Genomic DNA, 126,896 nt, shown 5'->3' with positions numbered 1-126,896 from the left:
TTTGTTGTAAATGTCACTAAACACAAACACACACTCAACTATTTTTACTCAGGGAGGAGGGGACATTGGGCGTGTTTATTACACTAGTCCCCAAAGTTTTATGATAACATTTTTTTATTCGTTGGATTATCAACTTTGGGGACTTCTATTGCATTTTGATTGGTTGGTTTATGAAGTTGAATATCTAAACATTTCAACCACTAATTATAATCTATAGAAGGGGTAATTTTATTTTACTTCATTGGAGATGTACATCAATTTATCGCTTATTTATCTTATCCCTTTAGATCCCTGATTTTAACTATAATATAGCTAATGCTATCTATAGGTCAAAATAAATGCTAAAATTTAATGGTATAGCTGCTACTATAAAAATTGCTACCCTTATTTTGGTGTAACTTAAAAAGAATGTGCTGTTGGGACTGTGCATAAGATAATAGTTATCGTATTATAGACAGATTTCCGCGGATATAAATGAAAATTAAAACCAGTTTTATTCGACCCGAGGGTCGAAGGCCCAGGCTAACAAAACTGGTAATAATGTTATGATTTTTTCTTTTCATATTCGTGAATAATTGTCTGTCATACGAAGCTATACATGATTTTTCAGTACGGCTGAGAACTGGTTCTCATTCACCGGATATTGATCGGGTTCGAAGCCATACTGGGAATCTTATTGTTAATATGAGGACAAGGCCGATTTTCCTTCAGTAGCGAAGCTGTTTGAAATATTAAGGCCAAACATAAGAGAAAGGTAGTGGAAAGGGATAGGCAGGGAGGGGGGGGGGGGGGCGTAGAGGGAAAGTTTATGGAAGGGAAGGTAAGTTAATTATTTTCAATATTGATTAAAATTGGCACTCCCTTGTACAAGGGCGTCCTAGCTTTTTCATTTGGGGAGGGGGGTGGTAATTCAAAATTGGGGGGGGGGGGGGGTAATCTTTATATCATATAGGCAAGGACGTCTATGCATTTAAATTTTTTTTTTTTGGGGGGGGTAATCACCTCTTAACCCCCTCCCTTAATTGGACGTCCTTGCCCGTGTATAAAGGAAAGACAGACACATCAACTTACAGAGCGGTTCCTCTTTCAAAAAAATCCTAAAACTTAATGATGGTCAATTGAGATGAAATAAAGCCAATTTTTTCCCATGCCTTCACCAAATAATCTAAATTAAATGCAGGAAGTTTTAAAGCAGATTTATCACAAGAATTGTATTCAAATTTTTTAATGTCATTCCACAGTTTCTTATTTCGGAAAACGTAAATTTTTACCGCGAATAGTTCCTTGACAGATTGTAGCCTTGTAGACAAAATCTTAAGTTTAAACAACGTAGAAACCAATTTTTAAGAAGATTTTTAAAATCAGTAATAAACATGTAATTTTCATTATTTTGAAGCTATAACTTTTTGTTATGTATTTCATTCTACATTTTAATAGTGTATAATAGGAGCTTAGACAAAATATTTTTAGGATAAATGTTTTGACCAACAAACAGGCACATATATTTTGTAGACTCAAAAGTCTTTGACAAAAAAACAAGTGTAGCATATTATGTATATTCCGTCCCAATAGTGTATGGGTGACATGATATTGGTATAAATAACAGCTAAAAAATTTAAACATTCTTTTAAGAGGGAGATTAAATAATCTATCCATATATCTCTTTTTTATTATTTAACTTAAGCACCAATATCTTCTAAATAATCATATCTCAAAAATAAAAATTAGGAAATCACGCAACCTTTGTGCCATAAATTTTTTACAAATATAATTCTCATTGTTATTTATACGATTGGTTAGTTAGTCGGGAGAGGGGAGGATAGTCGACCTTTCTGCCAATTTTCAATCCTAATTTTTTTCTAGGGGTAATTTCTTTTGAGAGGATGGTTGTCCCTCTCCAAAAATCGTTATGAACCTTCCCTAGACCTATGAAAAGTTACAACGCAAAGGAGAACCCTGTCGGTTCAGCGGTTTACGATGTCCTGAAGAAAAGACAGGCAGACAAACAGAAAAACAAACAGAGATCCTGTTACTTTATTATAAGGGTTATTCTTAAAGATCTTTGACTTTCAAACTGTCCGACAGTTATGGAAACTTACTTCCATACAAATTATATATTAGCTGCGCTACTTGCAATTTTCTATTAACCAAATCTGTAGCAATTACAGCATTATTATAAACAATTTATATATTAGCTGTGCTACTTACAACTTTCTATTAACCAAATCTGTAGCAATTACAGCATTATTATAAACAATATATATATTAGCTGTGCTACTTACAACTTTCTATTAACCAAATCTGTAGCAATTACAGCATTATTATAAACAATATATATATTAGCTGTGCTACTTACAACTTTCTATAAACCAAATCTGTAGCAATTACAGCATTATTATAAAACCAAAATTCTGCAATTCTTGTTTGTGAAATATTACTCGCTAGAAACAAGAACAAATACGTTTCTAACATCCAAATATAAAATGTAATTGAAATAAGCGTTATTAGATGTTTTTTCATTTAAATACAATTTTTAATCTTGCCTTGCATACCCTTGTCATATAAAGATCCTTAAAAAAAATGTATTTGAGATGCTTCTTTAAGGTCGGTTCCATCTAGGATGCTTGGCATGCTTACAGCTTAACAACGGGGCTTTGAACTCTATTTTTATTCTTTTTTTATATATTAGGTATCTTGTTAAGATAGGGCCACTAGGGGCTAGAACAACCCACAGGGTCTAGTAACATGTCCTTTTCTTTTAGATTTTAAAAGTAGATTAAGTCACATATGTCGAACAAAGCTTATTAAAAACGCCTGAAAAATAAATTGTAAATAAAGATGTTTATCGGAGTAATACATCCATAAAAATTATTATATAAAGATGATGAAAACTTAGAAAGCTAAGCTTTCAAGAACATGTTTGCATGTCAAATATAAAGATGTTCAATGCAGGCAAAAAAAGATAGTTCAGTGGTAAGGTGAATAAAAAGAGAAGGTACTCGCAGGGATCTAAAGGGATAAGACAATGGTCTATGAATTGATGTTCATCCCCATTGATGATACACAAATTTACCCTACCGTAGATTACAATTAATGATTAAAACGTGAGGAAGGACACTGAAATTAATTAACCAACCAATCAAAATTCAATAAAAGTCCCTATAGTTGAAAAGTCAACGAATAAGAAAACGTTATTATAAAACTTTGGGGACTAGTGTAATAAACAGTCCAATGTCCCCTTCCTCCCTGAGGTACTAGTAATTAAATATTTAGTGGGAAAATTTGTGGTAAGTAATATAGTTTCCTATTTTAGTCTCTGCGGTTGCCTCCAATTATACTAAGTGTTACGCACTTTTATACGGTGCGGCAATAAATGTCCAATTTTCATAAAATCATGAAAAAAAAATGCAAAAAAAAAGTTATGATGCAGTAATTTATTATTTCATTTTTTTGTGGCAATTTTATCCGGCCTTGTATTTGGTAAAAGTACCTCATAAAAAAGGAACAAAATCAAAAACTTTTGACTGAAGTATCCTGATTGACGTCAAATTTCCTTCAAATATGACGTCACTTGGGTTGCCTCCAATTATACTAAGTGTTACGCACTTTTATACGGTGTGGCAATAGAAATGTCCAATTTTATTTTATTTTGAGCAGTTTGATACGCCCATAGCATCCAGGGGTCTTGAGGTATCCCGATTGACGTCAAATTCCCCTTTAATATGACGTCACTTGTGGTTGCCACCAATTATACTAAGTGTTACGCACTTTTATACGCGGCGCGTCAATAAAATTTCCAATTTTTATTAATTTTTAATTAAGCTTATTATTGTGCCTGTAAAGAATGATGTCATACTAGCAACCATTGGTCAAATAAAATGTATACTGGCCTGCCATTGGCAATTTAGTCTGTGTATTATTGGTCATTTGTATTGTATGACGTCATTTTTTATAGGCTCTATAGAGAGCTTCCCTATTTTCATTAAAACTTAATAGATACATGGAAAAAAAAACTATCATACAGTAATGTATTATGTCATATTTTGAAGACATTTTCGATTTTTGAGGGTTCTTGAAGCTGGTAAAATTACCTTGTCAAAAAGAAATGAAATTAAAAACTTTTGGCCAAATTATCCAGATTGACGTCATATTCCTTTCTAATATGACGTCATTTGAAATAGTTCGGCAAAACGTTGTAACATTTGTCTTCCTTTTTTACGAGGCACTTTTACCAGCTTCAGGGGTCTCAGGAATTTTGAGGGAACAAAGTGCACTGTAATAAAACAAGGATGACAACATCCATAAAAGCGAAGCTCTAAAATGTTAGGACAAACGAACATTAACACACATTTGTATAGTGTCAGAACTGAATAATACACTACAGTTAGGGTAGACGGCGCCTGGGTGAAGGTAGGAACAAACGAAATTGTAAGTAAATCTGATGAAAAACTGCTTAAATACAGATATTGTATAAGGACATACTTACATTTTAGAACTTGATTATAGAGATGATTCGCATAAAACAATGTACTTTGTTGTCCTAGGAATCAGTATTCCAAAAATCAGACAAATCGTATAATTTTATCACATAAGAATCTGATGTTAAAAAAGTTGAAAATCAACATGTTTAAAATGGACGTACCGGCTTTCTGGTAACGATTATAGAGTTGCTTGCTTTCTAACTCGTACCTAACTCCTACAATAATCAAAATGCAAAGTTTGAAATCGATAGAACAATTCTAAAATGCCTAAATTAACGAAAAGAGCTATCCGTTATGTACGGACGGACGGAAGGAACGACCCTAATTATAGAAAAGCTTCGCTTATAAAAAAAGGGGATAAAAACCACCAAATCATTCATTTATAGTTAAAACAACCAGTCTTGATCATAGGGGATTTTTTTATTGTCACCAAAATTATACAAAATGATAGAAAAATGTATAAATCTTTAAAAAGGGACAATTTAGTTGACGCACCCTGTATTATACTTAATATACAACAAGAAACATTCAGCTCTTTTCTTTCAGAAACCTCAAACATGATTTAATGTTATTTGGCCAAACAAAAGAATAAACCACCGCCGGTGCTCTAATTATTACTTAATAGTTTGGTTATATTACTAGGGCTAGGCAGTTGCATATTTTGAGGTGCGGCAGATTATCAGCTAAGACTGTGGATTAAAAGTTACCTGGGAGGGAGGGGACATTAGGCAGTTTTTTACACTAGTCCCCAAAGTCTTAAAATAACGTCTTCTTATTCGTTGGCTTAACAACATTGGGGACTTTTATTGTATTTTAATTGGTTTGTTCATTTAGTTGAATGTCTAAACGTAATTAATTGTAATCTACATTGGGCATAATTTTGTGCATCATCATTGGGGAAATATATAAATTTATTGGCCATCGTCTTGTCTTTTAAGATGCCTTAAATGTTCCACTCAGCTTTAGCCGCATTTGGATGTAAATTGTTAACTTACTGGTGGCTGCGGCTGAATTGCTAGAACTGCTGAACCGCAGATTTTCTAAAATAAAAAGAGGGTTTAAACTTAAGGTTATTAAAAAGTGCGGTCGCCAAGCCTTTCATATTTTACATATATTTATTAATATGTTGTAGAGTAGTAAGTATGATTCCTTGAAGGAGGGAGACATTTTAGTTTTGTTTTTTAAATTATCAGCAATTTTTTAAAAGGTTAAAAATATTTACATTTGCATATACTTACATTTTTAGGATTTGATTAAAGAAATGCCTCGTTTATGATATTGTACCTTGTTGTTCTGTGAATCATCGCATCAAAAAATCAGATGAATTCGATAGTCATATCATACACAATATGTTGTCAAAAAAGTTGTAAATACGAATTTTTTAAATGGACGTAAAGGCTTTTTGGTCACGATTATAGAGTTGCTATGCTTCCTATACCGTACCTAACTTATACAGGAATCATCATGCAAAGTTTAAAATCGATGGGACAATTCTAACATGCCTAAACTAATGTAAAAAGCTATGTGTTACGGACGGAGGGACCGATCGAACCTAGTTATAGAAAAGCTTCGCTTTTAATAAATCTACTTGAAGTAGCATATACAACAAACAATTAGAAAAATAATTGGACTTATTATTACTTATAAAAAAAATAAATATTTTAAAAATACATTTTCCTTCTTTTTCGGTTTATTCATAGCGAAGCTATTCTATAACTCTGTACATACGTCCGTCATTCCGCCAAAGAAAGTTACACAAAAAGACTGCGACTTCAAATGACGTCCAAGCTTTTTTTTTATTGGGGTGGGGTGCTATACCTAATAACTCAAAAGTTTCTTATTAATAATTACATCTTAGGAAGCAAAATGATAGATAATTGCGCATTTATATGTTCACGAAACTTTACCTAATATTTTTACTAATCATAATAAAAATATGTTAGCTTGATATTGCTGCGCTACCTATGGACATAATTATTCTTAGTTTTCGTTTGACTAAAGTAAAAGTGTCAAAAGGGTGTCAAAAGGGTTCTAAAGGGATGAGGCAATAGCCGATAATTTACTTTATAACCCTAATGGTGATACACAAAAGTACCCCTTTAGTAGATTTGAATTAGTGGATGAAATGTTTGAACGCTCAGCTTAATGCTTCAACCAATCAAAATTGACTTGAGTCCCCAAAGTTGTTAAGCCAACGAATAAGAAAACGTTATTATAAAACTTTAGGACTAGTGTAATAAACAGCCCATTTTCCCCTTTTTCTCTCTCTGAGTTTTATTCCTTGTTATAATCCTAGATTATGATAAGAAAATAAGAGTGTGTGTGTACACGGAGGGGTGAGCAGGGGGGGGGGGGGGAGGGAGGGGGATTATACACAGTTAACAAGCACACATACTCAGTATTTCACACATTTTAAGAAAGTAAAAAATTGCCGCCAGGGCGAGAGTTTGGCGGCAAATGTAAGGCCTCCTATTGGCCAGGCTCGTGTGTGCTCGCATCTTATTGGTTGATGCTTTTTGTTATGTTTGTTTGCTTTAACTATATGTTTAGGTAGTTCAGGATGGGTTTGTTAATTTCGGATTGTTGGATATTTTCGGATAAAAACAACAATGAATTTTTCAGTCATAATTTGAACTTCTATAAATAAAAAATAGAATATTTTATAAGCATTGTTTAAGTATTTTATATCTAAAATGTGAAATACAAAAACATATATATTTATTTTTGGTATTATTTCTCCCCCAGCCAATAAACACCCCTTGCCTCCAATTTATTCATATTTTTTATTTTGTGGGACAAACCCCACAATTTCAGTAAAATGTTGGAAGCGAACACAGTAATTGTGTCTGACTGATTATGACGTAACAAAAAAAATTAGCCAATGAGAGGCCGTTATTGACCAATGGTAAAATGTATAGTGGCCTCTCATTGGCTAATTTTTTTTTGTTACGTCATAATCAGTCAGACTCTATTACTGTGTTCGTTGGAAGCTGGTAAAAGTGTCTCAAAAGTTTCTAAAAAAGGGGATAAATGTTACAACCGTTAATCGGTAAATACCGGCCAAATATTTTTATAATTTGTCCCTCTTTTTTTTTGAAAAACTTTTACCAGCTTCAAAAGTTGTTTTCTACCATTTTTTAAAATGATTATTGTACTGTTTATTTACTTTTTTTTTGTTCTATTACCAAAGTAATAAAAGGAGTATGTGAGGGAAGGGAGAGGACATTGATCTAATTATTACACTAGTCCCCAAAATTTTATAATAACGTTTTATTATTTGTGTGGGGACCTTTTCTAAATATTGATTAATTGTCTCTTAAGTTGAATGCTGAAACGTTTCAACCACAAATTGTAATCTAAAGTTGGGGTAATTTTGTGTATCATAATTGGGGATATACATCAATTTATCGGCCATTGTCTTATCCCTTTAGACCCCTGAGTATTTGTGAGTGAATGTTACTTAAGATACCTCAAACTGTTAAAACATTCAACCTTTAATATTTTATCATAATAATTTATGTTATTTTTTTTTCTAGTGGAATTTGTCCAATAATTATTCCAATATATATCCGCAGAGAGCTCTTAGCTTTAACAGAGTTTTATTGTGTTCTTAATAATATTTTTTACCAACAAGGATGATAATATTTAGAAAAGTGAAACTAAAATAAGACAAACATTATAAAAAACATTAAAGGTAATAGTACTTGTAATATTTAAAGATACATTATATCATCTTTATGTCGGAACAATTTTTTCAGTAATTTGAAGTAAATATTCAAAAAAAAAAAAACTGAGGATGTATTATGTGGCTGTAATTTTTATTCATTACATAATTATAGAGATGCTACGCTATTTGCAGATTTGTTTTTCTTTTAAGAATTTACCTATTAGTTACAGGAGTCAGGTACAAATTTAAAAAAGCAATAGCCAGAAAATTAATGTACATCTCAAAATTACCCCTTTTGTAGATTACAATTAGTGGTTGAAACGATTGAACACTCTGCTAAATGAACAAACAAAAATTTCAAAAACGTCTCCAAAGTTTTTAGACCAACACAAAAAAACGTTAATTTTTTTTTATAAAACTTTGGAGACTAGTGTAATAAACAGCCCAATGTCCCCTCCCTCCCTGAAAAAATATGGATTACGGACCAACCCTAAATTTGGAAAAGCTACGCTTTTAAGAAATATAATTGATTTATTTGAAAGGGATACAATATATTTAAATAGGGTTCTTTTTTATTTGTTTTCACTAATAAGCATAATAATAATAATAATAAAGAAGTTTTCAATTCATTTTTCATAAAAAAAGTTAAACAGATTTTTTGTATAGAATTTTTTTAAAAATAAAATTTTAAATATTTTTCTAAAGGTGTGTTTTCAGCAAAATCTCTATAAATGCAAAACTTTATAATTTCAGGGGGGATAGCTGGGTTCTAGGTTTTATCAATAATATTTCTAAAATATATAGCCCAAGAAACCCTTCCTTTTTTATTACAAAATACAAATCTAAAATACTAGAGGCTAGGAGGAAAGTAACACAATCTCTGTCTGTCTGTCTGTGTGTGTGTACCGAGGGATCTCGCTATCCGCTGAACCGATATGGTTCTTATTTGCAGAGTAGCTTCTTATAGGTCCTAGGATGGTTTTAAGCTATTTTATTATTAGATTTTGTATAGGTATGGTTTTTGTATATTTTCTCTTTCGAATACAGAACCCCTAAATGCCAGGGGTGCAGCTATTAGTAGTTAAATAAAGTAATGACTGTAACAAAATTAATCCTTATAAAATATATTTTGTGTAATGTATGATGCATCATTACAGCTGTTTTAAATCTAAATGTATCGTAGAAATATAGGAATTTTATCAATAATAAAATATCTCAGGGAAAGGGAAAGGATAATGTAGGTTAGTTTCTTTCTTCCACTCAACATCAAAACAGGGATCTAAAGGGATAAGACAATGGCTGATAAATTGATGTACATTCCAATGATAATAAACAAAAACACTCCTTCTGTATATCACAGTTGATGGTTGAAACGTTTCGACACTCATGAACAATTAAAATGCAATAAAAGTTGTTAGCCAACAAATGAGAAAAAGTTATTATAAAACTTTGGGGACTAGTGTTAAACACAGCAAGAAACGTTGAGAATCAGTGTTTTCTTAATTGTATTATCCCTGTATCGTTTGTTGATAGGGAGGGAGGGGACATTGGGCTGTTTATTACACTAGTCCCCAAAGTTTTATAATAAGGATTTATTATTCGTTGGTTTAACAACTTTGGGGTCTTTCATTAAATTTTGATCGGTTGGTTCAATAAGTTGAGTGTCTAAAAGTCACAACCATATTAATGTACAAAAGGGATAATTTTGAGTATCATCATTGTGGAAGTACATCAATTTATCGGCCATTGTCTTATCCCTTTAGGTCCCTGGTTTGTTACACAACTAACCATTAACAGGTCAAAATAGGATAATAAAATTTAATAGATGATTTAAATTTAGAATCAAAACCATTATTAAAATTCAATATTGATATTAAAAATACATATTTATATATCTAGTCTTTTTATAACTGGTTTAAAGTTAGTTAAAAACTCATTTCAAAGGGATTTTGTTTAACCTAAAACTAGTATTTAAAATAATATGTCGATATATTACGCTATTCTAACCAAAGTTTTGTGTTAATATATTAACAGCCAGGGGTCTAAGGGGATAACACAATGGCCGATAAATTGATGATGCACGAATATACCCCTTTTTTTTAGAGAACAATCATTGGTTGAAACGTTTAGAAACTCAAATTAATGAACCATCCAATAGAAATTCAATAAAAGTCCCTAAAATTGTTGAGCAATAAAATAAGTAAAAGTTACTATAAAACTTTGGGGACTAGTGTAACTAACAGGCCAATGTCCCCTCCCTCCCTGATTAACATCAGCAAATTTTTTGACAGTGCTTTTAAGAATTTTCTGTAAAAATATATTTTTAAAAATTACATGAAAAGATTTTTATTGCTGAATTTTACATTTAAATTTTAATTGAATTTTCCTAAAAGTTTGTCTTCAATCAGATAGTTTACTTATATGAGCAGTGAGGCCGGGATATGTTATCTCTAGAAAATTATTACACCTCTAACTTTTCGTCTACGCATGTTAACAGTTTCATCAGTTTTTCACAAGATTTACCTTTTGAGATTGGTTTTTATATTTGTCTTAAATTATATAACTAACTCTGAGAGAGAGAGGGGACAATGGGCTGTTTATTACACTAGTCCCCAAAGTTTTATAATAATGTTTTCTTATTAGTTGGTTTAACATCTTTTGGGAATTTCTATTAAATTTGATTGATTGATTAAGTGTCCAAAGTTTCAACCACTAATTGTAATCTACAGAAGAGGTAATTTTGTGTATCATCATTGGAGCTGTACAATCAATATATCGACCATTGTTTTATCCCTTCAGATTACTGATTTTTTGTTCAGATTCCCTATACCTGTCCTTGTGTATAAGATGTTGAAACTAAGTATTTAGCTGCGGGCAGATTTGATCTTTTGATAATAATAACTCCCGATCAGTGATCTCTAGGGATAAAGGGATTGGTAAAAAGAAAAAAATTAATAAAAAATATGTTACCCAAAAAATAATCATCATTGGGATAAAATGTACCAGCATAGCATTAATTGATTTATTAGTTAAAAAGAAGTTTATAAAAATGACAATACAAATGAACAATGATAGGTTCATAAACAAACTAAATTACCAATGGCAGGCCAGTATACATTTTAATTGACTTTAAAAAGTTTTGTTAAAAAAACACACACACACTTTCAAACGATTTTTTTTGAAACATTTGTACATCTCACTATTTTGAATTTTACATTCATATTCTTGTACCTTAAAAGTTAAAAAATCCGCCAAAATAAGAAAAGTTGCACTATCCTACTCCTGCAAGTCTAAATAGATTTAAGAACCAGATGACGGCATTCATGTGCTCGGCGCTCTCAAGCTTAGATATAACCCAAAATAAGAAAAATTGCAATAGTCCTAAACCTGCAAGTCTAAATAACAATGTTCTCTTTCCTATATCCATGTTAATATTGAATACCAGGTTGCTTGAATATCAAGTTTTAACAAATCTGGTGATTCTTCCGTTCCGTATGAGGCGGTTTAGTCGAACACCTGACACTTTTAATTTTATTTTTTGGGGGGTGGGATGAATTTTTTTAAAGGGGCGATTTCTCTTGGGAGGATGGTAAATGATACCCTCCCCCAAAATAGTTATAACCTTCCCAGGACTTATGTGAAGCTACACTGCAAAGGAGAACCTTATTAGTTCAGAAGTTAGCGAGATCCTCCGGTACAGAGAGAGAGATCCTATTACGGAAGGATGGAATCGTTTTAGCCCGCACCTTGCTTCACTTTAGAAACATGAAAATCTGGCTTAAGATCTAAGTAATAATAGATCCATTACTTGTTAATAGCTAAAGGGCCTATTTGCGTAACTGAAGACACACCCACAAATCAATGATAACTTTTCATCTAAAATCACCTACAGCAATATTCATTCATTCTTAATAACATTTATAAATAACAAGAATAACAACATCCTTAAAACTTAGCTCTTCAAATCAGAAAATCTTTAAAAAATATAAAAAGAATAACAATGCATTTGATCATATGATTTAGTAAACTGAGCCAATTTTTTTTAATTTATCACGAAATAGGGCCTATAAAAAATAACGTCATACTGGCCTACCATTGGCCAACTAAAATGAATAATTGACTGCCATTAGTAATTAAGTCTGTGTATTGGTCTATCATTGGTCATTAGTATTGTATGACGTCATTTTTTAATAGGCACTATAAAGATCTTCCTCACGAACTTTACTTCTTAGATTTAGTTATAAAGATGCAATGCTTAAATCATTGTAATTAATCGTTACATGAATCACTGTTTTAAACATATTTGTGCGGAAGAGGTTATAGAGTGTCACCCGACCCCCATTAAAATGAAATTGGGAAAGGCTACCTTCCTCACATTCTCTAAAAATGCCCCTCTCTAGCAAAACCCTGTGCACACCGCTAATTTCAAATATCAAATTGGTATGATTTTTCAACCATGTTAAAATTCAGTTGTCAAAAATAAACATTCTCATAGTGACTATAGAGCTGCTAAGCCTGTTAGAAATGTGCTTTATCCTTCAAGTAATCCTAATAAGATACGGGGAGATAAAGATTAATGTAGAAAACCTTCACTCTGTAAAAGGCAAAAAATAGCAGAAGATAAAAAACATTTATAAAAATACCCATTTTTAAATTTAAAATTTTTGTTGTTGTTGGTGAAATGGCCGAAAAATTCTAATGGATTTTATTCTCGAACAGTAGGAAGAACTTATTTAGTTACCTTTATAGGAATGGATTTATTTTTACTTGGATCTTACACCAGATTATCATGCACTCAAATAAAGTGAAACTTGTAGCTGGCTCCTCACATCCACCCCAAATCTCCATCCCCTTCCCTCCTTTTTGATGAACGATCTGACCAATAAATGATGTCCTTGTTATAATATCCATGTATAATGTATATCCATTTAACTAGGTAATTTATTTAGCTTTTCAAATTTCCCTTAAACTTGACTTTGAAAATTTAGTTCCAATTAAAAGCTTGAAAAATACCACCCTCCTTCTCCCCCTCCTGTAGTACATTCCCCCTTTCTATGTTCATTTTCAGGGATCTAAAGGGATAGGACAATGGCTTATAAATTGATAAACATCCCCTATGATGATACACAAATTTACACCTTCTGTAGATTACAATTAGTGGTTGAAACGTTTGAACACTTAACTTAATAAACCAAGCAATCAAACATCCATAAAAGTCCCCAAACTAATGCAAAAACAATAATATATAACTTTGGGGACCAGTGTTATAAACAGTCCAATGTCCCCTTCCACCCTGGTTCATTTTTCTCTTAATTTAGACAACTTTCCCTTTTACCCTAAGATTTGTGTACCCCTTAATTAATAGCATAGCTGTAACAAATATGGTGTGTGTCTGTCCATACGCTCGATACTAAGGAGAGTTTTGTAATTCTATGCATGTTAGAATCGTCCTTTCAATTTCAAATCTTGATTGAAGATTCCTCTTAAAAATGTCCATTTTAAAGATTTTTTTCCAGTTTTTTCTCTCCCCCACATATCAAGATCATTATATAAATTTTATTTTTGAAGAGACGTTGTCATTTCATATTTGTCCCAAATTGGTTGTATTTTTGAACGATGACATCCTTGGTTTGTATAGCTCATGGTTAATTAATGCTTTCTTGACTTTGACCTATATTTACAGAATTTAATATTTCGGTTTTTTTTTAACAATCATGGATTTTAATTACCATGAAATATCATCTTTTTTCATAATATCATTGTGTATGTACATGGTTTTAATCAGGAATCTAAAGGGATAAGACAATGGCCGATAAATTGATGAACATCCTAATGGTTATACACAATATTACCTCTTATGTAGGTTACAATAAGTGGTTGATCATTTGGACACAGAACTAAATGAACCAATCAATCCAAGTTCTATACAAGTCCCCAAAGTTGCTAGGCCAACGAATAAGTAAACGAAATATAAAACTTTGGGGACTAGTGTAATAAACAGTCCTATGCCCCCTCCCTCCCTAGATTTTAATACACTCTATAATTGGGATATTTTCGTCTGTCTGTCTATTTCTCCGTATACGCAAGTATTATACATTAAGATATATAAGTTGGAAGGAATTTTAATGTTAGAGGGAGATTTGAAATCTGCATTAAATTTTAAGGATTTTTTTTTTATAAAATTCGTTTTTTGTATAGTTCTTTATCTAAAAGCGGAAATACAATTTAAGTTAATTAATTTTGACCAATAGGATAGGTGGATTGGAAACTACCTGCGCTCTAATTGGTTGAATGATGTACGACACTTAAGCTTCTCCAATCAGAGCGCAGATAGTTTTCCATCTACCAATCAAAGATTTCAAAATTAATTAACTTAAATTGTATTTCCGCTTTTAGATAAAGAATTATACAAAAAAACGAATTTTATAAAAAATCCTGAAAATTTGATGCAGATTTCAAATCTCCCTCTAACATTTAAATTCTATCCATCTTATATATCTTATTATACATTTAGACTCTACACAGTGAGATACAGGGTGCGCCTTTTAAAACGCAATGAACCTACGCAGCAGATACAAGATGCGCCAAAAATAAGTTGAATTTTATTTTTTTTACAAAGAGACGGACAGACATCTTAGCACTTTTAAATTGTACGGAAACTCCTAATTTTAATAAGCAAGCTCTTTTTATAAACTTCTAGTACTTTTTGGGGATAAGTAAAACAAATAGACTTCTGCAATGATATTTTATCCTTTAACTGAGCCGTGCAATGAATGACTGAAAATTTAGCAAAAACTTTGGCTTCAGCCAGACCCAGGTGTTTACGCATTTACGTGATATATAAAATTCTAAGAGAAATAGAATATTTCGATAATTTATATAATAAATAATATAATATACCAGACAACTACATTGATCCCCCTTTTGAGGACCTTTTTCGTCTGCTAGCAAATTCGTTTTTTGTCTTTCTTTTAGTGATTTGGCTGTGTTAGTATTCCTGACGCTATTGGTTGATTTCCAAAGACTCCATTGAAAGTCGGCACAGGGTCCTCGGGTGTGTTATTTGACCCCTCCCCTCTCTGTTGTTTTACTTTAACATTAGACGATACTGAACCATTCTTGACAAAAACGCAATTTAATTACTCTTTTTCTGTTGCTTAAATGATTTTTTTCCCGTTACATTGTTGGACGACCTGTTAAAATTTGAGTTGTTTTTTTGTGGGACTCATTATTGTAAAAATATTCACATTTCCTTAAGCAGCTAAGACATGCAAAAACAAATATGAGCAAAGACCTAACAACCTAGGCATTTATTGCTTAAGTATATTTTAATAATATGTATATTGTAAACTAATGGCTGTGCCACAAGCTTCTTTGGTCTATTTTACTGTAGTGGAGGGATTATATAAAGCAGAAAGAATGCCCTCTCATTCATTAGCGCACAAACTTTTATTAAATCTTGACTTATAAATAATAGGCAGATCTGTTATCTAAAGGGATAAGACATTGGCCGATAAGTTGATGAATATCCCCAATTATGCACAAAATTAACCCTTCTGTAGATAACAAAGTCCCTAAAGTTGTTAAACCAACGAATAAGAAAACGCCATTATATAACTTTGGGGAATTAACAGCGAACGATAAATAAAAAACAAAATTTGTTGTTAAAATTTTATTTTGTCACAAAATTGGACTACAATTATATGAAAGAAAAAAACATATATACTTCAGAAATTAAATACAAATTCATTTTTTTATACTTTCATCAAAAATGACAGATAATTTTAATACATTTATTTGTTTATTTTTGACAATTTTAATAAAACCACATTTTGAATTATTAAAATAATTGTTTCAGGCCGTTTTGAAGTCTTTCTGGTTTGCTTTTATAGAAAATGTCAACTTTTAGAAAAAAAAAATGATATGGTCTTTTCAAATAATTAATTTGATTTTACATGCCTTAATATAAAAACTAGTTTGTGATGATAATTTAATTTATACTTTTTAAAAAATATTTACAATCAACTTTTTGGATCTAATGCGGTTCACGGTAAAATGTTCCTGGTAACGATTATCTCCAAATATCTATGAACTTTAAAAGCTGCTAGCTGCCAAACGGCTGAATATAAATGGCATGCCCACACACCGTGTTAGTCGGTATTAGAAGGCCTATAAATAATCTGGAATAGACAAGATCCAATAATGCTCTGGGAAAGATTCTCTGAAGAAAAAACGCGTAGTCTTTTTCGCGCATTTATGTGCACTGCGAGATAACTGTGCAGTATTGAGTATTGACTATTCCAGATTTTTTGTAGGCCTTCTTTTGTTGGTTAAAATTTTTGCGAGCTTAATTCATACGTTCTACCGCATGGCTGTTAGCAGCCTTTAAAGATAATAGATTTTTGGGAAAGTTCGTTACCAGGAATATTTTACCGTGAACTGCACTAGATCCAACTTTTCAAATCACAGTGATCATGGTAAACAAAAAGGTTTTACTTTTTTATTCTAAAGGTAACTCATCACATTTTGGCATCTCATTATAGTTTTGATGTTTTATATTTTAATTTAGATTTTCAGAAAAGATTTATATTTTTGTAGAAGAAGCTCAAAGTGACTAATACAAAATGACGTTATACAATAAAAATGACCAATTATAGACCAGTATGTATTGTAATTGACCAATGGTAAACTGTATACTGGCCTGTCATTGGTCATTTGTATTGTATGACGTCATTTTGTATTAGGCACTTTAAGCTGCTCAATTTTTGTACAATGTGTACTCTAAATATTATTATTATTTGATTACTATTGTAATTTTTACTACGTATACTATGGGCATTAAATAAAAATAATTAAAATCAAAATGTACAAAGATGATTTTCAAAAAATACTTTGACATTAAATAATTTGGACAACGAATAACATTGAGACTCTGCACCCCTTTTTAAAACTTATATTAGTTGGGGACACGAAACCAACTTTATGATATTACAAATAACAAAAAAGTTAGTTGCGCGGTCCCAACTGAAAACCAATCTTTGGTGAATACAACAAAATAAAATTAATACAAATTTTACACTCTCCAAGTTTAAATAACAATTCTACAAAAGAAAATATCAAAACAAGACATTTTGTCAAAAGAATGATTTCATTAATGATTAAAAATACCAAAATTATAATCTAACAAACAATGAACATGAATTAGAGAGATTTTTAAAGAGATTTCATTTCATTTCCAGAGTTTTTTTTGTTTTAGATCAATTATTAGGCAACTTTTTAGAGCATCTAGTGTTTTTTTTTCTGTTATATGAGAAGAACTACATTTATGTAAAAATTTGAATATAGAATTTTTTTCTTCCATGTAGTTTTATATTCTTGTGATGTCAATGGAATTATATACTCGAATCTACATGGTATTCCAATTTTAAAATAATTTTTTCATGAAGCTTCCCCTTAGACATATTTTAATTTATCAAAAAAATGAGACAAACACATTCACCGAGTAAATTGACTAAGGTTTATTATTAATTTGATGGATACATTTTCATCAATCAACTTCAGATTTGAAGCAAATTTAATGTTTAATATGAATATTGTGTTATTTTTTAACATTCACTTAGCACACGAAACAAAGTTTTCAAACTTTTCAGTGACATTTCAGTTTTTTTTCTTGATGATAAACAAGAGAGTTGTGGGAGTGAGACTAATTGTTATGTTGACAAGCATAGCGAGACACACACGCGCCACACAAATCTTATTCTAACAACATGAAATCATGTTTGAATGTTCTCCGGTGCCGGAGCCGCAATCCTCCGGGGAGACGTCTTCGCCCTTCATGTCATCGTCGCCGCTTGCCAGCACCGCCTCCATGCTCGCGCCGCCTTGCGCGTTCATGCGCCGCCATTTGGCGCGTGCGTTTTGGAACCAAACCTGAAATATTAAATGGGTTAATTTTAAGGACAACACAAAGAAGCTTTTTATAGTGCTTATATAAAATGATGTAATACAGGTCTGCCATTGGTCAATTAAAATAAATACTGGCCTGACATTGGTAATTTAATATGTATAGTGGCCAATCATTGGTCATTTTTATAGACACTATAAAGAGCTTCATCAGCCATTGACACTTTTAAAATGATAAGTAATCGACAAAAAAATAACATAGTATGTAAAAAAGAACAGAGTTTTTTTATGCATAAAACGAGAGAAAAAATGTGAAATTCCCACCAACAAAGAAATAATTGATTAACTTTTAAGGTATGCTATGAGGGAAATGAATTAGGGGACGCGCGCAAGGTAAGGAAACAACTATCTCTGTGCATCAAAACAGGGAGGGAGGGGACATTGGGATGTTTATTACACTAGTCCCCAAAGTCTTACATTAATGCTTTCTTATTCGTTGGCTCAACAACTTAGGGGTATTGATTTTTTGGTTGGTTTATTAAGTCGAGTGTCCAAATATTTCAACCACTTTTGGTAATCTACAGAGGGGTATCATCATTGGGGATGTACACCAATTTATTGGCCATTGTCTTATCCCGTTAGATCCCTGGCATCAAAAACATCTGGAACTTTGATTTACAATGATTAGGTCGACTAAACGGTAATTAGAATTAAGTGTCTGGTGGATCATTAGAATAAAGTGTCTGGTGGATCATTAGTTTTTAAAAAGCGAAGCTTCTATATAATTAGGGTTGGTCCGTACTTCCGTCCGTAACGTTTTTTTCGTTGATTTAGGCATGTCAGAATTGTCCTATCGATTTTAAACATTGCAAGATGATTCCTATAACAGTTAGGTATGAAAGCGTAGCAACTCTATAATCGTTACCAGAAAGTCCGTACTTCCCTTTAAAACATGCTGATTTTTTACTTTTTCAATCCTATAATCTATAATCAAATCCCAAAAATGTATGTAAATTATTAAACAGTATTATGTATTTAAGCAATTTTGCAACAAATTTTCTCATAATTTTGATTAAACTTGTGCGATATTATTCTTTATATTCCGTTCTGACACTCTACACATGTTAATGTTAGTTTCTCCTTCCATTTAAGAGCTTCGCTTTTATGGATGTTGTCATCTTTGTTTCACTCACAAATAATGACCAGGAATTTAAAATGAATAAATCTTTAAGAAAAAAAACTACATTGCAGTTTTATAGGAGTATAATTTTTCACTTGACACTTACGTATGTATGTAGCTACAATTGTTTTCTTACATTTCTTGAGAAATGGAAAGTTTCTTTAAAAAAAAAACGATAATGATTTGAAAAAAATGCCATATGTATGTTATTTAAAATGAGAAAAGTATTTTCCAGTATGGCTTCGAAACCGATTAATATCCGCTGGATTAGATCTGGTTCTTAGCCACACTGAAAAGTTATGTGTAGCATCGTATTACAAACAATTTTCCACGAATATTAAAATATAAATCCTAAAATTAATACCAGATAGCTTATTAATGGCTTGGGCTAGGTTTTCGGTTATTTTTCTTTCATAAACAAAAAAAAAGAAGGAAGGGACAATTTTAACCACCATTTTAGAGCGAAGCCACCAGCAAAAAAAATTGCAAACTTATGCCGTTCATAATTTAAATTCTATGGGTAGAAAATTTGTTTAAATGTTATATCAAGTTTCAATTTCAGATTAATCACATTTTAATGGGCATGTAAAATGTTTTACCTCCCGGCCAAACAATAAAATTCACTGCATTTACACAAATCAATAAATAACCAAAATCAAATCCAAAGTTTAGACAAGGAACAATACAGCGCAGCAATAATTTGGATGGACGTTATTGTATTTGTTATTACTTCAAGGATGACAACATCCATAAAAAAAACGAAGCTCTACAACGGTAGGAAAAACGTACATAATTTTGTAAGTGAATTTGTTGCAATTTTTTTTAGATACAGAATACTGTTTAAGGACATACATACATTTAAAGTGATGCTTCACTTATAACATTAGTCCATGTTGTAATAGGAATCAGTATACAAAATTTTATATGAATAGGACAATTATATCAAATAAAAAAATTTGTTAAAAAATGTTAAAATCAACATGTTTTAAATGAACGTACGGGCACTATTGTAACAATTATAGAGTTGCTACGATATCTAAATCGTACCTAAGTACTACAGGAATCACTGCGCTAAGTTTAAAATCAATAGAACAATTCTAACATGCCTAAATTAACGATTTGAGCTATCCGTTTGAAACGGACCATAGGTATAGAAAAGCTTCGCTTTTAAAAATGCACTACAGTGTATTCTCTTTGTGTGTGTGTGTGTGTGTGTGTGTGTGTGCGTGTATGTGTGTGTGTGTGTGTGTGTATGTGTGTAAGCACGCCTTACTTGAATTTAGAATTAATTAGGGTATTCTAATGATTTTACGAGCAAGTCATTGTGCTACTACTGACTTGACTTCTGTACATTATATAATGTAGAGTAGCAAGATTATCCTCATGTATAAAGTAGTAAGGTTTTTTGTCTGTAGCTTATGATCTCAATTACTACTGAACTAATTGGGTTATCATTTTAAGTAAGCGTCACATAAGTCACGTGATGGTTTTAGGCTATTTCATTTTTAAGATTTTAATATTTAAGTCTTTTGAAATATAGTTTAAGCTATTTTTATGGCCCATTTTTGACCTTTTGAAGGCAGAGCCCCTAGATTATAGGGCTTCAGAACTGATAACAAATTTAAGTGAACTTTTTCATCTATTAAAAACAAACAAATAACAAATGTTATGTGATTTATAGCAATTCGGTGAAAAAATTGTTTACATATTTATAAGGGTTTTCTGAAAAGAAATAGAAACCTAAATTAAGCTTTAAAAAAGCTTCCTTTTTTACCAATGTAAAAAGACAGAAAATGCTCTAATCAAATGACATGTTACTACTCTAACTAAAACTCCATGTTCGCTGGTGTATGCCAAAAAAAGAAGTAAAAGTTCTTCTACCGGTAAAGGGACAGGTGCTACAATTTCTTCAGGGATAAGTGATAGGACAATAGGCATTTAATTTATCTACCCCCAAAATTATTGAGTGGAATATGCTGCCTTTTGTTGATGTTAAATATTGTAGGAGGAAAAAGATTGAACATTAATTTCCAGTATAGCTTTGAAACCGTTTAATATCCGCTGGATTATAACCGGTTCTCAGCCATACGGAAAAATCATGTAAAGCAGCGTTTTACAGACAATTTTCCACGAATTTTAAAATAAAATCATAAGTTTTGTTATACCGGACTTTCGGACACTCGGGGCTAACAAAACTGGTTTTAACCATATAAATTTTCATTTTAATATCCGCGGAAAGCTGACTTTAATACGATGTGATAAATAACTATTGACCGTTCATCCCTGACTTGGTCTTACAAGGTAAAGAATAAACAAGGATAACTTGCGTAAAAAATGCCACGAAGAAAATTTAAAAAGTATCAGAATTTATCGTGTTATTACTTTAAAATTGTGCACTGATAACAAAATATGGATAAAATTTTTCTGATTCAAAATGCTCTATTAAGAAGCTGTATATAGTGCCTATAAAAATGACTTCTTACAATACAAATAATTAATGATAGGCAAAAACACAGGCTAAATTACCAATATCAGGCTAGTATACATTTTATTTGACCAATGGTGGGCCAGTATGCCGTAATTTTTTATAGGCACTTTAAACTGCTTCTAAAATGTGGTTCAGTGAATATTGAAGAAAAGCTGTGCTGTTGTAAAAGAAGAAGTACAATGAATATGGAAACTCATCATCTTTTAAACACACACACACACACACTCACACACACACACACACACAAATACACAGTTTGAAGTTTTTAATTGTCAAGAAATAAAAAAATTGGAGGCCTTTTTAAAGAATATTAAATTTCACAATCTTGCATATGAGAGTTCAGTTTTCACAAAGACAACAAAACATAAAAACAATGGATATAGAATATACATGGATATTGGGACAGGGGGAAAATTGTCGTCTATTTAGGTTGGTCATATAGCTCTCATTTATTGGTCAGTTCGTTTATCCAGCAGGAGGGGAGGGGGTATTTTATCCCATCGCGCTGTGACGTTAAATTTATTAGAGAACATGCAAATATAGTGTAACATTCAAGTAACAATACATCCATTATCAAAACATTCAATTTAAAAGTTGTTAAAAGACTTCACTTGGAATGCCTATAGGAGATTTTTCTTCTGTAAAATATCTTTTCAAATTTCGAAAAAAGTTATTTACCTGTAAAACCTTTTTGTCGAGTCCCGTCTTTTGTGACAACATCTTGAGCTCCCTGGAGTCCGGGTTCTGGTTGATCTGGAAGTGCGCCTTCATGATCCTCAGCTGGTGGTGCTTGAAGCTGGTGCGCGCGCGCTTCGTCTTAGCCTGGCCTAGCCCGTGACCGTCTAAGCCGCCTGGGTAGCCCTAAAATTATCATTTTATCAATATTTTTTTTCTATTTTTGGACATTACATTCCCATAATCCTTTTATAAAAATAGTAAGCTTTTTTGTCTGTAGCGAAGGATCTCACAAACCACTGAACCATTATGGTTCTCCTTTACAGTGAAGCCTCTTACATGTCCAGGAAAGGTTTTAGACTATTTAAGTTAAAAGCAAGGTGCTAACGTACAATTTTAACACTTTAAATCCACAACAAAATGTTATTTAGGCTGAAATTTTGTATTACTAAAAGAAACCGCAATCTACTAAATAATGCTATTCTTATAATGACACTCAAAGTTTAATTTTTAGAACAACAAATCAAAATTTTTTAAAAACAAACAAAAGAATAGTTTAAATCTAATTTTCAGAAAAAAATCCTTAAAAAAACATTTCCCATTGCAGGGCCGAAAAATCCAAGCAATTGAAAATCATCGAAAAAGGGTTAGATAAGGTGGGGGGAGGGGAGGGGTGAAAGATTAAAGTTTTTGAGTGACGAATGATCTTTTAGTGTTGAATTAGAGTTTATGTTCCGCTTGAGAACAGAGCACACCCTTATACTTTACTAGAATACCAACAAGGATATACATATTCATAGCTTGAGAACAGAGCACACCCTTATACTTTACTAGTATACCAACAAGGATATACATATTCATAGCTTGAGAACAGAGCACACCCTTATACTTTACTAGAATATATACCAACATGGATATACATATTCATAGCTTGAGAACAGAGCACACCCTTATACTTTACTAGAATACCAACAAGGATATAAATATTCATAGCTTGAGAACAGAGCACACCCTTACACTTTACTAGTATACCAACAAGGATATAAATATTCATAGCTTGAGAACAGAGCACACCCTTATACTTTACTAGAATATATACCAACATGGATATACATATTCATAGCTTGAGAACAGAGCACACCCTTATACTTTACTAGAATACCAACAAGGATATAAATATTCATAGCTTGAGAACAGAGCACACCCTTACACTTTACTAGTATACCAACAAGTATATACATATTCATAGCTTGAGAACAGAGCACACCCTTATACTTTACTAGTATACCAACAAGTATATACATATTCATAGCTTGAGAACAGAGCACACCCTTATACTTTACTAGTATACCAACAAGGATATACATATTCATAGCTTGAGAACAGAGCATACCCTTATACTTTACTAGTATACCAACAAGGATATACATATTCATAGCTTGAGAACAGAGCACACCCTTATACTTTACTAGAATATATACCAACATGGATATACATATTCATAGCTTGAGAACAGAGCACACCCTTACACTTTACTAGTATACCAACAAGAATATACATATTCATAGCTTGAGAACAGAGCACACCCTTATACTTTACTAGAATACCAACAAGGACACTCTATTCATATATGTATGAAATACTTTTTATGCTTAAATAATCTACCAATGAAAGCTGTTTTAAAGCTGTGAATCTTCAAAGCATTAGAGTAAAACAATAGAGGGGGGAGGGGTTTAATGACTGTATGTCCCCACCCTGTGTACCCAGTGCGACTTTTAATTGAGTCATATCAGCTAATAGCATCGAAAATATTAACCCACCCAAGTTGATACAAAAGAGAAGATCGCAGACGAAAAGGGTCCCCAAAATAGGGGCCAGGTAGTTGGGGTTATACATCTATACTAATTACATTTATTTACGAAGTTGCTAAATCAATTAGGCTATTTATTTTATGCTGTGGGCGAGGCCAATGGTGGTATATAAAGAATTTTAAGGGGATACTGAATTATAGTTATAGTTATAGAGAAGCTTTCTTTTTTCTTCTCTTTCTCTGCTTTTTCACACTCTCTCTTATTTTCACTGTATGTGACATCATGACGGGACGAATTTTTCAATTCACTTATCTACAGGATAAAAGCTACTTAGTCAATAGACTGGCTCAAAATTCAAACTGTTACAAAATATTATAAAAATTTTTACTCTAGCAGAAATTTGTTTAGAAATGCAAGTTTAATTTTTAAATACTATAAAATTTTTAAAGATATTTTAATTTTTTTGTGCCAGTCTACTAGAATCTAAAATTATAAGTTCTATATAGTTTAAGTTCAAATAAGGCATTTACTTGCATCATCTTGCTATACAAAAATTTCTGGAAACACCAAAAAATGTTCTAATCTTTAAGTGAGTTGCGCATTCTATATTAAGTAAAAAAATGTTAAAGACCTTTTTAGTAAAACATTCTTTTAAAAAAGAATTTAGTAGGATTGAAACATAAGCCGAAAAAATAAGATCAAGATGCTTTAAAAAAGATTAAATTACGCGGACAATCTTTCATTTACCTTTCCCTTCCTCATTAAAAACTGAAAATAAATATTAAGTTGAGAATTTTCCAGTGGCTAAATGATTTATTTAATTTGACCTTATTATTTGGTAGCCCGGGCAATATCAAATTAGGGTTTCTCTTCATTAAAATCTAGAAATTGGTCACACAATATTTTGGGTACAATCCGATTCTACCCTAGTGGACCCTTCCCCCCCCCCCCCAATTTTTTTATAATAATTATTTTAGTGCCCATGTAAAGCTCCATAATCTCTGAAAGTAGCCCTCTCTAGGTACTTTGAAGACAAAGCCCAAATTGTGTTAAAATTGTGTCAAAAATGATCCATGTGACGTAATAAAATGAGGGAGATGAGAGGAGAAGTGGGAAAGAAAACCCCTAAAAAGAATATGGATAATACCTCATTTTTATTTCGTCACATAGATCATTTTTGACACAATTTGAGCTTTGCCACTTTGAAAAATCGAAAAAAAATTCTTTATAAATCTAAAAAGTTGGTAAGGTAATCGGTGGTTCATTGACGAAAAAAAGGGATTTTCTTATTATTTTTTCTCATGTAGTTGTGAACTTTCATCACTACTCTCTTTTCAATTATATGGTTCTGGGGCATAATTAGACATCTCATTCTACAAAATATTACTTTCTCCCAGGCTACCTTTTTTATATCTTTGTGATTTTCCTATTTTTGTATTTTTTTTTGTAGCGCAGCTTAAACAAATGTATACTAACTCTGTACATATTTTTAACGTAAAACTTTAAATTATTTAACTTTTTTTCCAGCTGTAAAAGTTTGTGTATGGTATTAATTACGCGAACACTGTGGTTTTCAAATTATCAAATAAATTTTAATGAATTATCAACTTAATTGTAGTAGTAGTTTTGTAAGAGTTTTTCATATAAGAATGGACAGAATTTCTTGATTTATACACATTTTTAATAGCAAAAGTTGAAACCTTTTTATAGTTCCTATAAAAATTATTATTATAAACAGCTTTCCTCGGTTATTTAAATAAGATTAAAACCAATTTTGTTAGCCTCGAGGGGCCTATGACAGGTATAACAAAACTAGTATAAATTTTATGATGTATATTTTAATATTTATGGAAAATTGTCTGTAATACAATATTATAAATGAATTTTCAGTATGGCTAATAACCGGTTCTAATCCAGTGGATAGTAATCGGTTTGGAAGCCATAAGAAAAAGATTTTATTTATAAGTTATCTATTCTTTTTAAAATTAATCTTCAAAATTACAATGGTAGATAAAGGAAACAACAATTTATATAAATCATATTAATGTAGAGAAATTTTATTTTTTACTACGCGTTTTTTACTTCAATGTTCATAGGTGTTAAATTTTGATAATTAGATGAAAATTTTGTGGTACTTTCATTCAGTATATATGAAAGAAAATTTTGAATATAATTTTTTGACTAATTAGGTTAAGTTTTTATATAATGGTTTAAGAATCTTATTGAAAGCTGCCGTTTAATAATATATGTAATAAGTATAGATGTATAACCCAGACAAGTACCTAGACCCGGTCTTATGGAACTTTTTCGTCTGCTAGCAAACTGCTTTCTTCTCTTTTGTAGCGACTTTATGAAGGTATAGGCAAATATTCAAAGAATTGAAAGTCAGTACAGGGTCCTCTGGGTGGGTACATACAGTTATTTAACCCCTTCCCCTCTATTGTTTCACTCTAATCTTTTGATAATAAAAAAATTACCTCCATGTAGCCATTTATGGCAGCGTAATCATCAACTTTCCTCTTCTTTCTTCCCCGCCTCTTTTTAATAGGTTCATTATTGTTATTGTATTGATACTCAGGCATGTGTCCAAAGTCGGGCCCAGGTCCGTAGGGCCAATGATCAGGCGGGCCGCCGGGGAATGCTCCAGGTGGCGGAGGCCCGACACCCAGCATGCCAGGATGCGGCGGTGGCGGCCCAAAGCCTGGCGGATACATGTCCATCGGGCCGGATTCGGGGTAATCTTGGCCCGGGGACAGCGTGGCGTGTGAACCTGCTGGTGACTGTAGCGAGGGGTGGAGGTCCAGCGGGTCGTGGGGGCCATAGGTGGCGGCGACCATCTCGGAGTGCAGCCGACAGTACAACACGTCACCCCACATTCCAAAGAGATCACCTACAATTACGATATTCTATAATATAAAGTAGTAAGCTTTTTTTGTCTTGAAGGATCACGCTAACCGCTGAACCGATATGGTTCTCATTTACAGTGAAGCTTTTTATAGGCTCAGGGAGGGTTTTTAACTATTTTGGGAAGAGTATTGAATATGGGATGGGGTCGACTTTTCTCTCTCCCACCATAAGTGCCCTTAGAGGCACTTAGAGGGAGTAGCCGCTAAAAAAATTACAAAGAGACCACCTACAAATACAAAACAATATGAATATTGATAGGCAAAACTTTAAACATATGGCTACGACATATGTAATCTCAAATTTTTATATTAAATTAAATAATTCAAATTCTTTGGGCTTGTAAGTAATTATGTCTTTCAGTACCTTGAGTTGTAATGTACAATATACTACCTGTTCATTTTAATAATAGGCCATATGGACATTTTCTTAATCATACAAAATTCTTAAATTTCCTTTATTAAGGGGAATTATAAATGTAAGAAGTTATTTATTTCAATAGAAGTCTAATTAACCCTTTGTAGTTGGAATTAGGAATTATAATATTCTTAAATCAAAGGGTTACTTATTTTTAAAATTTTATAAGTAAAAGCAGATGCATAGTATAATTATATCATATAAAAAATTTAAATTTATCATGTTTTAAAGGGACGTACAGACTTTCTGGTAACTATTATAGCTTTCTAAATCGTACCTAAGTGTTATAGAAATGACCATGCAAAGTTTTGAATCGATAGGACAATTCTAACATATTGGAAAAAGCTAACCATTTCGGGCGGACGGGCGTACGAACAAACCGCCCGTTAGAAAATCTTCGCCTTTATAAAGGTATAAAAGAATAAAATATGAGAAAAATTGCACCAAAAAGGGTTAAAAGTTAGAACGAGGGGCGTGTCATATACATTCCTTTTCTGCTTCGTAAGTATATAGTTAAGGGAAGTATTGTATGTGTGTGTGTATGTGTGTGTGTGTGTGTGTGTGTGTGTGTGTATGTATGTGTGGTGTGTTTGTGCTTGTGTGTGTGTGTGTATGTATGTGTATGTGTGTATGTGTAGAAGGAAGTTGCATAGTGCAAAGTCATTTCAATATGCAATTAAAATGGGGGAAATAATATTGGATAAAGCTGACCCATACCCCCCACCCAGCCTGCCAGGGGTCAAACACTTGTTACCACGCCTGACTAAGCAGCTGAGGGGTGCTGCATCAGGGATCTAAAGGGATAAGACAATGGCCAATATATTAATTCAACACAAATACCCCTTCTGTTACATTAGTGGTTGAAACGTTAGGACACTCAACTTAATTAACCAACCAATCAAACTCAAGTCAGCTAATAAGAAAACGTCATTATAAAACTTTGGAGACTAGCATAATTAACAGCCCAATGTCCCCTCCCTCCCTGGCCAGGGGTGCTGCATGCTTGTTCATGTTCATGGGGATTTTCAGAGGTTAGATAAATTTTTACTCAGCTGGAACCAGGGAAAAAGAAATATGTACAATGATGAAATAATCTCATAGATAAGAATCAGGGAAGGAGGGAACATTGTGCTGTTTATTACACTAGTCCCCAAAGTCTTGTAATAATGTTTTTTTATATAAATGATTGGTTGGTTCATTTAGTAGAGTATCCGAACGTTTCGACCACTATTTATAATCTACAGAAGGAGTAATTTTGTGTATCATCATTAGGGATGTACATCAATTTATCCCTGGATAATATAACTGAAAAATAAACATATTTGAAATCTGACTTTTGTTTTACCTTTTCTAAGATTGGAATCACAAGTAGCGCATCTGAAGCAGTCTACATGGAAGATACAATTTCTTGCCTTCATGACCAGATCTGTTGGGGTTATGTCCATCCTGCAGCGGGCACACTCGCGCGGTCCACCATAAAGTCTAAAAGATAAAGGAAATATTATAAAAGTCGCTTTCTAGTATACACAAATATATAAGGGTGTGTGGGGAAAGTGGGATGTTTATTACACTAGTCCCCAATGTTTTATAATAATTTATTCTTATTTCACAACCTAACGACCTTAAGGACTTTAACTGAATTTTGATTGGTTGGCTCAACAAATATTATCCCGAATTAAACATTTGCTTTTTTGGGGACTCAGCCACTAGTGAAATAAAAAGTAATGAAAAGTAGGTATGGGGTGCATACCTAGCCATACTTAGGGGGTGCATACCTAGCCATGCTCCAGCAAAATTGGTCCAAATATCTTGAATACCTACGCCTTATGTATACTTAATATCTTTCCCCACTTCCCTTTTCTAAATTACCCCTTGTGTTCATACAAAAAAGTAAAAATTTTTTATTCATAAAGCTTTTTTTAAAAACGTCATTCTTTTTTTGTCTATTTATAAACAGCGGTATGGTGTTTTATAGGGATTGTTAAAAAAATAATGTCCAAAATTATGTTGTTGCTTGTAAAAAAAAAGGCTCCTATTGACGAGCCCTTCTTTTTTAACACATTTTTGTAGAGATACATTGAAAAAATCCGCTAAAATTAATATTTGACTGTTTCATATGGACGTCTCTAACCCTTTTAGCTGATATTGCTTTATAGTGATGGGTGTGTATGATAAATGTTTGGGTCTAGCCGGGCTTGTTGGTATTTATCAACGTTGGAAATGAAGCTTGGAATATCCATCAAAGTTTCAATTTGAAGGTTTCTTTTACTGTTTCCCATCAATGCTTACAAGTTTATGCTTATAGAATATTATTCAAACATGTGTGGTTTCTGGTTGTAGACCATTTCTCATACATTCTTTTGGTTCCTTACAATTTTTTCAAGGGATTCAAAGGGATAAGACAATGTCTGATAAATTGATGTAAATACCCAATGATGATACACAATATTACCCCTTTGGTAGATTACAATTAGTGGTTGAATTGTTTAAACACTCAACTTAATGAACCAACCAATCAACTTCCAAAAGTCAACGAATAAGAAAACGTTATTATTACACTTTGGGGACTAGTGTAATAAACAGCCCAATGTCCCCTCCCTGCCTGGGAGCCTCTAGAACCGGCCGCTTATTATGCATTATGGATAAAAAAATGTAGAGGAAGCCGCGCCATGTTAAGTGATACCATTTGTTTTTTTGGACAAGTCATATTTTAATGGCCTCAGATCATGCAATTGACGCTACAATGAATTCTTCGGAAGGATATCCCAGGGCTCGACAGCCGCATCTAGCCGCCGTTTCCTAACAAACCGCATTTGTTTTTGCCAGTATGTCAACATTCCGCAAATGAACCGCATTTATTGGCAATCATTGATTAAATTGCGGCTGGCTGCACTCACCGTTTTCTTTCTTTTAACCGCCTTTTTTTAATTATCAAGAAATGCGGGCAGCCCCGATGAATCCTTTTAAGGAACACTTAAGTGTTTAAGAAGAAAAATGCATTAATAATCTACTGGAATTTTTCTCATCTCAAGACAACAATCTTGTTGATGTGATAAATAAGAATATATGAAGGAGGTTTAAGAGTATTTATGTTATGTTAAAAATAAAAACAACTTGTTTGTCTAAAAAACAAATAAAGTACTATTATTATTAAAGCTAAAAAGTAAAAATAACTACAGACAAAAAGGTTTTAATAGTTATTTATGGCATCGTATTATAAACAGCTTCCGCGGATATAAAAACATATACAATTATAAGATTAAAACCAGTTTTGTTTGCCAAATGCACGGGCTTACAAAACTGGTATTATTCTTATGATTTTTTATTTTGCTTTTCGTAGAAAATTGTCTATAATACAATACGATGCATGATTTTTCCGTATGGTTGCGAACCGGTTATAATCCAGAGGATATTAATCGGTTTCGAAGCCATACTGGTAAATAATTACCTAAGATAATCATCTCTACAGTAGATATTTCCCTCCTTCTCAAAGCAGGAGGCCTCGTTCTCTAGTTCACTGCCGCACTCTGCGCACTTCAGACAGGCGGAGTGCCACTTCCTCTCGACGGCGCACAGGTAGAACTTGTCGACTATCCTGAGCCTGCAGCCAGCGCACAGCGGGGCCTGCCCGTCCACCTCGTCTCCAAGGTCCATCTGCAATACAAAAATACTTTATTAATAACAGGTTATGCTAATCAAGAATTGTTATTGATCACAACATATCATGGACAGCTTTCCGAGGATATTAAAATAAAGAATTATAAAATTAAAGCCCTAGGGGCTAACAATACTGGTATTAATTTTATATTTTTAATTTAATTATCGTGGAAAATTGTCTCTAATTCAATGCTATACATGATAATTTAGTATGGCTAAGAACTTTTTCTAATCCAGCGGATATTAATCGGTTTCAAAGCCCTACTGGAAATTTCAAAAATTCTACTCATAATCTCTAGGAGAAAACAAATAATTCAAAAAGGTTAATTTATTTTTATCCAGTTTTTACCTTTTAAACCAATTAACATTAGTATAATTGAAAAGCTTTTGATCTTTTTTTATCAAAATAAATTGATTTCATTAAAATCCTTTTGTGTTGTATAAATCTTATGTAAAACAACAAAAATTGGAGATTTATTATTTAATATTAAATCTCCGATTCTTGTAATCTCAAATTTCTCATGAAATATAGTAGCTCTCTCTCTCTCTCTCTCTCTCTCTCTCTCACTCTCTCCCCCTCTCTCTCTCTCTCTCTCGCCTATTTCTAACTAGAGTTGGCTCGATATAATTATCTCCCTATTGGCTAGTTTTCTATATGCATATCTATTTCTCAATAAATCTATTTTCCTCACCCGGCATTACTATCTAAAAGAAAGTAAATATTTAATAATCTAAGTGATTTTAAAAAGATTTTTTAAATTATATTTTTTCTTTACATTACCATCACCAAAGGGTTAATGATGATGATTACAATTTTAGTTTAATATTTGAGCACACAAAGTGTCGCCACAATCGAATTCTTTTAAAACAGAGTTTTCTTAAATTTATTATATTATAAATTTAAATTTTCTTTTTTATTATTAAAAATTAAATACATCAATATAAGGTAAATAGCAACATGAAATTAAAAAAAGGAATTTATTTTTAATAAAGTAAAATAATGGGTCTTATCGTTCTAGGCAATGAGAGTTTATTATGGATTATTGGAGCACTATGAGTTTTTAACAAATATTCCTTGGAAAACTTGAGCTCGTTTATAGACATTTATTTCCTATATAGATCTGACATGGATCTTGAAGCAATTAAGCAGGCCGTTTTGTACATGTTAAAAATTGGAAGATTTCATTAAATAAAAGTTATCGCAAATATACTTAGTAAATAAAAAGAATTGAATTGAAGCACGAGCCTATAATTGGTTCCTCTTAACAAGCTTTACCTAATTCCCAACATTTTTAGACACTAGAGTAGTAAAATAAATCAGAATTTCATATTATAAAATACATAATTATTACTTTTTATTTATTATAATATTTATTTCTATTTTTTGTATGGGGGGGGGGGGGGATAACTTTTTTCTATGGTCGATTATCTCTGTAGCGTTTTGTTACCCTACCTCAAAATAGCTGTAAACCTCCCAAGGACCTATGAGAAGCTAAAGGAGAACCATATCGATTCAGCGAGATCCTTCGGTACAGACATACAGACAAACAAACATCTTGTTACTTTATTATTATTTATTTGTATATAACATTTTGACCAAAACTAGTAAAGGGAATTTTATGAAATATAAAACCATTCCCCTCCCCCCCCCCCAACAATTTTTCATTTTTCTATTTCCTAATATTTATAGTTGCAGTGGCGTGCACTGCGATTCACAAAGAGGTGACAAATGGGCAAAGGCAGTTGGTCTTGTTTTACAGGGGGTGTTGACACCCCCCGACGCATCCCTTTCGCTTACAAATGCATGATTGCAATAGAAAGACAAAAAATATAAGAAGAAAATTAATGAATGAAGACTTTATCATCGAAAGAGTAACAAGTTTGCCTCCTTTTTCCTGCTTAAATGATTAAAGAGACTAAACTAGAAGAAACTGACAAAAGTATGAGGCATATTAGTCATTCTTCAGATAAAAAATCCCTTCCTGGTATAAAGTATAAATAAACCAAATATAAGTGTGTCTCTGAAATCTTAATCCTCTTATGTATTGTTCTCCCAGGGTCAGCTGAATTTGAGTTCCCGATTGTGTACATAGCACCCTCAAAAAGCTTCAGACATCCCCCAAAAAAATCAAAATTTGAAAAATTTAAATTTTGAATGTATAATGTATAAACGATTTATATTTTCCCTTTGACCGAAGTAGCTAAAAATAGGTTTTGCAATAGTTAAGTTATCTGCTGCACAACTTTGGAAATTAGAGAAGAAATAGGCAATCAATTTTCAGCTGATCTCTCTCAGAGTTAGATTTACAATTTTATATTTAGGATAATTGCGGAGGATCGGATGACAATTATAATGGTAGGAAAATAAAATTTGTCCCCGTGTAGAATTGTATTTGATGTAATCATTAAAACTATTTATTATTCCACTAATTGGAAGATTTGTAGTTTGGATTTGGAAATACATATTTCTATTTTTAGAAAATGGATTTTTATTTTGAATTATCATTGATTTTAAATTCAAAGAAATGAAGATTATAAAATATTTTTTTTTGTGTACTAAAGACTTTGATTTAAATTCAGTTGGCTCAACAACTTTGGGGACCTACATTGAATTTTGATTGGCTGATTTATTGAATTAAGTGTCCAAACATTTCAACCACTAATTGTTATCATCAGAAGGGGTAGTTTTGTGTATTAGTATTGGAGATGTACATAAATTTATCGGCCATTGTTGTGTTACCCAGAGTAAAGCTACTCTATAAACAACGAGTTATACCCAGGGATCTGAAGGGATAAGAAAATGGCCTATAAATTAATGTACATCCTCAATGTTGAAACACAACCACTTTCTGTAGATTAAAATTGGTGGTTGAAACGTTTAAACACTTAACTTGATAAACCAACCAATTAAAATTCAGTAAAAGTTCCTAAAGTTGAACAACTGCTCCTACCTCAGTTTTGGTCGGCATTGGCATAAGTATTTGTCTCTGGTGGTGGGCAGCAGGATGGTACGGGTGGACACAGTCTGGATCCAGCAGCTTGGGCACCACAGCCGCCAGCGATGGGGAGGTCGTACGTCCTTCCTGAAATTTTAACATAATCATATAGTTTTTGTTAAAAATTGAATAACAGTTAGAAAGAGTAATACAGGAGAGAGGAGACAATTGCCTGTTTATTACACTAGTCCCTAAAGTTTATTAACAGCTTCTTCTAATTTGCCGCGACAACTTTGGGGGCTTTAATTGCATTTTAATTAGTTGGTTTATTAAATTGAGTGTCCAAACTTTTCATCACTAATTGTAATCTACAGGAGAGGTAAGTTTGTGTATCATTATTTGGGATTTACATCAATTTATCGGCCACTGTCTTATCTCTTTAGATCCCTAGTAAGAACTACATTAGTTTTTAATTGAAACAGATAATGCTACTTAATTTTAGATCCCTGCTATAAATACTTACGCCCTAGTTATATAGTAGTTGCGCTGGCGATTTATCTATAATACAAAGTAGCTTGTTGTCTGTCCGTCCGTCCGTCCGTCCGTCCGTCCGTCCGTCCGTCTGAAGCTTAAGATCTCGGTAACCACTGAACCGATTAGATTCTACTCTTCAGGGTATATACCTATCGGTCCTGTGGTGGTTTTAAGCTATTTTCTTGGGGGGTGGAACACCCCCAACCCCCCTAAAAATGAAAATTTACCCCTCCCAAAAAAATTTTTTTTCTAGAGAACACATTAGACTATTTTTTTACGAATTTTGCGAATTCGTTATTTAAACGAGAAAATGTTTTCCTGCTGGGTAGGTGCAAAAATTTGCGATCCGTTCTGCTGGGTAAGTAATAGAAGATGTAATTATACCTCTTGGGGAAAAGCCCCTAGAGGCTAGGGGCGAAGCCGCTAGTAATGAATATTTTAAAATATGAATATGATATACACACATATGTATAAGTATGTATTTATGTTGCTGAAAAGGTCTCTTTATACTTGCACCAGGGATATACAGATATGAAAATGGGTGATAAATTGTTTTTTAAATTTTTTTTTAACAGGGATCTAAAGGGATAAGACAATGGCAGATAAATAATGACACACAAAATTACCCCTCTTGTAAATTAAAATTACTGGTTGAAACGTTTGGACACTTAACTTGATGAATCAACCAATCAAAATTCAATTGGTAAGCCAATGGATTAGAAAACGTTATTATAAAACTTTGGGGACTAGTGTAATAAATAGACTATTGTCCCCCCCTCTTTCTCTCTGAGTTTTTTTTATTTAAGGGGGGGGGTGAGTTTACTCCTCCTTGTTTCCCTGACATGTACTCCCCCTGTTTTCCTCCACTTGACTTGGTATTTTCTCACTAATTGGATCCTAAACTTGTTTTCTATGGTGGTGCGCTATCACTTCCACAAAAAGAATCACAACTGCAAAATTATTACCACAGCGCAAATTTCTATTCTCTAACTGTTTTACTTACAAAAAAAACCTTTTTATTATTTGCTTTTATGTTTTTGCAGATATGACAAATAGTTATGTTCTTAATATAAATAATAACTAATTAAAACTATAATCTATAATACAAAGTAGCTTGATGTCTGTCTGTCTGTCCGTCCGTCTGAAGCTGAAGATCTCGGTAACCACTGAACCGATCGGATTCTACTCTTCAGGGTATATACCTATTGGTCCTGCGGTGGTTTTAAGCTATTTTCTTGTGGGGTGGGACACCCGCAACCCCCCCAAAAACAAAAAAATTCTCCCCCCTATCTTTTTTATTTTTTTTACGAATTTTGCAAATTCGTTATTTAATCGAGAAAATGTTTTCCTGCTGGGTAGGTGCGAAAATTTGCGATCCGTTCTGCTGGGTAAGTAATAGAAGATGTAATTATACCTCTTGGGGCAAAGCCCCCAGAGGCTAGAGGCGAAGCCGCTAGTTATTTAAAAAGAGAAGCTACTCTACGTATTCCAGTTTAAAACGCTGTATGTATTTTTTCAACTTTTTTCCCAAAAAAAATAGCAAAATTCAATATTTATAGCTAAAGATAAAATTTAGAGTTATAATACAAATATTATTTCTTAAAAAATAATTCAAAAATATATATTTTATTTATTTCTTCTCACTTTTAGTTTGAAGGGTAATTATTTATGTATATTTTTGTTGTATATCATTGCAATCTTAAAATAGTAAATACGCTTACCACCTGTTTTTTCACAGAAATATATATTTCGATTAGTAAAAAAGCCTTTTTTAAGAGTGGTATTGCAACATAAAGGAACCCAAAATATTTTTTTTTCTACTATATCCTACAATCTATGGCCTTAAAAAAAACTCCATTCTTTTTGGTTTAATTGCGAATATCTTTCTACAGATCTCTGTGTGTGTATTATGTTTTGGGACAGGGATTCAGCACCAGAAAATGAAACTATTTTGCCTGTATGTTTTATCATATTGGGTAAGAAAACTGGGAGAAAGGGGACATTGAACTGTTTATTATACTTGACCCCAAAGTTTGATAATAGTTATTTCTCGCATCGTATTATAAACGGCTTTCCGCGGATATAGAATGTACAATTATGAGATTAAAACAAGTTTTTTTAGCCACGAGGTGCCGAAGGCACCGGCTATAAAAACTGGTTTTAATCTTATGATTGTACATTTTTATATTCGTAGAAAGATGGATATAATACGATGCTAGACATAGTTTATCGTATGGATGAGAACCGGTTCCTATCCACCGGATTCGAATGAATACGAGAAAACCGTTTTCTTATTCATTCAATAAACAGTTTTGTGGACTTTTAAGGAATTTTGATTGGTTTATTAAAATATCATTCTCCGGTAGCCATAACCCTATCCCAGATTATACTAAATATACGTATAGTAGTTTTAAAAAGTGTCTATCCATGAGAACATCTTGACAGAATAAAAACTATTGGCCGGAAAAGGTTTCTAAGATAACGACTCACGCTTCAAATAAGACAAACAAAGTATTTGCAGGAAAAAATTAATTGCAACCAAAAAAATTACTGTTTGTGTAGAGATGGCTGCAAAGATTTTGATAGTATATCATATCAGCAGGGAGGGGACATTAGGCTGTTTGTTACACTAGTCCCCAAACTTTTATAGTAACGTTTTCTTAAGTGTTTGCCTACAACTTTGGGGACTTTTATCTGATTATTATTGACTTCTTTGAGGCATGCTATATAGGGCAAGCAATGAAAAATCGTCTGAAGAAGGAATCATTTTAAAAAACTGCACTACTAAAAACTAAATACTATTTGTTTGTTTCAAAGATATGTATTTCATAAAGAAAAGACATATACATACAGAATTACATATTATAGTACGAGACTTTTATTTACATCAACATAGTTTGGTAGCTAGGGAACTATACATTACTCGAATTTTACCAAAAAATGGCTGATTTTCAAATAAGCTTTAATCATAATTTCATGGATATTATTATACTTGTGTTCTAAAACTGCTTCATTATTTAAAGTAAACAAGTCAACATGTGGTAAATAAACTTCTTTAAATTTATCTTGTTCTATACAAAAAAAATAATTAATTGAAATGAATAATGACTCGCCGTGTTGAAAAACTGTGTTTGAGTGTGTCCTCACGCCGCCTGTCATTTTAACACATTTTCTATATCATATTCCCTTAGTTTTTAATTTTAGTAGGGTTTACGTGGATTTTAACCATTTTAATCACTAATCACTAATAAATTCTTGGGGACAAAATATTTTTGTTTTTAAATAAAATATTGGATTTTTAAGAAAATGTAAATATTAAAAATCCTTTTTAATTAGATGGTATAAACTATGAATTTACGAATTATATGAAAATTAGGGTTCAAATTTGGTTCTAAAATGCATAAAAATTATAATCTTTTTGTAGATATTTTGGCACAACTCTAGCAGAAGACAAAATTTAGTATTTTGCATCGTTTCCTCTTCATTGATAAAATGTTTTGTAGAATTGTTTTGACAGATAAGACAGACAACCCACCCAGCAATACTTAAACATTAAATAAACTAAGTTTTGTTTAAAGCATAAAAATAACATTTTTGATGATTTAAACTCAGGCTTTACTTTGAGTAGCTTAACTGCTTAACAATCCACATATTAAGTTTTGTTAATAAATTATTAAATTAATATTTATTTATATTTTTTGAAATAAATATAATAATTCAATTATGGTTAAATTAAAGTTAAAATAAATGTGATTAAGGCTGACCAAAACAGCTGTAAACCAACCAATCTTATTTGAAACTCATTTAATATTTAATTATTGGGCTTTCTTGTAGAGAGAGAGAGAGGGGAGGAAATTATTACACTAGTCCCCAAAGTTTTAAAATGACATTTTTTATTTGTTGGCTTAATAACTTTAAGTACTTTAGTAAGTTTTTATTGGTTTGTTTATTAAGTCGAGTAGAATTAAGACGGGGTAATTCTGTGTCTCATCATTGAGAATGTACATAAAATTATCGGCCATTGTCTTATCCCTTTAGATCCCTGGCTTACTGTTATGTTAATTTCTTATGAATTATACATTACTTTAAAAAAAAATCTATGAAAAAAAAGCAAGGTTTAAAAATTGCTTATCTAAAAGAAAAGAAAACGTTCGGCATTTTAATGTTTTCTCTGATAATTAATTGCTATTTAAAACGATCTCATTAAATGCAAAAACAATGTTTATCAAACATTGAAGCTATAAAAAAGATTTTATTATAAAACTGATTGTTAAATGTAACACATCAATGCATAAATGTCTATCTTGTCCAAGGAGTGTGGGTACATTCAACATTGGACTGTAAATTATACTGGTACCCAAAGTTTTATAATTAGAGTTTAAACATTTCAATTCATATTTTGTAGAGTTAAAATTAAAAAAAAAAAATATTCTCTGACAAAATCCTCAATCAAAATTCACTAGAGTCCCCAAAGTTGTTAAGTCAACGAATAAGAAAACGTAATTATAAAACTTTGAGAACTAGTGTAATAAACAGCCCATTGTCCCCTCCCTCTCTGAATATATGTGAATATATTTAAAATGATAGATTAGACTAAAATGAATCTTAAGATACTTAGCGATAAGTATTTGGGGATAAGAAATGGGGGTTGCTAAAGCGACCAAGATAACCAGGGATGGAGGGGACATTGGGCTGTTTATTACAGCAGTCCCCAAAATTAAAGTAACAACTTTTGGGACTTTTATTAAATTCTGATTGGTTGGTCCATTAGGTTGAATGTTCAAACGTTTCAACCACTAATTGTAATCTATAGAAAGGATAACTTTGTGTAACATCATTAGGGATGTACATCAATTTGTCGGGCATTGACTTATCCCTTTAGATCCCTGAAGATAAGAGGTTAAGTGGTGATTTTTTTTGCAGGTAATTCTAATAACCAAAGTAGTGGGGAACTCTAAATTATACTCAAAGTTTTATAAACACGATATCTTATTAGTTGGCTAAAAAACTAGGGGCATTTTATTCAATCTTGATTAGGTTATAGAATCTAGCAAATTTTTTTCCTATTTTTTGATTTATCATAACTTTCAAATCAGAAATGATGTTTTTATGCCAAAAATTAATTTAATTTTTTTTGCATTACTAGAAAAAGATGTTACTTAGTTGATGAGAATAATGAAAATAATATGCAATGATTTACTTACAGTGCATGACCTAGAAAATTGGACAGAAATGATGGATCTGAGTTCACTAATCCATCTTTAGACTAACAACTTTGTTGTCATTTGTTTGTGTTTGTTTCAACACAAACAAATGTATGAATAGTTATTTTTCGCATCGTATTATAGAAAGCTTTTCTGCGGATATTACAATGAAAAAAATATAAAATTAAAACTAGTTTTATTAGCCCCGAGATGTGGTCTAACAAAACTGGTATTAATTTTATAAGTTTTATTTTGATATTCGTGGAAAGTTGCCTATTATACAATGCTATACATAATTTTTCAGTATTTTGAAATGTTTGAAATGTTTAAATACATGGAAAAGTGTTATTAGATTAAATGATGAATATTAATCCTCCTTTCCTTACGATATGTTCGTATCTTGTATGATCTGTGTGTGTGTATGTGTGTGTGTGTGTGTGTGTGTGTGTGTGTGTGTGTGTGTGTGTGTGTGTGTGTGTGTGTGTGTGTGTGTGTGTGTGTGTGTGTGTATGAGTGTGTGTGTGAGTGTGTGTGTGTATATGTGTGTTTGTGTGTGTGTGTGTGTGTGTGTATGTATGTGTGTGTGTGTGTGTGTGTGTGTGTGTGTGTGAGTGTGTGTGTAACCTTTATCAAATGAAAAGTTGATCCTATCTAACAATCTTTTTCCTATCTTAAAAGGGGGCAATTTCCTGTATTGGGTGCTTAAAGTTATTCTCTATGCATGCTAAACACCGACATCCCCCCCCCAGATTATTAAGGCAGTAAACTAACCCTTTACTTCCCATGGATAAAGGGATGGGTCAATGGACAATGGCTTTCTTTGACTTTGGGGTCTAGAACCTGTGCAATTTTTCTTATTTTGGCTAATTTTAAAGACTTTGGTGATAAGCGCAAAGAATGCCGCTAAAACAATTATTCCAAAAGCAGGGGTCTAGAACCTATGCAATTCTTCTTATTTTGGCTAATTTTAAAGACTTTGGGGACAAGCGCAAAGAATGCCGCTTAAACAATTATTGCAAAAGCATATGACTACCTTTTAGTGATCTCTAAAATTGAATTTAATGCCCATTGTCCCATCCCTTTATCCCTGCCTCTTCCCCCCCTGTGCAACACCGCAATCATTGATCCTAAAGTTGATGTTTATGCTGCGGGAAGGGTTAAGCAGGTTCAAGATAAACATTCAGCGTATGTGTGAAATTCCCAGAAGCCAAGGTGTGCACTAGGCCTGTTCAGTTTTTAAATTTTCTTTGTTAAATATTAAAAAATTTCAATAGGGGCCAGGTATGGCTTCAAAACCGATTAATATCCCCTGGATTAGAATCAGTTCTCAGTCATACTGAAAAAATCCTGTATAGCATTGTATTACTGACAAGTTTCCACGATTATTAAAATATAAATCATAAGACTAATACAAGTATTGTTAGTTCGGGCTAACAAAACTGGTTTTAATCTTATGATTTTTATTTTAATATTTTCGGAAAGCTGTCCATAATACGATGCGATGAATAACTATTATTTTCTTTGTTTGGTATGAAACAAAGTATCTATATGAGCCTGTAAAATATAAATATATATATATATACATATTTCTGGCTTTAAGTTTTTACTGTTGTTCAAATATCTTATTAAAGCTAATTTTTGGAAAATGCATTTGAATAATGAGTGTTATATTTTTATATTTCTCAAAAAGAATTTTTTTTCTTGAAAGAAAATAAATAAAATGAACAGGGCTATTATGCAGTTTACCAATATATTCAGTTTATTCCCATTTTATCAAATTGAAATATAGAAAAGAAACTTACGAAAATAGATAAAGCACTTTTTTTTATATTTTCTAAATTGGTAGGACAAAACGAAGTTTTACTATAAGTATTTATCTACGGATCATGATTTTATTTCATTTTAAATGTCAGAAAAATAAATTTGACAATCCCTTGAAGGTTAGCTAACAAGCAGTTGGATTGAGTATAGATTAATTCTATATTGTGTTGGATATGTTGAAACCGGTTTGTGGCCATTTCCCTCTCCCCCTTTATGGCCTGAAAATGGGGAACACTTTCGCTTTCATGAAAAATCTTAAAAATGGTTTCAATAAGTGGGCTCCTATTAACCCCTTAGCTGACGATAACATGAACAGTCTTAAATAATTTATTTTAAAAATGTTTTTTTTTATTTTCATTTGGGGTTTATGGTTTTTAGTGTCGTTTTTTACGATTGTAATAAGTTTTTTTGTATTCATGTGATATTAATGAAATTTCATACAGAGACTACCAACTACTTTAACTAGCTATGTTTAAAATTTCATCGATCTACATTGAAAGGCCAATGAGTTAATGACACTCAGAGACAATCAACATTTTTTATTTAATAGTATAAAAAAAGACTTTTTTAAATGTAGTACCTACGGACAAAGATTGCATAATTAAAGGGATTTAAACGTAAAAATCGATCATGAAGCATAAAAGAACTGAGATTGTCATTTGTCTAAAGAATCTACACAAAAAGTTTCAGACTCCTATCTTTATTTTAAGTGTTTTTTTTTGCACGAAAAGTTAACGTTAATTTTGTGAAAGGAAAAAATAATTGATCCGAAATTTAAACAACCTAACTATACAACATGTTCTACCTTGTAAATATTTCCATGAATGAGGGATCTTTTATTTTTTCAGTACAGCTTTGCAACCGATAAATATCCGCTAGATTAAAATCAGTTCTCAGCCATACTGAAAAGCATCATATTACAGGCAATTTTCTCTCTATTAATAAACATATAATTAATAAGGCAAACAATATTAAATCAGGACTAATTGGTACCCAAACTTTTATAACCATTAGTAAAAATTGGTTTGTAAATTACATTTGGTACCCAAAGTTTTATAACCATTTGTAAACATTGGACTGTAAATTACACTTGGTACCCAAAGTTTCATAACCTTTAGTAAACATTGGACTGTAAATTACATTTGGTACCCAAAGTTTTATAAACCTATATGGCTATATCCGCTAGATTATAACTGGTTCCATGCCATACTGAAATGCATCATATTACAGACAATTTGGCACAAATATTGTAAGTAATTTAATGGCTTTAGAATCGTTTTCAAGTTGTTTTTATGTTAAAAATCGTCCAATTTAACAATACTTTTCAACAAATATTATTAGTAATTTAATGGCTATAGAATAACGTCTTTTAATCCTTTTTTACATGGTCTTTATGTTAAAACCGTCCAATTTAACGATACTTTTTATAAAAATATTTTTAGTAATTTAATAACTATAGTATAACGTTTTTTTAAAATAGTTTTTTACATCATGTTTACGTTAAAACCGTCCAATTTAACAATACTTTTTAACAAATATTGATAGCAATATAATGGCTATAGAATAACTGTTATTTTAATCAATTTTTTACGTTGTTTTTACGTTGCAAACCATCCAATTTAACGATACTTTTTAACAAATATTGTTAGTAATTTAATGGCTATAGAATAACGTTTTTCACTTCGTTTTTAAGTTTTTAACTCTTGTATTTCTATTTTAATATCTGCGGACAGCTGTCTATAATACGATGTGATAAATATCTATTCCAGTAAGGCTTCCAAACCGATTTATATCCGCTGGATAAGAAACTGTTCTAAGCCATATTGAAAAAGTCATGTATAGCATTGTATTACAGACATTTTCCCACAATTACTAAAATAAAAATCCTAAAGAATAATGTCAGTTTTTTTAGCACAGGCCTCCGGCCATTTGGAGCCCACAAAACTGGTTTTAATTGTATACTTTTAATATCCGTGGACAGCTGTCTATAATACAATGCAATAAATAACTATTCCAGTATGACTTCCAAACCAATTTATTTTTGCTGGATAAGAACCGGTTCTAAGCCATACTGAAAAATCATGTTTAGCTTTGTATTAAAGTCAAATTTCCACATTTTCCCACGATTACTAAAATAAAAATCATAAATAATAATGTCAGTTTTTTTTATCACAGGCCTTTATTACAAAACTGGTTTTGATCTTATAATTTTCCATTTTAATATCCGCAGACAGCTGTCTATAATACAATGCAATAAATAACTATTCCAGTATGGCTTCAAACTGATTTATATCCGATGGATTAGAACTGGCTCTATGCAATACTGAAAAATCATGTTTAGCTTCGTTTTACAGTCAAATTTCCAATTATTAAAATAGAAATCATAAAATAATGTTTAATTTTTTAGCATTGGTCTTAGGCACCTCAGGGCAAACAAAACTGGTTTTATTTGTATATTTTTTTATTCTAAATAACTGCGGAAAGCTGTCTATAATACCTATAAATACCTATTCCAGTATGGCTTCCAAATCGATTTATATCCTCTGGATTAGAACCGGCTCTATGCAATACTGAAAAATAATGTTTAGCTTGGTATTACAGTCAAATTTCCACAATTATTAAAATAAAAATCATAAAATTAATGTTAATTTTTTTAGCATGGGCCTTAGGCACCTCACTGCCCACAAAACTGGTTTTATTTGTATATTTTTTCATTCTAAATTACTGCGGAAAGCTGTCTATAATACAATGCAATAAATACCTATTCCAGTATGGCTACCAAACCGATTTATATCCGCTGGATTAGAACCGGCTCTATGCAATACTGAAAAATAATGTTTAGCTTGGTATAACAATCAAATTTCCACAATTATTAAAATAAAAATCATAAAATTAATGCTATTTTTTTTACCATGGGCCTTAGGCACCTCAGGGCCCACAAAACTGGTTTTATTTGCATATGTTTTCATTCTAAATAACCGTGGAAAGCTGTCTATAATATGATGCGATAAATTAGTTAATTTAAGCATGTTAGAATTGTCCTATAAATTTCAAACTATGGATTTCCAGCCAAAAAATTGTTGATCAACAGTGCAGTTACTCTTTAATTTATTTGCCTTGTGGCTTTTCTTGGATGTAATTAAATATATAGGTTTACAATTCAAATATTATGCTTATTTTATTCTAAAATCTTTTTATCATTTTTAGTCTTTTAAAATCGCTAGGATTTGTAGTTGCACTTAAAAAAAGAGCGAATAATGAGATTTTCCTTTTATTATTGTTATTATCATGAACCGGTTAGAAGATATATTTTTCATGTCAGATATACTTTATCTACAACCAGCAGTTGCTTTGTGGGACAGGGGGGGGGGGAATTGTTACAGCAGCCGGAAGTTTTTCCATCATTAATGAAGTGTATCCAAGAAAAGGGAATTAAATTGGCCCCCGCCCCCCATATTAAACTCATTCATTGGGGTTCCATCAAAACCGTTGTAAAAAATATCAAACTAATAAAAAAAATTTCTTTTCAAATTTGAAGAAAAAAAGCATTAGAGACAAAAAGAGAATTTTTTTTACTTTATTAAAAAATATTTTTTTTCACATTCTGAATATAGTTTTCAGGTTTACCATAAAATTACAATAAAAATTACGTCTTTCAACCTTAATGCTAACATATTTTATTTTAGCTGTTTTGCCAAAACATCCCCATACATTATTCTTGTAGGAAATAATTTACTTTAGGGTGAAGGGTTAACACAGGGGAAGTAATAAAATAATGAAGACGGGGGATTGGGGGAGGGTGGTGGGGGGGGGGGGGGTTGCGGTTACCATGTAAAGTAGATTTGACCAGCTGCTTCTAGCTGGCACAGAGACTGTGTCTATCTTGTCTCCTCAAACATACCCTGTTAAACTTTTTCTTGTTTTTGTTTTATCACTGGACGTAGAATATACTGGATATTATAACAGGTGAAACATTGTCGTCAATTTAACTTCCTAACATGGAACTTGTTTATTGGTCAGTTAATTCATCCAGTAGGAGGGGAGGGGTAAATGGGGTTGATGAAGGGTATCATTATTTTAGCCCGCTGCGAGTTTCACTTTATTAGAGAACATGAAAAATTGGTGTAAGATCCAAGTAACAAAATATTCATTTTTATATCAAACTAAAATTATAGTCACGATAGCAGAATTGCAATTGTATGTATATGTGAGTTGATTAAATTGCATAACATTAATTAAAACGTTGACGTAGATATTAGGCATCTTAGCCCTCCGAACAATTAATCAAAAATGGGTCAGCTTTTACAATGTCATAAAGTAAGTTTTAAGTCACTGCAATGCTTCCATGTATAACAGGATAATCAAAGCATCCTCCCCCATTTTCTTATCTTTTATGCGGGATGGGGGGTTGTTAACCCTAAATAGATAGACACGCGTCAAATATACATCTGACCAACAGATCGAGACATGGGGGGGGTGGGGGGGGGGGGGGCATAGGCAGATGGATTACTCAGGGAGAAATGGGACATTGGGCTGTTTATTGCACTAGTTTCCAAAGTCTTAAAATATTGTTTTTTATTCGTTGGCTTAAAATCCTTTGGGACTTTTATTAAATTTTGATTGGCTGGTTCACTAAGTTAAGTGTCAAACCACTAATTGTAATCTAAAGAAGGGGTAATTTTGTGTATCATCATTAGAGATGTACATCAATTAATCAGCCATTGACTTATCCCTTTAGATCCCTGTTAATATTAAAGTTTGTCAAATAAGAAGCACCTTATCATACAAACAATAGATGAATTTTGCAATGAAAAGTATTTAAAAAAAAATAGAAATTATTGTTTTAAAAGGGTTTAAGCTTAAGTTTGAATTTATCTATTTTGGCACGGGTTACGTTTTTGATAGAAAAGGAGTTAAAGGACGCCTGCAAGAAATACCACGCTTTAACTACTGAAAGACTGCCACAAGTAGACCCAATACCCCAAATTTAAAGCCTTCAGCTTCAATAACAAAAAAGTTCTAGGCATTTAAAATAGCATTTCATGTACAATGAAAATTTTGAAAGATTTACAATGCTCATAAAAGAAAAGGCAATATTAAATTACGTTGCCTAGACATAAAATTATAACCTTATCTTTGTCAGAAATTTAGATTGCCGGTAACTGATTACATATTTACAATAAAAACACCACATTTCATAGTCAAAATCTATGGAAAAAATTCGATTTAAATTGCATTTGTGAACGAAAATCATAGCGGAAACAAAGGGGAAAACTAAAACAAGCTCAGCTGTGATTGGTTGCGTAGCTAATTCAGCCTTCTGATTGGCTACAGTATACTTGGTACAACGCAAGTTAAACTTAATTTTTTTTAATAATTATGACTATAAAAATGGGTATTTTTATTGTAAAAATATGATTAGTTACTGGAAACCGAAATTTATGGCAAAAATAAGCTTATGATTTTGTTTCTAGGCCACGTAGTTTAATTTCAAAATTTCTAACATTAGCATTGAGATTCTTTCAAAATTTTCATTGTACATAAAATGTCATTTTAAAATGCCTAGAACTTTTTTGTTATAGAAGCTGAAGGCTTCAAATTTGGGGTATTTGGTCTACTTGTGGCAGTCTTTCAGTAGTTAAAGCGTGGTGTTTCTTGCAGGCGTCCTTTAAGCATTGAATTTGTGAGTGTGTATCTTGTGGGGGGGGGGGGGTGAAGTGGGCACCTGTCCACCTGTCAACTAGAGATACTTGAACACACACAATCTCAATGGGTTACTATAATAAAACTGGACACAATATGCCACCCCCCCCCCTCCCCCCTCATTGAAACGATGAAGGGTAATAGAAATCTGAAAATAAAAATGACGCAAGTGAGTACAAATGATTCGCCAATTTTGATCACAATTCTCACGTTTATCTAAAAATGTAACATATAATAATAGCTATTAAAACAATTTTCAAGCATAACTTTTGTCTTATTAGGATAACAATTAAATAAGAAAAATATTTTTACCATATGCAATTCGTGATCAAACACCTAATTGAAAAAAAATGCAAGACATAGCTTTTATTTTAAGAAAGACTAGGGGCAACGAACGCCCCCTAGAAGCCTAAGGTGGGAGGGGGATAAGTCAATCGCCCTTCTACTTTTTAATTTGAGTTTTAATAAGAAATATTTTTTAAAAAATGGGGGGGGGGTATTTAAATTTGGAGGGTGGATGTTGTGTAAAAAAAAATGACATGAGCAAATTTTGTTGAGAAGTTTTAATAGCCAAATTGACGATAAATGTCTGTCGTCTGTAAAGGGTATTTTTTTGTTTATGAGTACAAAAAAAGTAATAATTTTAAATTTAAAAAATAGGGTAAATAGCATAATTACGTTGTTTTACTTTTTGATCATTTTATTCAATGATTTTACAAATATAGTAAAATTAAAACCGGTTCTTAATCACAACAAAGTGGGTCAAATTGGTGTCAAATCATCGGACATTATTGGTAGTCGATTGAAATCCTTGGAATCAAAAGGTCATATTTTTTTAGCATATTGTAAGTTAAATTTCGGCCTTTTATAAAGATTTCTTCTACCATAAAAGTGAATTTAAAAGAGTGTATAGCTTAATATTAGTTATATTGTTATAGCTTATAAATGTTATAGCGTTATAGCTTAAATTGTTATACCTCAAATTGTTATACCTTCATACTTTTAATCGTTGTATCGTGATTTTGTTAAAGCGCTATAACTTTTTATTGTTGTGTCTTTATAACATTAAATCCTTTTATTTTATTTCATACTTTTATTTGTGACATCGTGATTTCGTTAAAGCGCTGTAACTTTTGATTGTTGAAACCATTGATCGCTAAACCCGTTTAAAAAAAAAAAAATAGTTGATCGATAAAAACCCGTTTAACGTTTGTAAAACCATTCGTAAAAATGTTCGTTAAAACCGTTTGTTAAAACCGTTCATAAACTGTTTGTTAAACCCGTTCGTTAAACCCGTTCGTTAAACCCGTTCGTTAAAACCGTTCATTAAAACCGTTCATAAAACCGTATATCTTTTTGAAAAAACCGTTCGTTAAAACCGTTTGTAAAACCGTTCATAAAACCGTTTATCTTTATGAAAAAAACGTTCGTTAAAACTGTTTGTTTAAACGGTTTGTAAACCTGTTTATCGTTAAAAAAAACGTTTATCGTTAAAAAACACATATAAAAAATCCATGGAAAATTTGATAAATGTTTTAATAATATTTTTAGGTATTGGCTGATATTTTTATGAAATATTGAGATGTTTCATAAAAAATATTAGTTGATAATTGAATTTCTTTATGCTCTTAATATTGCTTTAAAAAACATAGTATATAATGGTGATTTCTTTGCTTTACCTTATACTATGAGCATAGTTTTGAGTATATCTAAATTTAATAAAATTGTATAAAGAATATTAAATTCATCATCAATTGTTGATTAATTTAGTATTTTAACACTAATTTTGTTGGATAATTTAGATAAAATTTCATAGAAGAGATCCAGACAGAATGGCGACTTTGCCATCAATTTTGATTTTCTCTGGACACTTTTTTTTCAGTTTGTTGGGATAGCCCAATTAAGTTTTTCAACCTTTTGTTTTGAGAGCAGCTAAACCGCAACTGATTTATTCCACCACAGTATTTTAATATTAGTTAATATATTGCTATTTTTCCTTAATCTTGTAAAATAAATATTATTTTCAAAATTTGTTTGTTTTCTTTATTAATTTTAACATTGTAACAGTTCAACAAAAAACAGGCTTAAAACCACCCAAATTTTTTTTGCAACAGTGGAGATACGCTCTACCAAAGTAGTTAAAAATCTTCCCTGTACCTAAAAAATAGGCTTAATTCCAAAGGAAAACTAAACAGATGTCATTTTTAAAAAAAACTTTTTTAAAAAAATTGGCGCATTTGTATAAACACCCATGTGTTGTCACAAATTACGCATTTTTAGGGAAAGAAAAAAGAGGGCGAGGGGAACAGGTTTGAAGACATCCGAGAATAGTTATGATCGAGATCTTCCTTCATCATTGAAACAGCTAATAGCCTAACCCTTTTTTAAGCTGGAGATGTCTCCATACCATATGTGGGTATGTCTGCAGGGAGGAAGGGAGGAAGGGGACATTGGGCTGTTTATTACATTAGTCCCCAAAGTTTTATAATAACGTTTTCTTATGGGTTGACTTACCAACTGTAGAAACTTATATTGAATTTGTTTTGTTCATTAATTTGAGTATATGCAACCGTTATGACCACTAAGTGTAATACTGAAGGGGTAATTTTGTGTATCGTCATAGGGAGTGTACATTAATTTATAGGCCATTATCTTATCCCTTTAGATCCCTGATTTGTTTGTATGTATGTCAGTATTGTGTATTTATGCTTGGACACAAATGTCAGAATTTTGTTTATACGCACAAAGCCAGGCATTGTTTATATTCTCATCCTTGTTAAAAGCAAATCTTTTCTATAATTAGGGTCGGTCCGTCCGTAACGGTTAGCTCTTTTCGTTAATTTAGAAATGCTATAATTGTCCTTTCGATATCAAACTATGCATGATTTTTCCTAAAACATTTTTACAACAAATTTACGTACAATTTCGTTAAAACTTATCCAGTTATATTTTGCTAATTCAGTTCTGACAATTTATACGTGTAAATGTATGTTTGTCCTACCGTTTCAGAGCTTCGCTCTTATGGATTTTGTCATTCTTGTTATCTTTTATTTAACCTAACTTGGACTATAAACAAATGCAGGATAATTGAAACAATAGCAACATTTGGACACTTACTTTTAACATCTCTTTTTAAAGATTGGTTTAGCCAATTTTGCAGGGATCTAAGGGGATATGACAATGGCCGATAAATTGATGTACATTCTCAATGATAATACACAAAATTACCCCTTCTGTAGATTAAGTTCATAGGTTAAAATGTTTAAACACTAAACTTAAGTTGTTAAGCCAACGAATAAGAAAACAATATTATTAAACTTATGGGACTAGTGAAATAAACAGCCCATTGTTTCCTCTCTCTCTGTCCATATTCTATGAAAATGCTAAAGGTAAATTGAAAAATCAGCTGACAAAAACTGGATATATTTGTAGAACACCCACAAAAAAGTATTTTTTGCAAGTAAAAAGAAGTGTGTTTTATCTATAGCATGAAATATCCTTGATTACTTTCCATATTTCTACAAGCCAACAAAGCATGAAAGAAAAATGATAACAAAGTCCGCCTGTATGCAGGGAGGGAGGGGACATTGGTCTGTTCATTATACTAGTCTCCAAAGTTTTATACTAATGTTTCATTATTCGTTTGCCTACCAACTTTGGGGACTTTCAATGAATTTTGATTGGTTCGTTCATTAAGTTGAATGTGCAAACATTTCAACCACTAATTATAATCTTCCAAATGGGACATTCTGTGTATCATAATTAGGGATGTATATGAATTTATCGGCCATTGTCTTATCCCTTTAAATCCCTGACAAAAACTAACTCTTTAGAAAAAATTCCAAATTTTTTGGCAGGATACGTGAAATATGGGTGACACTCATACTCACAATGTATGCAGGGATCTAAAGGGATAAGACAATGGTTGATAAATTGATCTATATACCCAATGATTATATACAAAATTATCCAGTATATAGATAAATATTGGTGAAACGTTTGGACACTCAACTTAATCTTGCAGCCAATTAAAATTTAATGAAAGTCCCCAAAGTTGTTAAGCCAACGAATAAGGAAACGTTATTATAAAACTTTGGGGACAAGTGTATTTAACAGCCCAATGTCCCCTCCCTCCCCCTGCAATGTATGTTATATGTAGACAATGTATTATACATAAACATACAAAAAAAACACATAAAGGACACACACCAAAACATTTTTTACATTTTTACTTTTTTTTTCAAAAGGTTGTAACAAAAAAGTTCGTTTTTATTTGAAAGAGATATTATGTAGGTTTAGAAAAAAATACAACATCGTTGAAATGGGCTTTTTTATTTGCTTTAGAAGATGGGTGATTTTTCACTTTATTTTTCGAACCATTTCAAACTTGAAAAAATATTTCTATTAATTTGATAACAGCGAATGAACCATTCCCCCCCCCCCCCTTACAAAAAAAAACCTTTGCAAAAAAGTTCCTATTATTTTTTTCAGATGTTTGTGTTCCTTTATTTTTATAAATGTTGGCCATTTGATACATAAACCAAAACATATAATAATTTTAATTTTGTAAAAATATGTTTTTCAGAATATTATAAATGAATAATTGAAATATTATAATATTCTTTCTTCCCAATGATCCAAGGAGAAAAGCATCAGTGGAAATTTATGAATTTTTCCGACACTGGATTTTTAAGTTTATAGATTTTTTTTAGTTTAAATATATTCTAAGCATCCTATACCTATTATTTCTTAATAATAAAAAATATTTTATTTCAATGGATGTAGAATATACGTGGATATTAAGACAGGGGAAAATTGTCGTCAATTTAGGTTGCTACATCCCGTGTCATTCATTGGTCAGTTCGTTCAAACAGTAGGAGGTGGGGATCGTTATTTTAGTCAGATTCAAGTTTAACCTTATAAGAGTACATGGTAATCTGGTGTAAGATCCAAGTAATAGTAAATCTAGTTTTGTTTTTTAAAAATGTGAACTAAATAAAGTACATTAAATATAGAAAAATCCATGATTGATTTATTAAAAGATTTCCCGTTTTAAAGTTTAGAAAAATTGGGTTTTGTAAGAAATGATTTGTGGGAGAGAAGAAATATTATAATTGGGGAAAATATACATATAACATCAGGGATCTAAAGGGATAAGACAATGGCCGATAACTTGATATACATCGCTAATGATGATACACCAAATTAAAATTAGTAGTTGAAATGTACACTCAACTTAATGAACTAACCAATCAAAATTCAATAAAAGTCTCCAAAGTTGTTATGCTAACAACGTTATGATAAAACTTTGGGGACTAGTGTAATAAACAGGCCAATGTCCCCTCCCTCCCTGGGAAAATATACATATAACATAATATTTATGAAGTATTTATATTCAAAACTTAACGAGAAATTTAAGGATGAATTTTTAATATTTTATTTGGTTCTGAATATTTTATAGGCTTAAAATCATACTTCATTTAATAATATGAAAAGTTTTAATTTTTAATTCTCTATAATTATTTTAGATTAATATCAACAATGTAAACGGTCGCTTCTAATAACGAAGAATTATATTTTATTACAAAAAATTGACCACTAGAAGGAATTTAACATTTTAAAGAATGGTTTTGCATAAATTTGACATTATCAGTGTGGCTGATCAGCATATGCTTGAATAATAATCAGGGGAGCCATCCCCCCCCCCCCTTCCAATTCAGAGTTGAGTTTAATTCCAGATGACACCTGACACTTGGAAAGCTTGTCTTGTCTGTGCAGCTTCCTATGCCACATCTCACCTTTTATACACATTTACATGACCCAAAAATCCTTTAACATTTATTTAAACTGATTTTTTTTCAAGTATATTTTAAAACTTAAAGTAGTCGCTGTGTCTAATAACAAACTTACCTAAAAATAAAAACTTTCTAATTAATTAATTCCTAACAGACAAACGTCCAATAAATTTGTGTAATATATTTTCCAGTATGGCTTCGAAACCGATTAATATCAGCTGGATTAGAACCGGTTTTAAGCCAAACTAAATAATCATGTATCGTATCGTATTAGATCAAGATATATCATTCGGCATCTCGGATCTAACAAAACTGGTCTCAATCTTATAATTGTACATTTTTATATCCGCGGAAAGCTGTTTATAATACGATGTGATAAATAACTATTCTTAATAAAATAAGGTTTTAATCTTTAAAATTTTAGGAAAGAAAAATATTTCCCCGAGGTTTTTTCCCCGCGAAAACGAGTTTTAACATATTTGATTATTGTCAAAGGCTTAAAAACTGCTTCTAATTATCTGTCCAAAGATATTCGATACCTTTTTTCCTTTTCCCATCATATTTGTTGGATTTCTGTCTCCGGGAGGGTAGTGAAAAAGTATTTTTCTACCCAGGGATCTAAAGGGATAAGACAATGGCCTATAAATTGATGTACATCCCCAATGATGATACACAAAATTAACATTTCTATATATTACAATAAAGGGTTGAAACGTTTAAACACTCAACTAAATGGACCAACCAATCAAAATTCAAGAACAGTTCCCAAAGTTGTTTAGCCAATGAATAAGAAAACATTATTATACGACTTTGGGGACTAGTGTAATAATCAGCCCACAATTCAATAAAAGTCCTTAAAGTTCTTATGCCAACGATTAAAAAATGTTAATATAAAACTTTGAGGACTTTTGTAATAAACAGCACAATGTCCTGAGAATAAATAAGAATCAAACAGTTTTTTTTTTCATGCGCCATCCTAAAATCCCTGGAAAAAACGAAGCCAACCCTTTTCTCCCCGCGTCTCTCGGAGAAAGAAAAATGACCCTTGTCCAAGGGTAATAAAATATTAGAAAAAAAGATGAATTTAGTTTTGTTCAGCCCGGGGCTAATTTGTGTGGGAACTTGTGGGTAATTTTGAGGTTTACTAACGACCAACTCTCATGTCCAAACACTGAAGCCGCCACGCCACGGATGCTATTCATAAAAATTGGTGAGCTATCACTGCCGACAAATGAATTTAATTTCCAAATAATCAAATATACAGGGATCTCAAAGGATAAGACAATGAAGGATAAATTGATTTACATCCCCAATAATGACACACAAAATTACCCCTTCTGAAAAATAAAATTGGTGGTTGAGGCGTCCAAGCTTTTTATTTTGGGGGGGGGTAAAAATTTTTTAGGGGGGGTAAAATGGCGCGCGAAGCGCGCCGCAAATTTTTTTTTACCCCCCCCAAAAATTTTTACCCCGGGGGTAAAATTTGCTTGGGGGGGGTAATTACCCCCCTGAAATCTGTTGGCAGGGGTAAATTTAGTTTACCCCCCCCCAAAATTTACCCCCGGAGTAAAATTTTTTGGGGGGGTAATTTAAATTTTATTAAATATATAGTATTAAAAATGCGCGCAAAGCGCGCAAAAATTTTTTTTATTAGAGATTTTTTATTTTGGGGGGGGGGTATTTACCCCCCCAAAATTATTTGGGGGGGGGGGTAAATACCCCCTCCTAAATGGTTGGGGGTGCCTACGACACCCCCAGGGTAGGGGTAAATTTTAAATGGGGGGGGTAAAATGAAAAAAATTTTGGGGGTGCCTACGGCAACCCCAAAAACGTTTGGGGGGGGTAATCGCCCCATTACCCCCCCCCCCCTTGGACGCCTATGGTTGAAACGTTTGAACACTCAACTTTGACCCAACCAATAAAAATCCCCAATGTTCATAAGCCATCGAATAAGAAAACGTTATTGTAAAACTTTGGGAACTAGTGTAATAAACAGCCCATTGTTCCCTCTCTTTCTGGATTTATATTTAAATAAAAAAATTTAAAATTGTGAAGAAATGACATTATTCTGAATTGATTTCATAACCATAAACTTTTCAACTTGAGACAATGTGAAAATGTCAAACAACTTTTTAAGTAATGAAAAAAGATTTTGTGTATAATTTTAGTAGCGCTGCTAATCTATATTAAGTCTATGTCGTACTTCTAAGAACTTTTTTTTAACTTTCTTGGTAATTTTTGTAAATAATAAAAAAATGCATGAATAAAATCTAAAATTAAATAAATATAAATACATGAAATAAAAGAATAATAAACTGGAAACTGAAAGAAATTCAAAGGTTTTCATATAAGTTTTCAATTTTTTGTTTTATCCTACTGATAATCTTTTCTAGCCCCAACTAAAAACTTCTCATTCTGCACACGAAATCGCGTCAAAAATTATCCATAACTCCATCAGTCAAAAATTGTCAGTTGCTTTTGGGCTGTGGGGGGATGGAGACATGTTTTAGGAAGAACAAGGAGGTAGGGGACTTTAGGCTGTTTATTACACTAGTCCCCAAAGTTTTCTTATTCATTGGCATAAAAACTTTGAGGACTTTTGAATTCTTAATTGGTTGATTCATTAAGTTGAGTGTCAAAAGGTTTCAACCACTAATTTTAATCTACAGAAGGGGTAATTTTGTGTATCATCATTGGGGATGTACATCAATTTATCGGCCATTGTCTTATCCCTGACAAATATAGCTAGGGTACTCTGAATCCGGTGTCCCCCTAATTGACAGCAAGTGATCTGTATCAATTTTGGTTTGACCTCAGATACATGAATCCAATATTTCAGCAGGGAGGGAGGGGACATTGAAATGTTTAGTACACTAGTCCCCAAAATTTTCTGATAACATTTTCTTATTCGTTGGCTCAACAACTTTTGGGACTTTTGTTTAATTTTGATTTGTTGGTTCATTAAGTTGAGGGTCCAAACGTTTCCACAACTAATTGTAATCCACAGAAGGAATAGTCTTGTAAATAATATTTGGGGATGTAAATCAATTTATCGGCCATTGTCTTATCCCTTTAGATCCCTGGTCTGACCTCAGATACATGAATCCAATAGTTCAGATGGATTTTCATCTAGTACGGGGTGTTTTTGTTTTTAAGCAAAAAAATATTTGAACAAAATCTTGCAAATTAACTAGTTAATTACTAATAGAATCGTAAAGTTTTCCTCGAATAATTAAATAGAATAAAGGAAATAACTTTTGATTTAAACTAAAAAAAAATTTTTAGTTGAAATGTATAAACGTCAAGTTTGTTATCTTTGAATCAAATACTACTGATCAACTTATGGCATTCACCCCAATAAAACCATCCAACCTATACTCCCCCCCCCCCTATCAACTTGCTTTCTTTAATGCAGTTAAAAATGTAAAGTCATTTTTGATTTCATCTAATGACATTAGATATTCAAATATTCAAATTTTGTATTGTAATGCAACACTGCTTTTATTTTTATTTTTATGCTTCAAGTTTTTAAGATTATACATTGCTTAAGAAAAAATCTAACTTCTTTCGTAAAAAAATATATCGTATTATGAATTGAAAATATCATATATATATATGAAGAAAATTTGCTTTTAAGATTTATAAAAAAAATTACCCGTTATTTTGAAGCTTGTTTTAAAATAATTTCTAAATTTACGGTGAAGACGCTGAAACTCAATTTGAAATAATAGAGGGACTTATTTTGTTTCCTTTTTTAAAATTTAGAATATATGATTTACATTTAACTCAAGGATCTAAACGGATAAGACAATGGACGATAAATTAATGTACATTTATAATAAACAAAGCTAACCTTTCTTTGGTTTACAATTTGCAGTTGAGACGTTTGGACACTCAACTTAAACTTACCAATAAAAATTCAATAAAAGTCCCCAAAGTTGTTAAGTCAAAGAATAAGAAAACATTTGTTATGAAAATTTGGGGACTAGTGTAATAAACAGCTCATTGTCTCCTCTCTCTTTGCTTAAAGCAATGATTTAATTAAAATCATTCGCTCTATTTTTAAAGGCAGAGTTTAATAGTCTCAACTGAACTAGGTAGCCCAGTTTAGAGTATAAAGTTAATTATTCGCTCTATTTATACAGGCAAAGTTTCATGAACTGCACTGAACTAGGTAGCCCAGTTTAGAGTATAAAGTTAATTATTCGCTCTATTTATAGAGGCACAGTTTCATTAACTGCACTGAACTAGGTAGCCCAGTTTAGAGTATAAAGTTAATGCTATCTCAGATGTTATCTGTGGAAGTTTTTCCATTATCAGACCAGGTATTCTTATCTTAAGATCCTGAGAATTTGCCCGGGATCCCCAAACAAACCGCAGGATAAATTTGTCGCATTTTTTTTTGTGGATATATTTTACTTTCTGTATTCTAGTGAGAAAAGTAATAAATGTTATAAGATTTTAAATATATTTTAAAGATTTTGAGATTAAATTCAGAGAGAGAGAGGGAACAATGGGCTGTTTATTACACTAGTCCCCAAAGTTTTATGATAAAATTTTTCTTTTTGTTGGCTTGACAACTTTGGGGACTATTGACTAGTGCTTTTTGATTGGTTGGATCATAAAGTTGAGTGTTCAAATGTTTCCACCACTTATTTTAATCTACAGAAGGATTAATTTTGAATATCATCAACGATGATGTACAATGTACATCAATTTATCGGCCATGGTATTATCCCTTTAGATCACTAGATTAGTAGATTTTTTTTTTTTTGGTTGTAAAATAAAATATGTTTGTTTTGTTGAGTCCCTATGAATCTCACCTGATTGACAAGAATTGGTTTAAGAAGTATCTCAGTCTATAAAAGGCAGACATACAGAGAGAAAGAAGAATTATATGTCGGGATTATTTTCTTTAAAAAGATGTATACAAGATTTTGTTTAGATTCGATCTGATCATCAAGTCAGTGGCATCTTTGCTAGACGACAATTTAAAATCTTTTTCCCAGTATAGCTTCGAAACCGATTTATATCCGGTGGATTGGAACCGGTTCTCAGCCAAAATGAAAAATCATGTATCGTATCGCATTATATCAAGCTTTCTACGAATGTAAAAATGTACAATCATGATATTACGAACAGCTTTGTTAGTCCGTGCCTTCGTTATCTCGGGGCTAACAAGACCGGATATGATCTTATAATTGCTTATTTTTATATCCGCGGAAAGTTGTTGTTTATAATACGATGCGATAAATAACTATACCCAAACACTGTTACAAAAATTACTGTCAATTTAGAATTGAAAAAGGTCCATACATCCAAAAAAACTTCCCACAGTCCGAAAATGCTGCTACTGATGAAATTTGTAAATAATGGTTCTTTTTTGTACTGCCATATTTGCAAGGCCCTGAATATCTTCTTTAATTGGGCATTGAGCCCCTCCGCCCCCATCCCCGTCCCCCTCAACCTTTAGTACACAAAAAATATTGATGGAAAAAAACAGGGATGGTAATTTTCAAAAAAAAGTAAAGATTATAAATCAATCCTGGAATGAAATGAATATGACAATTAAAGTGCCGACAAAAAAGTTGATTTAGAACAAAACTGAAAAAAATGCTCATTGATATTATACATGCTGCTTAATATAGGTGTAAATTTTAAGACACAAATATGAAGTTGAATTGCAAATATTATCAGGTGAGCATCGTCAAAGGAATACCCTTTTAAAATACAAATATTGATATGACTAAATGATCAAAGCTAACCGTTACTGACCCATTTGTGAAGAAAATCTTCGCTTTTACAACAACAAAAAACAAACTGGAAGTCCCATGGAGCCCCTATTATCCCATTTGTCCTGGACCTTTGGCAGGGGGTCCGGCCATTTGAATGGGAAAAAATGTAAATGTTGTGTCGGCACAATTTCTTCATTTCAAAGCCAAGAGAATATGAATAGAAATAAAGACATCAATAGGGATAGGTTTCAGTCTATTTAAATCATTAATGAATCTTTTTATGGTGATGACATCATACTGGCCTACCATTGGTCTATTAAAGTGTATACTGGCCTGCCATTGGGAATTTAGTCTGTGTATTGGCCTATCATTGGTCGTTTGTATTGCATGTTTTCATGTATTTTTTACAGGCACTATAAACAGCTAATTTTATTATTTATCAATACCCTTTTTAATTTAGTTTAAAGGTTTTTAGGGAAAAGTGCTTATTGATATTTTGCTAATTATCTATGATTTAAAGAATAAAAACACTGAATATCTGTCTATGTTCATGAGAAAAAGAACTTAAGGGACAACAAAATCAGAGGGAAGAGACAATGTCCGATAAATTGATGTACATCTCCAATGATGATACACAAAATTCTGTAGATTACAATCAGTTGTTGAAACTAAATAAACCAACTAATCAAAATTTATTAAAAGCCCCCAAGGTTGTAAAGCCAAAGAATAAGAAAACATTGGGGACTGGTGTAATAAACAGCCCAATGTCCCCTTCCTCCCTGCAACAAAATAGGTTTTTAAGAAGCTGGGCTGGGTTGTTGAAAACATAATCAGAATTATCTTTTGTTTGTACAAACATATTCAACAGAACTTTTGTCAGGAATTATTGAAGCGCACGCACGCAAAGAAAAGGAAATATAAAGGCGCACTCAGAATTAGCAGGGAGGGAGGGGTCATTAGGCTGTTTATTACACTAGTTTCTCAATTTATCGACCATTGTCCTATCCATTTATATCCCAGACTTAGAATTAGGAAATGTGTTCATCCATAAACTAAAATGGTTATTTAAAATTAATTTTGAAATGAATATGGGTCTTAAAGATTACTTGTTGTGAAAAAAGAATAGTTATTTATCCCATCGTATAATAGACAGCTTTCCGCAGATATTAAAATGAAATTCATAAGATTAAAGCCAGTTTTGTTAGTCTAGTGGCCGAAGGCCTAGGCTAACATTACAGGTATTAATATTATGATTTTATTTTAATATTCGTGGAACATTGTCTATAATACGATGCTATACATGATTTTTCAGTATGGCTGGGAACCAGTTCTAATCCAGCGGATATTAATCGGTTATGAAGCTATACTGAAAAATAGATGAAAGACAAAATTAATTTAAGAATTGCTAAAACTTTTCTACTAAATACATTGTTACTTTTTATTTCAATATTTGCACTTTCAAAGTGTCCAAAATTTGAGGACAAAAAAGTTGAGAAATGTTTTTTGAAGCCTAGTTAAGATTGACCAGGGATCTAAAGGGATAAGACAATGGCGGATAAATTGATGTACATCCCCAATGATGATACACAAAAAAACACCTTCTGTAGATTACAATTAGTGGTTGAAACTAAATAAATCAACAAATTAAAATTCAATAAAGTCCCCAAGGTTGTTATGCCAACGAATAAGAAAACTTTATTACAAGACTTTGGGGACTAGTGTAATAAACAGCCCAATGTCCCCAACGTTTGGACACTTAACTAAATGAACCAACCAATCAAAATTCAATAAAGTCTCCAAGGTTATTGAGCCAACGAATAAGAAAACTTTATCATAATACTTTGGGGACTAGTGTAATAAACTGCCCAATGTCCCCAACGTTTGGACACTTAACTAAATGAACCAACCAATCAAAATTCAATTCAAGTCCCCAAGGTTATTGAGCCAACGAATAAGAAAACGTTACTGCAAGACTTTGGGGACTAGTGCCCAATGTTCCCTCCCTCCCTGGCATGGATGGTAGTTATACTGTAAACCAATTTTTACACACCAGTCAAAATATTCTCACGTCCAAGTACACACACACACACACATACACACATACACACACACACACACACACACACACACACACACACACACACATACACACACACACACATACTTAAACACAAAAAAATATATTGACATCTTAGTTTTAAGCAACAAAAGATAACAATTGCCATAACATTTGTCAGAAGATTATCTGTAATACTTAAAATTTGGGTAAAATAGACAATAAATGTAAGTTATACTTAATATAAAAAGTTTAACCTATACTAAATTCTTTTTCCAGTATAGCTTCGAAAACGATTAATACTCGCTGGATTAGAATCTGTTCTCATCCATACTGAAAAAATATGAATAGCATCGAATTGCAGCCAATTTTCCATGGATATTGAAATAAAAATAATGAAATTAATACCAGTTTTGTTTTCCATCAACTCCTCTGTGCAATCAAAACTGGTTTTAATCCTTTAATGTCTACGGAATGTTGTCTATAATACGATGCGATAAATAATTTACATAAAGCTTTAGTTGCAAAACTCCAAACAAAAGTAGAATTGCATTGTCCAAAGAATTGTCAATCTTTCAGTGTATATAGAACAATTTTACAGATTTTCGATATGTCATTCTTAGAAGCATGAAACTTGACTTTTCCACGTTCCAAGTTTAGTATTTTTTTTAGTAGCTAAGCTACTCTATAATCACAAATGTCGGTCTTAATCATCTACAGTTTAAGTCAGAGATCTAAAGGGATAAGACAAAGGCCAATAAATTGATGTACATCCCCAATGATTATACACAAAATTAATCCTTTTGTAGATTACAATTATTTTTTTCAACGTTTGGACACTCAACTTAATGAACCAACCAATCAAAATTAAATGAAAGTCCCCCATGTTGTTAAGCTAACGAATAAGAAAACGTTATTACAAAGCTTTGGGGACTAATGTAATAAACAGCCCAATATCCCCTCTGTCTCTGATAATCATGAGCTTCACTACTTATGGATAAAATTAGTTCTTGTTTGAATGTTATGCATGGTTTATTCTTGTTTTTCTTCTCAACCAGTTTACCACTTTTTAACAACCTCCACTCCAGTTGTTTATACTTCCAAATCAACCAAAAAATGCTAAAAATAGTTTTTTGATTATAAGATTAAAAAAACTAAGTGTGAGAATTTTTGTCAAAGCTTGATATGAAATGCATATATATTTTTTCTATAAGCAAATTTTTGGTTTAAAATGGTGTAAAAAGTAGATCTTTAGTCGTTTTGCACGAAGATCCTCAGTTTTAGGTTTGACAGGGTGACAAAAAGAGGAGGGGAAGACAACAGCGGGGGGGGGGAGGGGAATGTGACAAAGATGTGTAGAGATAAGAGAAGAGGTACAGCTGACATTTTACCCCTTCCCCTTTTATCTATGCAGCATATGTAAAATTTCATGAGGGGGGGGGGGGGGTTATGGGGAAAGATATAGAAAACCAATGGTCGCACTAGGGGGTAACTACTGCTACAACTAATATCAAAGGATTTGCTACTGTCAAAAAAGAAAACGAGGGGATGAAAGATTTTTGGGAATGGGGGGTGGGGGGGAGGGTACTTTGAGGGGAGGGGGATATTCTGTAACCCGTGCTTGAAAATAAATTGTAAATAATCAAGCTGAGATAAAACCGCCAAGTAAATCAATATGGTTGATTATTTTCGTATTAAACCAACATATTTAACCCTTCTTAGCCGAGACTTATCTCCCCTTAAACCACCCCCCCCCCTCTTTTTGAAAACCCCAAACTGTAATATATTTTTAATAATAAATGTTATGTTAAATATTAAGGAAACAGCATTTCATATCTATAATACAAAGTAGCTTGATGTCTGTCCGTCCGTCTGAAGCTTAAGATCTCGGTAACCATTGAACCGATGGATTCTGCTCTTGCTGTGGTAGTTTTAAACTATTGTCTTGGGGGGTGGGACACCCACAACAACCCCAAAAAAATATCCTCAAATTTATTTTTTATTTTTTAGGCACTTAATTCAAAATGTGGTGGTCGCAGCACCAGAGGTACTTTATTTTTTTTTTTTAATTGGTTCTTTATGCGAAGCCGCTGGTGAATATTATGAAGTAGAAAGATGTTTGTCTATATTTAAAACTTGGGGTGGTTTTATGATATTTTTTAGCCCTTCTCTGCATCATGGAATACAGAGCCTCTAGAGGCTAGGGGCGTAGCCGCTAGTAAATATAAAGGTATAAATATACATAAAAGATATTTATGTAAAACATTTGGAACATTACCTGGGCAAATATTGGAATTTCTAGCATGTGGCATTGTCAGGGAGGGAGGGAACATTGGGCTGTTTGTTTCAATACACCCCAAAGTTTTCTTATTCGTTATTTTGGGGACTTGATTGGTTGGGGCATTATGTTGAGTATCCAAACGTTTCAACCACTAATTGTAATCTACAGAAGAAGTAATCTTGTGTATCATCATTGAGGATGAATATAAATTTACCAATCATTGTCTTATCCCTTTAGATCCCTGTGTTATTGTGCTGTTTGCCCAAAAGATTTCATACAAAAGTCGACATAAATCTTTCTAATAGAAACAATAGTATCAAATGAAATAAAATTTAAAATAAAAATTACATCAATATTACATGTAAAATAAGAAGTTATAACTTTTCGAGGTAATTTCTCTTGGGGTGGGTGAACTACTCTTCTTAAAAATGGTTTAAAACCTGCCCAGGACCTTTATAAAGCTTTCTCAAAGAGCAGAAATTATTCCTATGGTCAACGAGATCTTAAAGACAGACAGGCAGACAATAATCCTATTGTACGTTAAAGGGTGAGTCAAGTCAAGTTTTAAGTCAGTTGGGACATTTTACCACGTAGCTCCTAAACTATGCGTAGCACAGAAATCGTTTTTATATTTCTTAAACTATAGTCCATAGCGGTTCTAACATTATGCATACCTTTTTTCAACCATAAACACAAGCCGCGCAATTCGAATTTTAAAATGGTACACATTTTTTGCTCACTCTTTAGGACGAAAGAAAAATAAAAGAGTTTTGTTTAAAGACATAACAAATAGCTTTCTAATAATTTTTTATGTTTGAGACAAGAGCCGAGGGAAAAGTAAAATGAAATTTTTATCTTTTCGAAAATATTTCAACAATTCGTCCTTAATGTTTCTGAGTAACAGTTTCCTTTAAAGTCACAATATGTAGATTTAAGTAGGCTAAAGTTTACAAACTGTTTAAAAAGAAATACATTAACTTTTAAAAACTTATTTTTCAATTTTTTGATACTTCTTTAATAGTTATTTATCGCATCGTATTATATACAGCTTTCCGCGGATATTGAAATGAAAAATTATAGGATTAAAAACCAGTTTTGTTTATTTTAATATTCGTGGAAAATTGTCTATAAAACGATGCTATACATGATTTTTTAGTATGGCTGAGAATCAGTTCTAATCCAGTGGATATTATTAATCGGTTTTGAAGCCATACTGGAAAACTTTTTATGAATAATTTTAACAAAAATATTTTTGATCATTTATTTTATTTCATGTGAACTTTTTTTATGTTGGCAATTCATTTTGAAGATATGACTAAAAAATATAAGCAGTAGCAACACGTAAAAGGAATTGAGATTTTTAGATAAGGCAACTATGCGTTCTTGGTTTTTTGGTTGTTTGTGTATTTTTTAAAAAGTGGGTCGGATATATTTGTATACATTATATCTAACTATTTACTATGTAGAGTTGGAAATAAAAAACTTGAAGATAATCCATTTCTTAGGTTAGTTAGATTTTTTTCAATAAAAATTAATTTTGTATTTGAATTTTTTTTAAATATGTAAAAATAGACTTTATACTAAATCAATGATTGAATTTTAACCCAATTTTAGGTATCACTTGAAAATGATAACACTTTCAAACTTGATTTCTTTTTAAGTTTGATTTTATGACCTAAACTCAAATATGGACCATATTTACATTTTACATATCTATAAATACACACACACACACACACACCACACACACAAACACACACACACACACCACACACACAAACACACCACACACATACATACACACACACATACACACAAACACACACCCACACAAACACACACACAACCACACAAAACTTTTTGTGTGGTCTAAACTTACGTTTGTTTAATTATTTTTAAAAAAATGAAAAAGATTACTCAACCTTTTCAACCTTATGTTAATATTGGAATGTATCTAATATTCTTATTATCCAAGAAAACCAAAAATCTAGTTTATTACTTACTTTGTTTTATGTGTATTCATAACAAGAAAATGAACAAGGAAAAATAATTCCAAAAGTAGCTTTGAAATTTCCAAAAAATGATGCAGTCATTTTTGTGGAAATAAAAAATATTTTAGAATTTCTATTTGTATATTATAAAAAAATCTTCCTTGTATTGCGCCCATAGCATCTAGAGGCTCTGTATTAGAAGTGTTCGGGAAAAGCTGAAAAAAAGCCTAAGACCATCCAAAAATTAAAATTTAAAAATTAAATAGCCTAAAACCATCCCGGGACCTGCGTGATGCTTCCACAATTTGGAGAACTCAATCAGAACAGTGGTTATCCAAATCTTCAGACAAAAAAAAACTTTATTACTATTTTATTATATAACGAGCGGCTTCGCCCCTAGCCTCTACAATTTTTCGTATTTTAGATAAAAATTTGAAAAAAATTTCTTGGGGGGGGGGAAGTCGACCCCACTATTTTAATATTAGTTTTAAAAAGAAAAAAAAATTTTTGTTGGCGGGTGGATTTTTCATTTTTTTTTGGGGGGGGGGGGTGGGAGTGTCTCACCCCCCCAGAAAATAGTTATAAACCTTCCCGGGACTTATGAGAAGCTACCCTGTAAAGGAGAACCCGATCGGTTCAGCGGTTAGCGAGATCCTTCGCTACAAACAGACAGACAGACATCGTTCTACTATGTATTATAGATAGGATAGGATAAAAAAGTATTATAGTGATAAACACATAGAGTAGGTGCGCAACTAAAAAAGAATAAAAAAGGAGATAAAAAAGAGAAGATGCGATCCCTAGAAAATTTTAACAAATGAAAGTTTTTACTCGCCACCAAATAACAAAAAGTTTTGAGTGTTTAGATAATTGATCCCCAATTTTGGGGACATAATTGAAACTTTGGGGACATAATTGAAATGAAAGCTCAATTATGACACAAAAGAAGAGAAATTGCATGATTTGATTGTGCCTCCAAAATTACGGGGGGACAAAATATTGGCAAAATTATGTACAGGCTTTGCTGTTGTTGGGTGGTCATGGTTATTGTATCCGGGTTCCAGGTATCGTATTATAGACAGCTTTCCGCGGATATTAAATTGAAAAATTATGAGATTAAAGCCAGTTTTGGTAGCCACGACTCACGAAGGGCCGAACGCCCAGGCTAACAAATCTTATGATTTTTATTTTATTATTCGCGAAAAATTGTCTGTAATACGAGGCTATACATGAATTTTCAGTATGGCTGAGAACCAGTTCTAATCCTGCGGATATTAATCGGTTTCAACACCAAACAAGAAATTTAGTGTTGATTCAAAATGGAAACAAGCCAAATTAACCGATGTATTGTCCTATTATTCATAGTCCTTAAATATGCTATTAAAGTAAATTAAGAATAATTTTTCTTTCATTGACCTATCCTTAGTTCCCTGATAACATATACAATGTGTGTATATATCATTAAAGGGCCTTCCATGGTTATTAGGATTTTATTCAGAAGGCAAAAAATTGGATAAGGGGGGATTAATTTTTTTTTTTACAATTTCATTTTAAAAATTATGGTTTAAATCAATAATTTTTAGATTTGTATTGTTAATTCCAACAGTTTTTCTCCTTGTTAATTTTTAGAAATATAGAATTTAACATTTATTCTATCTTAATTAGATATAAATAAAATTTTTAACATTTGATGTAGGATTAAATATACTATTGAAATTTTAATTTTAAACTTATAAATCAGGGATCTAAAGGGATAAGGCAATGGCCGATAAATTTATGCAAATCCCCAATGGTGATACACAAAATTACCCATTCTGTAACTTAGATTAGTTTGGACATTCAACAATCCAACCAATCAAAAGTTCCCTAAGTTGTTAGGCCAACGATTAAGAAAACGTTATTGTAAATCTTTGGGGACTAGTGCAATAAACAGCGTAATGTCCCCTCCCTCCCTGCTTATAAATATTCATTCAGTTATAATGTTTGATATATTAAATTTCTGAATTGCATATGTACAAAAATTCCGAGCATGACAGTCAAAGATAAGCTTAACATTTTATATTAAAAATATGCTGAAATTTTAAAGTCAGTAATTTTTATTGCAATTTTTGAAAACTTACTATCATGTAAGATGACTGAATTTTAAAATATAGGTATACAATCAAAAAACCTATAATTTTTCTTATATTAAACTGATTACTGTTTATTATACTAGTCCCCAAAAGTAAAATAATGACGTTTTCGTATTCGTTGACTTAACATCTTTGGGGACTATTTTTAGAATTTGATTGGGTGCTTTATTAAGTTAAGTGTCCAAACGTTTCATCCACTTATTGTAATCCACAAAAGGTATAATTTTGTGACCCATCAATTTATCGGCCATTGTCTTATCCCTTTAGATCCATGTAAGTTATAACTCTATTTGTGAATATTTGGTTGGATTATGGAGAATGTTCCAGCAGCTATACTTGGATAGATATAGTTACAAGATGGACCACAGATATGGAGACGAAATAAGACACTTGATGTTAACATTCAACAAGAATGGAGGTACAACAAGGATAAAAACAATGGCCGATAAATTGATGTACATCCTCACAAAATTATCCTTTTGTAATATAAAATTAGTGGTTGAAACGTTTGAACACTCAACTAATTAAATCAACCAATCAAAATTCACTAAAGTCCCCAAAGTTGTTAAGCCAACGAATAATAAAAGTTAATTTAAAACTTTGGGGACTAGTGTAATAAACAGCCCATTGTCCCTTCTCTCTTCCCGTAGGTACAGTAAACATTTGAAGACTTTATGTACACAAAAAAGTAAAATAATTTAATATAATAAGACAAATGCCAACGGTTAATGAAAGCTGTCAATAATACGATGCTATAAATAACTATTCTGTCTTAGTATTGGCCATTTTTCAGTATGGCTGAGGAACCGGTTCTAATCCAGCGGATATTAATCGGTTTTGAACCCATACTGGAAAATTATTACTTTTATACGTAAAATTTAATGATATACACGCTTGAATATAAAATATATGCTAAACTATTCTGTGTATAGCGTAGACTTTCAAGATAACTTTATTAATTTTAACCAACGTTTTACCAATAAAAGCAATTTTGTGATTTTTCAAACCAATAATAAACTTTAAATCTGAATAAAATTTTCTCCATAAAAACTTATATATTGTATATTCGAGTGTAAATATATGTATGTTTATAGTTTATGCATGTGTGTCTATGTGATTGTGTGTGTGTGTGAGTGTGTGTAAAATAAATGTTGCATTTCTAGGCATTCCTTCAATGCAGTTTTATCTGTAATGCATAGTTTACGGCCAGATAAAGATTAGTAGCACTGCCCCACCCCCCCTGCCAGCGCCCCCGGCCGCTAGCTACCCCATCCTGCCGATGCATTCCCCTTAGCTGCTGCTAGCTCTTAACAACAAATTCAAAAATATAATTCGATGCCCGTTTAAACTTTTGTTAACTGAATATTTGCAAATAGGGTTAGAAAAGGCAGCATTTATGCAAAAGTAGCTAATTATATATAGAGAGAGTGGACAATGGGCTGTTTATTACACTAGTCCCCAAAGTTTTATAGTAACGTTTTCTTATTCGGTGGCTTAACATTATTTTCATTGAATTTGATTGGTTGGTTCATTAAGTTAAGTGTCCAAACAAAATATAATCTACAGAAGGGGTAATTTTGTGTATCATCATTGGAGATGTACATCAATTTATCGACCATTGTCTTATCCTTTTAGATTCCTGTCAGAAAAGGCAGCATTAATGCAAAGGCAGCTAATTATATTTAACAAAAAAATATTTGTCACGTAACAGGGGAGATAAAATTTAATCCATGTATTTGCTTTTAATTTTGTTGCAATTCTAATCTTTTAGAATAGTCTTTTAAAATGTTTCTCTTTTATTCTAAACTTGCTTTTATTCGTAGATATTATGTGTTAAACCTTTATCAGTCCTTTATTTAAAAGCCGATTTCATATTAAGTTTGTTTAAAGTTTCTCTTTAAAACCAGGAATAAAGTGACATGACAATGGCCTTTAAAAATTAAAGTAAAGAAAGGGATGAAGATTAAACAGTCTTCAGAATTTATTTTTTACTGTTGTTTTCACTTTTTCCCTCGCTGATAGGGATCTAAAGGGATAAGACAATGGCTGATAAAATTATGTACATTCACAAGGAAGATGCACAAAATTACCCCTTCTGTAGATTAGTGGTTGGGTCAGCTAAATGAACTAACCAATCAAAATAAAATTCCCCCAAGTTGGTGAACCAAAGAGTAAGAAAACGTTATCATAAAAGACTTTGGGTACTAGTGTAATAAACAGCCCATTGTCCCCCCCTCTCTCTCTGCATTTCGGGGCAGTGGATTGCACTAAAAAACCATTGAGAATTACCATACAACCATAATGCCATTCACTCCAAGCCTCCACAATAAAAATGGAAATATCATTGATTTTAAGTGGACCTACAAAACTCTTTTTTTGTCCCAACTCATCGCCTTTTAAGCATTGTTATGAAGCCCCGACACACATTAGGAGTTGTTTGTGTCAATATTTTATCAGGAAAAATATCTTTTTTTTCAAGTGGGGCGTACAATCCCCCCACCAACCAAAGAAATTTTAAGGTCCATACAATCAAAGCTTCCAATAAGAGCAAAAAATCTAATTAGTACATGACTGCGGTATTTTGTTTTCAAGTGGAAAATATCCTGTATAAAAACAGATTGATAAATTCCCCTCCCCCCATTCATATGATTATGTAAAATTCCCCTACCGTGTAATCTCTGTATTTTGTTACCCCCCCCCCTCCCCCCAACTTAATCTTTCACAATGTTCCAAAATTATCATTATCAAGTAAAAAAATGAAATAGATCCTTCAACAAAATAATTTTAATTATTCATTAATTTTGTAGTGTTTTCATTCTTATAGCTAAGAAAGTCATAAAATTTTTCAAAAAATATTTTTTTTATTTTTTTTTATGCAAATGTGCCTAAAACTCACTCCCCGTGACAAAATCAGTTAAAAATAACAATAGATAGATAAACATGCAATAATCATCATAATGCTATAATAAAATCTGACAATAATTGCTTTAATCGCGTGTGCATTCATTCTGTAGGTATTTAATTTGTCATTAATGATGATTAACTTTTCAATAATTGGGAGAGAGAAAAATGGACAATATATTGGCAGGGACGAAGGGGAAATTGGGCTGTTTATTACACTAGTCCCCAAAGTTTTATAATAATATTTTTTTACTCGTTGGCTTAAGAACTTTGGGGACTTTCATTTAATTACGATTGGTTGGTTCATTAAGATGAATGCCCAAACTTTTTAAACACTAATTGTAATCTACAGAGAAGTAAATTTTGTGTATCTTCATTTGGGATGTACATCAAATTACCAGTCATTGTCTTATCCCTTTAGATCCCTGCAATATTGGCGTTGACTATATAAATAAATAAAGGGTCAAATTAAATATTCTGTTCATTATTATAATTTATTGTGTAATAATTTGTTTACATTTTTATAATGAGGATAAAATTGATAAAATCAATATATTAATGTCCACTAACTAATAGAATAATATGTTATTCTTGGGAACTTGGACAGTGGCTTTTTTACCTGAATGAAGGGGACAATGGGCAGTTAATTACACTAGTCCTCAAATTTTTATAATAAAGTTTTCTTATTCGTTGGATTAACAACTCTCGGAACTTTTTAATTTTAATTATTTGATTCAATTAGTTGAGTGTCCAAATTTTTCAACCACAAATCTTAATGAACAGAATAGTCAATTTTGTGTATTATCATTGGGAATGTACATCAATTTATCGGCCAATGTCTTTTCCCTTAAGCTCCCTGCTTTTTTACCACACATTTTGTGTTATATAAAGCTAAGTCTTCCTTTATATTTTAACTTTTCATTCTTGTTTTTAATTTGCGATGATATAAATAAGGGCTTGGCAGCCGCCAAGTTCTAGAACTCGCGGTTGCATATTTTCTAGATAGCTGCGTATTTGACAGAATGCAAATATGACGGCCGACCACTGCAACTTACAGCTGTCAAATATTTGCAGCTAAAATTCGCAGCTTCAAATATTTCTTAAAAATTTATATTAAAATGCATAACTTACACAATAATTGTATAGAGCCTTTACAACTTTTCACATTTATGAGCTAACGCCTTTAAAATTTCAGCAGTAGGGAAATTAAAAACCCGCCTTTTCCATAAATAATTATGAGGTATAAAAAGTAGGTGAGAAGCCCGTAATTAAAACATTAAGGTGCGGAACTGTGCACACTTTTTTTACCAGGCATCTAAAGGGATAAGACAATGGCCGATTAAGTGATCCCAATGGTGATACACAAAATCCCCCTTCTTTAGATTAGGACACCAAACTAAATGAGCCAACCAATAAAAAAAGTCAATAAAAGTCCCCAAAGTTTTTAAGCCAACGAATAAGAAAATGTTATAAAACTTTGGGAACTATAGTAATAAACAGCCCAATGTCCCCTCCCTCCCTGCTTTTTTACTCTCCACCTTTTACTTTTAGCACTGGCCATCAAAATGCGTTTTTACACACAAACATATTTTTTTAAACTACGTTTTTGGCATACCCGTACGTTCGTCAGTCATCTAAATCTTCATATCTTTCTTGATTGTTGGTTGATTTCAATTTATAAAAAGTGAATTTACTTGATACTTTATATGAGGTCATTTTAGGTGATCTTTTGGCAATTAACTTCAAAATAAATTTTAGTTGTAATGTAAAAACGTGCTTGCTAGGTCGCAGCTGCTTGGTAAGATACCGGTAAAAGAGTTATTATTACTTTTACATATACAATTAAAACTCTTGTAATATATATGGGGAAGGTATGTTCTAATATATCTCACAAATGGAAATTTTTAAAAGCGAAGCTTTTCTATAATAAGTGTTGGTCCGTCCGTACGTCAGTCTGGAACGGATAGCCTTTTTCGTTATTTTAGGCATGTTAGAATTGTCCTATCAATTTCAAACATTGCATGTTGATTTCTGTAGCAGTTAGGTACGATTTAGAATTTACCAGAATGTCCGTACGTCCATTTTAAGCATGTTGAAAATGTAAACGTAACTAATTATAGAAAAGCTTCGCTTTAAAAAGATGATTTATTTTAGAGATATTTTATTACCAAACCCCCAAAAGTATCCTTTTTTTGGTTTTTAGCCTTCTTGTGAAAACACTTATGAAAAGATATATTTATTGTTTGCTTGTAAATTGTAATAAATTATTATTTGAAGTATTATATGTTATACAAATGTATCTTTATATTACATTGACGCAGGGAGGGAGGGGGCATTGGGCTGTTTATTACACTAGTCCCCAAAGTTTTACAATAATGTTTTCATATTAGTTGGCTTAACAACTTTGGGGACTTGAATTTAATTTTTTATGTTGAATGTCCAAGCGTTTCAACTACTAATTATAATATTATACAGAAGGGATAATTTTGTGTATCATCATTGGGGATGTACATCAATTTATCTGCCATTGTCTTATCCCTTTAGATCCCTGCATTGACGCTACAATCAAATTGGTTTCTGAGCTAATTAGAACATTTTTATTCAGGTTTTGACACTAATAAATAATAGGAACTAATTAATAATTAACTTTTTTTATGTTAATTACTGTTAGTTACATCAAATTTCTTTAGAGAATAAAAAATTGTAAAGAAACTTTTTTTTAGTTGTTTTTAAAGCAGATGATTAAAAATAATAAAAAAAGTAACTCAAATAACGTTTTTTTTTTTGGCGTAGATTTAAAGTAATTGAAGATTATGTTCTCGAATTTATTCAGATAAGGGGGCTTGTGTGTTTTCTGTTGGACAATTAACAGAGAGGCAGGGGATATTGGTACTCAAATTTTATAATTTTGGGTAATTTCATTGAATTTTAATTAGTTGATTCTAAACTAGAATTTTTCCAGTAATTTTTTTCATCATTTGGGGATGTACATCAATTTATCCATCATTGTCTTATCCCGTAATATCCCTGACCAATTTATGGAGAGACAGGGGGGGGGGGGGGGATCAATTATTCTCAATTCTTGGGTTATGAATGAAAAAGTAGTTAGGGCAAGAAATATAATGGCCATAAAAGGTTGGGGGTCAGAACTTAACAAGCTCTCAAACTTTTCAAGTCTAACAAGAATGGTAAAAATTATTTGTAAGCTCTGAGAATTTATATGCATAGGATTTAATAATTTTAGAAAAGCATTGTATTCTTGACAGCTTTTCGCGGATATTAAAATGAAAAATCATAAGATTTATTTAGCACTGAAGGGCCCAAGGCCCGTGCTAACAAAACTGGTATTAATCTTATGATTTTTATTTTATTATTCGTGAAAAATTGTCTGTAATACGATGCAATAAATGATTTTTCAGTATGGCTGAGAACCAGTTCTAATCCAGCGGATATTAATCGGATTCGAATCCATACTTGAAAATATTTTAACAAGGTTTTATATTATTTTTGTTTTATTGAACAGAATATTTTACAATACTAGAGGTTTCGCCCTTATCCTCTCGGAGCTTCGCCTAAAAATTTGATGTCAAATTAATCATTTAAAAATGCCTTTTATATAACCCCTAAAACTGAAAATGAAATTTTTTTATGCCTTTCAGAAATCGACTTTTGAAAACAAAAACTCCTTCATATTACTGATTAATATTCTATGTGTATAAAAAGGGTTAAATAAATATGCATTTTGGGTTGGCATAAGAATTCTTCCCATTTTCCCCTCCCCCCCATTGACTTGTAAAAGGCAATAAGCCATATAGTATCTTGCAAGGTGGGCCATCGTTTCTGCAAACATGCCCTATAGTCAAAGTGTTTCATATTCGCAAAAATAACAAAATAGCACATAAGATTTTAAAGGAGTGTTTGATAATGTAAGTTTAGTTTAAGGGATTGGTTGGTTTGTCAGGGACCTAAATGGATAAGACATTGGCCGATAAGTTGATATACATCCCCAATGATGATTTACAAAATTACTCCTTTTATAAATTATAATTAGTGGTTGAAACAAATGGACACTTAAGTTAATGAACCAACCAGTCAAAAATCAATAATAGTCCCCATAGTTATTATACCAACGAATAAAAAAACGTATATAAAGCTTTGGGGACTAGGGTAATAACCAGCCCAAATTCCTCCTCACTCCTTAGTAGTTTATGCTGTATAAATATTTGCATTTTTGTTGGCCATTGCGGAAGACATGCGACACCATATCTTGCAACCCCGGCTGGCTGCCTGGCCGTGTGTCGGAACCAAGGCATAAAAAACATAAATCAGATTCCTCAAACAATTCGTTAGGAGAAATAATAAAATTTGAACGCTGTAAATTCTTTCTTTCTGGTCAAATTAAACACAAGTTTAGAGGGGGGGGGGGAGGGGTCCCTTGTAAAAGGCGCGTGGAGTCATTTTTCAAAGGCTTTTTTCTCCCAAAACTTTAAACGAGTAAAAATTGTAACGATATTTGTGCGTTTTTTATGGGTCTAGCACAATGCTTAAATGAAATTTAATAGACTTACAAAATTTACACAAATAAAAGGTTTCTTTCAAAACAAAGCTCAATAAAATTTTAGTTAAAAAGTCTTTCAATTTTAAGCATTTAAAAAAAAAAAAATTGACAAATAATTTTGTTAAGAATCAATAATAAGTATTATTATTGAAAACGGCTTTACACCAAAAAAACGTAGACTGTCTTTTTTCGTAGCGCTGCTACTCTATAGCTAGGATATGCACACACTTGAATGTCTGTTGACCGTTAATTCTATTCTAAATAGCTGTAACTTTACAGTTGCTTCGCTGCTTATTGACAAACTTGTCCATGTTTTCAGTTTTGGAAGATCCGATTTCTTAAACTAAGCAGATAAAAAGTATAAATATATTTTGTGGAAGCTTCAAAACTTTGGAGGTCCTGTCCATATTTACTTTTTTACTAAATTTAATCTTTAACATACATAACTATAACTTTTAAATCTAATCCTAACAGATTTACATAAGACTCAAGGAAGGAGGGGACATACCAGAGAGAGAGTGAGAGTGGGGACAATGGGCTGTTTATTACACTAGTCCCCAAAGTTTCATAATAACGTTTTCTTATACGTTGGCTTAAAATTTTTTGGGACTTTTAATGGATTTTGATTGGTTGGTTTATTAAGTTGAGTGTCCAAACGTTTCAACCACTTATTGTAATCTACTAAAGGGATAATTTTGTGTATCAACATTAGGAATGTACATCAATTTATCGGCCATTGTCTTATCCCTTTAGATCCTTGACTAGAAACAAAATATTGGCTATTCTAAAGTTTCAAAATAAAGGGCGAGGGATGAAAAGGATTGATTTCTGTAAAAAAGTGACAAATTTAAAGTTTTGTTTATTAAATGCCTGATGCCGAGCAGCTACTTTAATCTCAATTGTCAAACAAGAATAAAAGGTTTTTTTTCTAGGGCTTGGCAGCCGTGCTTCAGCTGCCGCAGAAGCCTCAAATTTAAAGCAGTTTGTGTGCAAGAAATAAAGTTATTAAATGTGGATTGTCTGTTTAGGAACAGGTTTAGACATCCAGGGAAATTTGAATGTTGTAATATGACGTTTTTTACTGAGGCTTGCACGCGGCTGACGCGCGGCTGCCAAGCCCTAGGTTTTTTTCCTTCTAAAAGTAGCTGTCGCCTAGGCTTTTCATAAGAAGGGGAATGCATTAAAATATACAATAATAAGAACTAAATAATATTATAAGGAAAATTATTTCGAATATTTTTTTTCATTCCAGTTTTATTTTTTACCTAAAAAAACATTTTTGCTGACTAAGTCATTTAAAAAGTTATACTGTATGTATATTTTTTGCCTCTGGCGTCAAAATTTTAAAGGAAATACAAATTGATAAATTTTAACCTTAATAATTTGTTTGATAAAACTTAAAACCACTGCACCTTTTAACTCGCTAAGGCTAAATATAGCAGTTTTCAGGGAAGCTAAATAACTTTGAAAAAAATTAGTTACAGTTAAACTTCTCAGGGAACTAAAGGGATAAGCCAATAGCCAATGAACTCATGTACATCACCAATGATGATGCACAAAACAATTCCTTCTGTAGATTACAATTAGAGGTTGAAACATTTGGACACTCAACTTAAAGAACCAATCTATCAAAATTAAATAAAAGTCCCCAAAGTTGTTAATCCAACGAGTAAGAAAACATTATTGTAAAACTTTGGGGACTAGTGTCCCCTCCCTACCGGGTGTTCATCAAGTAGAAACAAGATTTAGTTTCAAAATTAAATCTGTGTAAAAACTTGACGTGTCATTTCAGCATCGTTTGTATGAGGAGTGAGCAGAAAAATATTTATTTAAAGGTACTTACACAGCTTACATTTTTAAAAGCGAGGCCTTTCTATAATTAGGGTCGGTCCGTCCGTCCGAAACGGATAGCTTTTTTCGTTAATTTGGGCATGTTAGAATTGTCCTATCGATTTCAAACTTTGCATGGTGATTTCTGTAGTAGTTAGGTACTATTTATTAAGCGTAGCAACTCTACAATCATTACCAGAATGTCCATTTTAAATATGTTGATTTTTTCAACTTTTAAAGTAAAATGTAAGTATGTCCTTAAACATTATTCTGCATCACGCAGTTTTTCAACAAATTTACTTACAATTTTGCTTCGACTCTTATACATTTATATTCTGATTATTCAGTTCTGACACTCTACTAGTGTTGATGTTCGTTTGTCCTTCCATTTCAGCGTTTTGCTTTTATGGATGTTGTCATCCTTGGTCAATGTAACATTTAACCAGAAGACAAGACAGGGGCCGCTAGCAAAAATAGTAAAAGTGATGAAGTCAGCATAAATGTAACATAAAAAGAGTGTATTTACTGCAGGGATCTAAAGGGATAAGACAATGTCTGATAAATTGTTTTACATCCTCAATAATTACTGTTAATTACAATTAGTGGTTGAAACCAACCAATCAAAATTCCATTAAATCACCTAAAGTTGTTAAGCCAACGAATAAGAAAACCTTGGGGACTAGTGTAATAAACAGCCCAGTGACCCCTCCCTCCCTGGCGTATAGAGGGCTAGTGGGAAAATTGTTGAAAACACTATCAAGATTTTAAATTGGCTGTATTTTAGGTTTTTAACTCGTAGGTGTTAGAATAATGCTTAGGGTGGGGACAAAACCTTTTTATATACCTCGCTTAAATAAGCTTTTTTATGGTATGAAAACAATTACATTTCTTATGAAGTACCTTTAAGAATCTTGATATAACATTGATAAAATTTTTCTCATCATTTATATACAAAAATTACCGGTGAAAAAGGAAATCAAAGATGAAAAAAATAGTTGAGTTGGGCATGAATAGGCAAGGGGATGGGGGGGGGGGGGATAATTCTTGCTGATTTTGACATTTTTGGGGGTTAGATGACTTGTCATATTAAAAAGACCTTGACTAGCGAATACTAATACACAAACATACACTTGCTTCCTAGCTTAGCCGGCTATTTTTTTTATTTCTTTAGGTTAGGTTATCTGAGGTTTTAATTTGTACTTGGATGCCCCGCAGGAGCAGATTGTAGCTGTAGGCTTGTATTGCCTATTTTCAATATCATTACACATTTGAAAAAAAATATGTTAAAATTTTACAATTTAATTAAATAATTCAAAGTTTATTTTAATGATTAAAGAGTATCTGCCTTCTTATTTTCCACATTAATATATTTTCGTCAGATGTTAAAATTGAACCCTTTATACATCTGTACAGCCATGAGTAAAGAATGTGTATAACAACTATATATATAAAGTATAAAGATACCATATGGCTTTAAAAATAAATAATAAATCAACATGTAGTAACAGTTTTTTAATCATCAAATGACATGGAACTATTTTGAATTTTTAAATAGATTATTTATTAAAAATATCTTCATGTTTAAGGTGACTGGTATAAGGGACATACATAAATGGTTTTGACATAAATTTTTCCGCAAAAATACCAAAACAGTTGGAGACAAAATATTTGTTTGCAGTTGGAATATCCCTATATTATTATATCCAAAAAGAGAATATATATTATTGACAATTTAACTTGAAGGTTATCCAAAAATTTGATGGTTGAAGGGGACTCAGTAAAAAAATGTCTTATTTTACACACCGAGTATTTGTCTTGAAATTTATTGCAGCTAAGAAATACTTTGTTTTTGTAAAAAAAATGTAACTCTATACTAATAAATAAACTTGGAGGGATGTAAGGTGTAAACCTTTCTAAAAAATGGTTATTGATTCATTTTAAAAAAAACTTCATTTGATTTTTAACATCGAAATATAAACTATAAATTACACTTTTTAAAGTAAAAAATATTACCATTTTTAAGACAAATTTTTAAGAAACAAAAAATATGACTACAATATTTTAAAATGGCAACTTTTTAAACTGTCTAAAACTATGGTGGCCCCTAAGTTTACTAACGCCCATCACTCTAAACTGAAAGAAAAGTTTACTGACTGGCTTCTCAAAAAAGGGTTATTTTTTACGTTTTGTCTTAAATCTCTTCATTCAAACTTAAGTCTGTCGTAAAAATCTTCATTTTTTGACAAAAACCAACAAAAGATTATTTGAGATGTTACTTGTGGACCATTCTTACACAAAAAAATAAATCTTTAAAAGTTTTAAGATGTACGTTTAGCACAATTAAAACTTCAATGTCAACAAAAAAAGTAAATTTTTCTAAAGATAAGCAGGGCTCGGCAGCCACGCTTCATCCGCGACTAAATTTAAACTCGTTTGGATGCTTTTCTTTTGAAAAGAGCGTTTGCCATATTAAGGCCCGGTTAAGACTTTCAGTTGATTTTTAAAATTGTAAATAGTTTATTTCTCTGAGGCGGCTGTCGCGCGGCTGCCGAGCCCTGAGATTAACTCCTGGTGAAGTATCATAAAATGAAGTGCTATTCATAGTTTTTTAAGGAAGAAAAAACAAAGCTTTTATGCAAATCTGAACATGTTTGTTTTTAAATTTTTATCCCAACACTTAAAAGTATATAATATAAAAAAAACACTTGATTTATATCAAAAAGTACATATTTTCCAGTATGGCTTTGAAACCGATTACTATCCGCTAGTATAGAACCCCCAGCCATACTAAAAAATCATGTATAGCATCGTATAACAGAATTTTTTTCCGAATATTAATATAAAGTTAAAAAAAAATAAAACCAGTTTTGTTAGACCTGAGGTTTTTTTTATCTTATAATTTCTCATTTTAATATCCACGGATAGTTGTTTATAATACAATACGATAAATAACTAAAAAGATTAATTAAACCTTACCCAGGTAGAATCAACGATCTCTGTTTTCAAGACTCCCATTTCCGTATGCAGGGGGGCGGACCCACCCCAACTAGTCATCTACAGTTCACTACACCCCCTTGACTGGAGCCTGTGCACGCCTCTCTAGTTGTTTATTCTCTTATATCTGCGCTACTTATCGTACATTCTGAAATTAGGGAAAAACATCTTTTTATTTTTCAAATAATTTTCTTCGATATTTTTTATTGGGTTAAAATATCTTATTCTGCATTTATTACTTTGAATTCTAAATCTAATAATTGTTTCAAAATGTTAAAATTAACATGACAAATAGGTAGATAGTCTTAAAAGTAAAACGACCAAATAAAGGTTTTTAGTAAAACTTTACTAAGATATACATTTGTCGTTTTATATTATATTGCTTTTAAGCTCCTTATTGCATATGTTTCGCTAAAATGATCGATTTTTTTCTCGTTAATGCTTTTGTCACACTTATTGTATTCGTTGTAATAAGTTTGTACTTGTTTTGATAAAAGTATTTTCAAGAATGGCTTCGAAACCGATTAATATTTAGTACGGATTGGAACCGTTTTTAAGTCAAACTGAAAAATTATGTATAGCATAGTGTTACAGAAACTTTACACGAATATTAAAATAAACATTATAAAATTAAAACCAGTTTTGTGGTTTTAATCTTACAATTTTTCATTTTACTATCAGCGTAAAGCTGTCTATAATAAGATGCAATAAATAGATATTCTAATTAGTGACTTTAAGCCAATTTTTCCTTGTTTATAAGGTTACTTTAGAAATTATACGCACAAGCAATTTAAGTTAAAACAATTGTTCTAAGAATTAGTACAAGTGGATTTGTATTTTTATGTCGAAATATTTTGGTTTGTAAAAAAGTGAAACGAATAATAACGAATAAAAAGTTATTGGTTTGTTATTATTCTTTTTAAAGAACAATTGGTTTTAAAAAAAGGACTTTATATTTTGTATGGTTTATAGCCATTTTTGAAAGAAAACTTTTTTTAAACAATTTCTTTTTCGTCAGTAGTAATATATAGTATTATATAAAGAAGTAAGGTTTTTTTCTGTAGATAAAGATTTCGAAAACTACTAAACTGATTGGGTTCTCTTTTTTAATTAAGATTTACAAATATATCGTGATGGTATTAAAAATTTTATTTTCAATTTTAAGGTTCTATGCTCTTTGAACATAAATAAAAAAAAACCTAGATGCTAAGAGCGCAGCCGCAAGTGTCTTAAAATGCACTTAAGAAGAAAAGGCTGTAATGGAAAACAAAATGAGAATCACACTTTTCCCCTTTACGTATCCGCGGCAAAAGATGATTTTTCAATATCTCTTCATTAAACTAAATAATGAAATTGGCAATAAAAAAATATAAAAAACGAAAACCTTGAAACATTGGCCAGTGTAACTAGTGGTTGCGCCCCTAGTATCTAAGAGCCCTCGAAGATTGAAAAAAATAGCACAAAGCTATCCCAATAATTAAAAGCTTGAAATAAAATAGCATAAAACCAACCTGGGACCTTGGTGAAGCTTCCGTAAATTGAAAAACTCACTTTTTTCAGTAGTTAGACGATAAACCTTGACAACTTTATATTATAGGATAAAAACCATAATCATTTAGTTTATAAAAAACAGCAATCATAACGTCTATGTAAATATCAGATAAAAATAAATCTTATAATGCCTTTAATGACCATATTTTAACAATGCCATATCGATATGATATCCTTTGAAATAAAGTTGTAAGGTTTTTTGTTAAATACTGAACCGATTGAGTTCTCTATTTGACTTGTGCTTGACATTAGTCCCGGGTTTTAGGCTATTATATTTTTTTATTTCAGTCTTGAAATGGTTTTATTTTTTTTTCTACCTTCACTACCCTTAAAAAGATAGCCCCTATATTATAGTGGCGCAACCGCTAGTTTAATATAACAAACAGTGCCAGTACTAGCTTTTTTAGGTATGGAATAACTTTAGCGCCAATATAAAAAGTTTATCTTACCTTTTTAGAATCTAAAATCATATATTTTCTAATATTCACTTTAAAAAAACAACACAATCCTTTTTTTTCATACAGTTTTTAATCTTATCATAGCACAATCAATATAAAAATGATATGAATCACTAAGAATTATATTCACTAATTTCTGTATTTAATCACACGCACGCACACATGATTGTTACTGTGCTTGTTATTACCAACGGTGCCGTGCTCCTCCGCTCAGCGAGATCTAAGCTACACTAATAGTGTTGAACCTTCGCACATGGTTCCCAACTTTCAGAAACAACTGGCGCGCTTGAAAAACAGGGTCGACGCGATATTGATATTTTAAGGCTTAAACATAAAACTTACAGAAAATCAAACTGTAAATTTAATTCTACTTTTATTGAAATAAATATTTTTAAAATAAAAGAATTTTTTTAGTGAAAACTTTCAAGTTCCAATTATATATTCTTTCTGTGTTTTTAATAAACATGTCTATTATTTGATATTTAAAAGATAATTCCATATAAAACGCGTATTTTAATATTTAAAAATATTTTTTTTTAAATTGAAGGTTTTTGGCAACCCCATTCTAACTTTTCTTCCCTTTCAAAAAGTTCCGAGCGCCACGTCAAAATACTCGCTTCTGATTGGATGGATCTCGGCGGCTTATTTCCCGTTCCAGCCCTGTGATTGGCCAGAGACAGTTGTGGGTTGGACATATATGTATATATGTATCATCTTCTACCCTGCCCTTTCAATTCTTGCCTAGTTCAAATTATTAGAACTTTGAAAGAGAGAGAGAGAGAGAGAGAGAGAGAGAGAGTGAGAGAGAGAAAGTGTGTGTATGTCATGAAAAGACAGCGAGAGAAAGATAGATAGGTGGATAAAAAAGGAGAGAGAGAGAGAGAGAGAGAGAGAGAGAGAAAGATTCATTTGATGTCACATAGAAAGAAGAAAACGCACACTTAAATATTTATTATTAAATTTAAAGCTGTGTAAATGTCCGGGGGCCTAAAACCCTCCACAAAAAGAGAGGGAAAACGGAGGTAAAAAATTAAATCCTCATTTTAGCTACCTAAATATGCTTTATTAAGAGACAAACTATATTTTATTTTATTTCATATTGATTTCTTAATTGTTTTAAATTAAAGCTAAATTTCTTTTTAAATCCTAATTTAGTTTAAAAGATGTATTCTATAAATCTTTTATCCTTTTATATAAAGTAGTAAACGTTTTTTGTCTGTACTGAAGGATCTCGCTAACTGCTGAACCGATTTTGTTCTCCTTCACAGTAAAGCTTTTAAACTATTTTGGGGGAGGGTGTCTTCACCCCCTTCCCCCCCCCAAAAAAAATATTTTTTTTATCTTTTTTAAACTCAAATTTTAAATGGGATTAGGTCGACTTTTCCTCCTCCTACCTTAAGTAAAGTGCCCCTAGATGCTTCTAGGGGCGTAGCCGCTAGTTTTATGAATAAGAGAATATCATATTTAGATATTTTTTTTTGTATTAGACAAAACATAAATATAAAAATCATTAAATGAATAGAATAAAATCTTAAGATTTTAATTTGTTAAAATCATAGATAGGGCTCCCTCCAAATCTTTTGTAAATTAATTGATATAATTAATAAAGTGAAACACGCAGCGGGCCAAAATAACAAAATCCCCCCTTAAACCCATACCCTTCCCTCCTAATAATTAAACGACGAACTGACCAATAAATGACAGGGGAAAAAGCAATCTACATTGACGACAACATGAGAAAATATGCCAGTTATTACCATTTCGTCGACCTTTTTAATTTTTTAGTGAAATATTTGCCTGTCTATAATACGTCAATAAATTCCACATTTAAATGATATCTAAAATTTGATTTAAACCATTTTAATGATTAAGAATAATAATTTTTATGCCACTAATATTAGTTATTTATCGCATCATATTTCTGCGACTATTAAAATAAAAAAATAATAGATTAAAATCTGTTTTGTTATCTCCGAGGAGCCAAAATCATTAAATGATTAAAACTAAAGGCCCGGGTTAACAAAACTGGTATTTTTCTTATGATTTTTATTTTAAGATTTAAGGAAGATTCTGTATTATAATGTTATACATGATTTTTCAGTATGGCTAACATCCGGTTCTAATCCAGCGGTTTTGATTATTTCTTTTTAAAAACATTTCTTTAAAAAATGTAAAAATAGTCAATTACAAAGCAAATAAAACACTTTTAATTTCCAAAAGCTGGTCATTTAAATTTAGTAAGAAATTGAAGTTTATAAAAATATTCTGCATCAATCAAATTAAGAATAGTCTTTTCCCGCATCGTACTATAGACAGCTTTCCGCGGATATAAAAATGCTAAATTAGAGGATTAAAACCAGTTTTGTTAGCCCTGAGAGTTCGAAGGCCCGGAATAACAAAACTGGTATAAATTTTATTAGTTTTGTTTTAATATTTGTGAAAAATTGTCTGTAATATGATGCTATACATGACTTTTCAGTATGGCTTAGAACCGGTTCTAATTCACCGGATTCAAAGCCATACTGGAAATTATTCTTAACAAATCTAAGTTGAAATTTCTTTATATTTTAATTTGTATCAATTAAATTTACTTGACTTTTTAAAAATCTGAAAAGTCAAGATTTTTTTTCAACTGCTCTAAAAATTTAGTCTTTAGTATTTTAATTTCCATCTAGTTTATTTTCATTTTACACAATTATAAGAATAAAAAATATTGGGCTGTTTATTACACCAGTTTCCAAAGTTTTTTGTTCACATTTTCTTATTCGTAGGCTAAACAACTTTGGGGACTTTATATTAAACTTTGATTGGTTAGTTCATTAAGTTAAATTTCAAAACATTTCTACCACTAATTTTGATCTACAGAAGGGGTAAATTTATGTACCATCATTGGGAATGTAAATTATTTATCGGCCATTGTCTTATCCCTTTAGATCCTTGGATTTATCAGAATATTTCTATGAATCTTTGGACACGGTAAGTTCTTGTTACTTGTAGAATTCTGAATTATTGCAAGAGTGCAAAGATCTGACTTTTTTCCTAATTTTTTTTTGTTGCAAAATTTTGCAACAGAGGATTTGTACAGTTTATTCAATGTAATATCAGAATTATCTAAAATTTTAAATTATGATTTACAGTAAAAAATGATCGCCTCTAAAGATATACTTTTTAAAACCATAAACTGTTTTTATCAATCAAAAAAACAAGTAGAACTTGTTCTCTGTTATGAGAGCAGTTTCAATTATGCAGTTTTCTGGTAACGATTATAGAGCTGCTTTGCTTTCTAAGTCGTACCTAACTGTTGTAGGAATCATCATGCAAAGTTTTAAATCGATAATTCCAACATGTCTAAATTAACGTAAAGAGCTAACCGTGACCTAACTGTTAAGGACGGACCGGCCCAAATAATAGAAAATCTTCGCTTTTAAAAATATATAAATTGAATAATAAAACAATCTGTACAAATTCTCATAACAACTAACTATCGCCGCTCTGCATAATGAAACAACTAATTAAATGCAATTGTGTTACAAGATACAAAAATATTGAACCAATATGCACACATGAAAAATATTGTAAATATAATCATTTTAGACACATTAATTAGACGAAGCTCTTGATAGTGCCCGTAAATCATAGTGACGTCATACAATAAAAATGACCAATCATAGGCCAATATACATATAATTAGCAAATAGTAGGCCAATAAGACGTCATTTTTTTTATATGCTCTATAACAAGGTTCTAATTAGACAATTTTAATATACCAGCTATATCTACTAAAACTACCTATGATTTTTTTCATTTACAATTATTTTTTCATTTTCAATAATTTCTTAAATGTATTTTGGATCATGGAAAATAAAAAACGAAGTAGTAGAAAAAAAACTCTCAACATTTTAATTAAAAAATAATTTTTAACTTAAAAATATAGAAATATTTAATTTCAGCCGAGTCTAAAGAAAAACTAGTGCTAGCAGCTGCGCCACTAAGAAAAATGTTAAAATATACAAGAATGATCATGTTAGAAGGTGACTAAGTAAGCAGTAGAGAGAGGGGACAATGGGTTGTTTATTACACTAGTCCCCAAAGTTTTATGATAACGTTTTTCTTTGTTGGATTAACAACTTTTGGGACTTTGTATTTTGATTGATTGCTTTATTAAATTAAGTGTCCAAACGTTTCAACTACTAATTGTAATCTACAGAAGATATAATTTGTGTATCATCAATGGGATGTAAATAAATTTATCGGCCATTGTCTTATCCCTTTAGATCCCTGTAAAATATACAAGAATGTTCATGTAAGAAGGTAACTAGTTAAGTCTTACTGAGGAATTATAAGAAAGATAAAAGCGCATTTTTTTTTACTGAATTGTCGACTTTCATTTCAAATTACTCTTTCTATAGATTACAATTAGTGGTCGAAACCTTTGGAACCAACGAATCAAAAGACAATAAAAGTCCCCAAAGTTTGTAAGCCAACAAATAAAAAAACTTTATGATAAAACTTTAGGGACTAGTGTAATAAACAGCCCTACCTCTCAAGGGCGTAAAGCCATAAAAAAAAACAATCTTATTCAAAATAGATATAAAATTTTTATTCTGAATGATTTGCCTATTACTAAATTTAAAAATTTCAACTCCAACATGATTCAAAAGTTAATTGATAAGGATTCCGTGTTCTGGAAGGAAAACTAGACAAAATTTAGCTGCACTTCAAAGTTCATCAAATTCAAGTATAGTTATTGCTCGTATTCATTCGAATCCGGTGGATAGGAACCGGTTCTCATCCATACGAAAAAACTATGTCTAGCATCATATTATAAACCGCTTTTTATGAATATAAAAATGTACAATCATAAAATTAAAACCAGTTTTTTTAGCCCGTGCCTTCGGCACCTCGGGGCTAAAAAAACTGGCTTTAATCTTATAATTGTACATTCTATATCAGCGGAAAGCGGTTTATAATACGATGAAAGAAATAACTATTATCACATCGTATTATAGACAGCTTTCCGTAGATATTAAAATAAAAAAAATATTAGAATTAAACAAGTTTTGTTAATACCGGGGGCCGATGGCCCGGGCAAACAAAACTGGTATTAATGTTTTGATCAGGGGCGTCCAAGCTTTTTATTTTGGGGGGGGGGGGGTAAAAATTTGCTTGGGGGGGGGGTAATTACCCCCCCTGAAATCTGTTGGCAGAGGTAAATTTAGTTTACCCCCCCCCCAAAATTTACCCCCGGGGTAAAATTTTTGGGGGGGGTAATTTAAATTTTAATAATATATAGTATTAAAAATGCGCGCGAAGCGCGCAAAAATTTTTTTATTAGAGATTTTTTATTTTGGGGGGGATATTTACCCCCCCAAAATTGTTTGGGGGGGGTAAATACCCCCTCCTAAATGGTTGGGGGTGCCGTAGGGGTAAATTTTGAATGGGGGGGGTAAAATGAAAAAAAATTTTGGGGGGGGTAATCGCCCCATTACCCCCCCGCCCCCCCCCCTTGGACGCCTATGGTTTTGATTTTCATTTTAATATTCATTGAAAATTATCTGTATTTCTATGCTATATATAATTTTTCAGTATGGCTGAGAACCGGTTCTAATCCATTGGATATTTATCGGTTTCGAAGCCATACTGAGAAAGGTTTATTTTTTTATTTAAAAAAAACTCAAAGATGATTGATAAAGTTACTTTACTTTCATTACAAATTTTTTTGTATATGTTTTTAATGATTTAGTGTTAATCGCTCTAGATAAGAAAAAAATAAATACCTAAAAAATAAAATCTTAATGCTTAAATAAGAAAAACACTAAAAATTTCAAAAAGAAGTGTGATTTAAGGCCTGTTGTATTGTCTTTATTAAGCAAATCCATATATAAAAAAGTGCTTTTGAGAGAAAAAAAACACACACATTGATATGATCCTTACAGACCAGGTTTTAAGCTATTTTTAGTGAAAATGATTTCATAAACACAGAAAATGTGAAATTGGCCAACTTTACTAAATACACTTTGAAATCTAGTGTATAAATATTCTTGCAGGGGAAATTTAGTGCCTAACTATGTGAAGTAACAGATGTTATGAAAGCTTGGACAAATATGCGCTGAATTTTACGAATACAGGTATAGGTCAATAGAAGATGCATCTTTTTTTGCAGATAAAATCAGCCGGTATGTGTATTTGGGACGTAGCCTGAATTGTGTCCAAAATGATCGATGTGACGTCATAGAAATGAGGAAGATGAGAGGAAAAGTGGAAAAGAAAACCCCTATAAAAAATATGGATGATCCCTTAATAATATGACGTCACATGGATGGTTTTTGACACAATTTTGACTCAATTTGGGCTTTGTCGTATTTGGTCAAGATAATTAGCCTACAACAGGGTCTAAAAAATGATACTTACTTTTTTTCAACGGCCTGCTTGTTAAAAAATCAAACTGTTTATCATTTGTTTCATAGTCCTTTGGTTTGAGATTAATTTAAAAATCTTTTTTCCAGTATGGCTTCGAAACCGATTAATATCCGGTAGATAGGAACCTGCAAAATCATGTGTCGTATTGTATCATATCCAGTTTTCTACGAATATAAAAATGTATAATCATAAATTTGAATCAAGTTTTGTTAGCCCGTGCATCTCGGGTCTAACAAAATTGATTTAATCTTACAGTTGTACATTTCTATATCCGTGGAAAGCTGTTTATAATACGATGCGATAAATAACTATTTAAAATTAAGCAAAATTGGAAAACAAGAAACGAGAAAAGAGTGAATCGAAATTTACTTTCTTTATTATGCTACTAGCAGTTGCGCCCCTAGCATCCATGGGCTTTATACTCGAAGGAATATAGTCTAAAACCATATACAGATTTCTTAAAATTAAAATAAAATAGCCTAAAACCATTAAAAACACATTTAAGAAGCTTCACTGTAAATGAAAACATTATCCGTTCAGCAGTTAGAGAGATCCTTCGCTATAGACAAAAAATAAGCTTAATACTTTATAATTTTCTTAAATAATTTATTCCATTAAGAACTCATTATTTTTTAACTAACAACTATCTAACATACTCCTTTCTCAATTGACAAACAGACGGATAAATTGAGTTATAGATGTTCCACTTCCAAAAAACAATGAATAGGCCTGTAGTATAGATAGAGCAAGCTACTTATTTTTCCTGCCCAAGCGTCAACCACTCCAATTTTTATTGATCATATTTTTCATCTGTCAATAATGAATGTGTATATTGATCAGGGAGGATAAGGACAATGGCAGGTAAATTAATCTACAACCCTTGCTTACTCATATTTGCCAGATTTTTTCCTAATTAAAAATTTGGGTTAATTCTCCAGTGTCACATACCTGTATACCTGGCCATGGTGCAGGAGGAGAAGCGGTATCAAGTCAGGAATCTAAAGGGATAAGACAATGGCTGATAAATTGATGTACATCCCCAATGATGATACACAAAATTACCTCTTTTGTAGAACACAATTAAGGGTTGAAACGTTTGGACATTCAAGTTAATATACCAACAAATCAAAATTCAATAAAAGTCCCCAAAGTTGTTAAGCCAACGAATAAGAAACGTTATTGTAAAACTTTGGGGACTAGTGTAATATACAGTCCAATATCCCCTCCCTCCCTGGTATCAAGTATAAAATATTGCTTGGCGCGTATAACAGTCCGTTCAGAACAAGGACAATTATTTCCAAAATAAAAAAAATCTTATAAACAAAAGGCAGGCGATTATAGTAAAAGAATAGAGGGGTCAGGAGTTAAATAACTGTAAATTCACGGGGTTGGGAACCTTTGCCGACTTTCAATTGGGTCCTTGAATATCAGCCAATAGCGCAGGAAACATTAACACAGCCAAGTCGTTACAAAGGAGCAGAAAAAAATTTGCTAACAGACGAAAAGGGTCCCCTCAACTGGGACCAGGCAGTTACCTTATAAATTTATCGTAATTTTAGATATTTGTAAAAAAAAAATTGAGCGAATGGAGTAAATTTTAAAGATGAGAGAATTTGCGTAACGTAAGCGTTTTAGATTAGACGGTTAGCTAGACAGACTGACGATAGACAAACTTACCATCACTGGACACTTGTGGAGTAGTCTTGCTAGTAAAAATTGATATAAAGCCCTGATATTGGAAACAGGTTTTATAAATCAAGATTTGGATCATATACAATGTTAAGAAATAAATATTTTCTGCTTTAATTAAAATAGACCATTTTTGGCCTACTTTTTTTTACTTATTTTCTTGTATAATTTTTAACTTTTTAAGACTAATGTGAAGATTTCAAGAAATTTATTTTAATATTGATTTTGGCTTTTATTATTACATCGTATTATAGACAGCTTTCCACGGATATTAAAATGTAAAATTATAAGATATGTTAACCCTAACAAAGCTGGTTTAAATTTTTTTTATATTCGTGGAAAATTGTCTGTAATACGATGCTATACATGATTTTTCAATATGGCTGAGAATTGGTTCTAATCTAGCAGATATCAATTGGTTTCGAAGCCATACTAAAAAGATTTTTTCTTTTAAATACCTAGGCGAACAAATAAAAAATAATAGGAAAATTACTTTTTTCTTGCTTCTTTGATATAAAATCAGTTTTCTATATTTATGGTTGTATAAACTAAATTTATACAAAATCTTATAATAATTTTGCTTATTTTGTATAGAATTTTCCACCCCTCCGCCCCCAACTTTAAATTTTAGTTTTATAAAGAAAAAGATTTTTTTTTTTTTTGGGGGGGGGGGGTGTTATTATGTTTTCTTAGGGCCGATTTCTCGTTCCCTCCCAAATCTTCCCAGGACTTATTTGCTTTGCTCTAAAGAAGAACCATATAGGTCTAGCGGTAAGCGAGATCCTTCAGTACAAACAGACACACACATATCCTAACACTTTATTATAGGGATATATTTTTATAGCAAATTTAATGTATGTAAGATGTAAAAAGATGAATAATTCTGCTCATCACAAGGAAAAATATTACAGAAGCCTTTAATTTAAACAACTGAGCTAAACAAACTAATTACAAAGATTCCCACATTGGGAATAGGTATTCAACAAGCCTCGGTAACTGCAGTCGCGCAAGGTCGCACTATCCTATTTATCCGCAATTTTAGAAAAGTTAATTTTTGCATCGTATTATAGACAGCTTTCCGCGGAGATTAAATTTTTTTTGTTTTAGGACTTTTATTTTATTATTCGTGGAAAGTTGTATGTAATACTATGTTATACGTGATTATTCAGTATAGCTGATAACCGGTTCTAATCCTACGGATATCAATCGGTTTCGAAGGCATACTCGAAAATAGTTTGGCAAGCATGAAGGAGGGAGGGAGGGGGCATTGGGCTGTTTATTCCACTAGTCCCTAAAGTTTTATAATAACTTATTTGGGGACCTTTATTATATTTTGATTGTTTGATTCAGTAAGTTGAGTGTCCTAACATTTTAACCACTAATTTTTTTCTACATTTTGTTGTCTAATCACTTAGATTTCTGTAAGATACCTTCATATATTTTTTTCAGCAATTTGCTATCGTAGTTAGTATTCATTTGAAATATGCGGCTGCCACGCCCTGATATTACGTATGTATTTGTATATGCATAAAATACAAATATACAAGAGCTATTATTCCAACAATTATGGAGTCGGCCTTCTTTCAAGCCCTGCGCTAGTAAAGATCATCCGCCCTTTCCATATTGTTTGTTCTACAAATATGTGTACTATATGATGTATTTCTAGGGGGGGGGGGGGGAGTTTACAGGGATTTAAAGGGATAAGACAATGGCCGATAAATTGATGTAAATTCCTAATATAGATACACAAAATTATCCCTTCTGTAGATCATAAATCGTGGTTAAAAACGTTTGGGCACTCACTTTAATGAACTAACCAATCCAAAAGTCCCATAGACGTTAGGCCAACGAATAAGAAAAAGTTATTATAAAACTTTGGGGGCTATTGTAATAAACAGTCCAATGCTTTTGTTATTACATTACTCGAAAAATTAAAGTTATTGCGCAACTTTGGTTAAAAAAGTGTTCTTTAGTCAATAGAAATATTTATATACTTGCAACTGACCTATCCAAGTAACCCTGATTTACGTTAAAGGGAGGGATACCTCATTATTACTGATTTTTGTTAGTTATTATCAAAGCTATTCTTTTACTAACTTGTAAAAAATGTTAAAAGTTAAAAGTAATTGTTTAAATGTTAGTGGATTTTAACCTAAAATTTTATATTTTACTTCAGGTTAGGTTAATTTTGATTAGGTAATATAAGGTACGTATAGCCACGCAGTATTGGAGCATCGCAGGGTTAGGCATAATAAAACCGTCCTTATTTTCAATCTAAGGTGGATTCTTAAAAAAACTTTTTGGCTCAGTGCCTCACTAAAATTAGTGAGGTTCGCTAAAAATTTTTGTAAAAAATCCTCCAAAATTGCATAAAAAATCTACTAAAATTAAATAATTCCATAAAAGGGTTATTAACATAAGATTTTGTTCAAGAATAAGAATCCACCTCTGTTTCAAGCCTGTTTGGAGGAGGGGGTACTGCAATTGCCAGAAACTTTGAAGATAAAATAAATTCACTATAAAAAAAGACTTTCATTAATATATTTTAGAGATTTTTTTGCAGTGCAGAAATAAAACATTTACGTAGAGCATAATTATTTACAAGATTGTAAATTTATCTAATATATGTACGTAAAACTAGTGGAACAAATATGTGCAAATTCTAATTAAACATTCAGATATTTAATTTACAAACATAAATTGGCTTATTTGAAGTATAAGCTAAAGAGTCCAATCTTCATATTGTTTCATAATATACTCCTTTATATACGCACTAGCGGCTACGCCACTAGAGGACTCTAAAGGCACTTTAATTTTTAAAAATAATTTGATTCTTATCTATGTTGCGTTCAAGTCTCTATACGTATTTTTTTTCTTTTTTTTGTGATTAGTCTTGGGAGGGTGGTGGTAAACTTTCCCAAAATAGTTATAAACCCTCCCGGGACCTATGAGAAGCTACTCTATTAAAGAGAACCCGATTGGTTTAGCGGTTAGCGAGATCCTTCGGTACAAACAGACACCCAGACAAACAAACAAACATCCTGTTACTTTATTACAAGGATTATCTTTTAAAGATTATCTTTTTGAAGGGCAAAGCCAAGGACGTCCAAGCCTTTTATTTTGTGGTGGTTAAAATGCGGGGTTTCATTAGTTTCTGGGGGATAATCTAAAGTATTTTTTAAAAATGAGGGGCGTAAAAAGAGGGATTTCAAAGTTTGAGGGGGTTAAGCATTTCCCCCCACCCCTGGACGTCTATGGGCGAAGCAACTAATTTTTTTTCAATTTCGCAGAGGAATAAAGAAACAAAATAAATCCATTCAAATAAAAATGTTCATTTCTATTCGCAAAAGAACCTGTTTGTATTTTACACATTTCCCAAAAATTTCAGGATTAGAAAAATTTGAGGCGCGTACGCTGATGTTTGTTAGGGATTACTTAGCCTATAGAAATTCTTTGTGGTTTTTAAACAAAATTTTGGGACCGAGGAAAGAAAACGAAGTAGCGGGTTTCGCCATATTTTCAAAGTAGCCTTTCTTCTATTTCTAACCCATACGAAAACACACTACTTCGTTTTCTTTCCATGATTCAAATTTTATTTTTGGGAAACATTTAAGATCTAGTGAATTGAACGGCATACTGTTCTTGTGATCGAATCTTTTATAAATTCTACAAACTTAAAAGCGGATAAACGTACTTACTTGCATTTGCATATTGCCATAATCGTCATAAGAAGTCCTTCAAATTTTCTAGAGTAGCCAAGACATCTCGCAGCGCACTGAAATGCGCAAAAAAATTTGCAATTAATCTACACTAAACTATAGATCCAACATTTTAAGAGTGAGATTTGCACACATTTTGTGTTAAAAAATCCGCTAAAATGATGAAACACCGTAAATCTACATGAACAAAATAAACCCATGTAAATGCCTATTTGTATAATTTTGCTTGACTAGTTAACATAAAGCTCCCCAGGGGTCCTTTACTCAGATGATTGTATTCAAAATGGACCGATATTATTCGGAACTAGGGCAGACTTTAACATGTTCACATGAAAATCTTTCCTAAGTATAGCATAAAGTAGTAAGCTTTTTTTGTCTGTAGCAAAGGATCTCACTGACTGCTGCACCGTTTCTATGTTTCTTTTTTTAGATAAGCTTCTCATAGGTCCAGGGAAGGATTCTGGGGGAGGAGAGGGGGGGATATCTCCACCCTTTTCTGGGCTGTTTTTAACAAAATCAGTATAAAAATATAATAAAAATAGAAAAATGTAGTTTTGAAACAAATCTATAAAAGTTACATTGCAAAAATATATTTTATTAAAAAATTTATACTTATTACCTTATTCCTGATTTTCCCTTCTGCACTTAGCTTCTGTAAGCATAAATACATACATAAAGCTAGACCTGCATGGTTTAGGTGGACCCCTGCGGGGCTGTGCCCCTATACGGCAAGCATAAGTAAAATACGCGCTATGGGTGATTTTTTGTGACCGTGGGAGTTTGGGAGGGACGGGCGTAGGAAGAATACAGGGATTTAAAGGGATAAGACAATGGTCGATAAATTAATGTACAATGTAAATTCACAAAATTACCCCTTCTGTGGATTACAATTAGAGGTTGAAACATTTGGACACTCAACTTAATCAACCAACTAATAAAAATCCACAAAGTTGTTAAGCCATCGAATAAGAAAACGTTATTATAAAACTTTGGGGACTGTTGTAATAAACAGCCTAATGTCCCTTTTCCTTCCTGGGAAGAATAGATTGCAGAGAACAATAAATGGACGATCGTGTCCATAAGTAGCGAAGCAACACCAATTTAGTTAGAAAAACCGGTAAATTGTCGTGTAGAAAAAAACACTAATCATTTTAATAAATGTAGGGAGGTAGGGAACATTGGATCTAAAATTATAACACTTAATAAAGCTGGATAGTTCGTAGTCTCCAAAAATTTCAACCAATAATTAAATCTGAAGTAGGGGTAATTTTGTTTAACAGCATTGGGGTTATACACAATTATATCGTCCATTGTCTTATCCCTTAAGATCACTTAATAAATATAATATTTAAGATTTATTGAGTAAATTTAAAAAAAAACATTTAAAGAAAAGAAGTTACATGATTTGTAGAGACATTAACATAATTAAAGTGTAGTCGAACATTTAAACGGACGTACTGTCATAATTTAGTTATTGAGTAGCTGCGCTCTTAATAGTGTGAGGCATTTTTTGTATTTCCATCATTGTTGAATATTGTATTATTTATAATAAAACCTGCTGTTGGTAAAATCAGTTGAAATAACAATTTATTTTTCCCATTAATATTTGATAAGGTATGCCTACTTTTATCATAGGTTAACCTCCCTCTTAAAAAGTTGTGATTTCAACAATAGGTTATCACCTATAAAAATTGCTGTTTTACCCCATAGATCCAAGCTTTTATTACTGTTTTGAGGGGGAGAGGGGTTTCATGGTTGACGGGGGTATTACCTCCCAAAATGTTTTGTGGTAGAATTTTCATGGGGGGGAGGGAAGGGGGTAAATTGATTTTAAAAATTCGAATTATTTGGGGGGTTAGGGAATAGAAGGGGTGATAGTACCCCTCTTCCCCCCCCCCACCATTGGGACGTCCATGCATAGGTTTTACTTTCTTCAAAACCAAATAGGATAATCCATCTCTTAAGTACGTATGCAAAACTATTTCCAATAAAGGTATATATAAAACCCATATGATATAACATAAATCCTTTAAAAAGTTGACTATCACCTCATAGGATAACTTTTCTGCCTAAAAAGTCGCTATAAACCCCAGCATATCATTACAGTACCTTAGTTAAAGAATAGCTGTGCTTCTAATAATACAAAAGACCGTTAACCAAATATAAGATGTGTTATATCTATAGAAATAAAACAATAGTCATATAGAATCAATCATCTATTGATGGTAGAATCTCATGCTCAATCGGTTGGAACTGCCCCCCCCCCCCCCTAGTTTCTTAAATTAACAGGTGGTTTAACTTTAGAAGACTCCAAAACGTGAATAATGGTATATGAAATCAATAGTAAAAGTAAGAGTAACACCTTGGCCAGGCGCAACTTACGGAGAGTAAGGACTTTTAGAGTAAGATGATGCAATCAAAGGTTGGTTGTTTATTGGGTGGTTCTTTACCTAATTATCTGAGATGTTAGACCCTTAGCTATTTTTGATTGCTGAACAGAAGGCAAATTTAAGAAGCTTTTTATTGTGTCTGTAAAAAATGCCGTCATGTTGGCCTTCCATTGGTCAATTAAAATGTATACTGGCCTGCCATTGCTAATTTAGTCTGTGCATTAGCCTATCATTGGCCATTTATATTTTATGACGTCATTTTTTATAGGCACTGAAAAGAGTTTCTTGAAAAAACTAAAATCAACCCAAACATAATCTTCTTATTGGGATCCCCACTCTACTTATTATGATTTATTTTCTTATATATGTCATGGAGGGGGGATATATGATTCACAAGAATCTGAATAAGAGAACAGTCCATTTATTGGTAAGGGGGGTTCTTCAACCAGCTGGAGACGAGTCACGAGTTTAGTGAAATGATTCCGTTTCTTTGCTTGGTCGCCAATTACTATTTTCAACAATTGTTCAGTAAATACAATGATAATATATACTTTAAATTACTTCATTTATACATATAATTTTACACGAAATGGAGAATTAAAATAGAATCTCACAAAATCATACGCTAATAAAATATCTATCTTTAGATAAAGAGTATAATTATTAAAATTAAGTCATGGCGATCTTTTTTATGGAATTGTTGTTTATTATAAAGCTACTCTAAAACCTTTTTTCATTAAAATAGATATATATTAACAAATTAAGAAAAAAATAAACTTACATAACAATGCTTATGTTCCGATTTAGTTTTTAGACATTGTTTCGTAGTTTATATTTTTTTTTAACACTAGTTCTCTTTAATTTGAAATGGCCGCGCTACATAATGTTACCTTCTTTCTTGTTAAATGTTAAGGCGATTTATCATACTCTCTTTTATGTTTAATTGATTTAAGTGTTTATGTATTACTAAGCATCTGTAGGCCTCTAGGGTCCTTGAGGGGGGAGGGAAGTCGACCCGCTACTTTTTAAAAGAAAAAGTTAAAATAAATTTTTGGTGGCGATTTCTCATGGTAGGGTGGTGGTACTCCCCCCCAAAATAGCTATAAACCTTTCCAGGACCTATGAGAAGTTAACTTGTAACCAGGATAACCATATCAGTAAAGCGGTTAGCGAGATCCTTCGGTACAAACAGACAGACAGACAAACAGACCTTATTATAAGGATTTATATATTTATTAATTAATGAAGAATATACGTGGATATTATGACAAGGGAAAAATTTTCATCAATTTAGCTTGCAGATGCATATTCTAGTATTATTTTGTCTATTATATAGAGTAGTAAAAGTAAAGATTATCAGATGAATATTCTAGTATTAATTAATTTGTCTATTATATAGAGAAGTAAAAGTAAAGATTATCAGATGAATATTCTAATAATAATAATTCTATTATATAGAGTAGTAAAAGTAAAGATTGACTATTGAAAATTCCAGTATTGATTTGTCTATTATATAGAGAAGTAAAAGTAAAGATTATCAGATAAATATTCTAGTATTAATTTGTCTATTATATAGGGTAGTAAAAGTAAAGATTGTCAGATGAATATTCTAGTATTAATTTGTCTATTATATAGGGTAGTAAAAGTAAAGATTGTCAGATGAATATTCTAGAATTAATTTGTCTATTATATAGTGTAGTAAAAGTAAAGATTATCAGATGAATATTCTAGTATTAATTTGTCTATTATATAGAATAGTAAAAGTAAAGATTATCAGATTAATATTCTAGTATTTATTTGTCTATTATATGGAGTAGTAAAAGTAAAGATTATCATATGAATCTTCTAGTATTAATTTGTCTTTTATATAGAGTAGTGAAAGTAAAGATTATCAGATGAATATTCTAGTACTAATTTGTCTATTATATAGAGTAGTAAAAGTAAAAATTACCAGATGAATATTCTAGTATTAATTTGTCTATTATATAGAATAGTAAAAGTAAAGATTATCAGATTAATATTCTAGTATTAATTTGTCTATTATATAGAGTAGTAAAAGTAAAGATTATCAGATGAATATTCTAGTATTAATTTGTCTATTATATAGAGTAGTAAAAGTAAAGATTATCAGATGAATGTAGAATTTAGAATTTGCGTTCACTTGGACCACAAAATATTTAGATAAACTGGGAATATTTTAGATAAAGATTTCCAATTAAAAGTCCGCTTGGGAAATTCTTTTATTTTTCCAGAAATTTTCTTGAGATAAATTTGTTTCTGTGGCTACATTTTTTAAAGAAAGATTTTGATTTAGGAAATATTTACATTTCTGTTTGATGGCAAGGACAAAAAACCTCCAAAATTTCAGACTAAACGGATTTTTACCAAAATATATTTGTATATTTCTAGAAACATAAATATTCGGATCATGGAAAGAAGATGAAGTAGCGGGTTTCGTCGTATTTTCACAGTACCCTATTACCTATTTCAGCTTCTGCGGGGGGCTCTAACCCTACGGGGCCTATTTTGTAACAAAAACTACTATGAAAATACGACGAAACTCTCTACTTCGTTTTCCAAATATTCTATCAAAATGTGTATACAGATCAAATTAGAATACAAAATAGGATGAAAAACCTTAATAAGCCAAAACATAAGACGTTATTTTAGAAAGCAGACGAGAAAATCGTATTTATTCATTGGTAGAATCAAACGGATATAAAGACACTGTGCGTTGTAGAGCAGCTAAGCTTCTAAAAAGAAAGTATAATCTGATTTTTTTAGTTTATTCACAAATCCATAATGAAGGAGATTTTTTTAAACAAACTTTATTTAACAATATGGGAAAAAATTATTTCTAAGTAGTAAGGAAAATATGTAATACATGGTAAACCAATTATTAAACAATTCCAAAAATAATCTTTGGTTGTAAAGATTATTTCAGAAGCCAATAGACCAAGCATTACCGGCGACCGTGGCGCATCCGCTCGTCTACGGGGAGGTGATAGGTTCGAATCTCGGCTTAACACCACGTCATCACTAAAGACGTTAAAAATGTTTCCTACTGATTCTTTTCCGTTGCGCGACATTAAAAATTAGAGTAGGGGACCAGACTTCCAGACAAAGGTCGTGCAATCAAAGAGTTCAAAATTACCATGTGAGATGTTTTTTATTCCTGCAAATTTGTATGAATTAAAGTTATTATAATTTTAAAAGCACACAATTTCCTAAAGTGGATGTGAGTATCTGAGTTAACTCTAATCTCGTATATGCTTCCAGTTAAAAGATCAGTTGATAACCAGACACAGAATTTGGACCAGATCCAAGTCAACGCGTTCAGGGATCTTAAGCATTGTCAAATCTTGAAAAAATAATGTTTTTGGTTACATGAAATGTGTTGCTTTTGGGTCATGTGAAGTAAATGAAGTTACGGGTTTCGTCGTATTTTCACAGTAGCTTTCAAAAGGTTATTTTAGGTTAGGTGAATGCCCCTTAAGGTTAGGCCTTTGACCCTGCAGTATTAGAGCCCCCCGCAGTGGCTAGAAAAAAGGAGAAACTACTTTGAAAATTTTACAAAACATGCAACTTTTCCTTCACATAACCAAAAAATTTACTTTTCTCTAGAAAAGCTTTTCTCGTATTCATTCGAATCCGGTGGATAGGAACCGGTTCTCATCCATACGAAAAAACTATGTCTAGCATCGTATTATATCCAGTTTTCTACGAATATAGAAATGTACAGTCATAAGATTAAAACCAGTTTTTTTAGCCGGTGCCTCCGGCACCCGGGGCTAAAAAAACTAGTTTTAATCTTATAATTGTACATTCTATATCCGCGGAAAGCCGTTTATAATACGATACGAGAAATAACTATTCTATTTTTAATGATTTACTTTCAAAGCTTTTTTATTTTTATAAAAGCAAGGTGTAAGTGATATGGATTTGAAACTTTGAATAATTATAATGACATAATTTTTTTATCGAATTTGAATTTTATTTCAGCTGTCACTGGTTTAAATATCATTAATCACAACAACGGTCTGCTAACTTTATAGCTGCTTTCCTTTGGGATATGTAAGACAACATCCATAAAATCAAAGCTCTGAAGCCTAAAGCTATTACACACAAACAGTAAAACTTGTGTCAGAATATTATAAGCAGATTATTAATTTATAACTTTAAACAAAATCAAACTTAACTATTTTAGGAATCATTATTCATTACATTTGAAATTGATAGGACAATTCTAACATGTCTCAATTAATGATAACAGCTATCTGTTACGTCAAATGTTCAGATCCTAATTATTGAAAAGCTTTGCTTTTAAAAATCATTGAATTGACAATCTATTTATTCTTGATATTTCCACACTGCCCAAACTAAAGTCATCATTGTTTATCAAGAATTCCAACCTTTATAGGGACACTCGCATACTTAAGTTATCAGAATTTAAAAATAAATAAAATAATATGATTACTTAAGTATAATTAGAATATTACTCATAATAATGTTGAATTTTTTTACTCTAATTATTAAGTGTTTTATAAAATGAAACATAATTTCTTTGATGTTGAACAAGGTTTTCTTGTACTCTGATAAATTGATGCTCACAGCTGGCTAAAATAACGATAACCCCTATTCACCCCCTTTACTCCATCCACTTCTCTTCTACTGGATGATAGAACTGACCAAAAAGTGAGATACATATTAGAAGGGAAGATATAGAAAATGTTTCCTTTTTATTATATATCCACGTATTTGTACCTTATAATTAAACTAGTAGCTTCATACTATCCTTTAGGAAAGCATTTATTTTCAGAAAGAAAACCCTAATGAAATAGACTATAATAATTATTAAATATAAAAAGTCCTTTGCTTCTGCAGTTGAAAGTTTGAACGTAAAACATTGAAACGAAATTTTCACACCTTCTTAAACCCTAAAATAATAATTTCTATATTCCTTTTTTTATTACCTAAAATATTAAAAAAAATAATAAAAAAACCTACCTCTATATTCTATGCTATTTTATCTTTTTATGGAAAAAAATTTTTGTGGATGTCAAACCACATCCTGAAATTTGACAGTTTTGGGTTTCCTGTCTTTTCATGTGAGACAGTTTTAGATCGACTTGGAACAGATAAAAAATTGTTCCAAGCTCCTAACTGTTCTATCCACATGAATTTGTAACGATTTAAATGAGTTGACTTATGTTAAATAATTATAATATATATTCTATATGACAAGTATGCGCACTAGATAAATTTAAGAGTTTGGATATTGAAGTAATTCTGGATTAACTAAAGCAAGTAGTTATTTTTCCTTTAAATGCCGTGAAATTTAAATCAGCTTCTTAATCGAGTTTTTTCTTTCATTACCTGAAGTAGATTTTTAAAAAAAATTAGCATAGCTACCTCACCAATTTTTTTTTGTGAAAAATCCTCAAAAATCTACAGAATTGAATAAAATCATAGAAGGATTTTATTTTATTTTAGTAGATTTTTTACCTAAAAAGCATAATACACCTTGGCCACTTTATTATTCCTCAAAAATTTGAAGCCCCCCACTGTTTAAGATCTATAATATTGTAACATCTCTTATCCACCCTTCAAATTTTTCAAAGTTTTCATAACTGATAAAATTTATATGTGACAATAATTCGCCACTCAAATTTTATTATTTTTTGTTTAAGAATCAATTATAACATGTTTACTGAAATATTTGAAAACTACGGCACTAGTCGCCGGAAGGGAAAAGCAGTTTTTTGAAAGGGGCTATCTGAGATTATTACAGATTCTGATATATACATATATAGACTAATGAAAAATGCAAAAAACGAAATCAAAAGCGTTCCTTCTTGGGAGAAAATCCGGGAAAAAGACTTTTAGCTATTTTTAACCTAAAATTCACATTGGCAAGCCTGCAAAAAATATAAAGACATTTTAAACATGTCATTGCTCAGCACCTAGAAATGGTAGAAAAATGCTACGCCTACCATTGGAAAGCTCATAACCTCTAGTTTTCATAAAGATATATAACGTTTTTGCACTATTATTAGTTTTTGAGCTATCCTCTAAAGTATACTCAAGTTTTAAAAATGTAGTATAAAATTTTGCCCTGGATGTTTTTGGGCTTGTTGTTATAGTTATTAACCTGATTTTTTAAAAATTACATGATTAAATATACCAGTAAAACTTTATAAATTGGATTTTGGCACTTTCCTTCTAGAGGCTAATGGGGTAAAACAGTCCCTAAGACACTAAAATCTAATGTCTGAGCTTATTTTTAGAGATATCAAGCTAATTTTTTTAATGTAAACCTTTTTTTGCATAATTTAGCTAAGTAGCCACTAAAGATTTCATTTTGGCACTTTCCTTCTTGGGGCTAGTTGGGTATTTCACCCTCCAAAACACTAAAATTTTAGACTCGAGGTTTTTTTTAGAGATATTAAGCTGATTTTTTAATGTAAACTTTATCACAAAATTAATCTATGTAGCAACTAAAGATTTCATTTTAACACTTTCTTTCTGAGGGCTAGTGGGGTGAAAAACCCCCATTTGTTAAGTTATAAAATACAAGGAAGCAGGGGCGTCTAAGCTTTTTATTTTGGGGGGGGTAATTTGTGTTTGGGGGGGGGGTAAAATGGCGCGAAGCGCGCAGCAAATTTTTTTTACCCCCCCCAAAATTTTTACCCCGGGGGTAAAATTTGCTTGGGGGGGGGGGGGGTAATTACCCCCCCTGAAATCTGTTGGCAGGGGTAAATTTAGTTTACCCCCCCCAAAATTTACCCCCGGGGTAAAATTTTTTGGGGGGGGTAATTTAAATTTTATTAAATATATAGTATTAAAAATGCGCGGTAGGGGTAAATTTTGAATTGGGGGGGTAAAATGAAAAAAATTGTTTGGGGGGGGGTAATCACCCCATTACCCCCCCCTTGGACGCCTATGCAAGGAAGGAGGGAGGGGGGAGTTTATACACTTATAGGAAATGAAATTAAGTATAAAATTTTGCTCTGGATGTTTGGGCTAGTTGGTATAGTTATTAACCTGGTTATTTTTGTAAAATCTCTTATATGATTTATTATCAATAAACATTAAGTTTGACACTTTCCTTCTAGTGGCTAGTGGGGTAAAACTTCCCCCAAAACTACTTAACTAAATAATCACTATAGATTTCAATTAGGCACCTCTTTCAAGGACTAAATTACTTTTTTCTATGATGTGAAATAAGTTTTCATTAAAGTTCATCATGAAATCTTTGAAAATAAGCTCAGAACTCATAATTTTTGTATTTTAAGGGTGTTTTACCCCACTAGACTCTAGAAGGAAAGTGCCAAAATGAAATCTGTAATAACGCATTAGTTCAATTATGTAAAAAATGTTTACATTAAAAAAATTAGCTTAATGTCTTTAAAAATAATCTCATATCTTATAACAAATGACTTACCGAATGACTTAAATCTTAACCCGTTATATGACTTACTTAATCCCTTACATGGCAATAACTTCGAAGGTTTAGAAGAAGAATTTAATATTAATTGTACCTATCTAACAGAAAATGCAGCAATAAGTAAATTAAAATCATTTAAAGAGCAACTAATAATCCTATTAAGTATTAACTGTCAGAGTATCCACGCAAAATATAACGAGATTCTTGGTTGTATTGATAACTTCAGAAATAAAGGTATAATGCCCACAATGCTTGCGTGTCAGGAATTATGGGTTAATACCGAAGCAAATCTTGATGTTTTTAATGTAGAAGGATACAATTGGCACACTAATCTTAGAAAGCATCAACGGGGGGGAGGGGTTGGGATACTTATTCAAAAACAATATAAAGTAGACAGGTTGTTTGAAAGGATCTCATTTAAAGAAAGGATATGCGAAAGCATATGCCTTAAAGTTTCTCTCAATGGCTTCAAGTTCGTTGTCCTGAATACGTACAGGCCTCCGAATCAATCTAATGACGAAATCGAACAATTCTTTGACACATACCTAGAACTACTCGATAGGATATTTGCACTTGACCTTCCCTTTTTCATTGTTGGTGACATTAATCTTGATTTGCTTAAACTTAATGACATCAATAGTCACAGTATGCGTCTTGTTGAAGCACTAAACTTTAATGGGGTCTTAAACACAATAACTAAAGCCACAAGAATAACAAGAACAAGTGCCACACTAATAGATATTTTTGGCGTAGGTAATTTCATCCAAAATTTAATGCTTTCTTGTGTTTTAACTTCTCAGATATCGGACCACTTAATGCTGGTCAATGCTTTCAGGATTAATGGTGGAAAAAAACCTACACAACCTGATTTCTACGAAAAAAGGATGATGGGTGATGACAACATTAATTCATTAAATGAAGCATTGTACAGTACTGACTGGTCAGATGTCTTAAATAAAGATAACGCCAACGCTGCTTATGATATTTTTATAAAAAAATTCCTTGAGTTGTACAATACCTTATGCCCTGTCGTTCGGATTAGAAAAAACAAAAAAACTACACCCCTGCAAAAATTCATGACACCACATCTCTTGAGAATGCGTGAACATAAACACGCCTTGCATGACAATTTCCTTAGAGAACGAACGAGAGAAAGCGAGGCAGTGTACAACTCATATAGGAACAGTTACAACAGAAATGTAAGGAAAGCTAAACTTGATTATTATAGACTTAATATTAGGAATTGTGGGGGGGACAGCAAGAAACTTTGGAAATGCTTAAAAGAAATGTTAGGCTTTGATCAGAAGGCTGCTGAGTGCTCATATTTGGAAGTTGGGAATAGGAAAATTGAGGGTGACCAAGCCATCGCAAACGAATTTAATAGATTTTTTTGTAACCTTGGAACTTCACTAAAACCTGAGATCCCAACAACAAACAAACATTTTTCTGAGTACCTCCCACCCCCAATCCAAGATTCACTTTTCTTTGAACCTCTTTACCCATTTAAAGTCATAAACTTAATCAGAAATATTAAACCAAAAAAAAGTACCGACGCAAATGATGTATCAATGTTTATACTTTCAAAATGTGCGGATGTGATAGCACAACCCCTCTGTCATTGTTATAACTTATCCCTCCAAACCGGTACTTTCCCCTCCAGCATGAAGGTTTCCAAGGTTATAGTTTTACACAAATCAGGATCACTCAATCAGACTGACAACCATCGTGGTGTCAGTCTGATTGATAATTTCTCCAAACCGCTGGAGAAACATGTATGTGATAGCTTGGTCAACTTCTTAGACGAAAGAAATTTTTTCAACGCACGTCAATTTGGGTTTAGGAGGGGGGTCTCAACCTATCATAACATCCTAGACCTTTCAAATATGATCACAAAGTGCCTAAGTCGAAACAATTCCTGCTTATCCATATTTTTGGATATCAGGAAATGTTTCGACATGATAAATAGAGAAGTGTTATTTGAAAAACTTAGGAACGCAGGGATTAGGGGATTACCGTTGAGTTGGTTCGTTAGTTATTATAGTAATCGCACGCAGAAAGTTTTTTTTAGGGGTGTGTTTTCAACTTTGGAAAGTATTATCATTGGCGTACTCCAGGGGTCAGTTTTGGGACCAATATTGTTTTTGATTTTTATAAACGATCTAATTAATATAGATCCAAATGTAATAATCAACCTTTTTGCAGATGATGCTCTCTCCTACCTGGAGAAAGAATCACTTGCCGAACTTATTGAGCTTGCCAAAGATATAATCCCAAAGCTGACTACCTGGTACAGTTCAAACCAATTATTGATTCATCCTTTAAAAACCAAGTGTATGATTTTCACTTCTCCTAGAGAACAACTCACCCCCGAAGAATCTTTAATTAAGTCTGAATTCAACGTCTTTGTAAATATGAATAACATAGGGGAAAACACACCAGAAAAAATCACTAAATTAGATCTTGTAACTGATACAAATGAAGGGTCTATCAAGCATTTGGGTGTTCTGTTGGATACAAAATTAAAATATACCTATCATTTAAAAAAAGTATATGCAAAAATTTCCAAAATAATTTATTCAATGCGTATAATGCGCCATTTTCTTGACAAAAAACATTTGAGAATTTTGTATTCATCATACATCAAAAGTAATATTGAGTATTGCTGCATTCTTTTTACTGCATGTCCACAATATTTATTGAATCCGATTATTAAGATTCAAAAGTCTGCAATAAGAATAATCGAAAACCTACCTAGTAGAGCCCACACGGCTGAATATTTCAAAAGCAACTCAATCTTACCTTTTGACTTACTCATAAAATATAACGTCTGCAAATTTATGTTCAAATATCAGAATGGCCTCCAGCCGGAAATATTTAACAATACCTGGGAGTTCTCCAGAGATCGACACAGGTATAACATGAGAAACGCAAATAATTTTGCCTACGCACAAGGAGGAAGCAGAAATTTTCTATTAAACGCACCTTTTCACGCTTTTCCAACTATCTTCAACAATCTTCCAAATAACATAAAACAAATTGAAAATGAGAAGGAGTTTAGTAGAAAATGCCATACTTTCTTCTTAAACCAAATAGAGTTTGCATAAGTTATAATGAGAAAGTCCGATGCTTAAATAATAAATATTAATTTGTTAACTAACAACAAAAAACTCTTTATTCTATTCTATTAACACAAACGTTTTAATGATTTTTAATGTTTTATCGTCTTTTATCGTCTTTTAATCCGTTTTATCTTCTTATCCTTTACTTTTAACTTTGAATCCTTCAGATCTATCTAAGAATCAAATCATTGGGCAAGAAACATGGAATGTTCGCCCGATATATCAAGGAGGGAGGGAGGGGATGCTTAATAACTCGTAACTTTTCAATTTTAAACCTAACTCAACATCAAGAATCTAGGCATAAAGCCTGGAAGGCTTGCCTAAATATACAAGGGGGGGGAGGAAAGTAGTAAGAAAGTAGTAAGAAGTATAGAAAGGATGGGTGTTTATTACTTTTATTGTCTTCCTACATATACATAGCATAGTTAAAGAGCAGCTTTGACGTACGTCAAATAAGAAATATCAATTAGGAGGCACAAAATCACAAAATTTCCAAAAAATTTTTTTTTTATTTTTTATTATTAAAAACACTGCATAATTTATGTATTAATATTAATTATAGAAATATTAAACGGGTTAAATTGTTAGGACTCGATGTTAGTAGAGTTATTCAATAGAGGCGTATACAGGGATGGGTCAAGTGTAAATAATCTCGTCACTTTATATGTGCTGGAAATTGTAACATTTTATTGTCATTAACTATACGTGTTCTTGTCTCTATGTCTCTATCCCTCACTAATTCCATGTAAATTAAGCATTGATCAAACAAATTTAAACATTTCTTCTTTTTTAGAACATGGAATTAACAGATGGTGAAGATACTGGAGGAGCTGTGGAGGGCAGATAAGGTAGGTCTAGTTGGGCTAGCAGGACATGTACTCGACTCCCACCTCCGTATATCGGGAACATAGTTGTTCACAAAGAACAGCCGCAATCTTGATATGCCGCAGGCGGAGTAGACTGCGAAAGTGGCCGGCGAGTCCTTGAGGTCGGTTCAAAAATAAATATTGATCAAAGAAACACACAAGGTCATGTAGGGCCATCACTTCTTTAAAGAAATTTGAATTTTCATCAAGCTGCCACAGCAGAGTGACAAGCTTTTCCCTGACGCTTCGAAAGCGCAGTGCTAAATCGACCCAAGGGCCAGCCACTGCAGCGGTACATGCTCTCCGAATCCGGCTGGACATACTGAGGCTGCCACCCGCAGCACTTCCGGTGTCAATCTCACGAATAACTTTCAAATCTTAATTCAAAATCTTAACTTTATGTTTATCTTCGTTTTACTTTCTTAACAAATCTCAAACTTAATATAACGAATATAGTCTTAAGTCTTGTCTATCCCGTAGAATTTTAGAAATTATAACACACAAAATCAAAGCTAAACTATAACTAAAGCTACAGAAGTACGATATCTAGATATTTAAATATTTTAAGCCAATTGTACCCTAATCAAACAAGAAACTTTCGTGTTTTCATTTCTGTAAGCCGATGTAACCAAGAAGCGAAGTTTTTCGAATATGGATACATTAGTAAAACATTTTCAATATTATTAATTGCTCTTAGGTAACTAAATACATAGGTACAAAATCTTTTCTAAGTATTTCAAGACAAAGCAACTTTAATTTCAATAGACATCCTTTTCTTTTCTTTTCGTTTTTTTCTTTTCACAACTTCTTACTTAATTCTTATTTATTTTTTATTTTCTCAAAGCACGTTTTTCCATATGTTAACGTCCTTGTTAACATCTCAAGCTGACGTTTATCCACGCCTTAATCCGTCAATTGCCACAGGGATGTAAGGATTTGTCGGGGAGGAAATAAGTCATTGGGTACCTACGGAAATGGGATGCTATATCCCATGGATATAAAATAACATTAACGTGTAAAATCAACTAATCTAGGGAAAAGTTGGGTGGGTCAAGGAAAAGGTCTAGAACGGGAAAAGAAGCGTGGAGAAATCCCACGACATCCGTAATTTAATTGTATGGATCTCATTCTTGGAGACCCCGAAATAAGCAAGGTGGAACAGTCGTTAAGGGTATTATTAGCGAATATTATAGTATTTTATCTTATTGTATGTAATCAATATTCATGCAAAAATCCTATTATAAGCTATGTCATGACTTGGTAAGCACTGCAAAGACACCTCGCAGTTCAACAACCCTGAAGGGTTAAGCCATCCATTCGTGACACAGCTGCTCAGTGTTCATAATTATAAACATGTAATCATATATTTAAAATGTATGTGAATATAGGTGCGGACGAAATATTCAATACAGCCCTGAGCTGGTCATACTTAACTTATTATTATTGTCATATATAATAAAAACTGATACATTTACCACTTACTACATCCCTGAAATCATATCATTGTAATAGATAATATATATATATATATGCATTCTATTTCAGCCAGAAACATTATTATAAAACTGCAATCTATTTCAGGATGAAACCTTAGTAAACCATTGTAAACTTAATCAGTAACTCGCCCTAATTGTATGCACCTTAGGAAAATAAATCTTATCTTATCTTATCTAAATCACATCATAGAACCAACTTTAAAAAAATAACTATAACAACAAGTCCAAAACAGCCAGGGCAAAATCTGATACTGACTTATAATTTTAATATGTTTTAGGAAGTCCCAAGAAGGAAAGTGCCACATATGGCTACATATCCAAATTATGAGAATAAATTTTAAGTTATTAAATTATCTTAATATCTTTAAAAATAGGCTCATAACTATAAATTTTAGTGTTTTGGAGGGTGAAATACACCACTAGCCCCAAGAATGAAAGTGCCAAAATGAAATCTTTAGTGACTACTTTGCTAAAATATGTCAAAAAAAATTTACATTAAAAAAATTTGCTTGACATTAAATATGACCAAAATGTTTACATTAAAAAAATTAACTTAATGTCTTTAAAAATAATCTCATATCTTATAATTTTAGTGTTTTTGGGGCTGTTTTACCCTACTAGCCCCTAGAAGGAAAGTGCCAAAATTCAATTTTCAGAGTTTTACTGGTGAATTTAATCATATAAAAGATTTTACAAAAGAATCCAATCAATAACTATAACAAAAACAACCGGAGCTGGATCTTTAAATTGTTAAGTGGTGCGCTGAATCGGGGCGATCCAGTTCGGCGCACCTAGATATTATTATATTTCAATCTTTAAATCAAAATGGAATGGGCGAATCAGTGCGCCCAGTGGCGCGGTACTGGTGCGGCAATGGCACTCAACGAGTGACATTGCTGCGTCAAACCGGGTTGAACTGGATTAACCTAATTCAGCGCACCACTCAATGATTTAAAGATCCAGCTCAGGGCAAAATTTTATACTGCATTTCATTTACTAGTGTATAAACTCCCCCCTCCCTCCTTGGTTCTTACTATATACATTTTAAAGCTTAAATTGAAAGTACCTAAAATATACAAATATACCTATATAAAATAATATATATAACTCCTAGGTGCTAAGCAATATAGTTTTAAAAAGGTTTGTGTAACAAGTATCAAACTTAAAATTCAAGAAAAAACTGCATTTTTAAAACTTGTTTATACTTCAGAGGATAGCTCAAAAACTAATAATAGTACAAAAAAGTTATATACCTTTCTGAAAACTAGAGGTTATGAGCTTTCCAATGGTATGCGAAGCATTTTTCTACCACTTTTAGGTGCTGAGCAATGACATGTTTAAAATGTCTTTATATTTTTTGCAGGCTTGCCAATGTAAATTTTAGGTTAAAAATAGCTAAAAATCTTTTTCCCGGATTTTCTCCCAAGAAGGAACGCTTTTGATTTCGTTTTTTGCATTTTTCATTAGTCTATATATGTATATATCAGAATCTGTAATAATCTCAGATAGCCCCTTTCAAAAAACTGCTTTTCCCTTCCGGCGACTAGTGACGGCTTGGTCCCTAGCCTCTAAAAAAAGAAAGAAATTAGTTACCTAAAAAATTAGGTATTTAAGAAAATCGGTGGTTATTCTTTTTTTTTTTGGGGGGGGGGGTATTAGTGGTGTCCCACCCCCCAAGAAAATATACTAAAACCACCACAGCAACAGTAGGTATATTTCCTAAAAAGTAAAACCCAATCGGTTAAGCGGTTACTGAGAATTAAGCTTCAGACAGACATCGTTCTACTTTGTATTTTAGATAAATGGCCATGAAAAATAGGTTATACCTAATATAAGAAAGTGACTCCGTCAGTCGTACATACAGAGATACTTTAAGTATAGAGTAGCTGCACCTATTACATTAAAATATTATTTTAAATAGAAGACAATTGATTACCACACTATAAGATCTTCTAACATGGGCATGCATGTAAATAATCTGATAGCAAAGTAGAGCAAATAACAAACTAGCAGGGTTCGGCGGCTATACTGCCAACTGCCAGGCATTTGTAGCCGCTAGCCAACCGCCATTATATGAAAATGTAGCTACAAATAAGATACGCACAATCGAGTATAAATGTGTTAATTGAGGCATAAACTAAATGGATAGTTGCATGAAGTGCATTTTAAAAATTTGATTGCAAGCAAATGTTACAAGAATACCAACTAACATATATAATTTTGTATTGCAATAAATAGAAATCAATTAGGCAGGACCAAAATAGTCATCATGCTGGTTTTATGAAAACAGGACAGACTTATAAGTTTCATTTATCCAAAAAACATGATTTTCAAGTCTTGATATTTTTTAAACTACATGGTAGAAAATTTAAATTCTTTCAAATATATGTCACATAGATGTAGTTTGAACTATTAAACAGAAAAAAATATGCAGTTCACAAAATTCAAGTTTAAATGCACTTTGTGCAACTATACCTTTACTTTTAACTCTTTTTAACCCTATTTAATTAACATTACATTTATTCACCTATGGACTGTCTATAGCTGTAATATGTTCTAATCTTGTTATTACTGCGCTACTTTTGGTAATAATTGTCCTTGTTATTCATAAGTAAGAAATAATGTAAAAAGGATAACAACAATCATAAAAGCGAAGCTCTAAAATCAGAAAGAAGAACAAACGAACAATAACTCTCGTAGAGTGTCAGAACTTAATAAGTAGAACAATAATTTCTAAGTCTAAATGAAATAAATTTGTTGCAAAATTGCGTAAATATACATAGTATAGGGTAAAAGAACATACTTTCATTTTATTACAGGCCTCCTTTCTACCTAATCAATGATTCCTCTTCTTTCTAGTTTCTCTATGATATTATCTCTTACTTTTTTTTCTTCTAAACCATCTGGTTACCTAATTATTTATTCCAAAACAAAACATACAAGTGTCACATTTCCCCCTCCGTAACTCTCAGACCAGTCAGATTTTAAAGTATTCCCACAAAATAGCAAAATTGCAGATAGCTACACCATGCACGAAAACTTGGTTCATAACTACATCCTATAAAAATCCTCTAATATTGTAATAAGTTAAAAATTTTTTTCCAGTATCGTTTCGAAAGCGATTAATATCCGGTGGATTAGAGCAATAATGAAAAAAAAAATTGAGAACTTTTTTCTAGGGGCGATTTAACATAAGAGGTTGGTGGTACTCTCCCCTAAAATAGTTAAAAACTACGAGAAGCTATCGTGTAAAGGAGAACAATATCGGTTTAACAGTTAGCGAGATCCTTTCGTACAGATAGACAGAGCTCCTGTTATTTTATTATAATTTTAATTATAATTTCTTATTGCTATTGTCTTAATTTTACAATATGCTGTAATGTTGGCACGCTAAGTTTTGTTGTAATCTTAATCAGATCAAATTGTTTCATCAATAATAAGTGTATGTAGTGGTATGGTTGGATGCATCTGGATAGGGTCATATTATCTGAAAAAAAGTTATCATTATATTTCAGTACGCCCCTCACCATCATTAAACAAGGATGAGAACATTCATAAAAGCAAAGCTCTGAAACGGTAGAACAAACGAACATTATCTTTTGTAGAGTGTCAGAAATGAAAAAGCAAAATTGTATAAGTTTTGACAAAATTGTATAAGTTTTGACAAAATTGTACGTGTATTTGTTGCATAACTGTCAATTCAGGACACTGTTTAAGGACATGCTTACATGTTTCATGACTTGATTATGAGATGCTTCGCTTATAATAGTGTACTTAGGTATCCTAGGAATCAGTATTCCAAAATCAGATATATATATGATTGTCAAAAAAGTTAAGAGCTAAATTTTTTAAAAAAATGCTAATGCATGAGTGTGTTCGTGATTAAAATATTAAAGTTGAACACATGCCCAGCCAATGTATTATTCATATCCAGGGTTACTTGCGCTTTTTAGTAGCGAAGTTACTCTTTAATTCACTTTGTCTGTCCGTCCGTCTGTCATTAAGACCATGTATTATTCATATCCAGGGTTACATGCGCTTTTTAGTTGCGAAGTTACTCTTTAATTCACTTTGTCTGTCCGTCTCTTTGTCAGTCAGCCCATGTATAATTCATATAAAGTTTTACTTGCGCTTTCTAGGAGCGAAGCTGTCCGTCTGTCCGTCAGTCAGCCAATGTATTATTCATATCAAGTGTTACTTGTGCTTTTTAGTAGCGAAAATCCTTGTTTATTTTTTATTTATTTCTCATATCTGCTTTACACATATCCTAACATATCAAGTAATAAGGTTATTTTTTTACGTATTTATCTGTTAAGATCTCGCTAACAATAGAAATACCCTTCCCCCATATAAAACGTACCAAGATAGATTTGCTATTTTGGACCTGATTTATATTTTAAAAGATTTTCCATAATCAATGCACAATAATTATTATAGATAAATAGATAATCATATTAGACAAAAAAAATTAACAATTACCACTTTGACAGGTAATTTGGCGCTTTACCTCAAATTTCCCGTCGAGCGCTTACCCCCCTCTACTCCCGAATAAAATTAAAATAAGTGGAGATAGTTTCTTCGTATATAAAACCCATACGGGCCATATACCTGCTGTGTCCTAAACCTGTGTATCTAGTATCTAATATAACCTAACCTTATGACCTAATATAAAAAAGAAAACATAATCTAAAATTGTTTTTTTTTTAAATTCTTCTTTTATCCTTTATAAATTCCCCTATCCCCTATGTGTCTAGTGGTATATTACCCTAATTTTTATACTTTAGAGGTCAATTATTTAGTATATTTCATGGTTGTTATGCTGCTTATATTATAAAAGCATATGTGTTTGCCTGTGTGTGTGTGTATTTTAATTCAGGGAGGGAAGGGACATTGGGCTGTTTTTTACACTAGTCCCCAAAGCTTTATATCAACGCTATCTTATTCGTTTGCTTAACAACCTTGGGATCTTTGATTGAATTTTGATTATTTGATCAATTTAGTTGAGTGTCCAAACGTTTCAACCACTGATTGTAATATACAGAGGGGGGAATTTTGTGTGTCACTATTGGGGATGTACATAATTTTTTTGGCCATTGTCTTATTCCTTTAGGTCCCTGGTTTTAATATGCACCTGACTATTAGATAAAGGTGTGTTTGTATTTTTTAATTCACCGCAATAATTGAAACATCATCCTTGTTTATTAAACACCTGCCTATAGGTTAATATTACTAACTATCTTATAAAACACAAAATAAACTCGAATGATCTTCCCAGTACGGTGTCGATAACGATTAATATCCGCTGGATTAGAAACGGTTCTTAGCCAAACTGAAAAATTATGTTTAGCATCGTAAAACAGTCAATTTTTCACGAATATTAAAATAAAATCATAAAATTGTCACAAGTTTTAAAACCTCAGGCTAACAAAACTGGTTTTAATCTTTTAATTTTTCATTTTAATACCCGCGGAAAGCTGTCTATAATACGATGCAATAAATAACTATTCTAATGAAGCGAATATCAATCAAAGTCAAATGAAAAACGGGTTTGAGAGGGTTGTTGGCAAATCGAGTGCTGTGCAATTTTAATATGAAGTTTTAAATTGGCTGAATGATTCTAACAAACTGTAGAGGAGCTTTGCTTGTAGTAAATGCTTTCAGGGACCTAAAGGGATAAGACAATGGCCGATAAATTGATGTAAATCCCTAATAATGATTAGTGGTCGAAACGCTATAACACTCAACTCATTGAACCAAACAATCAAATTCATTAAAAGTCCCTAAGGTTGTTAAGCCAACGAATAAGAAAACGTTGATATAAGAGTTTAGGGACTAGTGTAATAAATAGCCCAATGTCCCCTCCCTCCCTACAAGGTTTTAATTCGGTTCTCATTTGCATTTTAAAATTACTATATTAAGTTATTTAAAAAGTTTTGTCATAAACCTTTCTTCTCAAAGCTTGAATAAAATCGGTTTCCTTTAATTCTGAATAAATTTAAATTTTCACCAATTTAATGAAGTTGTTTCATCAGGAATTAATCGTAGCGCGTGCTTAGGATTTCGGAGGAGGGGATGATTGTTTATACTCATCTGATGATTTTTTTTAGATCGCTTTACAATTTATTTGAACTTAAAAACTGTAAGTGTTTAGAAAGGTTCATTAGAGGTTGTTTAACGCTTTACACTCTCTTCAAAACTCAGCTAGATGGTTTTATTTTTTTATCGGGGGGGGGGGGGGGAGTTATAAAAATTTTCTACACCCCCCTTGTACACGCCCCTAAATTAATCTATGACTATCAAGATTTAAACATTAAATAGAAGTTAAAACAAAATACATGATTATTCAATTCATTGATTTAAAATTCAATATATGGAGGCAACAAAAGGTTGTATTTTTTTACCTAAATTGTATAAGAGACCGTGAAATTGTAAAATGTACGAGAATTTAAAGAAAGCATTGCTTTAAAAAAAGAGTTATCCCATGTGAAAAGATGTTAGAATGAAAGATACCCGCTGATAAATACAAATTCTTTAAATATTTAATTATGATGGGAGGGAGGAGCCTTAGGATTCTTTAAAATCACAAATATAGGGTGAAAGATATTGGCTTAAAATTATATGGCGTATATTAATCAAACATTACAAATTAAAGCCCATTTGCAAACAAAAATCAGGGCTCGGCAGACGAGCGTCTGCCGCCTGTAAGCCTCAGGGAAATCAATCTTTTACAATTTTATAAATCAGCTGGAAGTCTATACCTGACCAAAATATAGCAATCCCTCTTTTACAAAAATCAAAGCTTTTAAACGGGTTTAAATTCGAGGCTTGGGTGCAGCTGGCGCGCGGCTGCCGAGCGCTGACAGAAATTGTCAAAACCTAAACAAATATACTAATAGCTATTTCTCGTATCGTATTATAAACGGCTTTCCGCGGATATAGAATGTACAATTATAAGATTAAAACTAGTTTTTTTAGCCCCGTGGTGCCGAAGGCACCGGCTAAAAAAACTAGTTTTAATCTTATGATTGTACATTTCTATATTCGTAGAAAACTGGATATAATACGATGCTAGACATAGTTTTTTCGTATTCATGAGAACCGGTTCCTATCCACCGGATTCAAATGAATACGAGAAAAATCAATACTGATACGTTATTGAGATCTTTTGCGGCCAGTTTCACGGCAGCTAACCAAAACTTAGGGATCAAATATAATATGTAGACCTTCACAGGGATCTAAAAGGATAAGACAATGGCCGATAAATTGTTGTACATCCCCATTGATGTTACACAAACTTACCCCTTCTGTAGATTAAACTTAATAACCAATCAAAATTCACTAAAGTCCCCAAGGTTGTAAAGGCAACGAATAAAAAAACGTTAAAAAACTTTGGGGACTAGTTTAATAAAACGCCCATATGTCATAAATCCTTCTCCAATACAGATTCAATTAGCTTGTAGTTTTTTTATGTAAATATGTTACAGCCAAATTATAAAAATAGCAAACAATGGAGATATAGAATATACGTGGATATTATGACAGGGGAAAAATTGTCGTCAACTTAGGTTGTTTATAGAGACATCACTTATTGGTCAGTTCGTTCATCCAGTAGGAGGGGAGGGGATGGGTTAATGTGGATGGATAGGGCTCGATATTTTAGCAAGCTACAAGTTTCACTTTATTTGTGTACATGATTATCTAGTGTAAGATCCAAGTAATCATAAATCATATATCTATAATACAAAGTAGAACGATGTCTGTCTGTTTGTTTGTCTGTGTGTCTGTTTGTTTGTAGCGAAGGATCTCGCTAACCGCTGGACCGATCGGGTTTTCCTTTACAGGGTAGCTTCTCATAGGTCCCGGGAAGGTTTATAACTATTTTCTTGGGGGGTGGGACACCCCAACCCCCCCAAAAATGATAAATACCCCCCCAAAAAAAAAAAAAAATCTTTTAAAACTAAAATTAGAATAGTGGGGTCGACTAACCCCCCCCACCCAAAAAAAAAATCCCCCCCCCCATAAAATTTTTTTTTTTTTCATTTTAAATCTAAAATACGAAAAATTGGTTTGATCAAACCTCTTGGGGCAAAGCCCCTAGAGGCTAGGGGCGAAGCCGCTAGTCAAATATATTATAATTCATAAGAATTGTGCTAAGTAAACATTTATTGAATATAAGTTTATATTATTATTTTTGTCGACTATATAACAGATCAATAAAATCAATTTACTGTTGAGTTAAAAATAGTTAAGTCCTACAATATTTAGAAAAACAGAAGAATATGATCAATTCTCATTTATTTTTATTTTGGCTTTTAATGAAAAACACTTTTTTAGCGTTTTTTGAAAGAACACTAATTTACTTTACATCAACCAATATTTGACTTAAGAAATTTACTACATTTTTAGAATATATATTGGTTTTATTCAAAATTTAATTTGCTTTTTTTGGCCAGTTTTTTTTGGCAGTTTATTACAATATGGATGTAAAATATACGTGGATATTATGACAGAAAAAAAAACTTATCGTCAATTTGAGCTACTAACATGGAACTCGTTTATTGGTCAGTTCGTTCTTCCAGTAGGAGGAAGGGTATGGAGTAAAGAAAGTAGATGGGGTAGGGGAGTTGTTAATTTTAGGGTTGGGCCGGATATCCGGCCATTTTCAATATCCGGCCGGATACCGGATATTGAAACTATCCGGCCGGATATCCGGCTCTATAATTTTTTATACTTTACACCAAAAATCTCTGCTTTTTAAAATCTTAAATGGCTATAATTTTCTTATTATTATTGAAGCTAGAAGAACATTTTTTCTGAATAAGTTTAACTTTATGTAAATTTATATAAGATTTCTGAAGAAATTTTTTTTTTACTACTTAATATCTGGTAATTTGGCCGGTTATCCGGCCGGATATCCGGTAATTTGGCCGGATAACCGGATATTTGCCGGATATCCGGCGTTGGCCGGATATCCGGCCGGTTACCGGATATCCGGCATTTGAAATCAGCCGGATATCCGGTATCCGGTATCCGGCCAAAAAAGTATCCGGCCCAACCCTAGTTAATTTAGCACGCTGCAAGTTTCACTTTATAAGAGAACATGAAAATCTGGTGTAAGATCCAAGTAATAATATATCCATTTTTATTCCTTATTGAAGAAATTTTAACAAAACACTAACTTTAAACCGAAAATATTTCGTGATCAAGATCTCTTAAACGGCAGGACCAAAAGGATAACAATAAACACGAATGCTTCCTATTATCCATAACACGATTTTAATACACTAGTCCCCAAAGTTTTATAATAACATTTTTTTTATTAGTTGGCATAACAACCCGGGGCACTTAACTTGAGTGAGCAAATGTTTTAACTACTAATTATAATCTACAGAAGAGGTATTCTTATTTATCAATATTAGGCATGTACATCAATTTATCTGCCATTGTCTTATCCCTTTATATCCCCGCTATAAACGCCAGTTTTAAATATCCTTTCACCAATCAAAATTATGATCATATAAAAATTTCTAGACATCTCATACTGTTTTCACAAATTTATTATATTTTGTTTTTATTTTAATGTTGTATGTATTTGAATTAATTATGTATACAAGGATGACAACATCCATAAGTAGCGAAGCACAAAATTTGGTGGATGGGACTGACGGTCATTGTTGTTTTCTAAAAACGACGGGAAATTTAATTTTGATATCTTTAACTGAAAAAATTTTGAAAATCGATTAATAAACACCAAAGATATGGGGGAAAATGTAAAAAATATAAAAATAGCCAAAAACCTGCAAAAAGGCAGTCTGACTGTCATTGTTGATTTCTTCAATTGAGCGGAAATTTAATTTTGATATCTTTAACTGAAAAATTTTTGAAAATCGGTCCATAAACACCAAAGATATGGGGGAAAATGTAAAAAAATATAAAAATAGCCAAAAACCTGCAAAAAGGCAGTCTGACCGTCATTGTTGTTTTCTTCAAACGAAGGGAAATTTAATTTTGATATCTTTAACTGAAAAAAGTTTGAAAATCGGACCATAAACACCAAAGATATGGGGGAAAATGTAAAAAATATAAAAATAGCCAAAAACCTGCAAAAAGGCAGTCTGACCGTCATTGTTGTTTTCTTCAAACGACGGAAAATTTAATTTTGATATATCTAACTGAAAAAATTTTGACAATCGGACCATAAACACCAAATATTTGAGGAAAAATGTGGAAAATAAAAAAATAGCCTAAAACCTGCTAAAAAGCCGTCAGACCGCCATCGATGTTTTATAGTTAATTGTGCTCCTTAATGATGGGAATGTTGTCAAAAAATTTCAGCTTTCTATCTTTTATAGGAGCTGAGTAAATCTCATTTCCCCCATACCGTTACGGACTGACGGACGGACTGACGGACGGACTGACGGACTGACGGACGGACGGACAAAGTGAATTATAGAGTAGCTTCGCTACTAATAAGATATGAAGATGGCTACGCCCAAAATACTGAAGTGAGCAAAGTTCAAACAAGTATCTTGGATTAGAATGGTTCATTATTTTGACTTTTTGAATTTTACATCTTATGAAAAATAAGGAATTTAATAGTAAAAAGGGTACTACCGTAAAAAGTTGTCTTTTGGTAAAACTTTATCAACTTTGACTTATCATTTTTTATTATAAAATTGTATGCCATAGCTGCCGTAATTTTACATTTTTACGAGGTACAGATTTAGTTGCAAGCGTTTTTTTAGCCAAAGTTTATTACAAATAGAAAAACTATAGATTAAAAGTATTGAACAGGTCTATTGTTGCATACATTTTGTTTCTATCTATCCAAAGATCTATAAAATTTGCTTAGGTACATAAAACATATATATATATTTTAGGTAATGTTTTCTGTTTTTTTTTGTATCATATTAAATGATAGAAATAATTTTCAGATTGGTTTTAAATCCGATTCGTTTTCACTGAATAAACCATGTTTTGAGCTCTCAACTTATTGAACCAACCAATCAAAATTTAAGAAAATTCCCCAAAGTTGTTAAGCCAACGAATAAGAAACTGTTATTATAAAAATTTGGGACTAGTGTGATGTCCACTCCCTCTCTGAGTTACTGCACTGTTGCATTACTAATGAACACAACTATCCTAGTTAAGATAAAAAAGAATGATAGTTAGAAAGAGTTTAATTTCCCAGAAATTGTACATAAGACCAGTTGCAGTATAGTGGCTTGTTTCAACAGAATTTACTATATGTACAACATTGGGAGGTGCCGTGGTAAAACCCTAGCATCGACTATTCATGGATAAAGGGAGTAATTCATATTTTAAAAAATATATATTTGAATAAACAAAGATGATTACTATTAACATAAAAAATATTAAGAAACTAAATAAAGGACAAAGAAAATTTTTACAATAAAGTTTCTTTCCAGTATAGCTTCGAAACCGATTAATATCCGCTGGATTAGAACAGGTTCTTGGCCTTAATAAAATCAGGTATAGCATTGTATTTCTGACAATATTCCACAGATATTGAAAAAATCATAAAATTAATACAAGTTTTGTTAGCCCGAGTCTACGGCCCCTTGCAGCCATTAGTATATCCCTATCTCCGTGTAGACAAGTCAGTGCCTATCAGTTCACCACAATTTATACCATACTTAGATAGCCTGATATCTAGTTGCCGAATGTGTACGCAGTTTCCTGAGTGTTTCCCCATCCTAGCTCAATATTTACTACTAGCTAAAAAAGCTTCAAACTTTAAAAAAAATATCAAAATTTGAAAAATTCAAATTTATAATGTATAAATCGTTTATACATTCAAATTTAGATTTTTTGAGGGAAGTTTGAAGATTTTTAGCTAGTAGTAAATATTGAGCTAGGATGAGGAAACACTCAGGAAACTGCGTACACATTCGGCAACTAGATATCAGGCTATCCAATTTATACCATACTTAACATTCAGTTACAATCACCAGGGAAGGAGGAGGGGGGGGGGGGGAGAACCAGGGATCTAAAGGAATCACAATTTATACCATACTTAACATTCAGTTACAATCACCAGGGAAGGAGGGGGGGGGGGAGAGAACCAGGGATCTAAAGGGATCACAATTTATACCATACTTAACATTCAGTTACAATCACCAGGGAAGGAGGGGGGGGGGGGGAGAGAACCAGGGATCTAAAGGGATAACAATTTATACCATACTTAACATTCAGTTACAATCACCAGGGAATGAGGGTGGGGGGGAAGAGAGAATTAGGGATCTAAAGGAATCACAATTTATACCATACTTAACATTCAGTTATAATCACCAGGGAAGGAGGGGGGGGGGGAGAACCAGGAATCCAAAAGAACAAAATACCAGGGTGGCAGGGATGTATAAATGTAAGATAAACTAATGTTAAATCCATTATTTGCCCTGTGCCTTAATCTCTAAAAAATGCTAAAATACCAATTGATTTATTATCACTTGCATCTTACACCAGATTCTCATGTACTCTAATGAAGTGAAGCTTGTAGCGGGCTAAAATAACGACCCCCCCTTATTATCCCATGCCCCCTTTCCTACTTGATAAACCAATAAATGATTCAATGTCAGAGTTGTAAACTTAATTATCCAGACAAAGGTCGTGTTATTAAAGTAGTGTTTGTCAGTAAAAGATGATTGAACTATCAAAGGCTAATAACCATAATTCAAGGTATTATTCACAGAATATTTTAGTGACCTATGCCTGCATCCATGGAAAAATTCATATTCAGTAAATTTAGTTTATGAGGCGGGTAATATAAAAAGAAAGGAGATGCTTGTTTTCAAATCGTATAAAATAAAATATTTTAATTAGTAAAACCATACCTAATTGTTTCAAGAATCATCATGCAACGTTTGCAATCGATAGGACAATTCTAACATGTTTAACTTAACGAAAAGAGCTAACCATTACAGATTTAATTATAAAAAAGGCTCGCCTTTAAAAAAAGATTGCAACTGTATAATTATTGTTAATATTTCCGGGAAAATGAAAGTACTCATGTCATTTACAAAGGTTATTTTTAAAAGAGAGGCTTTTCTATAATTAGGGTCAGGCACATGTTAGAATTGTCCTATCTATTTCGAACTTTGCATGATGATTCCTATTGCAATTAGGTACGATTTAGGAAGCTTAGCAACTTATAATCGTTCTTTATTTTCTATGTGATATAATTATCCTATTCATCTGAATTTTTGAGATACTGATTCCTATAACAACAAGGTGAAATTTTATTAGCGAAACATTTCTATATTTAAGTCCTTAAATGTAAGTATGCCCTTTAACAGTATCCTGCATTTATGTAGTTTTGCAACAAATTTACTTACAATAATGTTTATACTTATAAATTCCTACACCCAACAAGTGTTCATGTCCGTTTGACCTTCCTTTTGAGAACTTCGTTTCTATGGATGTTGTCATCCTTGTTTAAAAAAAATCCACGTTAACTTTGAATTAATAAAAATCCTCCAAACACGAGAGAACTCTTCTAGGAGATTTATTATTTTCAATTTGAAACAAATTTGAAATTCATCAGAAGTACCCGTAGAACAATAATCAAATACAATCTATACAGCAAAAGTATCCTATTAAGGTCATATTTTTTATTAGGGTTGTGATAATTTTTAAGAATTAACAATCATAGAAGGGGGGGAGGGGGAGGAGATTAACGGGTGTTTACCCCCCCCCCCCCCCCCCACAAACTTTTAGACCCATCATTTTACCCCCTTCAAATTTTTAACAAGAAATACTTCACCTCTCAAACCTTTGAAACCCCTCATTTAACCCCTCTGAAAAAAAGCATGGACGTCCTTGTTATTAGTCTATAAACAGTTTTTTTTATAGTGCCTTTGAATATGACATCACAATGGCCTACCTATGGTCAATTAAAATGTATTCTGGTCTGCCATTGATAATTTAGTCTGTGTATTGGCCTACCATTGGGCATTTATATTGTATGACGTCATTTTTTATAGGTACTATAAAGAGATTCGTAAAACACCCAAAAACATATTTCTTTCGATGTTTTGGTGAAATTTTTAAAGAATAATTAAAAGATAATTTTGTAATTTTTTTAGATAATAAAACTGACACAACCCTAACACAGGGCATCACTTTTTACCCTCTATTAATCCATCCCCCCCCCTCCTTCATTTTCTGACCACCAGCCTCCCTTTCCTTATTCAGTTATTCCTCTTCCCTCTGACTTATAGGGATAGGGTATGGGGAAAGAATATGGCCTGCAGTTTTTCTGCCAGGCAAAATAGTTAAATTAAGCAGGGATCTAAAAGGATAAGACAATGACCGATAAATTGATATACATCTCCACTAATGATACACAAAATTACCCCTACTGTAGATTAAAATTAGTGGCTGAAACGTTTGAACTCTCAACTTAAAGAATCAACCAATCAAATTCTTTAAAGTCCCCAAAGTTGTTCAACCAACGAATAAGAATAGTTATTTCTCGCATCGTATTATAAACAGCTATCTGCGGATATAGAATGCACAATTATAAGATTAAAACAAGTTTTTTTAGCCCCGCGGTGCCGAGGCACGGTCTAAAAAAGCTGGTTTTAATCTTATGATTGTACATTTTTATATTCGTAGAAAGATGGATATAATACGATGCTAGACATAGTTTTTTCGTATGGATGAGAACCGGTTCCTATCCACCGGATTCAAATGAATACGAGAAAACCTTATCAAACTTTGGGTACTAGTGTAATAAACAGTTCATTATGCTGTAATTGTTATTTATATGATGCGGTTACTATTTTCTTTCTATGGAATATCCCTACAATCAATATAAAAAATTATGTTTTTTAATTTCTGATGCACTATCCCTTATCACCGTGTTTACTATCTTTTTAACAAGCACATAAGAGCTCTCGTGAGTATCAGAAAAATCAATACACACTGCCTCGTAAATTCTTCTTTCAAAAAATTGAAAATTTACTTTTTAAAAGGTGGTCAAAATTGTTGAATGAGAGAGGGGTCAATGGATGCAGGGATCTAAAGAGATAAGACAATGGCCGATAAATTGAGGATACACCAAATTACCTATTCTGTAGATTAAAATTAGTGGTTGACACGGTTGGACTCTCAACTAAATAAACAGACCAATCAAAATTCAGAAAAAGTCCCCAACGTTGTTAAGCCAACAATTAGGAAAGCATAATTATACAACTTTGGGGACTAGTGTAATAAACAGTCCAATGTCTCCTCCCTCCCTGGGTCAAAGGATGCTCTTGTTAAATAATTATTGATTCAGTTTCAAAAATAATTATTTCAATGAATTTTCTATGTTATTAGAATCGAAGCTTTTCTATGATTATGCTCAGTCTGTCCGTAACGGATATCTATATAGTTAATAGGCATGTTAAAATTGTCCTATCGATTTAAAACTTTGCATGATGATTCCTGTAACAGTTAAGTACGATATTGAAAACGTAGCAACTATATTGGTGTTAACAGAATGTCTGTACGTCAATTCATAACACATTTTTAACTTTTTTGACACCAATTCACCATATATTTTAATTAGCATTTCATTTGATTTCGTAATAATGATTTCTAAACAACAAGGAACATGAAAAGCACCTCAATGATCAAGTCATAGAAATGTAAGTATGTCCCGTATTTAAGCAATATTCCAACAAATTCTTTTTAATACCATTTTGTTTAGACTTACAAATTATTATTCTTTTTATTAAGTTCTGACACTCGAGTTAATGTTCTTTTATACTAATGTCTCATTTTAAAGCTTCCGCTTTTTTGGATGTTGTCATCCTTGTCATCAAAATTTATTCTATTTAAAAATAAATGTGCTTTTAGCAATAGAATATGATTTTGTATTAATCCTGATATAATAAACCACATTTTAAACTCAAAAATATTTGTAAGTGTTAAAGCAAAAAAGCCATTTAAAATTTGCTTAGAATTTGATTTTTCCCAATTATTAAGATGTCAAACAGTGCACAATATTCAGTAGGCTGGCCAACTTTTTATTCAAATAGATTTTTGTTGTTTAATATCTGTTTGTATAGAAAAACAAGGATGACAAACATCCATAAAAGTGAAGCTATAAAAAATGATAGGAAAAAACTAACATCAACAATTGTAGAGTGCCAGAATTGAATATCCATAATATAAATGTATAAACGTCGCAACAAAATTGTTAGTAAGTTTGTTGAAATACTGCTTTAATACAGGTTCATGTTTAAGGTTATGCTTACATTTTTAGGACTTGGTTATAGATATTCTTCGCGTATAACATTGTACTTGGTTGTCCTAGGAGTAAGTATTCCAAAAATCAGTTCAATCGGATAGTTATATCACATAAGAAATTGGTGTTAAAAAGTTTACAATGGACGTATGGACATTCTTGTAACGATTTTAGAATTGCTTTGATTTCTAAATCTTACCTAACTACTACAGGAATCATAATGCAAAGTTTGAAAATCGATAAGACAATTCATATATGCCTGAATTAACAAAAAAAGCTATCCATTCCGGACTTACATACGAACGGGCCGACTCTTATTATAGAAAAGCTTCCCTTTTAAAAATGAGATAAATTTGCCCAGCCTAATGTCCATGCTTTTGTCTGGGCTCCTGCTGCTAAATGTGGGAAACCTTCACCTTTTTTATACTACGGGGACAGATGAGCCGTGAAAAGGACACTTTTTATAAATAACCAGGGATCTAAAGGGATAAGACAATGGCCGATAAATTGATGTACATCCCCAATGATGATACATAAAATTTCCCCTTGTGTAGATTAAAATTAGTGGTTGAAACGTTTAACGTTCAACTTAATGAACATTGAACAAACCATTCAAATTTCAATGGCCGATAAATTGATACACCAAATTACCCCTTCTGTAGATTGAAATTAATGGTTGAAACGTTTGGATACTCAACTAAATGAACATTGAACAAACCAATAAAAATTCAATAAAATTCCCCAAAGCTGTTGATCAAACGAATATTAAAACGTTATTATAAAACTTTGGGGACATGTGTAATATCAGCCCAATGTCCCCTCCCTCCCTGGCACAGATGAGCCGTGAAAAGGACACTTTTTTTGCGCGAGCTTTATGAATAACAATGACACGGCAACAAATTTTGGGCAGGCACTTTTATAGAGTTAAGGGATTTACTTTGACCAATTAGTCTTTCTTATCACTATAATAAAGTAGCATGATTTTTGTTTGTTTATACTGAAGAATCTCACTAACCGCTGAACCGATATGTTGAATTTATACCCCCGCCCCCCCCCCCCTCAATTGCTCCTGTAGGACTCCAAGGGGAGAAGCCTATAATATGAAATTATCAGAATTATAAAATTAAAGGAATTTAACCTATGGAAGATATACAATTGATATGTGACAAACATTTCTAAAAAAGACATATATAGACAATGACATCGTAAATCCTTTTTACTATAATACAAAGTAGAATGATGTCTGTCCGTCTGTCCGTCCGTCTGAAGCTTAAGATCTCGGTAACCACTGAACCGATCGGATTCTACTCTTCAGGGAATATACCTACTGGTCCTGTGGTGGTTTTAGGCTATTTTCTTGGTGAGTGGGACACCCCCAACCCCCCCTCCCAAAAATAAATTCCTTTATTTTTTTTATTCAGGCAGTTAATTTGAAATGTGTTAGTCGCTAAACTAAGAGGAACTAAAGCCCCTGGGCTAGGGGCGAAGCCGCTAGTCCTCTCAAATAAAGTAGTAAAGGTTTTTTGACAGGAGCCTAAGATTTATAAAACTACTGAACCTATTTAGTTCTGTATTTTAGCGCAGCCTCACATATGTCTCGAGGTCGTTTTAGGCTATTTCAATGTTAGACATAGGTCTTGGGTATGAAATTTTTTTGCTCTTTGCTCGCTAATCCATCTATATGATGTCTTAAAAGCCTGAATCTTTTATTTATTTGTATCAGTACAACAAAAAATACTCAATATACAAATATAAAGTTGTAAATTTTTTTAAAAAGCTATGAATAACCATCTAATAAGTAATGCAAAGGATAACCTAACTTTTTATTTGAT

The 126,896-nt window shown here is 32.0% G+C and overlaps 1 protein-coding gene across 1 annotated transcript; it reads right to left on the bottom strand.

The window, feature by feature from the left end:
• Positions 1 to 15,805: 15,805 nt before the first annotated feature.
• Positions 15,806 to 81,895, bottom strand: ap (apterous). The gene is made up of 8 exons (XM_080155766.1): positions 81,655 to 81,895; positions 79,637 to 79,802; positions 34,135 to 34,266; positions 30,975 to 31,180; positions 28,872 to 29,008; positions 26,683 to 27,095; positions 22,398 to 22,580; positions 15,806 to 18,078 (listed from the first exon to the last, which is right to left on the bottom strand). The coding sequence occupies exons 2-8, from the start codon at positions 79,712 to 79,714 to the stop codon at positions 17,908 to 17,910; spliced, it is 1,320 nt and encodes a 439-aa protein (XP_080011892.1). The 5' UTR covers positions 79,715 to 79,802; positions 81,655 to 81,895; the 3' UTR covers positions 15,806 to 17,907.
• Positions 81,896 to 126,896: the final 45,001 nt, after the last annotated feature.

This window comes from Acartia tonsa, chromosome 4, assembly GCF_053477335.1.
Source record: "Acartia tonsa isolate MP-2025a chromosome 4, ASM5347733v1, whole genome shotgun sequence".
In the NCBI taxonomy this organism is placed as follows: domain Eukaryota; kingdom Metazoa; phylum Arthropoda; class Copepoda; order Calanoida; family Acartiidae; genus Acartia; species Acartia tonsa.
This window is presented reverse-complemented; position numbering and strand designations above follow the sequence as displayed.

What these genes read in the sequence shown, in the direction of transcription:
- ap (XM_080155766.1), bottom strand. Translation starts at nt 79,714, where the DNA reads ATGACTAGTTGGGGTGGGTCCGCCCCCCTGCATACGGAAATGGGAGTC. An exon ending in AGATCGTTGATTCTACCTGG is followed by an intron (nt 34,267 to 79,636) that starts GTAAGGTTTAAT and finishes TTAAAATTTCAG; the next exon opens with GAAGGACGTACGACCTCCCC. An exon ending in TGTAGAGATGATTATCTTAG is followed by an intron (nt 29,009 to 30,974) that starts GTAATTATTTAC and finishes TTTATCTTTTAG; the next exon opens with ACTTTATGGTGGACCGCGCG.